Genomic DNA, 144,179 nt, shown 5'->3' with positions numbered 1-144,179 from the left:
AGGTACAGTAGGAGGAAAGTGAGAGCACAGGTGACCATGCTCTGCTGTAAGGGTGGCCTGCAAGCATGTCAGGTCACAAGGGCATTTCCTATCCCTCTCGAAATAAACAGAGCAGGAGACTTTTTCTCTCATTTAATACCTTTTTTAAGAGTGATCAGCTCAAGATTGGGAAGCCTGACAGGTCTACACCCTCCATCCGTCTCTCCCAGGGTGACTCGGAGGAGGCAGACGTACACAGTTTTGTCCACTAGGAGCAGAGCTGGGGGTCTCGTCCTGGTGGGAACATTGGGCTCAATCCTAATCTAACCTCTCTGCTGACTCCCGGCTCATCCTCTTGGTTTCAGATGATGTCTTTTCTCAGGGTGAGGGGCAACAAAGGTTTTCAGCATTTCTGCAGGCTCAGCACTCTGTTCCTCACGTTCAGGCATCACTCTAATTTCTTAATTCTGTATTGGCTCGTTGTTTTTGGGGTCTTTTTTGTAAATTTGACTCTTCCCATGGCATGCTGATCCCGAAGTTATTTTGCATCTTCTGATGCCCCCCTCCCACGTCTCGTCCCCTCCCCTCACTGTCCGGGGAGAAGAGCTATTAACTTAGCCCTAGCCAGGGCCTTTACTGATACAAAAGGAGCCATTAACTACAACGACTTGTGATTATAATAACAAACAGGTAGAACTGTAGCAGCAACAACTGGCTTGACTGGTTTGCAACTCTTTTTTTTCCCCCAAAAAAATTTGGCAGATATTTTATTTATAACGCCTCTCAGAATTTGACTCTGAATCACATCTTGTTCATGATGAAGCAGGGGCCTAAACAATGTAGATGTAGATGCCTAAACTACTCTGTAGTAGTTTGCTTCCTTTTTTTTTTTTAAGCAGAAAATATATGCATATTTTTACTTGTCAGAGACGCGGGTAAAGCTGGAAATTACAACATAAATTCTGCTCTAGATGTAAGAAAAAAAAATAAACAGCAACTAAAAAGACCCCAAGCTTTATTTCAATCTCCTGATAATTTTTCTAGCTAGTTGTATTATTCTTCTCAGTTCTGTAATTTATAAACATCTGTAATCAGCATCGGTCACATCACTACAATACCATTCATCCCCTGTGAGCTCCCATAAAGACGCTCATGTCAGGATGGAAAGTGACACAACCCAGTTCACATGGAGCTTCTCTCTCTCTGCTCATATCTCCTGGGGCAACAGGTGAGGAGAGATGTGTTGAGAAGGATGATGTAGAAGGAATCTTGACTCCCTGGCTTCTTGTCAGATGTAATAAACAGATAAATGAAGGCATAGCTGAGACCATCCGTGATTCATTTGTCCTTTCTCCTGTCTACAGAAAGGAACAGCTGAACAAAGTCAAGAAATAGTTGAAAGCACCCTGAAAATGAGGGAAATCATCTTTAATAGAGGTGAGGCCTCTCACCATATCAGTTAAAAGTGTTCAGGGACACAGAAAGCCACCCTTCAGTGAAATCACTCATCTGGAGACGGGTGCCAGAACAGTCAGTTCTAGAATGAGCTCTTGTTGGCCACATCAGGTTGAACCTGATACTCTTCTCAGAAATGAACAACCTCTTCTCTGCAACACAGTAAACATTAACAGGAATTTCTCAGTCACACCATTCCCTGGCTATTATTGTTTTAAGAGCAGAGCTTACCCAGGAGGAAAATTTGTCCCAGTACAGGCTACAAAGTGCATCTTTACAACAGGTCATTTCTGACTCTTTGATATAGGATTAAGCTAAGCAAATTACATGGGTTAGCTATTAATTTGTTTTGTTTAATTGCACACTTTGGTGTAGCTGTAGGGTGTCAGTGTCCACAGCTGCTGGAGTTGGTTGCTGGCCTGAATACTGACCAAATATGCAAGGTGTGGAGCCCAGATTTGTTCTTTTGCAAGCAAGCTGAACCTATCTCAGATCAGCAAAAAAACAACCAGTTAGACACCTCCCCCTCCCAGAATAGCTGGATTCACTTTGAAGTCCTTAAAAGTGCAAATTTTTGTTCTATCTCCTTTTGAATTTCCACACCTCTGTAGAGCTAAGGTTTTCATCACCATAGGGATATCTAGAAAGTAATTGTTTTAATGTGCAACTAGAGAGTCAGACTGCTAGCTCATCAAAGCTGTGGTTTCTCTGTAAGCCTGCAGCTTTCTTAGGGTCTGCATGTCAGTCAGATGGACTGTGCACTGTTCCAGCACCTTCCTCCCACTGAAACACAGTTAAATTTTTATGCTTGCATAGAGACTTCATTTATATCCAGATGCATTTAGCCTTGTCTTCTTCTCTCTGCTTGAGGAGCATATGCTTATAGGTGCATACACAGGTATGTGTGCACATTTAGACTGGCTGGGACTGTCTAGACCCAGGACTGGACAGCTCTACCATCTGCTTTTTACTTCAGAGGTGATATGACAAAAAGCCATGATGTATTTGGACTCCCAGTAGAGTGTAGTCTCTCTCCTGGATCTGAAAATCCATGGCAAATGTGAAGTCTCCCTCAGGCAGATCATCAAGCTCAGGAGTGTGTGTGTGCTGCGGGGAAACACCAAAGCACAACACTTTAAACCCTCTTTAATACACCTCTCTCTTGCACAGATTATCATGGAGATCTTGCATTTCCTTTGACCCCTAACTCAAAAAATAAGCAAGGAAATTTGCACACAGTATCTGTGCCCCATCTTGGCCCCTTTCCATTATGCCTGAGGATTTCTCCACACCTGGTTATTCATTGAAAGAGCGACTCTGGATAATGACACTGGCTTTATATCTCTGCATCTGTCTAAAAGCAAGCAACAGAACTGAAAAGCATTACATGGCTTTTGCCTGGATACAAAAGCAGATCAAAAGATCAAATCTTGCCTAAAAATTTCTTCTCCTTTTCACTCATATTGTGAGTTCCCTCCTGCAATGGAAAGCTCCAGACAGAACCATTTCTTTCCTAGCACTCCAGCAGTTCTCATTTCCGGGCAGCAGTAGATAACTATAGTGAATATATGAGGGGACATTTTCCTTTTGTGATTTTTTTGAGATTACTGGATAGTGTTTTAGTATTTTTCATCCAGTACATCTCAGTTTCTGCTTAATCACCTCATTACTATATCCTTCTTTTCACAGGCAGGCATAAACTAGCAAACTGTGGGAAAATATGTCCAGTTTCAAGCTGTCTGCAATCAGCATCTCATCTTTAGAAAAGATCCAGGGTTTGGAGACAAATAATTATCTGTGATTCATCTTTGTGATTTTAATAGGCCAAAATTGCACCCAAGGATGAAAACCCTGTTAAGAAGTAGGGTGCTTGAGACTAGGATCTGTATTTTGCAATGCGAGTTCCACTTTAACATTTAAAATATTTTTACATTTGCTTATCTGAGAGAGATAGTAAGTCCCTTGGAGAAGTAAAATGATACAGATAATTTGGTTTAACTTTTCACAAAAGGAGTTGCTCATGTGTTTTCTCTGTTTCCTTGGATACTAGAGATTCCATATCACAATTCAGCCACACATATATTTATATTCCATTACAGCACCTGGAATATGTATGAAAAAACCCCATAAATTGTTAAGACCTCAGGAGTAACCTCAAGCAGGAACATCCTGATCAGGATCAGATAGAAGTGGACAGGGAAAACAGAAAGATCATCATCTGCATAGGCTTCTTAATGATGCTCTTGCTCTTTCTAGGTCAGGACTTACATGGGAATATTCTCTTCCCATTTTGCTTTTGCTTTTGGCATTCATCTGAGTAGGCTCAAGAGATAATGAATTAGACCATGTGCATAGTTTGGACTGAAAACCAGTCCAGTGCATTTTAAAACCAGTTTTCATAAGCATTTGCACAAGTGTATTTGACACTGATCAGAACCTCCACCCTCAAAGCTAAACTTAGTGTGCAGATTGATTTACTAATCTTACTAACCATTTCCCATAGAAATTAAAATTCTTTCAATTTACTTCTGAATATTTGCCTAGCATTTTAAAGTACTTTGCAAGTCATAAATATTTTCACAGAAAAGGACAGATTACTGACTAGCTCCAAGGACACTGGTATTACTAACAGAAAAGCTGGTTTAAATAGCCTTATAAAATATGACCAGAACACTTTCAATGAGAGTTCTTTATTCTGGATAAAAGGGCAGAGAAGAACTAGAAAAACTTGGTAAGTTATTCTAATTTAAGGTGATGTGGAGTTTTTCTATTTGTTTTGTGTTTTTTTGTTTTGGTTGGGGTTTTTTTTGTTTTGTTTTGGGTTTTTGTTTTGTTTTGTTTTGTTTTGTTAGTAAAAGTAGATGGACCTATCAATGTTTTCAGTTATTTTGAAAATCCAAACTTTTATCATTTTCATAAAAAAACCCTTTTTATAATTTACAATGTCTTGGAGCAATAAGTGATTCAGGTTAACTGGTTTTTGTGAAGACCTACCTCTTAGGCTTGTCTGGAACCTCCTATGTTTATTTCAGTCAGTGTTGTTGAGGTAATGTCTTGGAAGAGCCCATGAAAAACAGCCACCTCCTTCAAATCACTCAATATCCTACAGTGAATAAAGTTGGGGTTTTTCTAAGTTTTTTTCTTTTTTTTATAGTGAGTACAGTTGAGTACTGCCCCTTTCCATTCTGAAGTGTGCTAAATTGCTCAATTTTTTATATAGGAAATCTGTTCTCTATCTTCACAAATCTCACTTTTTTTTTTTTTCCTGGAACTTCTCCATTCTTTGTCTTTTTCAGAGCTATTTCAAACAAAATACCGTGTCCAATATGAAGCTGTATACAGTGGCATAGTGGCATTCACTGCTTAGTCATTTACCCTTTTATGAGCAACTTGCCTCTTCCTTCCATTTTGGAATGGTGCTGAGAACCAACATTCCTTGCAGAGCAATCCGGTAGATTTGGAGCCTCTTTGCAATGGCAACATCTGCCTAGTAGAGAAAAAGAATCAGCCTGAACCAAGTCAATGTAGTGGCAGGCACTGGCAAAGCTTCCTACCTGGATTCCCAGGTGTGTCCTTGCCCATTATGAAGGAAGGTGAGCTGGAGGGACCTACGACCCACTAGGGCAGGTCTTTTGTTCACAAAAGGCATCAAGGGATATTAATAAACCAAGGCTTGTGGAGTGGTACTATTCTAGAACTGCATTAGAAATCACTTCTTAACTAGGCTTGTAAAATTTATTTTTACTGAATATACCACAGTAGTACTCTTAAAAGGGATGATGGCCCCTGCTGCAAAACAAGACTGCAAACTTGTGGTTGGAGAGGGTTCCTGCATTATGAAGCCTCTTTAAAGGCAGGATCATTAACTCCAATTCCCTCCCAGGAGGATGGCTTGCTTCATGACTAATACTCAGCACAGTTAAGTGGCACAGCTAGAGTTCTTGGCAAAGCAACACATGGTGGTTTTGAGCATTGTAGATGTTTCGTTGTGTATGTTTTCCACTCTGTTACCTCACAACACTTCAGGGCACTGCTTGTGTCTGTTTATTATTTCTGTGTTAGTCCTTTAGACCTTTGTTTTCAAATGTTAATTATTTAGAGTATTGACAGCAGAAATTTTTAATACAAAGATAGATATACCGCAAATACACCTTTTTGGGTGTTTCTTGTAGTTGAGACTCCAAATTATGCAAATGATGCATATTTTTGATGACAGGCTCTGTCTCTGCTTTCCATCACATTGTGCACTCACAAGCTGGGGACTCTTTGTACAAAGCACCAAGGCCTTGGGTTTTTGCCAACTAGAAACTCAATACACTGTTTGACTGCTTGCCTGTGTTCTTTGGAACAACAGCATTTTCATTTGCACAAGTAGCCTTACATAAATAAGCTTGGTTCAGAGGCAGGCAGAAAGATACATAGGCACACAGAGCAATACAGCCCAGCAACACCGAGCTGGACATTGAGTTAGTACGCTCTGTTTTTTCAGGGAACTCTCTGGAAAAGCCATTGTGATGTTTCCTGCAGAGTCCAAAGAGAAAGTCCCAGAACAATCCTTCTGAGTCACCAGTTTCCATTTGCACAAAGCTGGTCTTAAATGAAATGATAGAGAGGAAAATAATTGTTAATCCAGAGAAGAGACAAAACCTATCCAATTAAATTAAACAGTGGTCAAATTCAGATGGAAAATGCCTCCTCCTAGTCCACTAAAAAGGAGAATGGAAAGTGGATTACTTTCTACTAAAGCTCTTTGTTACAACTTATTTTCTTACAAATACACATTGCAAGAAGTTCAATTAAAAGTATTAGGATAGATATATCAGGTTAGAGGTGAAATTGCCGGCCTTGTTTGATCTGAAAATCTCATCTGAACCATATCTAATTAGCATAATTGTAGCTCTAAGATCTATGAGTTGTACAGGTAAAGAGTGTGGATTTCATGCTGCCTATATGAGCTAGCAGATGCATATTGTAGAGGAGTGAGCCACTGGTCCGGGGTGCCCAGAAAAGCTGTGAGTACCTCATGCCTGGAATTGTTCAAGGACAGGTTGGATGGAACATGGAGCAGCCTGGTCTAGCGGAAAATATCCCTGCTGCCATCATGACTGGGTTGAAGAAAATTATCTTTAAGGTCTCTTCCAACCCAGAGACCTCTACCTACCATTCTAGGCTACTATGATAACTTGTTCACATTCACAGGACTGATGCTAGAGTGAAATTGATTGCTTCAGAGAGGGTTTGTGGGGGGCAAACTGCACTAGCCTGCACTGCTGAGAATGGAGCAGCTTTCTTCACCAAAGAAGGCAGGTGGCTGTAACATTAGTTCTCTTCCCAAAACTGTGTCCCATTATTTCTTGAGTATACACTGAGGAACAAGGAAGGAGGATTTTTTTTTTTGCTAGGAACTTTTTGAATTTCTAAACTTTCTTTCCGCGGTATATTTAAGAGAGCAGCTTGTTGTATAAACCAAACAGGAATCTGCAACAGCAGTACTACTGTTAAAAGGCATCCTGCCCTGGAAAAAATGAGGACCTTTGATTTCTTTCAGTAGGCCAAACAACTGAAAAGTGATTCATGCCCAATAAGAAATCTGGCATGAAAAATGTAAATACATGTCGGGCACCACTCCGCAGGTGGCTGCTCCACGCTGGCTCAGCAGTGTCACCCACAGCAGAAATGTGTGGACCTCCAGGAGAGAGCTCATCGCTGCCTTTGCCTCATCATTCTTGCTCCCTGCAGAGATACTCCTTCCCAGAAGCCTTCAAGCTGCTGAAATAGTCCCCAGGTAGCCCTGCTACCATCCATAATGGACAGAGATTGTCAGTCTGATCTACACTGTGGATGGGGTGAGACCTACCCCAAAATGAGCAGAAAGCAAAATTGTTTCACCATAAGTTTGATCCCTAGGTTTGGCAACATGTATCCTGAATAGGAAACCTTAAGACTTTTTTGGGAGAGCACAGAAAACACAGGAGCCTCATGACCTTTGATGGTGACTGCCTTAAGTCCTAAGGCCAATGTCAGTGGCATGAAAGGAGCTGTGGGTCCTGTCTGAGCTCTGTAAGGGACTGGCTGGACATGACTCCAACCCCACAGAAATCCAGGTGCTTTTCAACCCCTCTTCTGATGACTTTTAAACATCTCAGGATAAAATACGATGAGCAAACACTCACAAGCGAGGTAAACTGAAAAAAAAAAATTTAAAGTTACATTGCATTACACTGGGTCACCCAGCCACATACTGACATCTGTGAATGAGGAAATAGCTGAAGAGTAAATCATAGCCAGTTAAATCAAATGGCACCAAATTCAGCAAAATAGTTCTCTTGAGGGTTCAAAATGAAATTAAACTGTAACTTTTGACTGCTCAAAAAACCCAATGTAGGCCTATTCCATCCACACTGCTGACTTTCTCTCCAACAACTACTTTTTTCTTGAATTTGAAGTATAGAAAACACATAATCTAGAGTGCTTAGTCACTGCAGTATTGTCTCTGCAGTTTATTTTTCTTTATTTATGTCTATGTTTGCAATGATTTGTGAGTTTATAAAACACTATATCTCTTAAATTGAGTTTGATATGGACTCTGTAAGGTCACCATACAAGAAATAAAATGTAGATAATTTATTTTGCTTTAAGCTGATATCTAGTAACTTACATGTGTTCCCTGATAATTGACTGCAGTTCGTTTGACTGCAGTTCATTTTCTGCCCGGGCAACACCTTCTGTCAACCACTTGTTTCATTCACTAAATAAGTTTGGGAAATTATGTGATATGATCAAAGAAAGGTAAATTGAGCAATGTTGCTTGTGGATGAACATTCTGACTGATGTAAAACCTGATGTTTTTGTAGTGATGCAAAGCTCATTTTCTGCAAAGCTGGGCTTTGTAGCCTAATGGTATTTCATTCTCTCACCTGACAAATTACGGGACTTTCTTCTGTCCTGCCTTTATATGCATAAAAAAGGAATGCATATGTGATGTAAACAAAATCAGGAATCAAGTCAAGAGCATTGTCATTTGGAAGATATGTTCCCCCTCCCCCTTTTGGCTTCAGAGGAGGAAGCTTAGAGTAGCAGGTCTGCAGGAAGCATATTGATTAGCTGCATATATTCCTGTCTTGGACTATAAATGCACCTATGGATTAGAAAATATCATGTGTTGGAATATTACTCTGTAATAATAATACCGTAGTCCTAATAATGCTACCATGTAGCATTAACAATAACACCACATATTGATAGTAATGCCACAAAATTAAGAGATCCTGGAAAAAATCAATACAAAACTGGATCCCCATGAAAGGGGGACTGACACTGACTGAATGCTTAACACATATTTGCACACACATATTCACTCCATGTGGGCTTTCCTAACTGTTCTGTTCATTCTGTTAACACCATGACTGACCTTTTCATTAATCATTCAATCCAAACTCCCATCATTCACCCCTAATATTTCCCCCTGTAACAAAGCCCTCTCAACCACAAAAAAACCCCTTGAACCTGACCATGAACTTTGAACAATTCACAAGCCCCTCTTAGGAATCCCTCTAATCCTTCTTTCAGTATTATTTCCCACTCTACCACTATCCACAACACCCATGACCAACACCCTTCCGCTCTCTAACTACAATTCTTCCTCTTAATTACGAAACAGTAATGATCCCACTAAACAAGGGACGACACAAATGATTTTTAATCCTAACATCACCAATAACACTCCTACTGATAATTAACCTTCTAGGCCTACTAGACTACACATTCACGTCAGCAATCAAACATTTCCCCATTGTGTATTTTATTGTCAAATTCTACAGCTCTGTGGTGCCCAAGTTACTGCAAGACCTTTCTGTGAGACTGATACTTTTACCACATGAGAACACCAGCCTTTCAATCTGGCCCAAGGACACTCAGCAATTCCTACATTGTTTTAGTAAAAGTCCTCTTCTGGAGGGAGATGTAAGAAAACACACAAAAACTAAATGCGTGCTTTGGATTTTCTCTTGTCGCAAATGTCCGTGGTTTCCCATTGGCTGAGCAGGTTTCCTTCTTGGAAAATTAGTTTTTAGTTCTTCCCTCTTCATGTGCAAAATAAATATATCTAGCAATCAGTAAATACATAGCCACCCTGGGTAGGCCTACAAAATGTTCTCAGTGGTGCTGAAAGCCTGTTCAGAACAGGTATAGGAAAAATTTCAGGGCGGTACCTGCCAACTTGCTGTCATGGGCATGATCCATGGGCTCTAGGAGGCAAAGTGTGCACTGCCAGCCCTCTGCCATCCATGCAGTCACAACCTCTGGGCACAGCAGAGCCTGTACCTACAGCCTCACTACTGTTTCAGAAACATCAGAAACTGAAGACTCATTAGAAATGGATGACTCAGGAACATTTCAGAACTGATGACTTCTTTCTACCTCTGTGACCTTTTCCGTGGCAGGCAGTAATTTCACAGCACTTACATGGTATTAAAGGTATGGAAATGGTATGGTATTAAATAAATGGAAACACAACATGTATGTATTCTATTTTAAGTAGTAAGACAGTGATCCTTTATCATCAAAGAGATACTCCTGCACAGTCTGGAGCCTCATAGGCAGCTTCAACAGGTGAAGTTGTCTTGCCTGTGTGTCATTTCAAAGCTATGTCATGAAAATGCCCTTCAAAAGAAGTGTCAACATTCAGAAATGTTGCAAGACTAAAGTTCTAATATGGTTATACTCCTAGAAATTGCAGATTTTTTGGCAGGCGTTTTTGTTTCAGGTTCATTTTAAAGTGTCCTCCCAGTAAAACAGGACAGAACTGCATGTGACTTTGCATTTAGGTCCAGGTATCTGAAGGTAAACTTAATTTATATTTATGTTGTCTTCTTCTATTCTAGTAAATGGGAGATGTACACATTTTTTATGAAGAAGTGAAATTTTCTAAGATGAAAGGTATCATGCAAGAGGAGGAAAGAAATTACCATAATAATACTAATACTAATTCATTTCAAGTGGCTTTACAAACCCTAGCTTTTGCTCAAGCTTAGTGTTTGTGTGGGCAGATCTAAAACTCATACACATATTTGCAGTTAGGCCCCATGAATTTATTTGCACAGAATATGCAGAATCACAGGTATATTTGGTGAGCAGTGGAGTCACAATTATATAAAGGGAAGCCTTCTGTGAGAAATAAGGGATTATGTTACTATCGTTGTTTGTCAAAGTAGTGTTTTCAAACATTTCCTAGCTATTACTTGGCCCAAGGCTCTCTTTCAGTAAAGGACCATTCCTGAATCCAGAAGGTGTTGGATCAGGCCTTCCTGTATATCCATCCATGTCACAATATTTGAAGCACCACTTAAAGAGCTTGTTTTGTCTCATTGACGTGGCATCTGCCTTTATAATCACCAATTCTCTTTGTGGCAGCTGTCTATTCATTCCCCAGACCATTAAACTAGCTCTAACTAGCGAGAAAGAAAGTAAAATTAGTGTAACACTTCAGGCTTCAGCAGCTGGGTCTTCAAATAGAATTCCTGGCAGATCTGTGCTTGTCTGTAGCACATTCCGCTGCAGATGTGGTGCTGTAGGTTGAACGGCCCTTTATTGCACAGTTTCTATCTGGATCTACTAGATCAACTGTTTAAAAGCCAACAGGAGAACACCAGCCAAAAAAGGTCCTGATTAAATCAGAGTTAGCCCGCTACATGCAGAAAATAATGGTAGACAAGGGAAGTTGAATATATACCCAAAAATTAAAACCCTGATATTGCTCAGTCAAGCTGGAGGAAGATACTTGGCACATCTGCAGCTTCCTAAACCAGCAGAAAGATTGACCTAAATTAAATTATTTTATGTCTGCTGTGAACTGCACTCAATCAAAAGAAATAAAAATTATCCATGTTAAATAAGCAATCCTTTTTATTTGCTATAAGAAATTTGTATTTTACTTAGGAGCATTAGGTCTTCCCTCTAACATCTAATAGGCTTGGCCTCCACTGGCAAAGCAAAACACAAAAAACCAGGTAAGAGAAAAGCTAAATCTTTTGCTGTTAAAGAAATCAAAAAGCTAAATTTAGAAGATATCATTCATAGCAAGAGCTATATGATGCAGAGAACAAAAATGGAGTCCTTTTCTGCAAATATCTGTCAGATGCCTGACAGGGGACCCCTGGCAAACACGTGCACTTGGGTGGTGTGCAGTCTGTACCCCAGCTTTGGGAGCTATTTTGGGACAGCCATGTGTCTCAGGTGGTCACCATCCCAAGAGCAGATTTCCAACAGAAATGCAACACTCCAGCCCTTCAGCAGCCTCTGGAGGCAGTGTTTGGGTTTGTCCCAGTGTTAGCTTCCAGGTGATGGTGGGCACCCTGCTGCAGGGCGTTACTCCCCTGTGAGCTGTGGCTGTGGTTTGCCAGCAGCATTTGCCTTTCTTGTTTCCCTCCCAGGCTGCCCCTCAGAGGCTCATCCACCACCTCTGAGGGATTTGCCACACACAAGAGCAGAAGGCAGGTCTTGTCTTCTCCTGTGAAGTGCCTCTTGTGACCCTAATGTGCATTGGGACAATAACTTCTGGTGCTGACTTATGCAATAAATCCAACATTTTAGTGTATGTTTAAATTTATGTTAGTGTACCTTCAAACTGCAAGAGTAAAAAACAAGCTAGAAAGCAGAGGTCTAAATATTTATTTGGATCATTTGAGCTCCTGCTCAAGCATTGTGGTGTCTGATGCACTTTAGAGCAGACATTATAGCAATATATTGATTTTATCTAGGTATTGTGAAAGCTTGCTAACATTTTTCTGCAAGATAAATTTCTTGAACACCTTTAATATACTGATGAAATGCCAGAAAAATGAAAATGTCCCTAGGACTAAAGAAACAGACAGCTTGGATAGCAGTTTTAATGTTTCTCTTTCTGATTCACATTGTAATAGTCCAGGTGTTACATTCTTACTTGTCCACAGAATTTTACAACGATTTAGAAATAAAACTTTTACTATTGTCATCAAGAGTCAGAGGCCTGTACATTTCTGGATTGTGCATAAAACTTTCAAAAGGTGAGCATTCATTTTGTAGGACCAATTCAATATATTATCTGATTAATTTCTGTATCCATTATGTATTTTCCAGTATCAACTTATTTTTGTTTTCCAAAAGACAGTCAAGACTTTTTTCCAGTTAAAATTTTTATATTAATCTTTTTTTTTTTTTGTATTGCATTGTATTCAAAATTTAAACACCCCTAACCACTGCTCTGCTAACAATATAGGAAATTATGAAGATAACAGCAGTTCAATGCCTTAATTCAACAAGCACCAAAAGTGTTTACTGCCTGGTTTCTGGCTCTGTCATTAATACTTTCAGAGTACACAGCTTTCTGGAGAAGTTCTGCAAGCAATGCATTAAATTTGTAATACTGACCCATCTCTGGCTTTTAGACAGCTGGCTTTTGCTCAGCAACTTCAAGTGAAAATGATAAGTGCTTTAAACCAGCTTTTTAATTATATCTACTGGGATTACTAATGCAAATGCATGAAATGTATCAATTTACTATTACTAGTTTTTATAATCAGGGGAACATCTGATTTAGTCTATTTGGCTTTGGAACAAAAAAGCCTAAGGTGAGTCTCTCTCCCACGGTACTTGTTTCTGTAGAAAAGACAGCTATGATTTAACCCTAAATTAGCAGAGATTTTGAACAGACTTGTGCATGACCATGTGTCCAAACTGACTTAGAAATGGTATTTCTGCAGGGATAAGGTATTAATTGTTTAACAAAAATAAATTTGATCCTCATACACTGTAAGCATAGTACAGCATGTCTGAGATTCAGTGGTCATTGTTTCTATTCCACAAGGAACTAGTGAACACTTCTATTTCAAGTAAAGTACAAGATTTTACTTCCTAATAGTCCTTAATTACTGTAATGAAAGGTATTTCAATTTAATTATGTCTTACTTGAAGTAGTCGGCCAGTTTTGTAAAATAATGTAACACACTGAAATGTAGTTGAGTATAATGCAGAGAGGGGTTGAGTTGTAGTTGAGTATAATGCAGTTGACTATAATGCAGTTGACTATAATGCAGAGTAAATGTAGTTTAGTATAATGCAGAGTATAATGTAGAGACAGAGGTTACTGCCACCATCTAGGTACATGCACAGATACTGTGGGGAAAGGTGCATTCTGAAACTCCAGATAAATACTCGACAAAAAGGACAGTATAACACTCTGTCTTTGGGGTTTTTTTTGGGTTTTTTGTTTGTTTTGTTTGTTTGTTTGATGGTTTTGTTTTGGGTGGGGCTTTCGTTTATTTGGGGTTTTTGTTTGTTTGTTTGTTGGTGGGGTTTTGTTTGTTTGTTTGTTTGGTTTACAGTCTAGTACAGAAAATATATCTGAACATTCAGGGTGTCCATCTCTGGGCACTCAGCAGTCGTGTCACCACAGCAGCTGTCCGGCTGTGTGCAGGACTGCCCCAAGCCAGGACAGCATGGGGGAGCTGCACAGGCACTTTTCATGCCCCCAGTCAACACCCAGCAGATGGCAAACATGGAATGGAAATGTCCTCAGGACTGGAGAGAAAATGGCATTTACTTGTTTACACTTTTTGGTGAACTCTGACAGCAGCTGCCATTTCAGGTGCTCCCCACAGAAAGCTTTCTACACATCAGAAGAAATGCTTAGACATCTCAGGCACAGGTCTGGGGTTTAGTCACTCTGTACAATTTTGTATTGAATTTTCTTCTAGATACAGTGTTTAATGCTGCATTTTTTGGTCAGATGGGGCCTAACTGAGGAAAAGGGGCCTATGAAGAGACATGGCCTGACTCACTGAAAAGCACACTATGATTGAAATGTTCAAAGCTTTACTATTATAAATGAAAAGCATCTGGAAAAATTTGATTCTTATGTTTGGGTTAATACTAATTCCTGTGCATTAAGTCTCAGGAGTTACAGGTGGTTACACAAGCACCTGTAAATTCCCTTGCCATTGTTTTTTTCCTTTAATTGCTGATTGTGTTCCTAGCAGTGATCTTTCTTTTAATTTCCTTGCTCTTCTGTGACTTTTACAAAGAGCATTTCAACTGTCTGGGAAACCAGACATAGCAAAATAAGAAAACATTTTGAAGACATATTTTTAAGAGAGATAAAATAAAGCTGTTAGACAAGGAATGGTAGTTCAGGTCATTTTTTAAGTGCGTAAAACCAGACCACATATACATATCAGCAGGTTCCCACAAGAATGTGTCCTGAGGCTATCAATTAGTATTGGCATGGCGATCCAGTTACATATTCCTCAGTACCTTGGAATCTGAGACCACAAACATTTGTTTTATGGGAGACCTACTCAACCATGTCAAGTTATCTATGCATGTACCTGGTTACAGGATTTGGCACTTGGGTTAGGATTTGACACCAACAGACACCACAGGTGACAGGACAGAGCTGGCAGGCAAGGGCTCAGTCTGAATGGGTGTCTCCACAGCCAAGCCACTCTTATTTCCTGCAGATGGTCCAGCAGCAGTGCTAGAGAGGGCTCTGTCAGCATCTGCCTCTTCATCCATCCAAGTGTAATCTCATCAGATAAAAGCCAAGCTATGTAAAAGTTGTATGAAATGAAAGGGTTACAATTTTGGTCACTTGTCATTTGCATATTCCTGGGAGTAAGTTGAGATATGACCCATAATAGTCAGATTTGAAAGGCCCAGCATTCCCTTTTGACTTCATGGCTGTGGACTGTGCCTGTCCCTTCGCCCCTACAGGAACCTGTGTAAGTGCAAACACAGTCAGAACAATTGTGAAGTGAAGCATAATCTGGCAGTCAGACACACACACCACACTGATTGCACCCAGAGGGAGACTGAGGGCAGGATGGAAGGCAGAACTACAGATGCTGATCTGCAGGTAAATCATGTTCCCCATGGTAGGAACTCATTGTACCAGATCCCCATCAGAGTCAGACATTTCCAGGTATGTGGCCCATTATTTTAGAACAATCTTCGACCCCTGGCTGTGGGGTTCCCTCAGCTGGGGAATGGAATAGGCATCAGCTCATAGCCACCTGGGACATGGGTGCACAGGGAAATCCTTCTGGGCCATTCATCTGGCTTTGGGAAACAACACAAAGTGGCCTTTAATGCATAGCAGCAAGCAGCATCTAGTGCCATGGGCACAAAAGCTGAGTGTTAGAAGGACTACTTTTTTTTTGAAGAGGTAGTGAAATGCTAGTGTGTATGGGCTGATGTGTTAACAGAGGCCTCTGACACAAAGATCATGCTAAATCCATGTATCTCACTGCAGGACAGTTCTCCAAGTGTGGGAACTCTTCAAATTACATGACATCAGCATTGTGAGTGCAGGAGTGTGCCTTGGCTCATGTCCCTGAGTCCTAGCAAATGGTACTCATTTGAGTGCTCTGTGCATTGCTGTGACAAAACCCCCACCAGTTTGTAAACAAAAACCTGAAAACGTCAATCGAGGTAGGAAAAAAAAAAAAAGACAATTACTCTTAGGCACACTAGGGTCAGATAACTCACAGTATTTTGTCATAAACTTTTATTATCCTCAGCACTGCAGGATACAATTGGGATACTAAAAGTTCTCAGCAGAGTGGCAGGCTCTGATTTTGTAATCTGACTAGCAGGAATGATCAGGATCCAGATTTTCTCTCCCTAAAATAAAGTTTACTGGAAATAGCTCTTGACAGATGTCAGAGGGAGATACAGTGTATCAGTCCTACTGGAGTTCTCCAATAAATAAAATGACACAGGGAAAGAAAGAAAAATGAACTTTGCTTGGAAATGGAGAAAATTGCCTAAGGAGTTCTGTCAGAGCATATAACATTTTGCTTAATGGTGGAATTGCTCAGTGAAATAGTTTCTAAGCAGAATGTTGAACTTGAGGGATGTTTTCCAGCATTATCAAGTACCAATCTAGAATATGCTTCCAGATGGACTATTGTATGCTCAGGAATTTAATACCTCTCACAACACAGCTTCAGCTAAATATCTGTAAAGGGCACACATCTGTATTTTTTTTTTGCCTTGAGTAATAGCTGCTATTTTTTTTATTTATGTGGCACTGACAATGTGTATTTATCGATTTACAGAAGTGTGCCTTCTGACAAGAGAAAAATCCTGGCATCCAGCTGCTCCTTTTTGATTCCCCATCCCATGGGTACTGAAGTGATGACTCAGCCAGAAAGCAAGGAGGGCAGTGGCAGTGGCAACAGCGGCTTAAAACAATCTTTTGTGCTGCTTTAGCTCAGAAGTATCCTATGAAGATTTATGTGGGAAGTAGATTGGGTCTGTGATTACTGCCCATTGAACACAGGAAGAAGTGAAAACCTGTGGATGTAATTTTTAGCAATACTGCAGAACAGCCTACACCAAAAAACACCAGTTTGGCAGCTAGCTTTGTGAGCATACTACTCTTACCAGCATTAAAACCACTTGTAATATCACCCTGATCTTTAGATTTTAGGCCATACGCAGCTAACATCATCTAATTATCCCAGACTATCTGCTGATGAATTATCCTTGCAAATTCTCCTATTAGCAATCTGTTAATAGGAAACATACTGCACTACATATTTTTGTCCCAATCTGCCAGGAAGTTCTATAACATATATTCAAGCCTCTCACCTTTCTCATGCAGGCTATTTTCTCTCAGACATTTAATCATCAGAATTACTCTTTCTTAAAGACTTCATTAAGGGAAAAAAAATCTCATTGCATGACTTACAGCATTTCCTTATCAGTGCCTGAAGTGTGGCTTAGCCTGGTGCAAGAGCTTGTTTGAGGAGAAATCAAGCATGTGTCCCTCACTTTCTCTACTGTGCCCCACAACACTGGTTTTTTTCCAACCAAATATATTTCTGATTTTGACAGGATTATCTAACTAAAGGCCACCATGATGTGCAGGCTCACAATCCATGTTAGCAAGAACAGCATACTATACAAACACTCTACATATGATTGCATGGGTTTTTTCTCCTAAATCATGTATTCCAGACTCACTGCATCACCGTGCCTCTACTGTGAGCTATTGCACTCCAGCCGTCTCCAGTACCTCGTATTTTTGATATCTCATTATGCATGAAAAGGTTTTCTTCACTTAGATGCAAGTGACTGTGTTTTATATATTCTGATAGCCCATTCATTTTCATTGAAAATAGCTTGACAATTTGCAGTTCTGCCAACAGGCAGGAACTAATCAAAAGAGCTCCGCTTTAATTTTCTGCTTTAAAAGAGATAAAATCTGGTATCTCAAGAAAAGCAAAAAACAAAAATAGGAAAGAATAAAAATTGCAAAAACATAAGTTACTGACTTCTGTTTGGCTGTGAGTTTCTTACTAATTAAATCATTTTCAATCCCTGTTACCACAATCCTTACCTGACACTGAAGGTTTCCAACAGATGATTAAAAATAATGTTCCTTTGATCTATTTTCACTTTCTTGATAATTTCAACTATTTTCTAATTTCTGTCTACTGCAGATAGGAATCAATAATGGCTATGCAGATCCTTCTAAGGTAGCTATGCAGGAGTAGCAACACAGAAAAAAAAAGGGTCTATGTCACTTTGTGCTTCTTGTTGGCTAAATATGGAAGGAGAGATCATTGTCTTCAAGCACACCTGCAAATTCATTGACACAGAGTATGTTTCAGGTTCTTATTACAGTGTCAGCTTCCTGGGGCTATGCTGGGAGCCATAGAACTGGCATCATGAGGTGCCAAAGGTATTGCTACAGGCACAGTTTTGTGGGAGTGGCAGCAGACTACCAGATCAGTCCCTGCATTGGTAACTGGTGCTATCTCTTCTTGCCCTGTTGCCTACCTGTTTCCACTTTTAAATTTTCTACTGGATGTTTTCTTGCTTTAAGTACTATTTTAAAATCAAGGAAAATTACAAATTAGGACAAGAGCTTAAATGAAGGCCTTTAAAGGCTCCTGAGCTGTTTCCCATCTCACTGCTTGTCAGTGCTGCTTCTGTAGTATTTGAGGTGGAAAAACCTATCCAAAACCTTATCAAAAGCATCAAGTACCATTTATGTCAATTTTTCCTACAGCAACATTCCTAATGACTTCACTGGGAGGTTATCGGGACAGAAATCAGGAGTACTTACCCCAGAATCACGACTTTGAGAATGTATGCTCCACAAGAGACCATGAAAGATCAATGGGACAGACGATATGTTGAGGGTCTTCACTAAATCCCTTCCTGTAAAATAGTACCAAGATCCTATCTAACACCCACAAAATGTCTTTACCATGTCTTGTGCACAAACACTTACTTGACTTAATATTGGCACAGACTGGTATATTCTTGCACATGTACTGTCACATTTTCCAAATTGTTCTGAGGCAAAAATTAAAGGCAATATTTAATATGGTCTGGAAGGTCACTCTTTGATAAATGGGTGTTGGTCAAAGAAAACTCAGTGAATGTGAATAAAACCTTCTAGCAAACTGCTGGTTTTCATTGCGAGAGTAAATTGGTGAAAGCCACAATGTTTAACTCTGTGCTACTGAAATCTGGAATAACCTGTGAAACTGGAGTAGCCTTATGGTGGCCATGAAAGCAGTAAACGCTATCTCTATTTCAAGCTTATTTTTTAATCTGAATTTGGACAATATTAGGGGGGGTTTTGCTATAAATGGACTTTATGTGTTCCTGTTTTAAACTACAAAGACATGTTAAATAGCAGTGAGTGTGTCTTGCACCTTTCAGCCATATATCCAGAATAATGGAGGTGGAAATTGTGAAAATTGTGACTGTGATGGACATATGTTGACATATATATGGACATGTTGCTGTGCTGGTTGTGCAGATACAGTCCCAAGTCACACACATGCTGCTTCAGCTGCTTAAGCATAAGGACTTAGAGTAACTACAAAGAAAAAAATATAGAAGTACGGCATTCTAAATTGCACCTTCTAATTCTGATCACTAATTTAATCACTTAATTCTCATAGATACTATAGCAAGCTGGTAGGAACCAGAACTGAGAAAAACAAAAGCAACCATAAAACTTAAGGGGTTTAATGTACCCATTAGAAACTCCTTTTCTGCAGCACACACTTCCCTGGAGAACCTTGGTAATGCATTCTCATTTACTTGTCTCTGACATATTTGAGGTCTTCAGAGTGCTGCTCAGTGTGACTTGAGTTAGTCAAATCTTGGCTTTCAGGTGACAGGAGGAATAAAAGCTCCCAACAGCCCAAAGTAGGCAGCCAGCTTTTTGCAGAAGCTTCAGAACAGGGCAACAAAAGGCCATAAGAAAGTCAATCACACTTGATTGCATTAATAACCAGTTACAGAAAAGCAGTATGGGAGCTGATAAATTAAAAACTCATGATGAAAAAGTGGCAGAGACAGCTGCTGAGTAAGGTCTTAAAGCCCCAGCATGACTGATGTAGTGTGTGACCTATACAGTCTGCCAGTTCCCAACACAAGCAGCTGCTAAGGTTGTTGATTGAATGTACAAATGTGTACCAGGGACAGCATCCAACTTTTTGCTGTGTTGAGGTTTGGCCAAGACTAAAATCTTCTGTAATTTTGCCAGAGCACTTTTCTGTCCTCTGCTTGCCAAGATCTAAGAAGAGCAGTATTTTGGAACACAGAAACTTGAACTTAGAACTAACACCTTCATCACATCCAGAATGATTTTCAAGAAAACCTTGGAGACTTAAAACACATTAGGAATTGTTTGTTTACTGGCATGCTTGCTATCTCTTTTTGTTTCTTTCAAGTACAGTTGTGGGAAACATTTTCCTTCTCCTTTTATAACAGAAAAGGGAGATAAACAATGAGATAATTACAAAAGAGGTGAGAGTCAGAAATGATATGAAAATATAGTAAAACTTCTAGAAAACAGAAAAAAAAAGAAGGGAAGAATTGGATGGGGAAAAGGAATGAATAGGATTAATAATTATTCAGTTGTCTTTTATATAGTTATAAATCAGGAGAAAGGGAAGAAAATGAAAATTATGTTCACTTGGGACCCTTGGACTTTTCCAGGGTTTCTTCTTTGCCCGTTTGGTTTCCATTTCAATTTTAATGTGAAATCTAGATTTCAATGAGGTTCAAACAGGGAGGGGAGGGGAGGGGAGGGGAGGGGAGCAGAGCAGAGCAGAGCAGAGCAGAGCAGAGCAGATATTTCAGTGGACACTTAGAATACAGCTTTTTTATTTTATTTTTATTATTCCTACCACCTATATTCTTCTATGTCGAGGTTGTTACTGGGTCTAGGGTCTTCAAAGAGACACGAGCAGTTGTTGGCTGTTATAAGGTTGTTTATTGCATGAATACATCAGTCTCAACGGCAAAGAGTTCAAGGTGTTAGAGTCTGTTTTAAAACCTTCCTAGTACAGAGTCCCAAGCTGGAGCAGCAGCTGCAAGGCTGCTTTCTGGTATACAGTCCCAGGTTCTGTGCAGGAACAGCAGCAGCAGCAACAGTTGTTCTCAGGCACAGAGTCCAATGTCCCGGGCAGCAGCTGCAGTAGTAGAGTCTGATGTTCCAGAGAGCAGCAGCAGCAGGGACCACAACTTTTCTTCTTTCTTCTTCTGCCATCTTCTTCTTCTCATGGCTGCTGATGTGTTGATGCTGTGACGATTGATGATGATGGTGAAGCTGATGCTGAAGATTATGTTGCCCATGATGATGATGATTGTCCCCACTATCAATCTTTTCATTTATAAAACATCCAATCAGCTAAAAACACAATTCTAAAACATTCTTTCTAAACCAATCTGAACTTCATTCTAATGTGTGAAAGTAGTATAAAAGTAGTGTCAGTTCTCACCTGAAAAACGATGTATACAATATTTACCCAAATGTGCTGTCTGTTTTCTTACTTCAAATTTATGTGAATAAGTTTATCTATTTACGTGAATAGTTCTATCTATTTATGCATGAAGTTTTATCTATTTTACGTAAATAAGTCTATCTGTTCTAGTGGCAAGGTTCTGCTATGTTTTTGTTATGCTTAGGACTAAGTTGCTGGACTTTCAACAAGGCCTAAGGGCCTTTGCTAGTTCATACAGTTTCTTAAGGCACTTAAAATGTATTTCTACTTACTTAAAACCTAAAACTTAAATTTACTTAAAACTACAACTCACACTTTTATTTACTTAAAACTTAAACCTACACTTCTACTTTATATCTATGTGGCTTAATATATCTTAGTTTCTCTAAAGGCTTTCATTCAACCCCTGCATTCATCTCCCTCTCTGAGGAACTCAGAGAGGCTTGCATTCCAACACTCCTAGAAACACATACTAAAACTAAGTTACTGACTCCAGGCCTCTTTCCATATCTAGTGCTTTTAGTTTCTTTGGAACATCTACAAGGTACTAAAGATGAAAGCCAAGCTACCTTTCCTTGCCATCATGCCACCAACCAAATCCCCTTCTATCTAAAGCACAGGTTTACGCTAAAATGAGTTGGGGTGAGTGGAATAGGTACTCATTTAGGGAACAGAAAATAATTTCTATAATGCCATTGTTGCAGCTCCTTGACTTCTGGGGCAAGTTAGGCACTAGCAGGAGAAGATACTGGGGGACACAGACACTGGTCTGCAGCTGCAGAGCCACAACCTCGTCTGTGTCCAGGCTGTCAGGTCTGCCAGCACTCCAAGTCAGGACTTAGGAAAAAGTGATTAGCACTCAGTCCTCATCAAATAACAGGAAGCTGATGGAATCTATATGGGGCCATATAATCCCATAAAGAGGGATAGAGACAGCCAAGTGCTGAATACAGGCTCTGCTATCTACAGACACTAAAAGCTTGCTGTTGGTTTCTTAAAAAAAAAAAAAAAAAACCAAAAACAACCAAAAAATAACCCCCAACAAAAACCCAACAACCCAAAAGCTGAGCCTTTAGTAGCTATCATGTGCTTCTCAGATGACACCTGGTGGACAGAAGCTAAAGAGATGAAAGCATTCTGCCTTCATAGTGCAGAACCTTGATCCTTACAACTGCACTACTGCACTTACTGCAGGTGCAGCTGTCCTCCATATTCTGCTAATCCACCCCACGCCCCTAGTCCATTATTAGTTTCCCAGAATTAGCACTTATCACCCATGTATCTTCAACAGCATTTTTTTTCAGCACTCATATCTATTTTCTTTATTCTTTAATTATTATACTGACTCATGTCCTGAGTTTGTTTGGTTCTGACTTGCAAGTCTGAGGCTAGGCTACAGTGGACACACTATTTCCACAAATAAAAATACAAGGAAAGCCCCTGGTAGCAGCAGGTGCTTTTATGGTGTAGGATAACTAGACAATTTTATGAGTGCCTTCATAAGTGGATAGTCACACTCAGAGGGTCAAAGGCTTTAGTGTCTTCTGATTATTAATTTACTGTTTTAAACTAATTCCAGTTTGCTTCTGTTACAGTGTCTGTCTTTTCTGCAATTGCCCTAATGCATCCCAGTTGAGGTCTCAGAAATAAATTAGCAATATAAAGCGGGGGGGGAAGGTATCTGAAGAGAAACATAGAAAAGTGTTTCTTATGGGGATGCTTATACCTTGAGGTGAAACAGGTGGTTTCCTCAAGGATCTCATGGATAGGAATATTAAGTTCTGGTGCAGTCCTGTCTCTCTATTTGGCTCAAAGGATTTCAGAAAATGTCAGATACTGCTGAATCAATGCTGTGACATATGAGGCCTCTGCCATAAATAAGGTGACTGCCATCAATTGTTTGACTGCTGGCATTGCATCTTCTAGGATTTTTTTTTCTGTTATTTGCTTTTTTCCCAGTTCTATGTGTACTCTATTCCTTTAAATGTTAACAACTTTTTTTCCTTGGTGTATTTCCATGCCTTTTTTTCTGCCAAATCTTGGAAGATTTTATGAAGCAAAACACACAGAGAAGTCAGGGACTCATTGACTTCAAACACCTAGCTAAGCTGAAAAATAATGTGGTAGAGGTCAGAAGAAATTATTACATAATTATCTGGATTGCTTCTTCTGGATTTAGATTATCTGTTTACCTGTTTGGCAAACAGGCCATCCAAGAGTTGTGGCATTGTATTTGGTCTGGCTGAGGTGGAGTTAACATCCAAACAGCTGTGCTTTGTGTTCGTAGCCACAATGGCTGAGACTACTCCAATGCTGGGCTCCTAGTGAGCCATGCTCAGGTGACATCAGGGCTGTCTCTCCAACACCTCCCACAAAGGCCTGCAGGCCTAGAGTGTGCAAGAGGCTAGGATGGGAGACACAGCTTGGACAGCTGGCCCAAACTGACCAGAGGGACATTCCATACCATATAATGTGTGAAAACAAAAGCTAAGGGGAGGTGAATTTTTGTTATTAAGGTGTTTGTCTTCTAAAGCAACTGCTACATGTACTGGGGCCATAGTCCAGGAAGTAGCTGGACATCACCTTCTAAGAGCAATTAGAGAATGGATCTCCTTGCTTCCCAATGTGGTCTTTGCCTTGATCTCAACCAATTGAGTTTTTCATCTCATTTTCTTCCCCTGTCCTGCTGAGCAGAGCAAGTGGTGGAGCATCTTTGTGGAGTCCTGGTGCCCAGTCAAGGTGAACCCACTGCAGGCATATCCTGGATGAAATGTTTTCTCCACAGAAAGAATGAAGGAATGTCCTGGCACAGCTGAAAGGCAGGGTTCATCTTTATACCAGCATTGCAACTTGATGTCCGAGTCCCTGCTACCCAAAGCCAGAAGTAACCAAATCTAACTATGTTCCGACACCTGAAATATCCCTTCATATGGTTTCAAGAACAATTCTGTAAAGTCCTCAGGATTCTGAGTAACTCACAAGTAAAGTAAAATAGTCATAATGATTGACTACCCAGAAACTGGTGAACTACTGAGCAGTACCTGAGTTACACCATGAGTGGAAACACCTTATTAAAGCACTTTCTGAAAAAAGGTGCTTTCTGCAGAGCAGTCCCCAACAAGTGACCAATTTGCTGCTCACAGCAATAGGAAACTTGGAAGGGCTGACAATCACCGAAAGAAAGCAAATGCTAACATAACTTACTTTTTTCTCTTACACCCAATAGTGAATGCCAAGGCAAAGAGGACTTTGAAACACTGCTGAGAATACTTTTACAAGCTTTTCAGGTAGCAATCTGTGAGAATGGCACTCTTTATTTTATGCTGAAAAGTACTTCCAGGCTTTGAAATGTTCACCTTTACTTTTTAATTCCTATTCAGCAAATACCAAGAGAAGAAGTCATAAAATACAGAGGAAAATGTATCTGGAAAGTGCTCTTAAGAACATCAATTAGATAATACAATGTCTTCAGCATAATCCTTCGGGCAGCATCTGTGAGGGCGTTTGTGTCCTGCAGCCGGGGAAACACCGGTTCCTAAAGCCTCTGTGGCAGGAAAGCCACTGGATAAATAATTATTTCTGTTCCACAGAAATGCTAAATGACCATTCATTTGAAAGTTTGACTTGCATACATGAGCGAGAAACAAGATCTTCAGAGCCCGCCCCCAAGAATTCATTGAATCATGTGGAACTCTCCACATTCTGACAGGCTAATGAGGGTCCATCCCGGTGTTCCTGAAGGAAGCAATCCATACAAGCCCTGCAACATAAATCAGACCAGGCCCAGCAAGGGCACCCCGGGAAGGGAAGGGAAGAAGGAAGGAAGGAGTTAATGGTGGCAGCGAGAGGCGCGGCCGCCCCTCCGCTGGGCGGGCCGGCAGTAACATGGCCGCGCTGGCCCCGGCGCTGGCGGCGGCGGCCGGGCGGCTGCAGGTAAAGGCCGTCGGCACCCCGGCCTGGCGAGGCCGCGCCTCCGGAGGAGCCCCGGGCTGCGCGGGTGTGTCGGGCTGGCCTGAGACAGCCCTTCGGTGTGGCGGACTCGGCGTTTCTCTGTTGAACAGTGCATTGGTGTGTGCGGGCGTGTCACACCCCTCACTCCACCTGCGTGCCCCTGCCGCTTAAATTTACCTGAATCACGCCAATAGAAATCGAGCTCTGCACTGTGGTGTTGTCTGTTTGAAAGTACCGAGCATTAAAAAAAAAATAAAAACAAAACAACAAACAAAAAAAGGTTGTTAATAACAATTGATTTTGTTATCTACAGAATGAGAGCTGTTCCAGTACTGCAGGTGCTGGCCGACAGGTTCAGAGCTGGAAGATCAAAGCTGAACGAGCTAAGAAAGTTGAATTCATAAGAACTGCAGAAAAGCTAAAAGCTCAGTAAGTTAAACAGTTTATCATAAGTATGTTTTCATTCTGTTCTGGAGGTAACATTATTAACTCGAGGTTCAAACTAAGAATGTATGATAATGAAATCTTTATGCTAAAGGTGTCTTTTCAGGGGCTCAAATTATTGTGGTTATTACAGTAGCTCAGGATAGGCTTATGAGCTCCAAAATGCCCTGTCGTTTGAATTACTGTTTGGACTTACACCAGTGGTGTAGTAAGACTGTAGTTTGAATTGCTGCTCTTAGATGCACCAGAAAAGGAAATGTGTGAGGCACAATTGAGTTCTCAGTCTTCCTACTTAGCTGTGCTTACCCTGTAAGGACCTAAAGCCCTTAAGACATGCCGACAAAAGAGGAACTGCAGAAGATTGAAAGACTTCATCTAGAATATCTAGGCCACTGTTTTGAAAAACAAGGGTTCAAGACAGCCCAGGCACAGAAATGATTTAAACCTGCTTCCCCACATCTTGATCAAGTGCTGATGATAACTGCACTGGCAGCTGAAAAAACAGGGAAGCTCATCTTCTGGAACAGATCAGAACAGGGAAGCTCATCTTCTGGAACAGATGAGCTTTATGGGGAATAGCTAATGTAGCCATCTGACTGAAGGAGAGTTTTGCAGTTGTGAATCCTGATTTAACAGGGCACTTAACTCTCACACCGGTGTTTTACGTTGCGTGTCTGAATCGAGTTCACCTTGATTACCCTGGATCCCGGGTTGTGGTTGAAAATTTGACCGCTGGGTAATGTAGATGTTCCCAAGCCGCTTGAAGCGAGGCATGCCATTTAACTGTGGCTCAGCGTCCCTCTGTAATGTTGTCTGTGCTGGGGCTCCATCTAGGTGTGCCACTGCATTAATACAGCCTGTCTGCCTGCACTTCCCAGGGAGCACTCTGGCAAGGCTCCCAGAGAGAATGCATGCACATAAAATTTCAGTGTGTAAACCGATGCATGCCACTGAGGTGATTTCCTTGTTAATTTCTTGTTAAAGTTCTTGAGTTACTGTGGTGTGTAGTCTTATAGCTGCAGAAATATTTTCCTTGAAAACAGTTGTAGAACAAACCAGGGATTTGTACCAAATCTAAGGCAGTCCTATTAACACAGCCTGCCCACTCACCTTGGAAAATCTTGGAGCTTTGCTGAGAGTTACTGAGAAAGGCACCCTTTCTTCCTAGGCTTGCAAATATAGAAAAAGACAAAACTGGACACCTTTATAACAGGAAGAGTGATTCCAGGGTAGAATACAGATTACTTGAGGAACTGGAACACAGCATGACTGTCAGCAGGAAAATGGAAAGTAAGTGAGGTTTTATTTGGGCTTATTTGCTTTTTTTAAAATATGCTTTTGTTTTTGTAAATGGTTTAAAAATCAGTAGTACAGAGAGATCAGTTTAGATGGAAGATGGATACTGGTAAGTGTGGTATTTCACCATGTGCTTAGAAACAGACAGTTCACTGCAAAATTCAGAAGCATAAACGTTTTGGGCCTCATATGTTACTAACTGTTATCTTTTAATCTTCAGTGTAAAACCACTGTGGTGGAAAGGTACTGTTCAAGAAACTTGGAATCAATTTTGTGTGTATATTGTGTGTATATTTGTGTGTCCAGCTAAGGTACAGTAAAAATATTCTTACTTCAATATTCACACACTGATTGTTGCCTTTAAATACCCCTTTAAACTGTTCTGTGTTTGCATTTTTTGAGTTTTTGGGCAATGAATATTCCTACTTCAGATAGTACTATGAGATGGTAGGCAGTCTGTCCTACAGTATCTGTTCCACTTAGACATTATAGTATAGTTCCAGAAAAAAAAGTTACTCCCTTTACTCACAGTACTTGAATTCTTTCAACAATAATCGCATAAATCATGCTATGCTATCTGATACAGATCAAAATAAGTTGAAGAAAGTAAAGGAATGTAAAAACAATTAAAAGTATACTTTCTTACAAATTTGCATGTGTTCTGATGTGCGCCTTTTATTTAAGGAATCTTAGAATGTCCTTTACATCTTGCGGTCCTTAAGAAATGTACATTTTTCAGGAATGACTAAGCTAATAAGTTCAGAAATTTCTTCCATGAGTAAGAAGGGAGCATGGAATATGGATGGAAATGATGCTATGAGATAATAAAGAGGACAGTGATGAGAGCATGATGAGAGCACTACATGTCAGATGTGAAGGAGTATATCCTGCAAGATAAAAAAGTGTACAACCCCCTCTGCCCACCAAATTCCCATTTTACTATGTTGAGGTCTTTCAGCATGATCTGTATACTGTAAGATTTTCTGTGGTCTCAACAGGAACTTGTACTTCCTTAATGCAAATCTTTTAGGATAGAAGATAAAGGTCCTTAGTATGTAAGATGTAGCCAGAATTTCATCCTCTTCAGCAGTGTATGTATGGCCTCACGAGGAGCCAAGTGGTAACAATACATATAAGTGCACACATGCTTGGAGCACGTGGAAACATTGATTCTTTGCTATTTAACCCAATAAATAAATGAATCTTGTTGAAGCAGTACATTCATATACACTTTCAAAGTTTGTTTTCTCTTCATAAATGGGTGTTTTGAAGCCTAGGTCAAAGTCTGCCTCAGAACTCTAGAAGCTATCACCTGCATAGGCAGTATTCTCCAAGTTCCCCTTTAGAAATGGGAGCTACTAATTTTAAAATCTGCTGATACTGTATAGGAAGCTAACGTGGACCACATGGTCAGCTACACGCAATTACCAGTTAAAATGCTTAGTACTATGGCAGTTTCTTATCATCAAATAGAATTTGTGTCCCTGCTTAGATGAAACCCCTGGTTTATTTTGGACACTTCATTGCTCTTGTTCTTTTACTGAATATAATGCACAAAGAAACTGTCAGAACTATCAGCACCTTATTTTATTTAACAGAAGCTAAAATCCTGCAGCAGCTATCAAAAATACAAAACAATGTGAAGAGACTTCAGCAGCAATTGAAAGATGTGAAGCCTACACCAGAGTGTAAGTCAAGATGACAGGTTTAAAAACATTTTCCTCTACAGACAGGTTTCTTGCATAGTTGTCTTTCTCCTGCAGACTTGGGATACTCCTCCAGTCTTTAAGATGTTGCAGGAATCTGGAAAGGGAAGACTAAACCTAGATATCATAAAAGACTGTGCAGTTCTGTGTGGAAACAGAAACTTACTTGTCTTACAAGTGGTGTGTGTTTGTTCCTTTAGGTTGTTGAAAGCCTGATTTCCTATCTGTAACATTTGCCTTAAGCAAAATAAACCTGGTATTCTACTACCATGTAATTCCCTTTGATCTTGTAAGAGGTCACAGAGTAGGTTCTACAGGGAATTCATTTCTAGCCACCAGTTTGAAATGTAGACTGGAATAGTCCACATAAAATGCTGCAGCAGTTTGTTCAGTTTGGCTGTTTTAAAGCTTTTGGGAAACAGGTTCTGAAAGAACCATCCTCATGTGGTACCTACTACCTTTTGTGGAACTCAGGTTGAGGGCCTCCTACTAGCTGAGGGCTTTCTGATGCTAGATAAAATGCATCCCCTTTCATTTATTCAGTGCTTTATCTATTAAAAAAATCATTATCTATTTAAACTGTCAGTTAAGATACTGAGGTATGAAAGACAAAAAATTAGATTTAGTTTATATAACTTTACCAAAATACAGGTTAGTTGAACTGCATTCAGCGTGTCCATAGAGATGCTGGCTGATTTAAAAGAGATTTTAGTCTAATAATATAATCTAATCTAATGGGTGGATTTTCTTCCACTGCAAAATATATCTTCTCTGGACAGCTGTATTACCATCTTAAGTCAGGACTACAGCATGCTGACAGTACAGGACAAAGTCTTACTCTGATGTTTCTTTATCAGCTTCATAAAAGTAGTTACCTGCAGGTCAAATAGGATTGCTGTAATGTGGTATAAACCAGAGTTGAGTGTGCTTAAGTCATTACTGCATTGCTCTAAGAAACACAAGTGGAAGTCTAGAAGTCTGTCTTAGTTTGGGCATCAGTTGAAGGTTAGTCAAGGTAAGACTTCTTTAAGGGAAATAAACATTTATATTGGCATTTGCATCCAGCAAAGTCCTTTCATAAACACACCTTTTGGATAAATAAGAATTTGTCTTTTAAGGCTGTTTGAGATGGAAATGCTGGTTTTTTGTACAATGAGATACATATCCTGAAAGTCTCCACAAGTCCTGCATTTCTGGATAGTGCTTAAGTTATATGCTTTTTTTCTTCTTTTCCTTTTTTAGTTGTTGACAAGATCAAGGAAATGATGGAAGAAATAGAAAATGCAATCAATGATTTTAAAGAGGAACAGAGGCAAATGTATGTTTATGTACTTCAGTACATATAAACATACATATGTATGTATGTTTATATGTACTTCAGCTACTAGAAAAAGGGCTGTTGTAAGACACAATGAAAACTTTGCATTAATCTAGCAAACTGTTCTTATGATTTACTCTTTTGGTAGTGATTCCTGAGGTATGTAAATCAAAGTACAAGCTGTCAGAGTTAGCATCTTGATAAACTGACTTTCAGAGAGGGTGTTTATACAGCTATTGCAGCATTCCAACCTAACAACGATTTGCCTATGAATAGGCTTTTTAGAAAGGGTGTAGAAGAGATTAGATTGTGGGATTTTTTTGTTGCTGTTCTGTTTTCTAATCGGGTTTTGGGGGTTTCTTTTTCTTTCTACTGGTATCAGGAGGGGATTGAGTTAATTGTATACATGCCATAAATGTGTTCTTTCAGTAAAAGGGTAACTTAATTCTCATTGTGTAGGGCTTTATTACCAGATCATTACAACTGTGCTGTTACCACTTCAGTTCTTAATCTTTGAAGAATAGCTCTTGTGTGGCATTGAACAATTCCAAAATTCATTTTTGGTGAATGGACAATGAATACTGGATTTTTTTTTCTTACATTTCAGTGTTTGTCTCTTTTCAGATATCAACAGCTTTTGAAAGAGGAAAAAGCTGTCATTAATGAGCTCAGTCTCTTTGAGAGAAAAGTGGAACTGTGGGCATTAGGGAGCTCAACAGCAGAAAAAGTTTGGAAATTACCATCAGCCAAGGTCACAGTTGATAAAACACTGGAAAATCATCTACCCGAAGAAGTAATAGAGTTTGAAAAATTTCTTCAGCGAACAGGGGGGCGGCAAGGAGGCTGGGATGATTATGATCATCAAAATTTTCTGAAAATACGGACAAAATACAGAGGAAGGCTGTCTTACATGGATGAAGCCCTTGAGTATCTCAGCGGAAGAACAAAAGAAGATATAGAACAGCATGACAAATGGTATCAAGAATATGTAATTTTACATGAAAGAAAGAAAGAGGTAAAATCATCCCTCTAAGGCTTTTGAAGATTTCAGAAAATGTACTTATTTTTGAAAGGCATAATCTCTTGTTTTTGTATCTGCCTCTCTGGTTGCAGTGCTAGGCAGATTTCTCTTACAGTTGATGGTATATAACTGAGGTCTTTAACATCCCCAACCTGCCAAAGTGTTTGTCTTTAATAAATAATTACAAATAGACAAAGACCTAACAACGCAGAGAAGTGGCCTGTGTATTGCCAAAGGATATTACAAACACTTTTGAAGTCAGTGATCTTGCAAGCTCGGTGCCAAGCCCAGAGCAGTTACTGATCCTGTCTTCCTGTTATATTTGTCTCTAAGAATGTGTGTCCCACTGTATAAGCAATACACCTAAGACAGACTGACATGCAGAATTATGATTCCCTCAAGAACTGTCTAAGTAATAAAAGGCCTACTGACATAAGAACTACTATAAAACAGTGGGTTAATTGGAAAGAAAGCAAGAACTGAGATACATTTGCATTAAAAAAGTATATTGCATCAACATTCATAACTACCCAAAGTTATTACAATTGCTGTAACAGTTTTAGCAGACATATGTTGAACCTGCTTGTGTGATCCACAAAATAGGGGAAAAAAAAGAGAGGAAACACATATAGGTGCTTCTTGGTTTTAGGTTTTGCCTTCAGTAGACTTTTAATTCCTATGTGTATATTTTGTGTTCTTGGAACAACTGTCTTCATCAGATTGAATCCATGTGAATATGTAAAATTTTCATGAAACTTTGGATTTTTTTCTTATGGTCTCTTGCAGTCAATTAAAAAGTGGAAAGAAAAGCAGCAGCAAGAAAAAGAAAGAAACTTGAAGGAGAAAGAGAAATTAGAAAAAATGCTGAAGGAAAGATGGGTGCAACGTGAAGAAGCTCAGAAGCAAAAGGCAGAAGAAGAAAGAAAAAGAAAACATGCTGCAGTTGAAGTCTGGAAGAAACAGAAAGTAGTAGCATTTGCAATAGATCAAGCATCCCAACTAAAACTAGAAGAGAAGGAGAAAAAGCAACAAAAAGAGTGCCGAAGCCACGTGAAGTTACTGTTGGAAAGGAATACCTTGCAAAAAAAAGTAAAGGAGGAACTTGAAAAGCTTGAAAATGAGAAGAAAGAGGAAGCTGAAAAGGAGGGAAGGAAGAAAATTGCTGCAGAAGAAATTTCTAAGTTTCAAGAGCATGTGCGTAATTTCACCTCCATTTTTGCATGTCGTTGTTTTAAATTTGATATGTCCTACTACAATATAATCAGTTAAACAGGTTTTAAAGTCCAAGTACTATTCATCTAAATCCATGATTGATTCATTACAAATAACAGCATCTATTGCAGATAAAGAGTATGAAACTTGATTTTAGACAAAGATGCTCCTTTTCTTCAATAGATATTGAATTCTACAAGATTACTCAAGATCATATTTCTTTATCCATACGGAAGTGCGTTTATTTCTTCACTAAATAATTTTTTTGAGAAAAACTACTTGGGCTATGCTGCCTAAGAAGACTTCAGAGGACCTGAGTGCTGTATTCAGATGGGAGGTAGAAAAAGTTGTTGGAATATCCTGAAGGTTTCAGTATCTGTTAGGCAAAGTCAGATTCCATATCAATGTAAATGCAATTACTGGGAAGTTGGTATTATTGTCAGCATTCATACTGAAGTTTTATAAACACAGTATGAACTACTACTTTTTTATTTGCAAGCCATGAACTATAATTTGTTTGTGCAGGACAAGCTATAGCATGTAGCTACCTAGTGAAACCTTATTCTTTGCTATTACAATAATTTCAAAACAAAACCAAAAAACAACCAACCAAAAATAAAACAAACAAACAAAAAAAGCTGTGAAAAGGCTGCATCTATATTTTTACATCATTTGTCTTACTTAGGAAGAAAAGTTTGCTTTTCCACTCATTATGTTTCAGGATCCACATAAACTGGAGCTAAGGGTTCTACAGAAACACACTAAAGAAATAGAGAAACAGGAAAAAGACAAAAGATTGGCAAAGTTAAGAGAGAAGGTAACTTTTTGTTTGTTTTAACCAGAGATGTGTGCAGCTTGGTGGTTTAAGCAGCTTGGTGGTTTAAGCTTGGTGTTTTCTTTTCATTGATCTTAAAAGGCAGTTGTTTTAAATTATCTAACTAGTTGATAAGGAAAACAAAAAGTCATGCCTTGTTATCAGTAGACAGAATTGCAGCAGGCATAGTTGTTCCTGTTTAAAAAAAATGGGGAAAAATTCCTAGAATTTGTGTCTCTCATAGTAGTATTTCACTGGGTAAGGCCTATAAAAGTGAGCTCCAATGTGGGTGGTGGCTTTCATTTTTCATATAATTTTCTACCATTAGTTAAATAAGTAGGCTGTCTCCCAGAAGCATTTTGCATATACTGGGTTTAAAAAGAGTTTAACCTTTTAAATTATTAAAATTTAATGTGAGCAAGTGGTGTCACTGTCTTCTGCAGTGAAGACCCAATGAGCGTCATGGAACTCCTTTTGTGAAGAACGAAAGAGGCTAATTATTTTTGGTTGTTTGTTTCACTCTGAGGTCGAGGTTCGGGTGACCAGAGACCAATCCAGGTTGAACAGACCTTCCAAGGGCTGGGAGGAACGCAGTCAAGAGATGGCACCAGCAGCTGCAGAACCGCTGTTGCGTGTTTCTCAGAGGTGAGGAGGGGACCGATGGATGTGCAGCATGACACAAGTGCACTTTTATATTTTAAGCCTTTTTGTTTTCTTGTCAGAGCTGTCCCAGCCTGGAGAGGAGGGTCCTAGCTGCGCACCAGCATGTCCCAGCCGCAGTACGGAGCAGCAGCCAGCACTTCCCGGCACAGAGCCGGCCTGACCCATAGCGTGTATTACCTCTGTCTTTTGCGAGTGTCGGGTTTGACACGCCGGCTGCCAGACCGGCCGGCTGTGACGTCCCTTGGCATTAAAAGCGCGTTTTCCCCGCAGCTGGTTGTGGCGGTCCCTTAAGCGTGGGGTGGCCACGCCGGCCCCCGCCGCAGTGCACTGAGGCGCCCTTTCCCCTTCCCGTTCCCCCGTTCCCTTTCCCCCCTATCCTTCCTTTCCCTTCCCTTTCCCTTTCCCGCTGGTTCCCCCTTCCGTTTCCCCGCCCCGGGGCGGGCGCCGCGGGTGACGCGATCCGGGCGCGCCGGGCGCGGGCAGCAGCGGCGAGATGGAGATGGCGGCGGCGGCGGCGGCGGCGCCGTGCCCGGGGGAGCCGGAGCGGCTGGACTTCCTGCGGGAGCGGCACGTGCGCTTCTTCCAGCGGTGCCTGCAGATCCTGCCCGAGCGCTACTCGTCCCTGGAGACCAGCAGGTAGCAGCGGGACGGGCGCCGCCGTGTCCGCCCGGCGCCCCCCGCCCGTCCCGGCCCGGCCGCGCTCCCCTCCCGCCGGGCGGTCGCGGTGCCGGGAAGCCTCTCCCGGAGCGCTGCCGTCTCCCGCGGCCGGGAGCAGCGCCCCGCGGCCTGAAGGAAAAACATCCCTATAAATCTGCCCACCAGCAGACGGCTCCCAAAAAATACGTGTTAGTGTAGGGGTGTAGTCACCGCTCGCGTAAACTGCTTGACATCCACGAGGGAAGACTTGTTGATCTTTCTAATCTGTTTTAAATCCAGTGCTTCACTCTCTTAATCTGCCTTGGAAGCCATTTTAAAATAAATCACCTAAGCTTCGGCACGCAGGAGACTCCTCTTCATGTAACAAATATTTTTAAGTCTTCATTACCTAGTATAAAAGAGAAAATACTAGTGAAATATGTTCCTCACTTTCAATTGGAGCGGCCTTTGTTCCTCTAATGTTTTCAAAATGTCTTTATATTCTTACATCAGAAACATAAAAATACCAGTAATGTGATTAGCAAGCTGCACTTGGTAAAATATTGGAGACAAGTAGATGGTTTGATAATCTTATTCAGCCAATAAAATAGTAAAATTCTTTCCACTTTATAATGTCTGTGCAGCAAGCTCCATGGCTTTGATCAGGTCATCCTGCTTTATTTTGGTTGAGAGCACTAACACCTGGCATAAACATGTAAGGACTAGAACAGGTAGTGCTGAGCTGGGTGTGAAATAACACAACTTTATATTGAAAAGTTAGAAATAGAACTACTGGAGAGGGGCCAGCAGAGGGCTTAGAAGATGGTTAAGGGACTGGAGCATCTCTCCTGTGAGGAAAGGTTGGGTGAGCTGGGCCTGTTCAGCCTCAAAAAGGGATGACTGAGAGAGGGTCTTACCAATGCATTCAAGTATGTTAAAGGGTGGATGCTGAGAGGATGGGGCCAGACTCTTTAAGTGGTCCCTGTGACAGGGCTAAAAGCAGCAGACAGAAACACAGGAAGGTCCATGTCAGTGGAGAAAAACTTCCTCATATTGGGCTGATCACTGAAACAGACTGCCCAGGGAGGTTGTGGAGTTTTCTTCCCTGGAGATAATCAAAACCTGCCTGGACACAATCCTGTAAAAACTGCTCTGGGTAAACCTGCATTAGGAGAAGGGGGTTGTATGAGATGATCTCCAGAGGTCCGTTCCAACCCCAGCTATTCTGTAATTTTGTGACATTTTGGTTGCACAGGTGTAGATCATTTATTCGTTAAAATTAGTTGGTGTTTCAGTCTGCTTTCTCATTTATTTTAGGTGACAGCAAGGGGAAGTCTAGGCATTCTATGCCTGTGTATAGGCCTTAAAATGACCACAGCATGCAGATGTACTAGAGCAATAACACAAATAGCTAACCTTAGCCCCACTGACATTTGAAAAGAGTTAAAGAAATGGGATGTCTTCAGCCTAGAGGAGGGATCTAATCACAGTCTTCCATGGGTGGGAAACTACTTCCAAAGAAAGATGGAGGTGTGCTGTTTGCAAGGGATCATGGTGACGGGGCAGGAGGCTGTGGGAATGAGGTACTTGAGGGAGAATTGTGTGGCTGTAGAAAAAATGTTCTTCACTGATAGAAGAGTTAACCGTAAAAAGCTTGCCCATGGAAGTGATGGAGTCACCTTTGAGGATGTGGCTTCTCAGGATCCTGGGTCATCTCCCCTGAGGCCCTGTGTTCTTGAAAAGGTGGGACCAGTGATCTCCAGAGGCCCTTGACAATGTAGACATGTTCTACAGGGCTGCACACCTGTCTGTTGACAGATTCTGACTGGGAGATTGAGCCATAAATGCATAAATTCCAGCTTGATTTCAAGGGTATTAAGTTTCCCTTCTTGCCAAGTTCAAGGTCACTGAGTTCAGCAAACCTTCAGCTAACCTCTGGAGCTGATTCAGCTGCAGAAAGAAATGCTGTTACCCTTTTATTCATATTTCCCCTGTTCCTGAATTGGAGTGGTTCTATTTTGAGTTAGATGGGAAAACTCAACTAAATTAAAGAGAGATGCGTTAAATAAATAAATAAAGTCATTTGTCAGATCTTTTTTTCACTGCACTGCAGTAGAAAACTGTATTTGTTGTCACCAGAAAAGGATGGTAGAGGAATTTTCCTCACTGTGATGGTGCATTCCAGCTTAAGCTGTCAATTGTCAAACAATAACGGAGAATAAAGAAAATTCATTTCATGTTCTCTGCTCAACTTCTTGCCTCAAAACCCTTTGTAATTATTTTTATCTGTAGCTATTCACATGCAACAGTAGCTGCTGCAAGAGTAGTTTTTTAACATTCTGATTGATGGTGTTTCATACACATTGATTGTCAGCACTGGAGGTTTTGCAGGAAAATGCAACTTTCTGGTCTCTGAAGTCTTTAAGATTCTGGTACTCTTTTTTTAAGATTCCAGTGCTCTTTGTAGCACATTTAATCAGTTTCTCAAATTTGTCACTTCCAGTGCTTTTTGAATTCTTCTGTAAAACTGTAGTCTTTGTCCTCGTTTGAAGACAAAGAGACAAAGGGGTCTGAATCTGCCATCCAAAATGTCCTGGTGGCCATCCTCTGTGGAAATGGTTGTAAATAAAGTTTTACACTTCTTGGCATATGTCTGTCACCTGAGGTGCTGCTAAGAGTTGCTCTTGCTAGGACATATGTCTCTTAATTTTCAGTGAGGGAGGATAGCATATGGAGAAAAGATGCAGTACCTAAACAGCTGTATTGCAACCTGTGTATGACCAGTGCTGCCAGACACTCTTGCCTACCATAAATAAATTCCATCACACTACAGGCTGTTCTTTAATAATGCTGGAGACAGTCAACTCTGAATAAATGAACTGAACCCTAACTATACTGAAAACTACTTTTTAAGTGCATATATCTGACACATGCATTTTCAACTGTAAATGAGATTTGCTGTCTATGTTGTATGTATAGCCTTGTGGTTTTGGACTTTGCAGCAGTTTCTAGTGTGGATGTTGGCATGTTTGTGCCTCATTGGAAGTAACTTAGCTGGGTAAGATGGAGTGAAAATGTCTTTTTAATAGCTCTAGTAAAAGATTGTCAGTGTTCATGAAGATCAGAACATACAGGCAGTGTTTCAAAGAAATAGTTTATTGTAGCTGAACAGTAAATTCCTTGTTTTTTTAAAATAAAATAAGTGATTTTTTTTGTTAGTTATTTATTATCCAGGGTCAAATTCTGGGTTAAACAGAGATCTGATCAAAAAGTTGATATAAGTCTTGAAGTGTTTATTTTACACTTTGAAAAACAATTTCTTAGTCATCAGAAGGGTTAAAATAGACTCTTGTTCTACATAGAATCATTTTGTGTGCAACATACTTTTTCTGGCTTTCTCAATATTTGAAATAATGACAGTAAATATACATATTTTACTAGCTAGCTGGTAGGAATGTCACCTTAGGAGGTTGTGCCACTGTATTGAGATTAACATCTGCTGCGTTGCCATTTGGCTGCTGTGTTTTAATTAGAATAATTCTTTTGGATGTGTGCTTTGGGCTGACTCACATGGTCTTACTGTTTGTGGTTCTGATGCAGAACCTCATGCAGACATTAAGTGGCTGTGATGGCTCCTGTCCACATCTATCTCCTCAGAGGTACCAACCTCTGGCCAGGGTGGCTCACCAGTTTGTGAGGTAAATACGAATTACAACTTAATCTTGTAAGGAAAGTTGGTATTAAGTGTTGGCTTTCCTTTGCGTACTGTATTTTAGTTTCTGCATGTGTAGCAGTTGTTTCACAATCCATCATCTTATCTGGTGTATGGAGAGCAAGAATTTCTAGAAGGGTCAGACAAGTGTGGGTGGCAAAATAAACATCCAGCTAATTTCAGTGAGTCAGAACATCCAAGGTACCATTACAGGAGTGTTTTCTCTCACAGTAAGTGCTCCCAAGTTCCTAACCCAGTGCTGTTGCTTTGGTGCTCTGTCAGAGTGAGTAATGCACTGCTGGAGGGCCATGCCAGGGGTGGCTGCAATGGTTTGAGTTAAAACAAACCCAGTAAAGAAGGTGCTAATTAGCAGGTATGATAGCACACATTCATGGAAGGAAACAAGTTGTAGGAAAGAAGGACATTCAGCATGCTAGCTACTCCACTGCTCTGTGGGATACTTGAATGTGACATGCTTAATTTTGGATGTTTAAGTAAGGTAGTCATCTAGGCTGCTTTGCACCCAGGGACCAGAAATAAATACCTCTAGATGTTAATTCATTCTATATGCCTATTTATGCATTGTTTGCTTACAAAGTAGGTTTTGCTGTTTGACCTTGACATCTGAAATTGGGTTTGAGACATAATAAGAGGCAGCTTACTATAGTTAAGGGTTACCTTGCATATCTGCCTAATGCATGTTTAGGGGATTGTTCATGTAAGAATTCTTCACAGAGAACTAGTTCTCCATATGTTGATATCATAACCTAGTTTACTTCTTAGTGGGTTGTTTTGTTGGGGTTTTCTTTTGGGTAAACAGGCCCTTACATAAATTTTTAATTGACATATCATTATTATATAAAAGGAGGGACAGCTTATATGAAAAATCTTGCTGAGGCAGAGAAATGTTTTCAGTACAAAGAACATTATTTTGTCCGGTAGATGACTTTCATGTATTCTAAGCTAGGCTGTGTGTTGCACCACTGTCAAAGGCTGAGAATTCATAGATGTGTCTGTTGCTGCAACCGTTTGTTAATTTCCCCATGATATTTATGGTGGGAAGTGTAAGTCTTATCTTTTTCTTTTAGGTTGACAATTGCATTTTTCGCACTCTCTGGTCTGGATATGTTGGATTCCTTAGATGTGGTGAACAAAGATGATATAATAGAATGGATTTATTCCCTGCAGGTCCTTCCCACAGAAGACAGTGAGTGAGTTTTTAGTTTTTTTTAATTGATATTAACATTTTTACTTTTGCTTTTTACTTGGGGAATAGTGGATGACTCTTGTTTTTATAAAATACAAGGTTGACCTTCCTGAAGTACAGTCCTGATAATTTCAGGTAGTGATGTTTAGCAGATCTTGGATATAGATCCCTCACAAGTAATAAAGCTAGAAAAAGCCAAAATTAATTGAAGATCAGCCAGTATAAAATAGCATAATAAAGTTATTTATTTATATATATATATATATATATACACATATATATGCACCTTTAGGTATTTCAGAGGAATGTTTCACCTGCTTCTAAAAGAAATGCATTTGTTTTAAAAGTATTACAAGTGTAATAGTGATTATATTGACTTCCACTTCAATGCCAGGATCTGTGATCACAGGTGTGGTTTTTTACAACAGCTTTTGGAGATTTGGAGGTGTAAGAGTAAGAAGCAAAAAGGATAAATGCAGTCCCTGCCTGATGTTCCTTAGATCTGTGACGGTTGAATTTACCCTAGGTTTTGAGAAGGAATAATGCTGCTGCTGAATCCCAGCTGTCCTCAGAATGGAAGGTGCATAGCAGAAAAGCTGGCAAGGGAACTCGCAGGAAATGTCCCTTTCCTGGCTGGTTTGACAGAAGTTAGGGAGGTGCTGTTCCTGTGGGCTAGTTGGTGTTGGCAGTTTTTTGTGTGGCAGCCCAGGGGAATGGCTGCTAGCACTACAAGGAGTGGGAAGGAGGGAGGGAGACGTAGGTGAGGCACTGCTGCTCTATGACAGAAGGTGCTGGCGTGTTAAATGCTGCTGTGGGCATAGCTCCAGGCTGGTGGTCTCTCCAATTGCCTGTCTGTAAAATCATTAATACATCCATCCATGTACTTTGGATGGATATAGGCAGAAAATTCAGTGTTTCCTTCTATTATTTATTCTAATTATATACAACAAATAATATTTGTCTCTAAATACAACAAATTAGGTCTCTAAAATCAGTTTTATGAAATAAGCATATGGAAGTCAGGACTGCTGGTGCTTTATTTTTACAGTAATAAAAAAAATCCTTTTTCTTACTCTGGAGATTTAGAAACCATCAGATCCACCACAGGAACTAGTTTTGATGGATTTGTTTTTTCTCATATTGCCTTCCAGGACTGATTCTTAAAAAATAGGAGTTTGGGTTATATAAATAATCCTACAAAGTTTTTTAATGATTAGAAGGTTCCTGTGCTTCTTACTGTTAAGAAATCTTTCCACAGTGTACGTGCTTTGTTTCTAGAAGTTGCTCACTTTGTGACTTTTATACCAGTCTTTAGGATTTAATTCCAAAAGAAGAGGGAAGTTTGCAAGAAGAGAGATTAGACCAGGCATTTCTGTTTGTTTGTTTGTGTTTGATAGTATGCAGTAATTCTCTGGGGATTCTACCTGGTCAGTGTTTAGAATATTGCCATTGTCTGGAGCCTCCTAGGGAGGGCAGTAAAAATATCAGTGTGCAGATGTACAGGCTGACAGTTTGGCAGAGATGTGCTCCTTCTTTTTCTAGCAATCATCCCCTCAAAACTGAGAGGAGTTTTGGGGAGGGCACTTTTGGCAGTGCACTCTGTGCTTTCCAGGTAATAAATCTGCTTTTCACTAGAAGAACAAGCTGCCCTTCAGTTCTGTGTTTTTGTATCATACTGTAATAACTCTTGTTCTTCCTTGGTAATAGCACTGCTCTTATCTGGTCACTTGACTGCTAAAACTTCAGCGTCATTTGTTTTTCCTTTTTGCTTTTTCTGTTGGACAAAATGTGCAATAGAAAGTGCAAAATGTAAATGATGCTGATAGCAGCAGGCTAGATATTGAATGACTAAATGTGAAGAAGGAAACACCTACACTCTGGTAATGTCTACTTCCAGTAAATTGTATTGGCTCTCTGGTTTATAATCCTGAGTGGGTGCAATGCTTGTTAATTGGCAGCCTCCCAGCAGCAGAGCTCCTACTCCCTCTTTCGGCCTCTTTGGAGAAGTGACTAAACTGTGGTAGGCTACAGCACTGAAGTTTTTGGTTTCAAAGTGCTTGTGCATCTCCAGTTAAAGAGGAGATTCCTAGCTTGATGGATTGGAATCTGTCTGGATTTGAACAAAAAGAAAACCAAAACCAAGAAAGCAAAATGTTTTACTTTTAAAGAAACATGCTATTGCTCAATTTTTTTCATGCATTCTGATAAATGTCTCTTTCCCTGGAATATTGATTTATAAAAATTCAAATTAAAATACTCTTTTATAATGATGAATTCCACCAATCTAAAGTAACTGCATTGTATTTAAGGAAAGTCTTCACAAAGTTTGGCTCTGGGACTGAAAACCAATTTAAAAGCTACATTTTAAATAGTAGTATGTTTTTACAGAATCTTGGGCTTGTTATTGATTGCATCAGTGGTTGAATTTCTAAAATTTGGTATCAGTCAAAAAGAGAATTCCTGTAATTCTTATTGGAAAATAAATTTCTTTGCTTTTCATGTTTGTCCCTCCAAAGGTTCCTTTATGCACAGCACTTAACTTGATTTTTATTTAAAGCATTTTTTAAGAGGGTAAATTCATATTATTTTGAGAACTACTGCTACCTTAGAGTCTTCTTTCCAGTGGATGGGAGACAGAGTAGTTGGTGCTCCACAAACTTAGTATCTGTTTATCAATAACTGTTAAAGTGGGTGCACTGGCTGGGCTAGAATTAATTTTTTTTACAGCCGCTTCTAATCTGCTGTGTTCTGAGCCTGGTATCAAAAGAGTGTTTTAGTCTTTCAGCTGTTGCTGAGCAGTGCTAATCAAGGCTAGCTCTTTTTGCCTCCTCTGCACTCCTTTTCCAATGGCAGGTATCGCAGGGGACACAGCCAGGACAGCTGACCCAGGCTGACCTCTGGACTATCCAGAGGGACACTCCATAGCATCTAGCATCATTTTCAGAAAAAAACCAAAACAAAACAAAACAAAAAAAAAACAAAAAAAAAAAAAAAAAAAAACCCAAAACAAAACAAAAAAAAAACCAAAAAAAAACCAAAAAAAAAACCAAAAAAACCCCAAAAAAACAACAACAACAAAAAACCAACTTGGGAAGAGAAGGAGAAAGGGGGCAATATTCGTGGTTGTGGCATTTATCTTCCTGAGTAACCCATATACTTGCTGAGGCCCTGCTTTCTGGGAAGTGACTATATACCTGCCCAGCTGATGGGAAGTAGTAAATGAATTCCTACTTTGCTTTGCTGTGCACCCACACTATCAAACTGTCTGTCTCACTCTCTGAGTCTTCTCTTCATCTCTCTGTTTTCTTGCCTCAGCTGCTGGTTGGAGTCAACCCACTACAGCAGAGTGTTACAGAACCTGCTAGAAAATTCAGAATTTGGTGATTTAGAGCGCTTCTTGGATAAAGTCTCGCAATACCCTATGATAGTCTTAAGTGACATGTTTGTATTTACTGGTATGTAGTATGTCTAATGGCTAATGACAGCTTCACTTTAGAGGTTTGTAGTTTTAAACCAAAGCACACTAATGTTGAGATCTTGATCTACTGAGTAAGAAGGCAAACATATGCTCTGTCAGCCTAATCAAAATGCACTTGAGGAAGCTGAAGATTAGAATCTGTCAGGATAGACTGTATTCTTCTGTGGGTTTGTTGTAGCTGTGATTCAAACAAAATATGTCTTTTTGGTACCAAAAGTTTAGCTCAAGTCTTCCAGAAGCTGGCTCAATACCACTTCTAATTAGGAAGGAATGGCAACACATCACATGTGCAAACTGAGCCTCACACAGAAACACATTCTTAGCTGAATGCTTCCACTTACTGCTGCCTTCTGCTTGTTTGAAGGATCCCCATCTTCTGTAACTCATGCTAAATAGTTTGGCTTTATCTTTGATTTTGGCCATTGTTACCTTTCCTTCCCTTTTAGTGAATGCTTTACTTAGGTGGATAGCTACTGTGTGGTTTTGTTTTCTTTCTGTGGTCGCTGCAAGAAGACCTAACTATGTTTCCTCTTAGAAAGAAGTTGAAATCTTAAAAAGTGCATTTTTCTTTTTTAATTTTGTGGAGGGTAATGTTCTTTTACAAGCTTCGCAGAAATGATACATTTTTAGATTAAAATGCTACTTTTTGAAGTGTTAGTGAAATTGGGAAAGGGTTGACAAAACACCCTCTTTTAGCTAGTTGCTTGTTCTTAAGATGATGTCAGTGTTTTACTGTTTTTCCTCTCTTAGTGCAGCTCCTTGACAGAGCTATTTCAAGTTTATTTTAACTAACTAAAGTGCAACTCATACAATTTAAGAAAGATGTATCCCAGTTTCTTGCAAGTCACATTCAGGGCCAGTTCAGCACTTTTAAAAGAGAGTGAATCCAGAGCTTTGTACTCAAGTAATCTAATTACACAGTGGAAGCACACTGCTTGGCCATATTCATCTACCATCCTCCCCCATAGGAACAGTGGCATTTGTTTGACCCTGCTTGAGAGCTTGCTGCAGCGGCAGAAAAACACGCATTTATTTATTTAACAGAAGGTTAGCTTTGTGTTGCATTGGTGAACTGTGTTGATTGGGAGCGCCAGTGCCAGCCCACTATGGGAGAAGGAAGAAAATTGTGTTTTTGACAGCTGGATGCTTCACTAGCTTTGCTGTACTAAAAAAATGGAACTAAAAGGAATACCAAAACATATGTTATTTATTGGTCTGAATCCCCAGGACCCATGGATACTAGACTGAAAACCAGTATGATACGTGACAGACCTAAAACTTACTTCTGTCAAAGTCTAAATTCAGATTTTTATTAATGATTCTTTCTTCTTATGTGGCAGTACTGAAAGAAATGTATAAAATGACATTGACTTTTTTGAAATCATTGATACATGTGAGCTTTCTGATCATGAGTTTCTTGAGGGAAAATGCAAATTTTCTTCCAGCCTGACTTTCTTTTATGGCTGCATCTGAGGTGTTTATCTAGATGTATAATGGACATTTTGGAGAATGCAACTTTGCATTTAGTGACATCCTCTAGTGCTTTGATGTACAGGAGCAATCACAAGCTCTAGTTCAGTGAGAAGAGCTTATGCTTACTTTTATCTGGATGTATGGACTGAATCAGCCTATAATTAAAGCTGTGATTTTTTTTATACGTTATAAGATTTTAGTAATGTGTGTAAACTCCTGTAGTTAGCAAAAGGAGACAAGTCTTGCAGCCAGAGGAATGCATAGATAATCTGAATGTGAAAAATTAGTGGTAAAAGTTTATCAATTCTTCCATGCAAGAGAAATCATAAAATATAAATAACAAAAATTCCCTGTCTGTAAAAAAAGAGCTCATAGGATAAGTTGTCTGTGGTCATCACTTGAAACTCTTTTACATATCTTAAGGACTTTCTGGTTTAAGGACGCATAAGTAACATTTTTTTCTTCACAGGGAAATTTCAGCTGCTCTTGATTTAAGCATGAAGTCTCTTGGTTTTGGAAAAGGGTCCGTTTTCTTTAGTTGTCAAATGTGAAACATTTTTCCAGGTGTGTTTTTTCAGCTTTCGAACCACCACAAATAGTTACACAGCAGTTTATGAAGTATTTGTTACTCTTTGCTCTGTCTTAAGCTCCTGTAGAAAGTGGCTAAGTAAGGTTGGTGGTGGAAGTGAACAGCAGGTGGTACCATTTCACAGCTGCAGTTGAGGTGAGGCACAGCAAACTCTGCTACAGCTGAACTGGCCACTCCAGCAGTTTTGCCCCAAGGCACATAGGCTTCGATCACATCCTTTTAATTTGTTTCTGTTTCGTTTTTAACTCTATTTCTGATTCTGACAGCCCATTTTTGGTTCAGGAAAGTGAAGAGTTTGATTAGCAATACTAAGCTATTACATAAAACAAGAAGTACAAGTAAATTGCAATAAAATAGTAAAGCCAACTTTACAGAAGATGAAATTTCACTTTGTAAAGTTTCTTTCATAAACTGAAAGAGAGTAATTTCCGGTAACTTGCCTTTGGTTTTCATTTGATTTTCAACTAATATGGTCACAGGATGCTAAAAAACCATTTTGAGACGCTACATCAGTGTTCCAGAGTCCTGTGGTTAAAAACAAGCTGTGTTCACTTCCTGTTTTAATGCTTCCTTTATCAACTCAAAATTCTATTTTTTACTTCATGTACTGTGACTAGAGATTTAGTAACTCCCTTGTAACAGTCTAGGAAGGTCTAGGAAGCATCTATTGCAAGCACATTAATGCATTTAAGGGGGGAGATGATCAAATTCCCTGCAAAGTTTGCCCTAAGGTTTTCCTAAAAGGGCATGCTGGTCTTCTCTTTTTCCTAGGAGCCAGTGTATGAAGTTTGGAGTGGGAGATGAGAAGTACTGACAAAAAGTGTCAAAATAGATTTTTAAATTCATAGCAATACAGTTAAAAATCCAACTTTAAATCCAATTTTAAAATTGTGAATTCTGTTTTCTAGTTGATAAAAGTTCAGTAGTAGAAGAAAGGTTTTGAAATACTACATGAAAATTGAACATCTAAAGGGAGTAATACATCATGATTTCATTAATGTAGTTTATTTTTAATCTATTTGTACAGCATCTGTGAGCTCAGAAGGGGATCAGACTGACCCACTAACAGCACACAAACTTGTGTTTCATGCTGCCATTTTTACCTTGATAATGAATTATAAGTTACAGTCCAAAAGGCCAGTGATGAGGATTGATATTTCTGGGATGAATCCTTCCATCTAGCAACTATCAGCTGAGTTCTGTTCAGCTGCAGAGCTGTCTTAATTGTAGCACGTGTCCTTTGCAGTAGGCCAGAATAGCTGTGTTAGTAGCACAATATCTCTTTTCTAGGTAAAGGGTTTCCATACCAGTATCATTTCAAAGTGAGGGTTCTAGTTTGCTTAAGCACTTAAGACACAGGTTAATTTTTACTGAAAATGAATGTGAATGTGATTTTTTTTCCCCCCTTCCACGATGTCACCTAGGAAATCTGGGATTTACCAGGCAAGAATTCTAGGTCTTCTCTTACTGATTTGTTCATATTGTGTCATTTTTGAAATTGTGATGCTTTTTTGGGCAGTGTCCTTTGGGACTTTAGATTAGTCTTTAACAATCATTTAATTTTTTATGCTTTCCAGAGGCAGAGGCGACATGAAATGCAAGTTTTTGACTCTGCAAGTGAATAGACAATTGTTCTCTGCTAAGAATGTTTATATTATAATAAAATAAAACAGATATTATTCTTTTTGTTTCCTCTGTGTGGATCAGATTATGGCACACCAGCTTTTAAGCAGGCTGAAGTTGCTTTTGTTACATGTGTAGAATCATTAAGAAGTGCTTTTGACTGAGCTGTGGAGGAAGTGGAGAATTGCAGGTGTTGCACTCTATGTCAGTTAGCTCCAAAGACTTGTCTGGCAGAGAAACTTGCACACTTCAGGCCAAGTTGAAATTCTTAAGCTAATAAAACCTTTCTAGTTTAAATTTTGCATATATACAGAGTATGTTTAGAATTAGAAGGTAATATGCTGCTAAATTATACCAGAGCTTGTAGGCCACATTGCATAGTGATGTGGCTTAGAGCTTTCAGCTTTATAAATATTCATTCTTATTTATTCTGGGGCAATTTTCTTTAATATCCATGAAGATTTTTGGCTTAAAGGCTGAATAACTTAAAAGAGGTCAATAGTATTTAAGAACAACCAGCTGCTGTTTGACTGTGGCATTCATTCATTAGGTTTTTAGTTTCAGACATTGAGCAGTAAACTGAGGTTTTGCCATGCAAAAGCAAGTTTGAGTCCTGCGAAGCTGTACTTAAACCCTTTACAGCATTTGGTTCATGGTTCTTTGTGCCACATGCTCAGGCATTGTGATTCGTTTGAAACAAATTACACTGTATCACTGACAGAAATGTTTGATAGCTACAATGTGCTTAAAACTGCGAATTGTTTATCCTTGAACGTGTTGCGAAGTATCTTGAAACAGTTCTGCTTGGGAACAGATGGTATTACCAGGCAAGAATCCAGAGAGGAATAAAAAAAATATGTTAACTCTGGCCATTTTCCCAGGGGAGCAGTCCTTTTCTCTTTTTTTTCATGTGGGCATGGAAGACAAGTCTGTGGTGACACAAACTGTATTTCCACCAAATTAAAAAAACATTAAAAATCTGATGCTTTGTGTTTTGTCACTACACCAATAAGTAAGTTAAGTTTGCTTGTGGTTTTCTTTATTTTTTTTTGTTAATGAGAGAGATACCGAACTAAGGCTGGGAAACGAGAGACACATGCACATTTTATTATGTCTGTGAATAGTGTTGAGCTAACGGGTCTTGATCTCATTAGATAATTATAGTTTATAATAAATGTTTCAACAAAACAAGTTAGTTGAGTATTGTTTTAATCTTTTACAGGATCAAATATGAATCGCTGTGGATTCAGAGGTTCTTCATATTTAGGGATGCCATTCAATCCCTCCAAGGTGAGTTAAGAATGTGTATGTGAAATGTTTTCAATTAAGCAATAAATGATCTTGTGTCTTTTCTATAATATTAATTGCATAATTACAGAATGTCTGGACAGCAGGGAATTTTGTACTGTTAATAATACTGAAATGTTTGCAGAACTTTTAAGAAATGTGCATAAGAAACATAGTAAAATGATACCTAGAACTTAAATTCTCACAGCAGTGAAGAAACTGACACACAAATTGTGGCTCATCTCAGTGCAGTCTCCTCCTTCTCTGGTCTTCTCCTAACAAAGGAAAACTTCTCTAGCTGAAGAATTGTCATGAGTTAGAGAAGCTGGGCAGAACAGCCCTAATTAAGTGATGCAGAACATGCTGTTCTTTGGTATCATAGAAAGGTTCAGGCTGAAAAGGGCCCTTAAGATCATCTAGCTCCTGACCCCTTGCTGCAGGCAGGGACACCTTCTGCTAGACAGATTGTTCAGCATCTCATTCAGCCTGGCCTTGGATGTTTCCAGGGATGAGCATTCCACAGCTCTGGACAATCTGTTCCAATGCCTCACCACCCTCACAGTTAAGAATTTCTTCCTAATATGTAGTCTAAACCTGTTCTCTTTCAGTTTGAAGCCATTCTCCTTGTCCTGTCACTGCATGCTTGACAGGACAAGGAGTCTCTCTCCATCATTCTTGTAGGTCCTTTTAGGATCTGGAAGGCCACAATTAAGTCACCTCAAAGCCTCCTCTTTTCCAGGCTGACAAATCCCATAGCCTTTTTTTATATAGAGCCCTATCTCTCATAGCCTTTTTTTATAGGAGAGGTGCCCCAACCCTCTAATGAACTTAGTGGCCTCCTCTGAATGTGTTCCAACAGGTTCCTATGCTCCCTGTGCTGAAGACCCCAGGCCTGGACACAGCATTCCACATGGGGTCTCACCAGAGGAGAGCAGAATCCCCTCCCTCCCCTCCCCTGCTGCCCACGCTGCTTTGGATGCATACCAGGACACATTTGGCTTTCTGGACTGTGACTGCCCAGGGCCAGGTCATGTCCAACCTCTCATCCAGCAGAACCCCCAAGCCCTTTGCTCTCCATGACTTCTCTTCCTCTCTGTACCCTCCCAGTCTGGGGTTGTCCTGACCTGGGTGTAGCACCTTGCACTTGGTCTTGTTAAATATCATGAGGTTCTCATGACCCACTTCTGGAGCTTGTCCAGGTCACTTTGAGAAAAGTGAATCCCATCTGATGCTGCCAGTGTGTCTGGTGCCATGTAGGCCATCCCACTGTCAAAAAAACACCTAAAATCTTGGCAGTGACACCAACCAGGGAGGCATGTATTAATAGACTGGGCCTGGCTGTTTCTTCCAAAGTGAGTGTCTGCAAGTGTCAGTGTTTGCAACTGGTATTTCTCTTCCTGTGTTGAATCATTCATATTTGACTGCACCTGATACCCACCCAGACTTAGGCACGTCTGTTCATCTCTGTTTGTCATGACAATGAGAGCAAATGCTTTGAAGCCCAGTTCAAGAGAGTTCTTCCATGTGAAAAGAAAATGCTTTTAATAAAAGACAGAAATGAGATTAGCAGAGGCTAGTTTGGTGCTTTCACGGATTTTTCATCTACTTTTCAGTACAATTTGATTCACTCTCAAACACAGGACAGAACTACTGTACTTCTTTTGCAGTCCTTCCTGCACACTGGCCTCTACTTTCCTTTTCCAGTTGTATCATACCTTTAGCAGCTCTACAGTGTAGTATTTTAAATAGTAGTAGTAGTAGTGCATACTTTTGGAAACCTTTTTTAAATCCTCCCCAGTGTATGAAGCTAGAAGAGTTTATTCTGCATATAGTTCTGAGATCACATAAAGGGCTGTGAAGACAAAAAGTCTGTAAGATTGGCAGAGCATTGTTTTCTCCTCCCAGCACTTTCTGGTGTTTTAATTTAATTCTCGCCTTCGTATAGTAAATGCTTCATACTGAAATATTATCTTTACTGGAAATATGTTGCTGTCCACTGGTGTCTTAGAATGTGTTGGCCACTATACATATGAGATAAAGGGGTGGAATCAAGTTACTTGTAGAAATTAGCTACAAGGTCACTATCTCTAGAAAATTGTTTGCACATGAATGTGGTTTTTATTCAAGCATTGCAGTACTTTCTTCATTGTATCTGCATTTGAAAGATTGCATCTGTTTGATTTATTGGCAAATAAAGGTTTAAAGCATTTCCAGCACTGTTGCCTGAAATGTCCTGAAATAACTCAGAAAAAAGAGTTAGAAATTCACTGCCATGACTCTGGGATGTGTTTACGGTCAAGTAATTTTTCTTTTTTCATTATTTAAAAGTGTTCTATTAAGTCTGCCATAAAAAATACTTTTTGAAAAAGTCTGTAAGCATTTTGGATTTGCATGGACAATTGCTATCTATTGCATGCCACTATAGTGATTTCATTCTTGAGCTCTTAAGAAAGTGATAGCCAAATCTATTCAGTCAGTAGGGGCCCTTCAAACTAATAGAAAAATGTGAAGGTTATGTTAGAATGTCCAGCTTTACTAAATCTCTCAAGAGCAGGTTATTTGGGTTTGATTTGGGAGTTGTGGTGTTTTAGCTGTTGCCTTTGAGGTGTTTGACAGCAGTGTCTTTGCAGCTTTTTGGGACAAAAGCAAAAGTGAAACAAAACCATATCCGCTTCACCAACTCACAACACAGCCCTCATGAGATGTAGCAGTCTTAACTGTGAATGAATGCTAAGAGTGACTCCTCTAGCTTCACATTCAAAACATGATTGCTTTTAGAATTAGAAAATTATTTTATACTGAAATGGCTCCAGATTTTGAAGTGTCTCAGATTTGCTGTTACTGCAGTTTAAACTAGCTTTTTAATTTAGGGCTAAACAGCCTCCTCAAAGTTTCAGGTAGGCCTAGGTCTTTTCAGTATGTTGAAAGTGTTGTGATTAAGTTTTAGTATGTTGAAAGCATTGTGAATCAGAATTTTGTTTTCAATAGCTGCAACTTTTATGTAACATTGTGGTAATTAACATGTCCTTTCACTTGGGGGGAAAAAAGATATCTTTTGTGTTCCTGACACAACATTGTATTTTCTCAAGGCTGCAACACTGATACTGGTGAAAGATGAATAGTTATAAATATTTTGCAGAGTGAATCACAGAAAAGATAACAATAAATAGAATATAAAAGTAAATGTAAGATTAAAAATAAATACTATAAAGACCCAGGAAGCTTGGGCCAAAATATCTCTGTACTAATATTTTTTTATTTTAAGCAGGCATCTCTGTATATTTTAAGGGGTCCTGTGAAACATGGTCTACTGAAAAGTGTCTCTGTCCATGGCAGGGGAGTTGCAGCTAGATGACCTTAAGGTCCCTTCAAGCCCAGGCCATTTTGTCATTCCACAAAGTGAGAAACTTAGCAAAAGGTCTTGCAGAATAGTTTTGAAACTATTAAAGAGATTACAGAAGCGGAGACACCTTGGATTAGTGGCTAGATACTAGCCACTAATTATTTGGCAACAGCTAAAATCTTGTACTTTAAATGAACTTAAGAACATGAAAAAGACGTCTCTAAAGCTGAGGCTACCCATGTCCAAGTAAAGACCCCTACGAATTGAACACCTGCAAAATGTGTTGTGAAATACAAAATCAAAGCATGCAAAAGATAGATTGTCAAATAGCTATTGAGTAGGCATTTATTTAGAAATTAGGTAATTACGTGTGGTATTCACATGCCCTCCGAATGGAGAAAAGCAGAGAAAAGAATTATCAAAACAATTCTTATCTCATTAGCTGCTCCTGTGTTTTTGGACTGGTGAAATGTGTTGGAAGATTATTTACCTAAAGGGATTGCTTGATTGGGTTTTGGTGGACACTGTGTTAATTAGCCTATCAGTCAAGCTGTGTTGACTGTCTGGTCAGCAGACAGGCAGGAGTTTCTTCAGTTTAGTATAGTTCTTGTTAGTGTAATACAGTGTAAAATAGTTATAGTATACTATAGTATAATAAAGTAATTAATTACCCTTCTGATATCGTGGAGTTCTGCGCATCATTCTTCCCTGCATTGGGGGATCTTCATAAATACAAGAACTACATACTTGCGTATTTTGAAAGTATAATTATGCTTCTTGGCTGCAACCAGGTGTGTTGTCTTGATGGACTTAGCACTCAGCACACACCTCTGTGCAAATGTGTCAAAACTGCTTAGCACCGTGTGTGGATTGGCACCTGGGTGAAGGAACCCTGTCTTGAAAGTGGGACTGTGCCAGTGCTAGTGCATGTTTAGTAGCATTCTTTATTAGTGTTTGAAGAGATCTTGCCCATGCTTCTGCAGCAGAGAGAGTTTCTTGGCTCTGCAGTGGTCACTGGGAATTCTTGATGGCCATGAGTTATGTTATAATAGCTGTTTTAATTGATATAGTAGGGAACACTGTCACATCACTGAGCCAAGTTCAAATGTTTGAAAGCTTCCCCCAACTTAAATCTTTTAAGTGTTAAATCTTTTAAAAAAGGCTGAGATTGTGAGGAACATGATGGTAATTCCAACAGAACAGAACTGTTTACTCCATCTCTGACATCCAAGTAAATCAATTTCCTGTGGGACCTACAGACTAATTCTTACAAAAGGTAAAGTGCATGGAGAACAGACCCTGGCCATACCCCCTTTGTTGTCTTCTCGGAGCATACTCTGCACCAATGCATTAGCTCAGGCCAATAGAGACCACTTAACAAAAGCAATTTAATGTGCCCTATATTCTGTTTAATGTGTAGGGTAGGAGACAGTGGTGGGGGCACTGGCAGTACAGGGATGGGAGTGGGAGCTGTTGAAATTTGTGATGCCACCTCAAGAGAGGGTCCAGGACTGGAAGAAAGGGAGAGGAGGTGCAGCTCTCAGCACATACACTCCTGTTCTCCTCTGTTGCATAGCTTTTCCAGTGCTGCTGAACCCATTTCACCCTGTTTTCTGCCTCCCTTTCCCAAGTGTCTGTGGTTCCCTTGTGTGAAAGCAGTCTCTTGCTGGCTAGTGGATGATAACAATTTTTCTCCCAGTTTCTTACTAGAAGAAAAGCCTTTTGGCTTTGGAAATAAGCATGACTTGCCTGAAAAATACTAATTACACATAACATAACATTAGATTTGGTTTTATACTGCTTTTTCCTTGTGTTTTTAGGATTAATTGCAAAATAAGAATTGCAACTGATTAGGCAATAATACTAGTAAAATATCATTTAAAAATCTATCTCTAATACTCAGTATTGAAATAATTTTGTTGTGTTTAAAATAGTTATCTTCCAGTTGCTTCAAACTGAACCATCTCAGGTATCCACAGTCATCTTGTTACATGTGGCTTCTGTTTTCATGAAGTAGTACAGTCCAGGATGGGCCTCTAAAATACCATAAAGAAAAATAGAAGTTTTAGCATAGCTGTATCAATCCCTTTCCCATTTCTATGAGTTGTATTATGGGACTAGTCAGCCTTTAACTATAACTTTTGCTTCTCAGTTGACATTCAGTGATCCTTGTGAGTCCTTTCCAACTCAGAATTCTATGTTTCTGTGATTATTTGGTATTTATATATATATTATATATATATTATATATATATTATTATTTTTATATATATATTTATTTATATATATATTATCTATATATTATTTATATATTTTGTTTGAACTCTAATTATTATTTTAAAATAGAGATCAAAGTAGGTAATTTGGTATTGCTTCAGTTGACAGAGAGATTACTAATAATCTCTCACACTGCTTTCTCCTTGTAGATCATTATGTTATAAAATCTCTGCTGAGGGACCTCCAGAGTTAGGCTGTTTAAGAGTGCTTACCCAGCTGCCAGGAAACTAATGCCCAGTGGTGTGTCAGGACAAACTTAGGTACAGGTGAAGACATCCCCTTTTTTCCTTAATTGTTTCACAAATGGAGTTCTTGGCAAAGCTTTTTTCCAAAGCTTCCTACTGACCAAGTGTTTACCAGACCTGCAGAGTTATGCAGTAACTTAGTTTGATAAGGAAAGCTGAGCAGAGTTTGGTGAGGAAAGCTGAGCAGGATACCTTCAGTTTAACCATAATGAGTAAAGGGTAAAGTAATTTGTTTACCTCTTACCTTAAAAAAAAAAATATTTGCTGTAGTGTAAGCTCTTGCAATGTTTCAAAATTTCTATTTTTTTCTCCTTTTTTAGGGTCCAGGTATATGTCATCCCTATGATAGTGGGCACATAGCAATGACTTACACAGGACTATCATGTCTGGTTATTCTTGGAGATGATTTAAGTCGAGTAAATAAAGATGCCATACTGGCAGGACTGAGAGCTCTCCAGCTGGAGGATGGAAGGTAAAAGATACTTTATATGCTGCAACTCCCACTACCCACATGTGGAATGAAACGTAAGAGACATGTTCTTCATAGAAGTAGCTATAATCTTTTTGTTCTATTAGAAAAATAGTTTGATTGGTAGTCACATAAGTCATAGAGCATGTGCTGGCTTCTTGGAAGTAATTAAGTCATCAGAGGGTACTAACTGGCTCTTCGAACCAAATGGAGGCTTGCCAAGCAGCAAGTCCTAGAAGAAACAATTAAAGGTTTATTTATTATCACAGGTAATTCAACCATTTACCTAGTTTTGTATATCATAGAAGCCTTTAGGTTGTAAAAGACCTTTGAGATCATGAAGTCCAACTCTTAACCCAGCACTGCGAAGTCCAGCACTAAACCATGTCCTTAAGTGCCACATCTACATGTCTTTGTAATACCTTCAGGGATGGTGACTCCACAATTTCCCTGGGCAGCCTGTTCCAGTGTTAGACAACCCTTCTGATGAGGAAATTTTTTCTAATACCTAATCTAAACCTCGCCTGGTACAACTTGAAGCCATTTCCTCTGTCCCACATGGGAGAGGAGACCAATCCCCAGCTTGCCACCTTTCAGGTAGTTGAGTGATAAGTTGTCCTCTCGGTGTTTATTTCTGTATGGCTCCTTCAGCTGCTCCTCATCAGATTTGTGCTCCAAACCCTTCCCAGCTCCACTGCCCTTCCCTGGACACACTCTAGCACCTTAATGGACTTCCTTGTCTTGAGGGGCCAAAACAGAACTCAAATCTTGAGGTGTGGCCTCACCAGTGCCCAGTACAGGGGGATGGTTACTGCCCTGGTTCTGTTGGCAATTTTCTGATACAAACACCCAAATCAGGGCATCCATCATCATCTTAAGAGTCTCTGACGTTGTGCCAAAATAACCCAGATACAAAAATTTTAAAATATTCATAGAGTTTGGTGCAATTGTAACAGTAACTAATTAAAAACTGATTCACCATTTGTATTAGAAATGGTCGTATTAGCAATTGCCTTTATACATTACTGGGAAACTGGTCCTCAAGTTGCAGTAAGGAAAGAAAGCCTTGTGAGCTATTAGGATCCCTAGGAAGTCAAAGAATTCTGCTCAAAAGAGGTAAAACGGTAAGTCATGTATCTGTATATACTGTAATAGGTGAAAGACTGTAAGTATAAACATCTTGGAATAAATAAGCACCAGTATCATTATGTTGCTGGAAATAGTTACTCAGGCTCCTAAATGTTTATTAGAGTTCTGTGCATTTTCCTTGGCTTAGAATCACATCTTCTAAAAAGAAAATCTAGTGTAGCTTTGGGTTATATTTATGAGACTACTGTAAACTAATCTTTAGAGGAAACACTGTGTGATTCTTTGAACCGCATTTCATATTTTCTGGTGTAACAGGCAAAACAGTGTTTAAAGACAGAAATGTTTCTTTCAGTTTCTGTGCAGTGCTGGAAGGAAGTGAAAATGATATGAGGTTTGTGTACTGTGCTTCCTGCATCTGCTACATGCTCGATAACTGGTCAGGCATGGATATGAAGAAAGCAATAGACTACATTAGAAGAAGTATGGTGAGTTTTCACAAAATGTTACTTCTTCCTATGCTTTCAGGCTTTAAGCTTTTTTTCTTAACTGTGGCTTAAAAACATGTCTGTCCAAACTGTATTATGATATTTTCTTTATTTTTTCTTCCTGCTCTAGTGAGTTGAGAATTACAAAGTACATTGGCTTTTTGCATTTGTATTTTCATTAAAATGTGTGTGCTAGCAAGATAATTTTATTTGGTGTGTTTGTTTGCCGCAAATTGTATGAAAAAGCCTCTTTATTTAAAATAATTAAGCAATTGAAAGCAAGTTTTTGAAAACTAAGGTGTGATGTTTGCGTTTAGAAAAAGTGCAGAAAGCACTTTAGAAAAGTGTATCAATAAAATCCTCATATTTCATTGAGCTGTAGTATTGCTTTTTAAAAGATACACAGATTCAAATATACTAATTATTGACATCAGTTCATCCTTAAATGTTTCCAGTCATGCACTTCATAATTTATTTATTAGATATTTGGAATGAAAAAATATATGAGTACGTACACATTTTTTCTGTGTCTGTGCAAATTGTCATCATATTTGAAAGGAGATTGCCATTTTTTTTCATGTTGTTTCACTAGTTTAATTGAGTTACATTTTCAAAGATTGAAACACAATTTTTTAAGGAAGCTGAGCAAGCTTGAAAATTGCAGTTCCCTTAGTGTGAGTAAATACAGGTTAAATTCTTGTGGTCCACAAAGAAGACCCAAATTTATGATGAGTCACAGCTTCTGTTGTAAATTACTATTTTCAATAGTTGCTGTAAGCAACAAGATTGTACAATTTATGTGAGAAACAAGTTTAAAAAAAGACTTCAAAATCTCTTGCTTCAGACTAAGTTGTTTTTTATTTGTTGTTTATTTTTAAAGGAGGTATTTGGATGTCTTAGTATTTCTTACTGTACACCTCAAGAAGCTTTCTGGCACACTGCCATAGTCCTGGACAGACAGAGATAATCAAGGCCAGGGCTCAATCATACAAGGATATGGACCTGCAGCCTGTTCACATCCTAGTAGCACCTTTTATCCCATTTTCCCCTCTGTTTCCCCTTGTTCTTCTCCAGTCTGCTTTGATATTTCTGTTTCTTACCATCGGCCCTTTCCCTAGCCATCCCATAGTAAGTTATGCTTACCCCTGCATTCCCCAGAAAACAGTCCATGATAAGGGGGTTTCTGTACAATCCTAGAATCTTCCTCCCCTGCTTCCCATAAGAGCCCTTCTCCCATAGCTGGTAGCTCCCCTTAGTTAGCATGGGTTCTCAGCATGAGAATATCCCTGCTGAATCCTTTCAGTGGGTTTCACCCAAGGATGATGATTTATCCATTCTCCTTTCAGTCTGAGAGAGGAGCTTAGGCAGAGTGCTTGCTTGCTCTTACTGATTAGGCTGCGAACATTCTCCCTCGTCTGATCATTTCTGGACCTTAATGTTTACTGAGATCAGTCTTTAGTAAAATAGCTTAGCAGAGTTACAATAGGAGAATCAAGTGTTAAAAAGAATAGAAAACAAAACCCAAGAGCAAAATCCTCATTGTAGTTCTGTACATCACATTGTCTGTTAGTTGTGAACATTTGAGTCAGTTTTGATCCCAAAGGAAATGGTGGAACTAGGAAGGGGACAAAGAAAGTTGAGTTGAACTGTGGAAGGTATGAATCAGCTTGTGTAAAAGGAGTATTTCATATACTAGGAGTCTTTATTCTGGAAATTAGATTGTTAACTGGAGTGTGACGGAGATACATAGTGTAACAGGCAGCACTGAAAAAATAAAGAGAGGGAGAAGCAACTGTTTTTTTCTAAGACAAAACAGACAGACAGCATCAGAAGAGGCCATTAATAGAGCAGACAAGTGGAGATTTTTTGAAAGTTTAGAGCTTTGAAGTGGTACTGGAGATTTATTGTGTAGTGTGATCTTGAACCAAATTTAAACTTTGCTTCTAGAGCTTAGCATTAATTGTTGGACCTGCAAATTCCAGTCATTATGTTCCTATTGGAAAAAGAGATACCTTTAATAATTTAAAAAACCTCTAATAATTGAGGCCTTACCATGGCAAGACATCTTGGAAGGCCTCCTACTAATACTTCAGTTCACTAGTAAAGTAGAGAACTAAGTCTTGCCATGGTCAAAGCTCACAAGACACTGTGGCTTATCACAAAGATTGTGTCTTTTCCTGGCTAGCTTAGTCTGTTAAGAGTTTAAAACTAATTGTACAGCCCAACATAGTAGTGTCTGGGATGCACACTTAACAGCTTTTCTCCAGAGCTAATTACTTCGTCATACATAAAGCAAGCCACCTCCTCTTAAAATTGCTGTTTGTAGGGTTAATTAGCTCTGCCAGCATAGCTTTGCTAATCAGCTTGCCTTTTCTTAGCAATTAATGCATCTGTGGAGTGTGTAGCACATTTGTATTGCATTCTCAAAAAGCAGTGGAAAAGGAAGAGTTCACACTGTGTGCTTTAACATTCAAAAGTTCATAGAGATTACTAAAATTTACTGGTTCAAACCTGAGAAATCAAGCTGCAGCTTGAAGTGTATTTATCAGGTATTAGTATTTTTAGTTGCTTCAGCTTTCAGCAACAATTCAAAACTAGAAATACAGTTTTAGTGTAGCTTCTGTATTTTCTTCTGTTTACTTTTTTCTTCTCATTTTCTTCTGTTTACTTTTTTCTTCTCTTTTTCAGCTTTAAAAGCAGATGCACAAAATGATCCTTAGGTAGTTTCTAGAGATACAATAGTCCTGTAACCATTCTTTGGTTAGGACTATGGGAGTCATTATTGATTTGTCAAGGTGTCCTGTATCTACTACCCACTGTTTCTGAGAAAATGTGAGAAATTCACAGTCAGCACCTGGAGGATGTGGGGGAAGGATTTTTAGTGCTTTGTGTCTGATCAGATACTGATCCAGTCATTAATTGAACAGTTGATGTAGAATATGTAGGGCCAATGTAATTTAACTTCAAGAGTTACACCTCATTTTTCCTACTAAGCAATTTGGTATTTGTTCAGAGATATTTCAATAAGTATTCTATGAACTCTTGTAAAATAAATATTTGCTATTTTATGAATAATTTCTTACATGGTCTTTTGTTTCTTTTCAAGTAAAATGATTTAATGGATTTTTAGGGAAGAAAGATTATTATTCTTACATATACATGTGTCCATAGATTGCTCATGACAGACATGAACTGTGATATTCTTAGTGCTTTGTCGGACTTGAGTTTCCCGTTTTGTTGCGCTTAACAGAGTGATTTTTCAGCACTGTAATGGTATTTTTTAACAGTAATATTTTACAGGCCAATTTTAGTTTATTCCAATGCATGTTATAGTTTTCTTCTTGCTTCTGGTTCCCTTCTCATTGTTTTTTAAAGCCTGATGTACTTGATTCTTACTAAAGAATTGCTTGGATTTGAGTATTCTACACACAGGTGTACTTTGCATTTTACCTCTTTTTTAATGTTAAACTGCTCTTGGATTAGAGACAGATTAAGTTATCTATTTAATTCTGTTTTGTTTTGATTACATAGCCATTTTTTTTCTTTTTATACCTGCATTACATGATTTTTTTCTTTGTTGCTTACCCTTTTTCAGGTTTCTAACATGTGTCACAACTAAAATTAATTTCATGAAAGTCATAAAAACATCCTGCATTGAAAAAGAGCTGATTTGTTAACTGTGTTGTGGCAAGAATTTTTGGAGGTTCAGAATTTAATGAGGTTAAATCATGGCAATGATCTGATGATAATTTTGCTGGTAAACTAAGAAATTGCAATGTCTGTCAAAGTGCTATGGTTCTAAATTAACTGCTTTTTGGGATTTTTTTTTTTCTTCAGTCTTATGATAACGGCCTGGCACAGGGAGCTGGACTGGAATCTCATGGTAAGAATGTCCAAGTGCTCTATACCTTTCAGAGTGGTATTGAAAGTGCTGTAGCAGATGCAGGGTATGCCATACCTTTCCTTTTTTTCTAAGGAAGTTGTGTGAGGAGGAGCGAATCCAAAACATGCCTCCAAATGTCACTTCTTCCTTTAGATCTAGCTTAATATCTGAACAGACAGGCTTTTTTAAATCACTCCCATTAATCTTATCTCATGAATGTTTTTGTTGAAATCTTATCTCGTGTTTTGTTGAAAGGTGTTGCGTTTAGTTCTCAGTTGTTGCTGACAGAGCAAACTTTTTCCACATGTGTCATTGTTACTCTGAGGATTTTATGTGCAAGAGATTTTGTGCCCTGTAACTGATCGCTTGCAATTTCAACAGCTTTGGTAAAACATAGAAGCATTTCTTCTGATAGATACAGCATCTGTTGTATGTTCAAGTCTTGAAGCAACAGTTAATTTTTGTAAAGAGTTACTAGATCTGAAGATAGAAATCCCCAAGGGACTGCTAGTTTAAAGCAAAATGTTGCTGTGCCATGAAGTAGCAGTCTGCTTGTGACAGAGGAGTTTTTGGCTTTTAGGTGACTGATACTAGATCTAGTGCTGTAGTCTGTTGGACTGATTGGTCCAAGGTTAGACTTGATGATCTTGGAGGTCTTTTCCAACCTAAATGATTCTATGATCCTATCAGATGTTTACCCTTAGTATTGAGCTTTGATAGGATTTTGTCTGTTTCCTTCTTGCTGGATCAATGAAGCTGAAAAATTTAAATTATACCCCTAAGTATTAAAACAATTGGTTAATTAACTTTCTGTAAACTGTTAGTGATAACAAATAGCAGTACTTCAGCACTGCATTTCAGCATCAGAGTGAAAATAATCTTACATCTCCTGGGGTCTTCCAGCACAAGGATATTGTAAGGAACTTTGGGGCTCAAGTCTCCTGTCAGCAGCTTGCTTATGGTCTTTCCCAGACTCTGATTTTATCATATCAGGTGTTAGACTCAAAATAAACTTGGATGGGCTTTAAAAAGTGGTGGCTGGACTACACAAAGATCATAAGTTTATCTTTTTTACCATACAGTTTCCTTGACAGCAAAAACTTCCTTAGAAGCACAATTTGTATGTATTACAACCACGAGAGTCTGGGAGTATTTTCACCATATTAAGTGCGCATGTTGTTTGGGGTTTTTTTAATAATTTTAGTTTGAATCTTTTTTTCTCCTTCTGCTCTCCAGACACTTCTGTCTGTTTATATCCTCTGGGGGATTGTGTCTGAGGCTGGCTTTGGCATTTCTGCTTCAGTCTGATTGCTGGCATTCCAATAGCTTTCTTTTTTAAGTTACAAGTGAAGAAATATTTCTGTTGCAATTCCTTTTACTTGTTTCTGGACTGCTGTGTAATGTAAATTGCACAGCATTGTGAAAAGAAACAGCTTTAAGAAAATGAGCTGGTTTATTTCTACAAGAGCTGGATTGAGGGAGTTCCTGAGTTCCCCCCACCCCGCCTTTGACATACCCGCTGAACTTGAGTGTTCTTATTTATTTGGATTTTAGACTCAAAATTAACTCTTTCATACTTTTAAAAGTCCATTGATTTCATTGCTAATAGCTTAGTTAAAGTTCTGACTGAGATCATACAGGCTTCAGAAAATCTGTGTATCAAAGCATAGCAAACCCTGCTTTCTCTTCACAGAAGCAAACCCTTCTCTTCTCTTCTCTTCTGTAGGGGGCTCTACATTTTGTGGTATTGCATCACTGTGTTTGATGGGCAAACTGGAGGAAGTTTTTTCAGAAAAAGAACTGAACAGAATAAGAAGATGGTGTATAATGAGGCAACAGAATGGCTACCATGGACGACCCAACAAACCTGTAGACACTTGCTATTCCTTTTGGGTGGGAGCAACATTGAAGGTAGTGTACAGAACAAGTGTAGGGATAGCAATTGACTTGTTTTGATTTCTTTAAGCACTATTTTCTTTGTTTGAAAGCGTTAGATATTTGATACAAGTGAACCAATATGCACCAATGACTATAAATGTCTTTCATCTCGCAAAAAATGCAGGAAATGGAGGTTTACCAGATTAGTGCTATCTGTGCTGTTACTGTTTATCTCAAAAATAGGCACTATATTCTAGTGTTAAAAATTTACTAACTCTTAGTTAAGACTTAGTGTTAAAAGTAAGACTAAGACTTATATTACTGTTACAATCTAATTTTTTTCAGCTTTTGAACATATTCCAATATACAAATTTTGAGAAAAACCGAAATTACATCCTGTCAACTCAAGATCGCCTTGTTGGTGGATTCGCCAAGTGGCCCGACAGCCATCCAGGTAAAATAACTTCTCAAAACTGCAATGAGTGTGTTCTAAGTAAGAAATTAATTCCAGCAGTCAGACATCTGAGAGGTGTAAGGGAAACCGTACCCTTCCAAAAAACCCCCAGAAAAACAAAAAAAGCCAACCAACCAACCAAACCCCAAAAAACCCTCAAAATATAAAGAGGTTTTCATTCTTGAAGTGGAAAGAGGGAGAAATTTGTCCTTGTTCAGCCACAAAGGAAGTGAATCTTGTTGTTTAGATTACTGTTAGAGTATCACTGTCTATTTAGTATATGTTTAACTGTTCTGCTTAAAGGATATACTGTGTTGTAGGAATCTCTGTAAATTGCGCTTAATATATCAAAATACTTGTTTCTTTAGAAAATTAATAATTTAAGCTTATTCAGAAGTCATTAAGTAAAAAGAGTCAAAGTTTACGCAGTTATGTACTATGATTTACAGATTGTGTTTATACAAGTATGTCTGACACTTATGCTTTCAGAAGTGGATCATTTGAAGTAGTGAAAAAAACTCAAAAAGGTGCTAAAATCTTTTAATTTTAAAAGTTGTTAGAATTTAATTAAGGTATTGCAAGTTTCTGAAAACAAAGCTTGTGCCAGTAGGTTTTCAGTGCCCGTCGCATTTTGTACAGGGAAGAATAAACGGTCTTTGTAAATGGACCAAATAAGATAAAAATTTAGTCATAATAAAGGAAGAGTATGTTTAGAATCTGTGCCCCGGTATTAAATCTATTGATAATTTCATTTTGAACAACAGTTCAGAATTTTTCAAGGTGAACCCACACTGAAAATACAGTGCTTGTGATAGATTTGCATTTCCTCCTCATCATATAGATTTAACAGTATCATTTGGAGGGAGTGTTTTGGTTTGTCTTAAGGAAACATTTACCTTGTGAGTCAGAGATTGGAAAGTCTGGTTCAAATCCTCATCATGTGTTAACCTGTCTTAAACTTAATTGCCTTTTATGACAAGATTGTCCCCCCAGCTGACCAAGGGAAGCCATTTGATGTAATATAAGGCTTTCAGTAGTGTCCCTTCCAAGATCCTTCTGGACAAACTGTCCGGTACATGGCACCTTGAGTGCCGGGGACAGTTTTGGGTCCCACAACACAAAAAAGGCATTGAGCTGTTAGAGAGTGTCCAAAGGAGGCCATGAGGATGGTGAAGGTCCTTGAGGGGAAGCTGTATGAGGAGTGGCTGAGGTCATTTGGTCTGTTCAGCCTGGAGGAGACTGAGGGAAGACCTCACTGCAGTTACAGCTTCCTTGTGAGGGGAAGAGGAGGGGCAGGCACTGATCTCTGCTCTTCTGTGACAGTGACAGGACACGAGGGAGTGGCCTGAAGTTGCATTAGGGGAGGTTTAGTTCGGATATTAGGAAAAGGTTCTTCACCCAAAGGGTGGTTGGGCACTGGAACAGGCTTTTCAGGAAAGTGGTCATAGCACCAACCTGAGAGAGTTCAAGAAAGTTTTGGACAATGCTCTCAGGCATGTGGTGTAACTCTTGGGGTGTCCTAAACAGAGCCAGGAGTCAAACTTTGATCGCATTTGTGGAGACCCTCCCCACAAAGTTAGTGCAGTTCTGATACAAAGAAAGACTATAAATGCATCATTGCAAAGATTGCTTCTGTGTTTTCATTGTTATAGATACACAACTGAGCTTCCTGCAAGCTCAGTCTCATATCTGAAGGGCAAGTTGTCTTTCGATCATGTTGACACTATAAAGGTTCCTAAAACTTAATCAGTATTAGATTTTAATTTCTGGGGCTCCTACTTTATAAAAGTTCTGTTTATATTTGGGGACTCAAACTGTATTTGCTGTGCAACAATGTTTTTAAGAAGACTAGAAGAAATTTCAGAAGACAGTCAACTGCTGGTGATAATCTATGTGTTACATGGACTTGCAATGTTAGCAAGTAACTCTTTCCAGCTGATTATTCAGGGAAATAATATTTTGTGGTCTTGTTGTTCCCATGCTAAGAGATGTCAAAATATTGTTGGTTGTAGAGGCCACTAGCATTATTTAACAAAGAACTGATGGGACAAGCAGAAACAGCCTCAGGTTACACTGGAAGAGATGTAGATTGAATAGTAGGAAACATTATTTCACCAGAAGGGTTGTGAAGCATTGGAACAGGCTACCTGAGGTGTTTGAGTCACCATCCCTGGAGATACAATATGACACTTAAGGGCAGGGTTTCATGCTGGTCCTGGCAATGTTAGGTTAAGTATTGGAATCTGATATTAGAGGTCTTTTCCAGCCTAAATGATTCTGTGATCATTTTAGTGAGATACTAAATTATTGACACCTACACAGAGTACTACATGTTGAGCTTTTTCAAGGAGCACGTGAAATTCCCATCGTCTTTCTATCTTTCACCTGTGATTTCATGGGCGGATAATCCAATCTGATAGCTTGCTGCAACCCAGAGGAGGCAGACTCAGCGAGCTGCAGCCCTGGTATAAAGTGGACATCAGGAGCAGCATGGAACAGGAGAGTAAGAGTATCCCATTTTGGTGGCAGCCATCTCTTTATCAAGCTACATGAATTCCTATCCTTAGGATAATCTCTCAGGAAAATAGGAAGCTAGGAAAAGTAATGCCTTCTTAATTTCTCTAAGTCTTGCTATTGGCAGCTATTTGCACTAATTTTGTTGTTTCAATAGTTAGCTGCTCATAAAGTAACCAGCCAAAAACGCTTGCAAGAAAAAAAATTTTCTTTCTGGACTGGTTATTTTTGGATATTTAAATTCTTTTGCTTTTTGGCTGTGGCACTTAGAAAAAAATGTAGTGCACAAGTTGTTATAAAAGAAATGTGGACTTTAGTTCATGCTGGTAACTCTGGGCAGAAATGTTTTCCTTCCATCAAAACTCAAGTTAAAATTACAGCTGTGGTATTCACATGCCCTCTGAACAAGGGGAGACATAATTCTCTCTCTCAGATTTTTTCCTGGAGAAGCACAGAGGGAAAACAATTCTTATCTCATTTGCTGCTTCTGTTGTTTTGCAAACATGTGGAATGTGTTGGGAGATTATTTATCTGCAGGAATTTGATGATTGGATTCTGGTGATGGTGTTTTGATTCATTGGCCAATTGAATCCACGTCTTTGTGTTGGGACTGTCAGCTGAGAGTCACGAGTTTTCAGTTTAGAAATTAGAAATTAGAAGTAAGTATGATGTGGTATAGTGTATATCTCTTTAATATAGTATAGTATAATAAAGTAATCAATTTGGAGTCAGATGCGTCATTCTTCCCTGAGGAGAGGGATTGCCTGCTGATCCAATATATGGCACCTGATTATTTGTTTTCCTTGGTTGTAATTACTCACAATTGTTTGAATATGGGTTGAATATTGGCTGTTACAGCCTGAGATGGTTTTTTTTCCTTTTCTGTCTTTCTTTCAGATGCTTTACATGCCTACTTTGGAATCTGTGGTTTGTCATTAATTGGAGAATCTGGTATTTGCAAAGTTCATCCCGCCCTAAATGTAAGCACAAGAGCATCAGAGCGTCTTCACCACCTTCATCAGATCTGGAAAACACGGACTTTAAACAGCGTTCAGACGACACACACCTCTCTACATGACTGATTTAGACTTGAATTTAGTTCTGGTAGCATAATTGTAGCCCAGGGTTAAAAGCCATGTATAACCAATGTGCTCTTTTAAGTGCTGGAGTCATACAATCAGATCTGTGTTGCTGGCATCACTTTGATAGGGAGTTGCCTTCAGCAGGTTATTCTGCATTGTGAAATGGGGAATATTTTGATTATATAGAAGTTTGTCACCGCAGACTGTAAATGGCTTTTCAGATGGCTTTACTTCTAAGAAATCCCTTGAGGCATTTAAACTTCATTTAATTTTATTTTTTTAAATTTGTGCATACTGTGTCAAAATATATAATGGGGAAGTATTTTCAAAATTGTTTACATATCATACAGTATAGCACAGAATGTTGAAGTTCTTTATAATCTTACTGTTTGACATATTTTTGGGTAGAGAATCTCTCATATTAAGTCTCAGTTAAAAATTACCTATTATCATCAACTTTCAGATTCCATAAACTTTGTTTTTCACAAACAAATTAATTAAATACAAATAAAATTATTTTATTCAATATACTGGACTTTTAAGGTTGTGTGGCCTTACTAAATGGATCTCATAATTCTTCTGAGTAGGTTTTACACAAATGCAGTGGATTGTTAGCCAGACAGAGTTTTCATCTAAAATAGTTTCTTCATGTGAAGTTCACTACGAGTGTGGCATATTGATGTGCATCAATAAGAGATATTCAGCCCAGTCTTTGGAAGCATACCTGTATGCAAGAGTAGCATTAGAACCTGCTTCCAAAGACAAACCTTTGCAATACATTGAAGTTGTTCAAATTAGAGTAATGATGAACATTCTCAGCTTCTTTAGTGCTTTACTAGTGCCTTACTTTGTATGCTTGAAGTGCTGTTCAGAGTTGAAGGAAGTAACTTTGCAGCTGGTGTGTTTGTGGCAGGTCAGTTTGTGCATTCAGTAGACACCACATGTTTCTACTTGCCAGTCATTAACAGCACTTTTTTTTCCTAAAGGTTCCAAAGATAACTGAAGACTTCCTGAGACAGGTTAGGTGCACCATTTGCCACTGCTGAGCCCAAAGAAACAGGATGTAGATCTTTTTGGCTAGCAAAAAGAGCTTTGGGGATAAACATGATTCCTGTTTTGCAATGCAGGGCAAGTGAAAAGGGTAGTGTAGTTGTACCCCTAGCACACATGTCAGAGAGGTCCAGTAGGTATCTTTAGGCTACCAGAACAATCCCATTGTCCAAACCTGTAGCAGCCTTCCTACCTAAATAGATAGGTTTTGTTTCTATAGCAGATTAATTTTCATGGCAGCATTGGGAGCATAACTAGTGATAGTTGTCTGCTTGGAAAAGCAGAGGAGTGGGGTAGGGTGTGTGTGATCCAGACACGTCCCACTAGACACTTTACTTTTGGAGGAGGAGAGACTCAATAGTTGTAAAAACTGGGAAGTCTGGAGGGGTGTGAAACCAAGAGAACTGTGAGGCCAGTACTGGAGAGGGGGAATGAGGTGCTTGAGTAGGACTGTTGCAGAGTGAGAGAAATGAAAACTGGGAGATATTGAGGCTGGAGGCACCAGTGAAGAATGTGGAGTAGTAATGGAACCAAACTGGTGGAAAGGATTTGAACTGTGTAGGGTAAGATTAGGGAGCAAAAGAAAGGTACTGACTCAAGGAACATGAAGGAGTTAAGGAGCAAAGATAGAGCTTGGGAATTGGTTTTATTGACCACATGCTGAGATGACCAAAAATCCAGCCACAAGTAAAAAGAACTAGCAAGATACCTGAAAGAGAGTATCTCCCAGGCAGGGGGCTCACTACTGCAGTTCCTGTGGGAATCCCATTTTCCTGGATAGGCTTAATGGGATGTTGGTCAGCAAAGGCTGTAGCTTCCCTGAGCAGAAGTTTCTAAGATCATAGGGGTCTGCCTAGATAAAAAACCCATTTAAAACCAAACAATTAAAATCTTGAAGTAAAAATTGATCAAAAAAGCATGGTATTTTCTTGTCTTTACATCAGATGGTGATGACAAGTTGACTTCATGGTAGGATAGGATGGGTTTCCGGTGTAGTTACAATGAAGGTGAGATGTAATTGTAGCTGTCCATCCCCACCACTGCTTCTTTGCCTTGCCGGTGAGCTATCTTTGAGGTTTTTAGCTTTTACCACATACCCTGGTAGAGGGAGTAGCTTTGAGTTTCAGAAGAGTTGAATAAGGTATTCTTAGTCTTTGCTGGGAAACAGTCTAAATATTTGTTCTTACTTAGCTTAGTGAAAAATGATGTATTTGATTATTGTGAGGCAAATCCATACTTGCAAAATCCTGAGCTATAGTTCCTGAGTTGTCCTATGTGTGACCACATTCTCATCTGTGAGGGACATCGGGGTCCCTCAGCAGAAAATATGGAGGTAACAGTGAAAAATCATACAATGTGAATAAGAAAAATTCTTACGGAAAGTAATTTAACAGTTTTCTGTCTCAAAAAACAGGTAATGTTTCTTGCTATGTTTTCTGTAAGCTACCCTGGGTTCTTCATATGGATTTTACATTTCTTATCTCCTTGGCCCCCAGTTATTCTACACATCTTTTCAGGCTGCCTGTTGACTGCAGAGCTAGCCTTTCCTAAAGGTTGCATAAGGCGTATTTGTTTCTCATTACCCAAAGTTTGATGAAGGCAGCAAAATACCCATGCTTTCATCTCACACTGAGTATCTAATTACTCTAATTCTTTTGAAATCTTTAATCTTTTTTAAGTTGATAAAAATCAGTACTAATAACCAATTCTACATATATGATTTGCCATTCTGAATGTCCCAATTTATGTCAGGCAAACAAATGATGAACATGAAATGTTCCTGTGTAGCAGACATCTGGATTCTGACTGTATTGAATTGTCTCTCTGATTTTTGTGGTTTATTGTGTCTTTTGACTAGAAAAATGTTAAATGAGAAATCAGTGGACAAGAGTTTCACAGAAGTCCATAACCTAAAATCACTTTTAAAGGGGATACATCAAAATAGAGCTAAAACTTAAATGTGAACTGTGAAGTTTAAATGTAGCTAGAAAAAGCAAACCATGTGATTATTACCTACCTCTAATAATTTTGTGTTAACCACAGCTTTACATTGCTGAGACTGAACCTACATAAGAAATTCATGCATTGAATGGCTTTACCATGTGCTTGAGGATGTAAAACCTCTTGGCTATCAGGCTGACAAATGTGAGTGCCTCTATCCTATCTGAAACACTCCCAAACTCTGTGTGTGGCCCGAGTTTCTCTTCCAGAAAAACAGCTTTAAAATGGTATGTTGAACAAAGGAAGTCAAATGTATCTTTTCCATAGGATGTGAGGACTGGGGATTTAAACATTGTCACTGGGGCTTTCAGGCCCACTTGATTTGTACATAGCTGCTGACAGATGTAGTAACACCATTTTGGAAGGCTGCTTCTAAGCATGTTTGTATTTATAAATTTTCATATTGAGAACTATTTTTTCTAAATGGAACAATCATGATCATTGAAAAAAAAACTAGCAAGTAAATTATTTCAGAAATATCTGACATGCATATGCTGAAGCACATATTAAGAGTACTGTGCTCTCTGCTCTATTGCCCAAGGTAAAAGACAACCTGAGAGGAGCTGAAGAAGCTGCATCAAATTTGCTTTCTCCATGGATGCCAGTATAGAAATTAAATATTCTGTAGAAACTGTTGTGTTCCCTAAAAAATACATTTCAACTTTGTGCCAAGTGAGCCATTCAGTATGGGGTTGCCTAATATAGAAGGGAAGAAACAGTGGTTTCCAAAGTCAAAGCCTTTTATGGACAGCCCATCTCCTGGCATTTTGGAGAAACTTGCTATCAGTGTCCCTGTGGAAGTCAAAGGGATGTCAGGACATGCATAAGAAGCAGAGAGACCCTAAGTAAGAAGATGCTATTGTTGCAACTAAATATGAGACATCTCCAAAATGCATCAGTTGAATGATATTATTGGTCTGTTTACGTTGATGTTAAATACTGTGGTGGTTCTGAAAAGCTCTTTTTTTGCTGTTGCAAGAAAAGACCACTTAACAAGTTTTCCTCACTTCAGATGACACTGGGTGGAAAAGAGGAAAGTCTCAACATCTTTATACTAAATGGTTATTAAATTACTCCACTGAGTGGTTACAATGTGTTGTAGATTTACACTTTCTGTTCACCATTTTAAGCTTTTGTGTTCCTGGTCTCTATTTGCCTGGTTAGTTTCTGAGTTTAATAAAAATCAATGAGCTGTTGAGAAAATGTGGGAAAACTGTAATTTGTTTTTTACTGTAGCTCTTGTCGTGTGTTTTTTCCCAAGTTACATGTTCTGGGTGAGGACCTGTTTTCCCAAGGGCACAGAGCATGACAGCCTCCAAAGGTTTTCAAGCTGAACCCATCAAAGGCAGCAAACCCTGACACTACTGTTTTATTTTTTAGGCACTGGAGAAGTGCCTTGCTTGATAACTACATTGTGAGAACATAGAATCATGGAATGATTTGGGTTGGAAGGGACCTTAAAAATCATCTCATCCAACTCCCCTGCCAAGGGCAGGGAGGCATCCCACCAGATCAGGTTGCTCAAAGCCCAATCCAACCTGGATTTGAACACTTCCAGGGATGGGGCAACCACAGCTTCTCTGGGCAAACCTTTTCCTAATGCCTCACCACCCTCAATAGTGAAGAATTTTTTCCTAATACCTAAAATTTCTCAATTTTAATCCATTCCCCCTTGTCCTGTCACTACCTGCCCTTGTAAAAAGGCCCTCTCCAACTTTTTTGTAGGGTCCCTTCATGTACTGGAAGGTGCTGTAGGTCTCCCCAGAGCCTTCTCTTTCCCAGGTCAAACGGGCCCCTTTCAGCCTGTCTTCACAGGAGGGATGTTCCAGCCCTCTGATCATCTTCATGGCCTCCCCTGGATGCACTCCTGAAGTTCTGTGTCCTTCTTAAGTTGAGGATCCCAGAGATGGATGCAGCAGTCCAAATAAGATCTCACCAGAGCAGAGCAGAGGGGCAGAATCCCCTCCCTCCCCTGCTGCCCACGCTGCTTTGGATGCAGCCCAGGACACGTTTGGCTTTCTGGGCTGTGAGTGCCCAGGGCCAGGTCATGTCCAGCCTCTCACCCAGCAGCACCCCCAAGCCCTTCTCTGAACAGCTGGTCTCAATCCATTTGCTGCCCAGTCTGTACTTCTGTCCGCAGGACCTGGCACTTGGCTGTACCAAACTCCTCCATGAGGTTCACACAAGCCCCCTTCTCAAGCCTGTCCAGGTCCCTCTGGATGCTATTCCTTCCTTCTGGTGTGTGGGTAGAACCAAGCAGCTCAGAGTCGCTGGCACACTTGCTGAGGGTGCACTCAGTCCCCCTGTCCCTGCTGCCTGCAGGGTTGTGGAGCAGTGCCAGTCCCAACACCAGGCCCTCCAAAAGGCCACTCATCACTGGTCTCTGCTTGGACCTTTGGTGTTGACCACAACTCTTTTCAGCAAGACTGTACAGCCCATTCCTTATCCCTTGAGTGGTCCACCCTCTCCAGTTTGGAGCAAGGATATCATGTAGTACAGTGTCAAAGGCTTTACACAGGTCCACATATATCATGTCAGCTGTCCTTTCCATATCCATCAGTGTAAGCCCATCTTAGAAGGCCACCAAAATTGTCAGGCACTATTTGCCCTTAGTGAAGCCATACTGGCTTGTCACAAATCACCTACTTATTTTCCACATGCCTTACCATAATTTCTAGGAGGATTTACTCCATGATCTTGCCTTCCACTAAGGTGAGACTGGCATCCTTTAAAATGTTTTATCTGCAGATACAAACTCGGTACTTGGGAATAGGACTGGACAGGCTGCTATCACTGGAGAACAAGTAGGATTCTGAGGAAGAATATGGTCCTGACTTGCAGTAAAAAGAGAAAATTCATTGAGGAAGAGAAAAGTCTCTGTGAAAACAATCTGCATGCTCTTTCACCTGAGAATTAAAAATGTTCAGGAAAGAGGTTTCAGCTTGCCACACAAGTTGTTTATATTAAATTCATAAATGCAAGGAGGGAGATATGAATGTAACAGCTGAGTTTTGATAATTTTATTCTGTTTGTGAAAGCGACTTCCATGTTAACACCCAACAGTGATGATAACCAAGCCCTAGTACGAGGACCAGGAGCTAATCTGTTGTGTTGAGTCTGGCTGAGTTCATTTTCCCTTAGCAGCCCTCGCAGTCCTGTGCTTTGCACTGGCAGCTGGAAAGGTGCTGATAACACAGTGGTGCTCTGGTTGCAGCTGGGCAGTGCTGGCACAGTGTCAGTACTGTCTCCCCAGCATTCTTGCCTACCCCATCAGTAGGCTGGGGCTGGGCATGGTTCTGGGAGAAGACACAACCAGGCCAGCTGATCCAAACTGACCCAAGGAATATTTCGTTGCAAATGACATTAGCTCAGATATAAAAGCTAAGGAAAGGAGGAGGAAGTGGGACGATTTTATTTACGATTTTATTTACAATGTTTGCTTTCTGGAGCAACCACTCCAGGTGCTGAAGCCTTGTTCCTGGGAAGTGGCTGAACGTTGCTCGCCAACAATGGGAAGTAGAGAATAAACCTATTTTTTTCTCTTTGCTTTTGCACGCGCAAACTTTCACTTTTGCTTTAGTAAACTGCCGTGTCTGAACCTGTGAGTCCTTTTCAATCTTACTTTCTCTCTCCTGTCCAGCTGGGAAAGAGGGTGATAGAGTGGTTTGGAAGGCATCTGGTGCCCAGCCCAGGTCAGCCCACCACACCTGTGCACCACCAAAGCAACCGCTTTGGATGCTCAATCTGGGAGAGCATGGAGGCTTTCATTTTTCTGCAAGATCCAGCCTGGGCTTCCATCCAGAACTCTCCCTGTGTTCCCTTTGCTCCAGACATAAGACAAAGGCTCTGCCTCACCCTGGGAGGGAGAATCCCACCTTATCCTTTTACATGAAATCTGCAGAAGAAAAATTTGAAGTGAAAATGAGTCAAGATTTTCTGTCGTTTATCGCTCTTCGTGAGTGCTTGTGGGACAGGTGCTTATGCTGCCTGGAAAGCTAAATATGCAAGAGTGCTGTTGAAATTGCATGCTGTTTTTGTTTAATTTAAAGGTTTCCCTAAGCACAGAGCTATATTTATTTGCTGTTGTGCTGTCCAGAAATCTTTGTGTAACAACCTTCTTTAAATTACAGCCAAGCCTTACTAAAATAATCTCACTTGACCAAACTGAATTTTCATCTTTGTCTCAACATCCATTCTGCTTATTTTATCATTAAAACCTTCTTTGAATACAATGGGGAAAGGGATCATCTGTGTAAACCTGTTGCCTAGGGAGTATTTATCAGGGGTCCTCTTTCACAGCAGGTTAGACTAAGAACTGTTGGGCATGGTATAGGAACAGTTTATCCTGCCTTGGGGCACTTTGGTGGACTATTTCTTACAGTTATTTAGATTCCACTTTAATTTTTTTTTTACCACCCCTGAACCCCAAACCTGTGGATTCTTAAACCAAAGACAGCTTTGCTCTGGTGGGACAGTTTATTGTGGAGCCAATCTGTGAGGTACATAGATGGGAAGGCGGGACATGGGGAAGGTTTCTACAAAGAGCACAAAAATACTTCAGAAGGAAATCAGAAATCTTAGTTAGATTGGGCATACATGCACTCAGGTCTGTACACTTGTGTTTTACAGATTAGCTGTCCTCAGGAGGTACTTGCTGTCCAGCATCTTTCCAAAATATCCTCTGAAATATGCAGTTCTCTGGTGAGGTCAAGGACAGGAGTCCTGCTCAAGAGAAGTCCTGATGAGGCTTTCCAACACAGGCATGGGGCTCTTCTATATTTTTGTATACAGCTCTATATATAACTCCCTGTATGTGGCCAGAATGAGTCCTGCAGGGCAGTGATAACATGCCCTCTGTGACTTGCCAGTTGCTATAGATAGCTTCCTGTGCACACCATGCAAACTGCTACTACCACCAATTTTTTCTGATGGCTCCATGCCTTGACATCTGTTTTCACTGTAAAGAAACTCCAGCCTCCAACAACTTAATTCTACAGAGTGAGGAGCTGCTGGTACAAGTGAGGACTGCGATGGTGGGCATCTGAAGAAAAGGTGCTAACTGCTCTAACAAGGTGAGCTTCCCTGGCCTTAAGACAAGTCCTGTCCCCTTCTCTTCTGCCAGCCCTTGTTTATCCTAGTTTTTATTAAACACAGGAATGAGGGAACAGCAGAAGCACATGTTTACTCTTCCCAGGATGCACACTTCTCCCTGCTGAGGGGTGTTGCCAGCTCTGAGCACGAGCTGGGAATGGCAGCTATCAGTGGGAAAGCTGTTCCCCAGTCTTGTGACAACTTCAGAGCTCAGTGGCCACCAGCACAGACCTGGCCAGGCATCCCAGCCTGGGCTGTGCCCCATGGGCCCTGTACAGAGCAGCAGGAATGCTCCTGGCATGTTTCTCCTTCTGCCCCTGGATGGTCCTAACACTGCATTTCCCTTGGCCTCTACCTGTAACCTCTCAGGACTGTTGAAGGCTTTCTCAGGTCCTGTGACTCCAAGTCATGGTCCAGAAGCCACAGAGAAGGCAGGCATCACAGGTCCCTGCATAAAGCAAAAAACACAAGCGCGCTGGTTTTGGCTGCAGCAGAAACCTGAGCAAACACACAGGCATCTGAGATGTTACGCAGCGTCTGTTCCCCAGGGAGGGCAGTTTCTTAAACCAAAGGCTCCACTGACTTTGGAGAGCAACAGTTCCCACAGTTTCCCTTCTATAAAAGGAAATTAAATTCTACAGCAGCTGTTGATATGATAGCCAGTCTGGACTGGACCCCCCTCCCATCCCCTTACTAGCTGCCCAGCCTTCTCCAGCTACCCACAGGCTGCTTGTCCTGTCTGAACAAATTGAGCTTTCTGGTGCTTTTTGATGCTAGCTGGATTTGGGGTCAACAGAAACATAAAGAAAGACTTTTTTTTTTTTTTAAACATGTAAATGCCCCGATCTCAGTCACTTCAGTAAAGTTTTGTGCTCTGGAAACACTGGAAAATGAAGATTCAGGCACTTTAGGTGTGCCTTGTCTTGAGACAGCTCTAGCGTAAACACTTCTGTTCATCTACTGCTGTCACTCAGGAACAGATTTTTCTTGTTTGCTTTAAACTAATGGTAAAAAAAATTAAACCAGGCTAAAAGGTTCAATTTTGCCAATATTTTACACACCTATGTGTAACATAAATGCAGTTCAACATAAATGCAGTAAAATTGTAATAAATAATATAATATTCCAAACTAGTATGAGTTTGTCTATCTTTAACGTCTTTGAAATCCTTGCCCGACAAGTTATTTGGGGAGGGGACTGAGAGGGGTCACCCTTGGCACACTAACGTGCATTTGACTTTCCTCTCCACAGCAGGGCAAAGTGAGTGTGCCTCTGTGGATTTAGTGTGCTGTAACTGAACTGGAGGGAAGTCTGTTCTGCCCAGTTAGGCTGCTGCATCAGGGAGGCCTGATGAGGACTGCTGTACTTGTCAAGCAGTCTGTAGAAGTCAAAGGAAGGAAAAGAAATTTTCATGGGAATCCAGGGAGATTTCATTTCCTAGCAACTCCAGAAGAGTGTGTAAGTGCTTGTGGGCCCATGGCAGGGACTCATCATGGGAGTCTGTGCTGCTGCCTGTGACCCATGAGATGAAGGCGACCAAAGCCACACAGCAAGGTTGACAACAGCTCACTTTGCTCAGTGGTATCAGTGGGACAGCACCTGGAGCCATGGCTCTCTGCTTCTGTACCCTCTGCCTGGCTCTGCACCTCAGGATGCTTTGCTTGCCCTGCAGAGCAGCTCACATGGGGAACCCAGCAGAGCCATGATTTGGGGGTTTGGACCCCAAATACTGCTGGCCAGGAACAAAGTTATGCCCTACACTCCACACAACGGGACCAGGGAGTCGGAGTGTCACTGTACTCCACTCTTGGCTTTTTATTAGCACTAAAAGGAGCAATTCTCTTTGCAGTGACTTCAGACAAAGTCCCCCAGGTGACATTTCTGACCTTTTGCTCTGCGATGCACATCCCTTTATATACATAAGCCAACTTTGTCTGAGTCACTTGTTCTTTGACAGGTCACCAGTGCCTTTGTCAGCCTTGGAGGGGGAAGGAGGCTCAGGAGCTCTCAGCAGTGCAGTGCTGCCTGCCCAAAGGCAGCAGAGTCACTGCTCCTGCAGGCAGCTACTCCAGCAGCGCGCCTAAATGCTGATCCCAGCTGGATACTGGTGTTAAATGGAGTCATTGGGGGTGTAGCGGAGTAGTGGGGGTCCTGGAGAGCCTCAGATGCCCAGCGGGCACACAGGTAAAGGGGCAGGCTCGCTCTGGTGCTGTGTGACACAGGAGGGTCAGCCCTCGGGCACAGCAGGGTCTGCACCCGCCTTGCTCTGTGCACAGCCAGTCTGCAGGGAGCTTAAGCCACCTTTAGAGGGGATTAAAGACTTTATTAACCCATGGGTAAATGCAGGCGATGAATTTCACTGTAGGAGCACAGCATGCCACTTTGAAAAAGGAAAGTTAATTCAAACCTAATCCTCGTATAGTTAAGCTGAAAGAAAAGTATAGGAGCCCAGCTGACACACTTAAACCTTGAAGGCATGAATTGGACAGGCCTTGTAGAAGAGTGTAATAGTCTCTGAAGGCCAGCTGAGTCTAAAAAGCTTTCATGTCTATGCTTCATTCTTCCGAGCCTTCACAATTACAGACCTGCCCCTTTTGCAAAACACATAAAATTACTAAAACATACATGACAACATTTGCATGCAGATCTCAGCAGTGATCATCTTTCCCTTATCTTTCTCTGATTTGCATGTCTCTGATTTCTTCATTAGACACATTGTTTTAAGTAACTGAATAGAGTCAGTAAATTAATAGACTCAAGCTTGCTGTGTTTTGCTCAATTAATATTTGTTAAAACTCTAGATAGCCCAAATTCTCTTTGTATTGTCAAATTTGATTAACAGTAGTTGCAACAAAAAATGGCAATTATATGATATATTCATGGTATGCATAATTATGTACTTTATTCCTCATAAATATCTAATAACATACTCAATGCATTAAATATTAATAGTGGTCTACATACTTAACCCATATTTTTTAAATGAGCTTGTTCCCAGGGGCATGTGATACTCTTCTAGTGTCCCATGGGACAGGCTAGGAGGAAATCATACATAAAGATAATTTTTCAAACAGTGCAGATGCAGTTTTCTCTCTGTACTTTATTTTGTGTGCTTGTGTCTCAAAAATACTGAATGAATATATTAATGGAACTTGAACAGAGGTCTTTAAAGGGAGCAAGAAAAAAAGCCTAGGGATAGGTATCTCCAGTGTCAAAAAGGTTTGAGCATAGTAGAACAAATTATTTGGCTCCAATAGATCATAGATTTGGAATTCACTTTTAAATTTTATTACATTTGCCAAGGACTTACAGCCAGAAGTAAGAGAAACGAGAGGTACAGGCAAAGGGTGAGAATCTTTCTTCTGGCCATTGGCAACAAGTATGTTGTGTTAGCCACTGCTTCAGTATCTCATGTTGTTTATTTGCCATATTCAGTCCTATGTGTTTAGTGACCTTCATGTTTTTGCTGTTTTCTATTAAAGTACATGAAAATAAATAAAACCCTGTTTCGGTCTGTGATGATCAGGGATAAAAACAAGATTACTAAGGAAGTTTAGAGACATTGAAAGGGTAAAAATCAAACTCTCCAGCAGAAAGTGAAGATGTGTTTTGGCAGCTGCATCATGCGAGAGATCTGGGGATCCCAGGCTAAATCTGGATCCTGAGTAGAGTTCATTAACATGGTTGTTAGGGTGAAGGTGCAGGAGTTGGCCACCTTGAAAACAACATCAGTTAAAATGTGGAAGAGATGCAGAAACGGACAGTTTTCTGACTGCTTGTCAAGAGACTTTGGAAACTTTGCTTCTCTGTTTACCTGAGAGCAGCACAGGTGGGAAAAAATGGCAGAAAAAAATTCCCCTGTGGTGCCTAGAAACACTAGAGATGGGGTTTATTGCAGGGAGAGGTTTAGGTCTGCATGCAAGTACTCTGCTCTTTGAAATAGTTTGGCCTCATTTGTCCTGCTCGCAACACCTTTCCAGCCATCATAAGGTCTCATCTGTTCATGGCAATTTTCTTCTGTCAGTGACAGTTCACATCTACATCACTCCCCACAGAAGGAAGGAGTTTATATAAAATTCATAAACTATTCACATGGATTCTCTTTCATATTACTCAAGCAGGATGCAGGCCTTGGAGAATAAAAGCAGGTCACAGTCTTTACCAGAGACATGCACACTCTCATTTCAGAGGTGTTTCTTCCATGATTACAAATGTTTGCTCGCATGTACAATTCAACAGTGAAGCATTTCATGCCGGACACTAGCACAGTTTTCCACTCTCTTTAATATCACCTTTCTTGCATCTCCATTGTTCAGTGACATAGGAGTTGTCTGGGATGAAAGTACATCTACACAGATCCCTGCATCCTATAAAATTGAACTGCTCTTTCTCTCCTTAATACTGAATTATTTAGCTAGCCCTTAACCATACCACCTGCAACTAGTTTCAAACACCCTTTAAGCGGATTTCCTCAGGTGATGATGGCCAACAAATTCAAGTGTATTTACAGGAGCACAGTGGGAGAAGACCAACCTCACCATGGTGCTAGACAGCTGCTGAGGGTGTGTGCTTGACTGGATTCCCTGTGCCATGGAAATGGGAAAACACCTCACAGTCCTAGGGGAACAGAAAGACAAAAACATCTGAGTAAGCTTTACCGTTCAGATTTAGTTTAGTAGTCAACTAAGACAGAGAAGGAGATCAAAGAGAAAATCTAGAGCTGTCATCATCGTCCTGGGAGAATCAACATAATTCACAGGTCAGGAAACACAAATTTCCTTTGTGTTTTAATTTGTGTACCAACATGCCACAACAGAACCTTGTGTTGCATGGCATTTCAGGATTAAAATTCAGGACCAGTTTTTCCACTGATATAAAATTATACCAAATAGTTTATATAATTTGGTAATCTGACTGGTATCCTTATTACTTTTTGGAGACCTGCTTCAAGTTTAAGTAACAGAAAACAAATATGATCCTGTATGTTTCACTTTAACATAATATGACATACTCTTAAATAATTTCATGACAACAGAAGGTTTGATTTGATCCTGGTTCCTTAGAAAGGAACTAATGTAGAACACAAAACAAAAGAAGGAAAAGGATGAAAAGCAATTTCATATCTTGTATTTATGTGGAACAGGCGAGGAACTCCCAGCTATTTTCAATATACAGCCCACCTCAGTAAAGGTTGTGTAAAACACAGCCATCAGCTTCCAAGAGGGGTGAAAGCCCCTGGGCCACCAGCTGCAATTTGAAGCTTCCCCATCTGTCTACAGCCTTCCAAGTGTGCATTCCCCTGTCAGCCTTCTGACACTCAAGGCAAAGGCTGGAACAAACTGTCTGCTATCCAAGGAGAAGTAAACAGGAGCCCTCAGAATGGCTACAGGAATCGTTATCTTCTGCAGAAGATAGTCCCAAATTCCTAGCTAGTCTTGATATATGGAGAGAGCTTGTGTAAATGACGCTGAACTGTCCACAGGGCTCTGCTCAGGCTTGCTGGACTTGCAGAAAAAACACTTTTCTGCAGGCCTGATGGCAGAGTGCCCTGTGATGCAGGGGCCAGGATCATCCTGGCCAGAGCTGCTTGGGAGGATGCCATTGCTGAAGCTGTGAAATCAATGCAAAAGTGGTTTGTGGCTTCCTCATGCTTAACTATCACTGGCAGCCATCTGAACCTGGAGTGCTAACAGAGCTAATCCTGAAACAAAACCACTCCAGGAAGAGATCATGAAAGAACCATCAGCTTCTTCCATCTTCTCCTGTATCCTTTTTACCCTGGCTGATTTCATGACTTGAGCTACATTTACATCTCTTTACATTTACATTTACATTTATCAATTTATGGAAGTGGGACATGAGCAGGTGAAGGAAGGGGAACAAGGAATTGTCCTTTTTTTTGTCCTAAGTCCTTGAATTGCAGCCCAGGCTGGCCATAAACTACAAGATTTGGCAAAAATAGAGAAAAAACCACACAACCCAAATCCAACTGTCGAAGAAAAAAAGTCATGAGACAGCAGCCAGAAATTCAGAGCACGTAGTTCACAGTACTGGTGTGGTTGGTGGCTGAAGAACACAAGACAGAGCTCTGATTTGGAGCAGATCCATGGTGCATGCACAGGAGGAGGCTCTTGTCTCACATACTTTGGCTGGTGGCTGTTGGGGGTTGCTTGAGTGAGACATGACAAAGCTGCACTGAGGTTCAGGTGCAGGCACGACTTCCACAGAAAGCATTCCAGGGAGTAAACAGCTTGTGCTGTGGAGCACAAAGGGTTGTAAATTCCCTGGCTTTTCACACAGCCTGTCATTAAGGAGCTGTAGGGTCAAAGGTATGTTTGCTCTTGGTGCTGGTTATGGTTTGGAGATTCACACTGATATTGTGGTACAGCCTTCCTTGAGGCAGGAGTGCTGCTGAGGCTAGCATGGTTTGCTGCAGATGGCTGCTGGACTGGAGCAGCTTGGGAGAAGCAAGGTATTCCTTCAGGCAGTCCCTTGTCCCAGCCTCAGCCAGCCCTGCCCTCTACCAGCAGCCCACACTGAGACAAAGAAATTAGAGTAGTGAAAACTTCCTACATGACTGCCATTCAGTGAGCTGAAATCAAACCAGGAAGCAAAATATCTCACACTGAATTCAATTATATATGGAGGACTGCTCAGCTGTGTAGGCAATGACATCTGACTGTCCCCAGTGCCACTGCCTATTGTTTATTCCTGGGCTGTTTGCACAAAAGCAAGAAGTGCACTGAAAGCCTGTCTATATCATAATAATGAGCTATTTGAATAATGAGTAATTTGATAGACATAATTGTGCAATATCTAGTAACAGAAAAGTCTCGAGCTATTCATGAGTCCCGTTTCCTGAGAAAGGAAGGATATACTATTTCAGTGAGTAACCTGTAGAGAGAATTTGAGATAACATTACTACTATATCAATATCTTAGGAAATGCAGCCTCTGAGGGGATACATTATACTGTTATAAAATACTCTTTGGTGTGTTTTCACCACACAGGGGTGATGTGCTCCATGGGATACCTGATAGCTACAGCGTAAGAAAGGCTTGTCACCTTCCACCTCTCAGCTTGGAAGAGGACTGGTGAGATAGCAGTGGGCTGGCCATTCACCTGTGCTTCTCCCCCAGGTCTTGCAGGCAGCTGGGACCTTTGTGCTTGGGGAAGTTTGACTCCAGAACAGGAGAAATGAGCCACTTCTGGCTGAAGTGAACTGCAGTTCCTCCACCAGAAGGAAGGTGCATATAAGGCATGGAGTGGGGACAGGCACGGAGCAGAAATGTGATGTCTAACACCATTTCCCAGCTGTCCTGTGGAGTCCCCTTGCCCACTGTGTCTGGGGGGTTGTGCAGTGCCTCACCTGATAGCTGATCCTCATGCCTGGTGTGAACATTTCAGTGGGACTGATGGTTGCCTTCATCGAGCAAAGGATGGTACTTGGGTTGCTGGGACCAGTTTTTCTGCCACAGTTGTATACAGGCATGTTGTATCCATCTCATACCTAAAAGCTTCATCAGGCCTGGGATGAAGAAAAGAGCTGACAGGAAGATTTCTTCCTGTTTGAGTTACCCCACAAACACATCACCAGTAGAGTGCAAACACATGAGAGAGACCATGTATGCAATTATCCACATTAGTAGGTAGAGAGACGATTTGTCATTTAAACAAAAGCTTAGAAGTTAAGAAAGCCAGGTGTACCCTGAGTACAAATGCATCATTCTGTTCCTCAGCATACATCCAGTACAAGCCGTGCTTTGAAGGGAGGCATGCCCACCTTGGGTGTTGCCCTGTGGGGCATGCACAGGCACCAGCCCAATGCCACAGGCCCAGTGACTGATGCAGCATCACTCAGTTTGGACGAGACCACCAGTAGGTGCAACTTTGTCGGCTTTGACACAGCTCCCGCGGCCGCGGCACCTGAGCAGAGGCGGTGCTCCTGGGCCCCTCCCGGTGCCTGCCAGCCCTGCCGCCACGCTCCGGGATGAGGCGTTCTCGGGAGCATCCCGAGTCCCGTGAGCGGGTGGGCGGGCAGAGCATCTGCGGCACCAGGGCGGCCCTTCCGCGGAGCGCCCCGGGACCGGGACCGGGACCGGGCAGCGCGGCGGGCACGAAGGGAGCGCAGGGGCGGTCCTGGAGCGATCCCGCCTGGAGCGGGCGCGGGGCCATGGAGGCGGCCGCGGAGAGCACCCGGTTCAGCTACATCCTGGAGCTGCTGCGGCGGGACAAGGTAGGGACGGCGAGCGGGACAGCGCGGGGCGGGCAGGCAGAGCCCGCGGGGAGAGACCGCTGCCTTCGCCAGTGGTTTGTCGGGTTTGTTAGGGGAATGTCGGGGGAAGAATGACCCGTCCTCACAGCTAATGTACTCTGGAGGTTCGACTAATATTTGCCACATACTTCCGAGGCTACGAGGTGAAAACGTTAAAAAATAATTTCCACGCGAAGCGTCGCCCAGCCCAGCACAGCTGGGCGCGCATCTGCCGCGTCTGCAGCGCCGCTCCTGCTCCGTGCGCGGCGGAATGCCCCGCTCCAGCGCGGGGATGGGATGCGCCCTGCCCGGGGGGATGCTGCTGCTGGCCACCGGCTGCGGGCAACGCTGGAGAGAGAGCTGCCTTCCCCAGGCACCGATTCAGAGCTGGCATGTATTTTGAGGAAAACTTGCACGCGCATTTCGTAGGAAAGAAAAAGAAAGAAAAAAAAAAAAAAAAAAAAAAAAAAAAAAAAAAAGAGAGAGAAAAAAAAAGAGCAAATCCAAATTCTTGTACTGCTGAGATGCTGATATGTGTGAAAACCAGGGACCAGCAAAGATTCAGGCACAGTGGGTTTTTTTCAAAAAATGAAGCAGCCACAATTTTAAACTATTGTTTGATTACTGTTTACCACAATTATTTTTAAACATAAAATTTAAAACTTAAAAGTAATTGTGGCAAACAGAAATATTGCTTATTCCAGACTCATCCTGATGGCTTTCCAGCATATCTTCAAAGGCTCCCTTCACAGCCAGGTCTTTGCGCACATCCTTCTCCCCCTCCCTCTCCTCCACTCCCTCTTCTAAAACTTCTGGAACAACCTTGAGAGCAGGTGAATGAGGAGTTTCCTGGGTGATTTTCTGCTTCTCTTTGCCTGAGCATAATCATGTAAAGGAAAATTCATTTTTGTTCTGTCCATTTTACACACCAAAGAAAACCATAAAGTGTTTCAGGCCAGAAACCCCTTGTGTGTGGAATGTCCCTGTAATGGGACAGTGCTACATCTGTCCCTTATTCCACAGTTAAGCAGTTTGGACTTAATTCAGACACCCTCTGCAAGAGCATATGGCTCGATAGACAGCAGAGTTGGCACAGTAGTGTGAAATATGCATGTTTATTACAAACAGTGCTGTTGTTTATACATAGACAATGACATTGCCAAGTCCCATCATCACAGACACTTGATGTACATGAAGAAAAGGGGAGCAAGACCAGTTGTGTGACTGCCACAGACTTCCCATGGTGGCAGTCACTGCTTGAGCTTCTCCAGCTCCCCGCTCTGAGACCTTTTGCTCTCCACATTTTCCTTTTGCATTTTTTGAACCTTCAGACCGGGGTTTTAGATTACAGCCTCTTTGTAATTTATTGATGTTATCCAGCAGCTTGGAGGTATTCTGCTGGGATAATTAAACTGCTTTCTCAGATGACATAAATCATGCCAGCAAAAGGACTCTTCTGCATGCTAAACTGCATTTGCTTGGGATCAGGGTATTGCTGCTTAGAGGTTTCAGCACTCCAGTCTTCCTGTTCCCACTTCCCCCCATCAATAAAGCTTTTTCAATAAAGCCTGGAAGCATTAACATTCTCTGAGTTAACTGCTAAGCATCTGGCTTTCACTGAACAAAGATCTATTAGAAAATCAGGACACAATAAGAATACTTTACACTTGCACACTCACTCTCAATACACAGGGTCCCTGCAGTATGGTGCATCAGCTCTTGAACCCTGGGCACATGACCCCTTTTGGCAAGCATGCTGTTTTTCCACTTAGCTGGCAACCTCCCTCAGACCTCTCAAACAGGGCAAATCATTATATATCACTTTTCCCCGGGGGAATGTCACTTCAAAAACCTGTTATCTCTTTTAAGGATCTGTACTCATTATTCTCCTGTGACCCCCCTCCATATATACAACTTGCACATAGTACCTAGAACAGAAAGATGCATGTAGCACTTTTAGTTCCAACAAGACACTCCTTGTGTAATCCATATATCCACAACATCTGTTTAGGCTCACTACAATACTCTCTGAGATATTCTGGGCCTCCCTGGCACCTGTCACAAATGTCACAGTAGCATCTGAGAACTCCAAAATACCCCTGAGAGACAGATTAACAACTAACTGCATTTTGTATCAGAGGCACTGGTGCAGAAAGAGATTGTATGACCTTCTTTCAGGACTCTGAAATCTCAGTTCAAACCACAGCAAGGACACTCATCTCTCTCAAAACGATACATCATTCCAGAAATGGTCTCGGGCCTCTTCCTCACCCTTGCCCAAATTATTCCCTGTAAGTTTACTTTTGCAGTAGTCAAAATACACTCACTCCTACCCCAGCTATTCACCCAAACTCCAATTCAAATTGGTTTACTTTCATAGGTGTATGTTTTCTTCTTTTGAAATGCATAGGATTCTCTTGTAGTATTAACTCCAGAGAATTTTTAGATGTTGTAAAAAAACAATCATATCTGATGGGTTAAATGATACCAATGCTTGCCATCTGTTCCGTAAAACCATTTGTGAGCATTTTTCTATAAGCAGAATACAATCAATAAGCTGATATAAACCAGTGGGAGTTTCAGATGGAAGCTAACAACATGCTCGATTTTTTAATCAAGGTCCTCACTTGTTTGCTTTGTTTTACCATCTTTTCCTACACTCCACATGGTTTGCAGAAACCAACAGTTTGTTGTTTATAAGAAACAGCTTTAAAAGCTATTCTCCAGAAAAAGCATTTAGAGAAATAGATACTACTGGAAACAAGCTCCAAGCCCCATATCATATGAGCATGAGAAATATATAAAAATAATTTTAAGAGCATTTTAAGTTCTGCATGCTCTCTACCTGCAACCTGCAGGTGACATTGATTTCTGTCCCTGCCTTCTGCCTGGTTCCATGTAATGACTAATGTAAAATTCTCTTGTGGTAGCATTTCACCTTTTGTCCAGGTGACAAAAAGGGATACAGCTATACAGAGGTTCAAACTGAAATCACAGTGAGGAGCCAGAGAGGAGAAATGAAACATTTGCTAGTGGCTGTGGTGGCTGGCAGGTGGCTCTGGGCTGCCTGACTCAGCTGAACTGGAGCTCTGCTCCTCATGTGAAAGAAGATAAGGCTTTGCTTATGTGCAGGAAAGTGCTTCTTTGGGGTTTGGGCCCCTATGAGGAGAATTCTCCTCTAACAGCAATTTTCTTTCTTTTACAGAGTATTCAAAAGCATGCCAGAATATGTGTATATTGTGAGGGGCATTTGCACAAAGAAGTGACTCTGGTTGAGAGAGTATGTAAAGATAACTTGGAGTTCAGTGTCAGGCAGCAGCATTAAGTTAGATACTTCAGAGGGGTCTGAGATGGAAATCTAACAGTCAAGAGCAGTTAAAATCCAATTTGCCTGTCTTCACATCTTTTAACCAGTTACTTGGCTGGGTTAGTCAGCCTGTATGACGAACATGTGTTTCCACATCTTAGACATGTCCTCATCTCTCCAACATTTTTCCTGAAGCACCTAGAAGCACATGGGATGTGACATGGCAGGGGTGAGCTGCCAGCTTTTTCTTCTGTGACAGGGGTATTTGAAGTCTGAAGCAAAGGAGAGAAGCTCCCCATGTGCTCCATGTGTACTGTACTATTTATTGTGTCACATCTTTATGGTGTCAGAAACTGAGCCCGTGACTGATTTGCTTATATTATTTTTTTTCATGAAAATGGTTTATATTCTAAATACTTTTCAAAATAACCTTACATTGTTTTTCTGCTAAACAGTAATAATATCTTTAGAGGTAGGACTGTCTCTAAATTTAGAGCTGGGAGATATTTTGATTTGAATGTATTGTATTTTTGGAAAGCTTTTTCATTAGAATTCTTTCACTACTTGGCAAGTGATTGCAAGATACAGAGGGAAAGAGCAGAGTCCTCTGTGTGGACTGTTGTATGTAGCTGGTCCTTGGATCCTCTGCTGCTTTCCAGGCATCGTGGAACTGAAGCACAGTGCTGTACATTTGGCAGTAAGTTAAAAAGTAAAGACACACTGAACCACTTTAGCACACTTTGAAACATGCTAGCTACAAATCCTACCCAAAGCTAATTGCAGACCAAGTGTACTGGCAGTTCAATGAGTGCGGTCTTTATTGCTCAGTCCTCTCTGCAAAGCAGTGGCACATGGGACCTTCTGAACTTGTCCAGTCCTGCTGATCAGGTTATGGGATCTGTTAGGAAACCTGCCCAGCCTTCAGGATTATGGACCTGTGGCACTTCTGTGCAGAGAAGACAAACAACCCTGAACCAAGGGATTAGGATATTTTTGTTTTATGATGGGATACTCAGGCCATAGTTATGTTCACTTTGAAACACCCAAGGTCTACAGATCCATGCTAGCTCTTCAAGGTCCCACAGTTGAAGGGCAGCCATTGCGAAGACAAAAATGAGCCTCTATTCCTGAGCCAAAACAGGCACATTTATCTTAGGCAGCATAAATTCCTGCCTTACTGCGGCCTTATTTTTTAGCCTGCGTGACTGAAAGAAACCTGTGGGTAAAAGTCATCTTCATTAGGTTCAGCTGTTCAGGAGAAGAGAAGTAAGTAGAGAAGCAAATTGCATCACTGACAATTTACAGAGAGTGGGATGAGGGCTAACACCCCTCTGAATTCCTCCTGGACGAAAACACATTGCACAGGGAGAAAAGTGTTTGTGTGTCAGGACAGTCAGTCATACTAGCTCAGGAAAAATTCTGTTCTCATCCTACATATCTCCACTGTGATGCACTGGCTCTAATAATATTTTCAGTCAGAGGAAGGCAGACCAGCAGGAAACTGCTTCAGTCTCAAGCTGTGGTTGCAAAATCAGCATTAAAATGTCTTGAAAAGCTTTGGTTTGAGGACCTTCTAAAGGCAGGGGAGGTGTTGGCAGAACCTTTCTGGTGCTTTGGGACAGGCTTATGTTTTTTCCTGCAGTAGGACTCCAGCTGCACTGTTTAACAAGTGTAGGATTTTTACAGCTTGTTGGAAAGCAGTGCTGCATCCTTCTTCAAACTATCTTAGTAGTTAATGTAAATGAGCACTTGGGAGATTTCTGCATATCAATTATTTAATTAACAAGCATATTTAACCTGAGGTAGGGTGGAAAAGAGAATGCCAATGCCCACCCATCCTACTTACTGTTTTATTCTGCTGTCTTGGGAGTGCAGGGCATGCTCTAAGTCCTGGTCAGACCCTGTCTGCCAAAGCAACGGGGCTGAATTTTGAACAATGAGTAGAGCTACTTAAACACTACCCAGGCATTACTCCATGCAAAGAGTCCCTTGTGAGCAGAACGGGTGTCCAGTTGATTCACATATTTGGCTGGAAACAAAGCAGAAAGGTAGGTCTGACTTCTGTAGTCATGCTGATCTTATTAACCCCCTTGTCAGAAGCCAAGGACAGGAGTCTTTTCTGACATTGGTTTGTGCTCTTATCTTTTTAATGTATCAGTCACTTCTAGCTGTTGCTTTTCCTCCCAGTACTTGAAGCTAATGAGAATTTTGGCACTGCAAATTTAGTAGTCCCGAGCTGGGGGAGGATCAAAAGGCTAGTAAAAAGGTGTGAGTGCAGAAGAGGGAGTTTTGCCCTTTGCAGACTTTCAAGGACGTTTTCTTCCATGTAATGGAGGTGGTAATCAAAATCTTGCTCTAAACTACCCTGAAGCCAGAGCAAACAAGTACACAAACAAGATAATACCTTAATGACCTGTTAAGAGATTGAACAAGGAATAATTCACAAGTCCTGTCAGTAACAGTAGCTGGCACTGTGGTCCACGTGAAGACTTCAGGAGGCCAGGGGAAAATGTGTGCTCCATGTTTGTCTGCACTAGCAACATCCACCTGCGCTGGCATCTGCACCTTTGGCATGGAGTTCAGAATGGTTTCCCTTGCTGAGGCACCAAAGACAAAAGTTCATCCTACTGTTTCAAAGGCAGCCTTAGAGCCCAGGGGTCTTTGTTCTAGCCTGAGGCTGATTGTTTATTTGGCCCTGCATCAGCCACAATCCAGCGTCAGTGGTGGGTAGCGTGCTAGTGCAGACAAGTGCTTATTAAAAACTGGTAAGCCTGCTGGTAAGGAAAGCTGGAATCAAGGAAGCTGGGGAATGGTAGAGGTAGGTAAGAGATAATATCCTTATTCAGAGGCTTGCAAATCAGTATTCAAAACATAATTGGAAGGCTGACAACATACGACCTTACCAACCTGTTCTCCCCACGCCCAGTTAAGTGACATGTTTCAGTTTGAATACACATACTGTACATTTGCTGGCATTATCAGAATAATTTCAACCAGAGCACTCTGTATTTTTATGAAACTGGTTACTAAAGTAAATGCTAAATAATATTTTTATAAGTCTTCTGTAGAAAGTTCTTCTTTGTTATACTGGACAAGTAAAAAATCACCTCTGTCTCCATGATTTGTGAGTGTAAATTTCCATTCAAGTTTAACATCCAGGCCCCAAAACCCAGGTGTAAATTATGCCCAAGCAAGGCATTTCAACAGTGTTTGTTTTATTGACTCATATGAAAAGTGGTTTTCAGGGGAAAAGGGAACTTCTTATCCTGATGTTTTTCTTCAAATAGGCAAGTAGGTCAAATTTGGTGTTTGTCAAACTGGCAACATTTCATCACTCATAACACAGGCTTCATGTATTTTAATTAACTAAACCTCCTTCCCCTGTGTAATGTGAGGACAGTGCATGCTTTCACTCAAAGCTTTCTAACTGGTTCTTTCTCCCTTAGCTTAAGCTATGTTAACTATTGCCACTGCAATGGTTGTGTGTGCACCCTTGCCAAAACCTGAAGGTGCTGGAAATTTAAAAGTATTTTTAGTTTGTTCTAGTGGATGGTGAAAAGGGTATTTACTACCCCTTTTCCAATGGAAACGTGCAGTAAGGGAAGGGTAGGAGGTGCTGGACATCATAACCACTTCCCCACCTCTTTTTCATCCTAGCTGCCACAAAACCTGCCTGGTGCATGCTCCCTGCATGATATTTGAGAACTCAGGGCAGTCAGGCAAAGCCCCCAGTGACAGGAAAAGGGGAAACACCATACCTATTTTTGATGAGGGGATGAAGGATGGTCTGGGTAATTACAGACTTGTGAACCTTACCTCGGTGCCTGGGAAGATCATGGGACAGGTCCTCATGGAAAAATGTTAACGCACATGAAAAACAAGGAGGTGGTCTGAGACAGTCAGCACAGCTTCAGAAAAGGGAAATTGTGCCTGATCAAACTGGTCACCTTCTGTGATGGGGTGACTGCAAAAGTTGACAAGGCAAGACCAAGAGATGACCTCTGTAATGTCTTTGACACAGTCCCACATGACATTCTTATCTCCAAATTGGAGAGACATGGATTTGATTGATGGGCTATTCAGTGGATGAGGAATTGGCCAGAGAGCTGTGGTCAATGGTTCTGTGTGCAGGTGAAGGCCAGTGATGAGTAGTTTTCCTCAGAGCTCTCTCTTCGGACTGGTGCTCTTCAGTATCTTTATTAATGACATGGGCAGTGACATCCAGGGCACCCTCAGCAAATCTGCAGATGGCACAAAGCTGAGCAGGGCAGCTGACACAAAAGAAGGAAGGGATGCCATCCAGGGGTGTTGGATCGGCGGAAGAAAAGCAGCACTCAATATGAGTGACCAGCACGTCTCGAACTTTATTGATAGTTCACATATATTTAGATTTGTGTTAATGAAGCTCATACATATTGCAAAGCTGAGCTCATTATTGGTTAATTACTTATCAGTCAACTACGCCTACTTCTATACTCTTATGGTTATTTTGTTACTACTTCTACATTCTTGTGGTTATTCTGCTGAAACTATCCTCATATTTTTGGCAAAAGATCCTCTCCTCTATCCTGTTGTTGCACCAAGGGCACAATGTCCTTGTCAGTGGTTGGACACTGACTGCTGAATCCTAGACTTGCCTCCTTCTAACGTAACTAATGGTATTATGTCGACGTGACCTTTCTCAGCTAGCCAACTGTCCACAAAGCTCTCCACACACGGGGACCTGGACAAACCAGAGAAGTGGGGCCATGAGAATCTTATGAAGTTCAGCAAGTGCAAGTGCAAGGAGCTGTGCCTGGATCGAGGCACTTCCAAATGCGAGGACAGACTGGGAGGAGGAGTCATTGAGAGCAGCCCTGAGGAGAAGGACTTGAGGGTTCTCAGGATGCAAAGTTGGATATCAGGCACCAGTGTGCACTTGCAGCCCAGAGAGCCAATTGTATCCTGGTCTGCATCAAAAGAAGTGCGGCCAGCAGCTTGAGGGAGGAGATTATCCCCCTCTCCTCTGCCCTTACTCTATCCCCCCGGAGTACTGCATCCAGGTCTGCGATTCTCAGCACAAGACAGACACAGATCTGTTGGAGTGAGTCCAAAAGAGGGCCATAAAAATGATCAGAGGGCTATAGCACCTCTCCTGTGAAGACAGGCTGACAGCCCTCAGAGACTACCGAGCATGGAGAAGGTTCCAAGGAAACCTTACTGTGGTCTTTCAGTACATAAAGGGGGCTTATGAAAAAGAGGGAGAGGGAGTTATTATGGCCAGGTAGTGTAAAAAGGCATAATGAATTTAAACTTAAAGAGGGCAGGTTTAGATTATATGTTAGGAAGAAATTCTTCACTGAGACAGTGATGAGACACTGGCATAGGTTGCCCAGAGTAGCTGTTGGTGCTCCAACCCTGGAGTAAGGCCAGGTTGAAGAAGGCTTGAGCAATCCATTCTGGAAGGTGTCCTGGGCATTGGAATTATATGTTTGGGTTGAGAGGACACTATCTGAAGCTGCATCAGGAGTAGTTTAGGTTGGACATGAAAGGGAATTATTTCAAAGCCCAGGGAGATGGTGAAGGTATTTCAGGAGAGACTGGATGTAGCTCTTAGCGCCAAGGTCTAGTTGACATGATGGCTCTAGGACAAGAGTGGACTCGATGGTCGCAGAGGTCTTTTCCAACCTGATTGATACTGTGATTCTGTGATCTTCGAGGTCCCTTGCAACCCAAGCCGTTCTACGACTCGGCGATTCAATCACACGGGTACCACGGGAGGTGATCAATGGCTGAGCGGGCGAGCCCTCAACACTGCCGGGACGGGCGGCGTTTCCGGTGCCGCCTGGCGAAAGACAAGGACCAAAACAATAGCAGGGCGAGACAGCCGGTGTCCCGCGGGGAGCTGCGCGGCGGGGGCGGCTGGACAGCTCCGCTCTGCGGCGGCTGCCGCGGCCGTGCCCGCCCCGCCCCGCCCGCGCTGCCCCGCGCCCGCCCGCCCGCCCAGCCCGCTCTGCCTCCCGCCCGCTCTGCCTCCCGCTCGCCATTTTGCGCCGGGCGCCGCCGCGGGCGCTGCTCCGTGCGTGTCCCGGCCGCCCGCCCGGGCTGACGGCGCCCCGGCGCAGGAGAAGGAGGAGGAGGAGGAGGAGGAAGAGGCGCAGGGATGGAGAGCGATCGGCTGGAGAGCCCGGTGAGCGCGGGGGGAACCGGCGGGGCGCGGCCGCCAGGGCGGGGTGCGCCGTTCCTCTTGTGCTGCGGGGGGCTATAGGGTGTGTGCCTGACTGTCAGTCTGTCAGTCCGACAGTCCCCCGCGGTGTGCGCCGACAGGCTCGTCCCTGCGGGGCTGTCGGCGCAGCCGGGACGGCGGGCAGGGCTCGCAGGGAGCTCCGACGGGCGCGGAGCGCGGAAGGGAAGCGCTGCCGGAGGGCGCCGGGCGGACCGGGCGCTGCCGCCGCTGGCGCTGCCCGCCCGACGCCCGCTGCTAGGGGCGGCCGCGGGGGTCGCGGAATTACTGAAGAGCCGCACCTATCTACAGGCGGCTCTTTGTGCGACAGATAAAAGACGTAAATAAACATATAAATAAATAAATAAATGATGTTCCTGACTCGGAATTGTTACCCTAATGAAGTCAAGACAGTTTCAGCCCTTAAACGTGAATTACACGTCAGGAAAGCCTGTTGTTTAACCAGTCTGACACTTAATTTCCCTTTTTTCCCCTTTCTCCCTCTTCGTAAGCCAGCGAGGAAGCTAAACATATGGACTCCTATTGTTAAGAAGTATGGTTGCGTTCGGTTGCATTTCACTAGGTCCTTGAGTGGAATTAAGACTACTCCCCTCCTTTCCTCCCCTGCAATGCAGACATGACCTAAAGATGAACTGAGTTTGCCTAGTGGCAATGTTCACTTCAGTTGAAATGAATGCTGTCAGTGCTTTCATAAATGTTAATTGATATGTGTTTTAGTCAAAGAAGTGCCTCAAACCATATAAAATTGTGTGTATTTGTTCTGCAGAGCTGGGGTTTGGTGACATAGACCAGTGCCATAAGTCTTGGTGATTCATGTTTTCCTGCACTTAGACTTGTTTCTCCCTCTTTCTATCATGAAGATTGCCATTAAGGGTATTGAAAGAGAGCTTATCTGCCCAGCGTGCAAGGAATTGTTTACCCATCCACTGATCCTTCCCTGCCAGCACAACATCTGTCACAAATGTGTGAAAGAAATACTTTTTGCATTTGAAGACTCCTTTGCTGATGGAGGCTCTGAATCCTCTAATCAGAGTAGCCCTCGAATTAGAATCGCTGCTTCTAGCATGGACAGAATTGACAGGATTAATAGATCAGGTATGTATCAGAAATTGTGCATGTTTTCCTGATTTTATTATTAGACTGGCTTGAGCGGAATGGTGTCTGCATTGGTAAAATGTCTTCCTGGTACTCCTGATGCGGTTATAGAGATAACTTGGGGATAGTGCTGCTCTTGTTAATTTTGTGTCCAGAACAATGGGAATATTTTTAAGGACAGTGCATTCTGTTCCATCTTTAATAGATTCGTCTTTGTGGCATTCTGTAAATCTTTATAACCATTGTGTTGTTTATTTCTGTATTTCAGTTACATGGCGATGTAGTAGCATCATGTTCAGTAGCATGGAGATATAGATTTTGGCGATTTAATTGCCTGCCATGGTTTGCTCTGGTTTCTACCAGCCTCAATGCAGTAGTTCTGACTTCCTTCTGAGCCTGTGTAGACTTTGCAAGCTAGTTTTGTCCTGCCCACTTCATTATGCATACAGTAAATAATTTTCCATTGGTTATGATTATTGCAAAGTTGCAGATTTGAAGGGCAGATGACTGGAAGCAGACAGCCCTAACAGCCTCCTTCTTGCTTGAAGATTTAAGGAGTGATTAGCTTTAGGACTCCTCATGCTCTTTGTGGTATCGTGCTAGAAAGATTCTTCCAGTCTTTGTAATCTGTGGATGAGTTGGTCTGCTCTCCTACAGATGCATTGACAGTGCTTTGTGCATGCTTTACTTCTTGAAAGATATCTAATCTTGGCTTTCAGGCTTTTTTCTGACATAATTATCCACTTTAAAACCACACTCCTCTGTGTTCAGGAAGAGTTACCAACAAGAGAAACTCTAAAGCTTTATCTTTAAAAGGCTAATGCTGGTTCATAGCTTCTTAATGATTAGGATGATATTAAAGAGGATCAGCTTTGGCGAGTGGGGTGGATTCTACTACAATTGGTATGAAGCTGTGGTTGGCTCCACAGATTTCTGAGCATTTTCCGTCAAAAACCTGGCTGGGAGGCAAGGAAGGAGGTTTGGTTGAGGTGTCCTGGGATTTTACACCTAGGCTGGAGACAGCTCATGAGTTACCTTATATTTGACATTACTAAAGTTCATCCTTCCCAGTTTTCGCAGATCAAATGTGCAATTTCATCAGCTTATTTTAAACAACTATTTAGTTCTGTTTAGTACTGAATTGTTAATACTGGTACTCTTTCAAATAAATTTGTTAAGCAAAAAGCCACTTGGTACTTCTCCTGCCACCACCACCCTGTCCTGAGATACATGTACACAGATTGTTGCAGGAGTTGTAAATCTTTAAATCCACTGTGGTCTGCCACTGTCTCAGCAAACTGATGGGAATATATCTCCTGATCTGACCTGCTAACAGGGAGGTGATGGCTTTCCTAAAGACCTGTTTGATGAGTAGCAAGAGAGGGTTGAGATTTGGAAATAATGAGCTTGCCCCCTCTTACCTCAAAGAGCTTTGGGCAGATGCACATCACAGGAAAATTACAATCTCAGACAGTTCAAATTTATAGAATGAAAAGCATATGGAAATTGAAGCATTAAAGAATAGATGTTTAAATTCAGATTATACTGTCTTTGCTTCTAATGTTATAGGCATTATAGCTCCATTGCTATATCAAATGTGAGATTTGCTCTCAGACCAGTTTGGTACCAGCAATGGTCGCCAGCTTGCAATTTACATTTACATAGTTGTTTTCTTGCATCTGAAGAACTCATACTGTGCATTGCCTTGCTAAATTTTCTTTGTGATCTGTAGGGGAATTTGCAAGAAAACAGCTCCATAAGAGAGATAATGCAAGGAAAACATTCAAAGTGGGGTCTCACATGCATAACAAAAATCCACTAGAACTTCTGGGAGGCTTGTGCAGGGCATGTCAGTGTCAAGACCTTAGTGTCACATTTCAAAATGCATATGACACCTTATTCCCACTACGGGGTTTCTTTTTTCCTCCCACCTAAAGAATCCCTGATGTCTCTGTAAGGAATATAATCTATTTTAAATGGGTTGGCATTTAAATTCTTGGTATGCCAGAAGGAGCTGGTCTGTATTTGGTCATGTTCTGTATTTGTTGTGCACACACAGCTTGCATTTACAAGTACAATTTATCTTAATGTAAAAGCAACAGAACTCATTGAAATAAAGTGTATGTGCTGCTTAAAAACCAGTGTATGTGCTGGTTAAAAATACTCTCCTGTTTGTATTGTATTTAAAATAATTTTTAATTAGCAAAGTCTTGCTGTATATAACATGAAAATGAAGGCTATTTCTTATTGCTGTTCAATTATCTCTAATGTTACTGTAATTATAGTGTGGGTGCAATTAAAGCGTGTAATGCGATTATGTTGACACTCGTGTGAAAGTTTGAAATATCTTTCCCTATGCCCCTCCCCCTGCCAATGCCTTATTTCTCCCTTTTCCTGTTCTGCTTAAATCTTACCGTTGTTTGATATGCTAGGAAATTAAACATTCTTGCCTTTCAACCCTGCAGGAGTTAAGCAGCCACAGGAGAGAAAAGAGTTGGTGCTTTTCATTTGAACCATTGTAAACCAATGGTATATCTCATTTTTTGATGTCTAAACAGCTCTCTGTTCATTGTTCGCAGCCTCACAGAGGAGGTCTTTTGGGTGCAGAGGTAGAAATGCTTCACTTCTTGTGTTGGCTAGAGATAGTCTAGCATTTAGATCTCAAGTTAAATATTGTCAATTAGCATATAGCTTTTTGTCAGTGGTCAAGTCCACAAAAATTCTTTTGCAGTGACTAAAGGTACAGCAAAGAAGTTCTATAAGGACAGCTTTTCATTCTGTGCAAGAGTGATTTAAAGGTCAACTGGACTGGAATTCAGTTAAGGATTGGATTATATTTTTTTCCTTGTGTGTATATGACTGAATATACATTGGTGGGTACAAAAATGCACACAGAACCCTAGCAATCACCACACCGCCTCCTCCACCCCCTGCTTTTTAATTTTCAGGAGTTTACATGCTCAAGTTTCAATGAAACTGTCTTACTGGTAATGAAGTGTGATTATTGGATTGATCTTCCTTATGTTTACCGGTCGTGTTTGGCCATCACTGCTAAATGGAATGTAATATTGGTTCATTATTGTATTTAAACCTGCTTAATTTGATGAAGAACAGATTGAAATTTACACCATGTTGAAATGAGTAGGTAGTTATGAATCTCACAGTTTATCACAGCACATGAATGTGTGAGGAAAACGAAACATTTTACACTTAGACTTGTAGTATTTGGTGTGTCTAATGACACAATCAGATTGAAGGATAGTCAGGCTTTTAATTATATCTTGTTTCCAAAATTGAGCTTTGTCTGAGCAGCTCAGCCACTGTGTGGACTTTTTAAATTACATTTTTAAAATGTAATTGTTGGCCAAAAATGGGAGAAAAAGTCCCTGAATTCTTTGTTGCCACAGTATTGGCAGACACATCAGTAATCATAGGATATGGTGTCCTTCAAGACAGATGTGAAGTGAGCTAAACACAAATCTGAATTTCACACTCAGTGAAGGACAAAGCAGCTGATGGGAAGAGGAAGTTTAAATTGCCTTAGTTGAAGGCTGAAAGTGTCATTAAACGGAGATACCGTACAGTGCCATCAGACCTCTTGGAAAGCTGTCCATGTCTGCCCTTTTTGCAGAAAGCTCTTTTGATTTGTGAAAGACTAAAGTATCTGAAAATAACATTTTAGCTCTGCTGGCTTCTCTTAGGAGGCCTCTCCACTTTCACCTTTCCCTCTCTCTTTCTCTCCTGCTTCCCTCTTTACCCCTTCCTGTTGCTATCCTTATCCCCTTTTTTCCCTTCCGTTTTTCCTTCTCCCTGAAAACCCCATCCAAAAACATTAAGTGACTTATGGGGTAGCATATGTATTTGTATTTTAAAAAAGAGAATCCAGTTGCAAGAGAATCCAGTTGACTTTTAAATCTTTTTTTATTAGACTTTCACACATTAAATGTCCATGTCTTCCACAACCATAGAATATTATGGTAATACTGTTTACTTGAAAAACACAACTTTAAGATGTCTTATCCCTTTGCAAACCATTCAGTGCAGCTTGGACTTTTCAACATTTTAAGTGTTGGTACTTCTCCTTGCGAAGATGATGTTTAAACATTGTCTTTAAAGGACATACTTAAAATTGCTTTTTGACTTGAATCTTTGCAATGTGTATGGTAATACTTGTGAGTCTATGTTGTGATTTTTTTTTTGTAAACTGATTGAGCAACTTATTGCAAATGGAGCAATCAGTTTACAAATCACCGTGGAAAATTTCGTGTGGTGATTTCTAATATTTCACAAAATACATATTTGCTTGTTGTAAACTGAATTGGCAAGTCTAAAAGAGAGTGTGGGTAGGAGCTAAGTTTCTCTGAGCTGCACCTCTAAATATGTCTACGAAATCCAAGGGTTTTTTTGCTCTTTTTTTTGTGTGCTTTTTTTTGTTTGGATTTTTTAAAATATAACCAGAATTTAGTTTCAGCAAGTTGGACACCATACATATAGGAAAGATAGTGTCCAAAGTAATTCACTACTTCATCAGTGCTTTCTTCTTAAAATAAGAGTATAGAAATCCCTTAAGCAGAAAGCATTTGTTAGTATTAGCAGAGTGTTAGTATTTAACAGTCACTAGGCAAAAAGAGGATGTATCTCCTTATTTTTGAGTATTGAAGTGGCAGAACATGCCAAGCAGCTTAGCAAATAAATTTCTAGGATTTAAAATGGGAAAAAACCTCCAATCTAGATTCTCAGAGTGCTGTCAGTGAAAAGGGATGAGACATCTGAAGGTGTGCAGGACTTCCTTGATACTGGATTGCTTTCTGTAAAGAATGTCACCAGTCTTTGCAGAGCATGGCTCATGATGACAGTCTCATTTTGGTCCACCACTGGCAGAATGAAAGGCCTCCATTGGGATGGATAAGAATTTCAGATTGTATTTTTAAACTTGACCACTGCACCATGTTTTTTTTTCCTTGTTTTCTTGCTTTGTCATTGTTCACTCTCTGCTCTAGCATACTACTTGTAGGCAGTCCTGATATGTGCTGCATTGTATGATTATTTTCTTAGTTTCAGCAAATGTGTGTATTCTAGATCACTTTTTGTAGCTGTTGTCTGCATGGCACTGCATGTGAAGTCATCTTTTTGTCTAGGACATTGTAGAAGTCTGTATAGAAGATTTCTCTGTGTTCCTGTGTGCAGTGCTAGCTTGGAGCGTACACTGAAAATACAATTTGTGTTTCACTGTTGTTGCTGTGCCTTGCATGTGTGTGTTGCTGTGTATGCCAAGTTATAGGTACTGCAGGATGTGCAGTAATTAATTCATTTCAAGTAAATATGAAAAAAAAGTGAAATCAGGCAACAATCTCTGCTCCCTTAGATAGAGAGTTGCATACCTGTGCCTTGTGTCACCCATCTTCTTCTGTAAATGCAGCCTAGTTGTTCTGCTCAGAACTTACAGAAAAGCATGGGACCAAGCTGGGTGGGAGACTGTCAGTGCACACTTATCCATGCTCTGACTCTGACTTCTTAGCTGACAGTCATGCATAACTACCACGGGTTAAATTTCAAAGATATTTAAAGGAACTGATTCCTCATAGGAGGGTCGGTTTGGTGTTTTATTTGAAGAGACTGGAAAGGGCATGATAGGAATGGAGGTTTTGGATTGTTAGGTGAAGGAGCAGGAGAGCAGCTCAAGGCAAGTCTATTTTGGGTAGCAGTACAGGACACTTCAGAAAGAAATAAAGCATTGGCAATTTTGATGGGAAAATAGTGATTAAATACAGAGAAGAACAAATTTCCCTTTCTGAAGAAGAGTCAATTTCAACACTAAGAATTCAGCTTTAAGTCATACCTCCATTTACAAATTTGTTAGTGTCCTGGTTTCAGCTGGAATAGAGTTAATTATGTACTGGAGTATATATTGAAGGGATAACAAAAATTAAAAAAAATAGTAGTACAAAAGAGAGAAAGGAATAAAATCCAAGAAAAACAAGTGATGCACAATACAATTGTTCACCCAGTGCCCACCCTGTCACACCTGACTGCCCCTAGTTTATGTCATGTCCAGGACATGTTATGATTTGGAATATCCCTTTGGCTGTTTGGGTCAGCTGTCCTGGCTGTTCTCCCTCCTGGCTTTTCATGCACCTGCTCTCTGGTGAAACATATAAAACTGGAAAGTCCTGGATTTAGGGTGAGCACTACTTAGCAACAGCCAAAACATCAGTGTGTAATAACCTCATACTGAATCCAAACCACAGCACTGTACCAGCTACTAAGAAAATGATCTCTAACCCAGATGAAATCAGGACAGTTATACCAATACACAGTGCTCTTAAAGAGATCTTAAAGCAATGCACCAGCACTACAGAATTTGGGGTTTTTGGTTCTTTGTAAGGGGAAGCGGAGAGAATACAAGTTAAGCCTAAAGACTGGCTTAGCCTGCTTTTGAAATACATAAAGGATTCTTTCTGGTAGTTGCAGCTTGTGGGTTCATGAGTGAGACAGGATGCCCTCCTGGTTTGATAACCTCAGGAATATTATCTTGAGAATAACCTCTGAGTCTGTGTGAGCCATCTCCTTACAGACTCAAAAGGCTTCCTAAATTAGTGGCTTTGCTTAAGCCTGTGATTTTACTTTGGAGAGAGGGGGAAATTTGTGTGTAGCTGTTTGGTAGGAGCGCAGCTTCTCTGCAGCTCCCCCTTTAGAAATTAATAGAGGTAGATGTATGCTGTTTAACATCCCTATGGAGATCTGTGGTTCCTTAGTTCAGGGTAGAGTAACTTGAAGATATAACTACCTCAGATAACTTGAAGATATAACTACCTTTGGTGTGCAGGGCTGATTTAGCAGCCCTCCTTTACTGAGGCCTTTCAGGAGGGGCCAAGTGAGCCTCAGCATTTTTTGATGAAATTATTTGGCTGAGATGATGTTGCTGTTGAGTAAGAAGTGACACAGACTCACCAGAAGGCTGGTTTGCACAGCATAGCAGCTTTACTTCAGTTCCTCCTTTTTATACATTGTTCCAATCCAGATAGACCTGATTGGTCAATTAATCAATACGTTTCACCTGATTGGCTAATTAACAAAAAGCCTTTCTTATAAACAATCTTTGAGAAAATCAAGAAAACAGAGAGTAGGAAAGCAACACCTGCAGGTTTTTTATATTAATAAGCTATCATTGTTTCTCTTCAACTCCCTAAAGTCTCACAAGCTGAAAAACTTACCTAGTTTTCTGGGAAAACTTATCTAGTTTTCTTGGTCTCCGACCAGACTGTCACATCTACAAGATGTCACACTGTTGCCTCATTTTCTATTCTTTTTGTGATGCCTCTTGGGATGAGTAAAGTAAGTTTGAACTCAGCCAAAGCAAATATCAGGGACCCAAGGTTGGCTATGTGTTTCTGTTGCTCTGGGAGTAAGCATCTTTCACTTCAATATGTTAGGAGGCTGCTGCTCTCCATATGGGTAACCAGTTAGTCTGAAACCACTTGGCTTCCACAAAGTTTTCTGTTTATTGTTTCGAAAGGTTACAGCTTGAGTGCATCCAAAACTAGATAAAGAAAATGGAATTGGAAGAGCTAAATTTATCTTAACATGAAATTAAGTTTTTGAGTAGTAGTTTGTAATGTTCTTTGGAGTCAGACATTACACTGCCTTGTCAGGGCAATTGTATTCTCTTTGGCTTGGCAGACTGCATATGAATTGGTGTTGTTTGGATGATGTGCTACAGTCTGGAATTGGTTCGTAAATTCCTGTGCTTCTTTTAAAATCTAAACCAGTTTGGTTTACACTCATCCTAAATTGGGTTTTGGTGTCTACACAGGCAGAAAACGCAATTCACTGACTCCTAGATCAACTCTGTTTCCTTGTCCGAGCTGCCAGCGGGATATTGATCTTGGGGAGCGTGGCATCAATGGCTTATTTCGCAACTTCACTTTGGAAACCATTGTGGAAAGATACAGACAGGCAGCCAGGGCAGCCATTGCTATTATGTGTGATTTCTGCAAACCTCCACCTCAGGAGTCCACAAAGAGTTGCCTGGACTGCAGTGCAAGCTATTGCAATGAATGTTTCAAGATACACCATCCTTGGGGAACAGTGAAAGCCCAGCATGAATACGTAGGACCAACCACCAACTTCAGACCCAAGGTAAATATAGTGTACCTTACAGAATTCAGGTTGCAGCATTCTCATGTAGCTGCAGACATATCTGTGCAATGGTAGTTACTTTTTAGGACCATGACTGGTTTATTGACGATTGCTGTTGTTTACTGAGTGAACCACAAGCTTTTGCTCCTTGCTGTCATTGAAGGGGACATTGAGAACATACTTGAAGGGTCCCATAAAGATAAGGGTTTTTACTTTGTGGAATAGATTGCGTTACTTGTGATCTGAGTCTTTCCTTTCTTTTTCTTTTCTTTTTTAAGGCTTATTGATCACAAATAACAGAATATTCTGAGTTGGAAAGGACCCACAAGGATCATCAAGTCCAGCTTTTAAGTGAATGATTAATACAGGGATTGAATCCATACCCCCCTTGGTGTTACTGGCACCTTGGTCTTGACCATCTAGAATGGACTGCCTAGGGAGTATGCCTGTGTGTGGTAAACTTAAAAACCCCCACACACCTGGCCTCTTCCATGCCCCCTTTAGGTACATCCCCTTTGGATGCTTTGTGCTTGAATTTGATCCATCACCAAGCATCTTCTTTCTCTCCTTCCTTGCATCTAACAAGAGCAAAAGGTGGAGTTATGTTCTCCATTGTTATTACACCATTTTTTTAAAATCTATAGCAGAAGAGATAAAAATGCTATGGCAAAAATTCTACTTTATAGCCTGGTGCTGCTGTTACTGCATTCAGGCAAAACAGTGATAACAAAATGCCACTACCTTTGTGTCTCATGCTGAGCACAGTGCAGTACGTGGCAGTGCCTTATTGAATTTGTTTGATCACAGATGTTACATGTCATAGATACTATCTTGCTAACCAGGGACCACAATAATGGCCTTAATGTCCTAGCACAGGTCGGGGGACATGAAGGGGCATGTGCCTGTGCCTCCTTGCTGGACGTCCCACAGGTGCCAGAAATGCTGATGGTAAAGGAGTCCTGATTAATTATTATTAAATTTAGTAAATTTGACTAATGTGCAATGTGTAAGAAGCTCTTGACTGCTGGTGTACTTTCCTTCTGAGACTGGAAAAATTTGAGCCTCTAAAGTTAGCAGGCTGGGAGATATTGAACATCCAGAAGTCCACTTGGTGGTGTTTTCCTTGAGTCTAAAACACTAATTCCAGTTAAAAGTGAGCATGTGCTTCATATGCTTTCAAATGTGCTTGCACATTGTGTGAAATGTCCCTCTATTGGATAAATGAGAAAGGTGAAAGTTTGCATTCTATCTTTTAGCTCTTGCTTTAAAATGCTATACAGCTCCTTAAAAACTTTTCTTCTATGGCATCTAAATCCTCACAGCTGCTGTGCTGCTATGGGAAAATACCAAAGGCATCTTGTGATCCCTGTGCACTCCTAAAAGTGCCCTGTGGTGTTACACTACACGCAGACTAAATTCAGGATTAAAAGTCAGTAGGTGAATTCTCTTGAAGCAGAGCAAAATGGGGTGAAGTGGTTTAGATTATTCTGACACTGATGTATTGAGTATGTATGCACATGTGGGATTTAGCATTTCTAATTGTATGTGAAGACAGGAAGAGGGGAAAAAAAGGAGAAAAGCACAGTGTAGTTAACTTTAGATAAATCTACTTGTTTTGAAAAGCTTCCCAACTGTGGCAAGCTGATCTTTACTGTGCTCTTATAGAAACTTTTCTGAGGACTGTTTGAGCTTAATATAAAGTAAGAAAAGTGCATTTTTCATTGCACTGCATTTTTAAGACCTGAGCTGAAAGCATGAAGTATTTGTTGATTCCGTAAACAATGTCCTCAGTCACCACTTTAATTTACAACCAGGCTGGAGAGCACTTGGTAGGGTGTGTGGTGGGGATGGGAGAAGCACATACTGGGCTGATTGTTCTTGAGTTTTGAGAGAAGACAAGGCGGTCTGCTGACCTCTGCTGTCTCTTGCTTGCAGGCTGTATATGAGGAGATGAATAAAAACAAGGATTTTCTGTGAGGTGTGGCTATACACTGCTGTGGAAAAATTACTTCCACGGATTAAGTGAATGACTGTAGCTTTTGGAGATGTTTGCCTGCACATCTGATTTTCTTGGCAGCTTCCTTTTTTCTCTTTTTATATCCTTCCAAATCTAGTAGTCAATCCAAATGGGATCGCTAATTGCATATTTGGTTTAAGGATAGTCTTAAGGTGCTGGTGAGACTGGTGCCTTTCACTATTCCTTAGGATAACATTTGAGACTTGAAAGCTGGTTTCAGGTTTTAGCTTATTGTGTCCATATTTGTGATGCTCACAATTTTCTATTTTTATGCCCTTTTCTGACCTTTCTTGTGTGGGGGCATATTGAAACTAAAAAGCTCCCTCAAAAGTTCCTGTTTGGTAACTTCTATGTAATAGATGACCCAAATGTTGTCTTTCAGTGCTCTAGAATGAGCAAGCATTGTTTCTTTTTTTAAACAAACACACACACGCTTTATATGTTTAATCTGTTACCTGAACTTGGACTTGAGGAGCACTTTTTTAACTCTTTAAGCATTTATTTCAACAAGTTCTGGTTTTGAAAGGTGATTTTTTTAGCAAACACCAGCTTTCTTGCAATGCTGTTTGAGCTAATCCCGGAAGTAACAGCCAGTGTGAACAGCTTGTAACTGGAGTCAGACAGAAAACTTGAAACACAAATTTGAAATTTTGTCTTTAAAATTACTGTAGCTGTAGGTGGTGGCTGCACTTTGTAGCTCCAAAAGCAATGGTTATGTGGTTTATTAAAATCTAGCTTGGACTTAAACTGCTACAATGTTATGTCAGCTCTTGCTTTACGAATCAGTTCATAGCCCTTGCAAGAGATGCTGGCATGAGCATGGTTAAGTTTGACAGTCTGAGTGTGTTAATGTATATATTGTTAATGTATATATTGCATTTACAGCTCTGAGCTGGCGTGTAGGGTGCTGGAGGGATTGCAAACAACATGGGCAGGGTTTAGCAAAAGATTGATTGCTATATGGAGGCTACACAGACACCGCTAGAGGCTTACTTACTGTAAACCTTGTGAAACTGTATGTGTTCATCTGCTGGCTTTCAATGGCATTGACAAATAAATATAAAAGGTAGAGATAAACTGACTATAAAAAAATTCACTGATCAAGTCACATGCTGCTTTAGGTTCATTGAATGTTTTGATTTTTTGTTGAGAAGCTCCATTTTCGGAAGTACACCTGTACTGTCTCTGCTCTTTTTTTTTTTTTTTTCCCCCAGATTTTGATGTGTCCAGAACATGAAATGGAGAGAGTAAACATGTACTGTGAAATCTGCAGAAGGCCTGTTTGTCACCTTTGCAAACTGGGTGGAGGTCATGCAAACCATAGAGTAACAACCATGAGCACTGCCTACAAAACCCTTAAGGTACAAGAAAATATCATTGGACCCGGCCTTAAGAAGGGAGAGAGTACTTCTGATGTGAGGGCAAACTCCCACAGAATGTGTGTGTAGGAGACCCTGGACTAGTTTTGAGGCCTGTCATTGTGCAACATTTGTTAATGTATATATTAATGTGATATAGGGCATATTTTAGAAACCAAACTGTTTGCTATGATGCTTGAAATATAACCCCAGAATAGTACTGTCATCTTATTTTAGCTAATTGTACAGCAGAACAGACAACGCAGAAGGTTTAAGTAGTTAATCAACTTTACAATCAATTTTTTTTAATATAAGTGTTCAGGTAGCTTGTGGTAGAGGATACTTGAGAAGCCGATCTGAGAAATGTGCATCTGAAATATCTGTTGATATCTTTGTTTCTGAAGCTGCATACCTTTAGAATGTTAATTTCCTAAGCAAAGCACAATAGTAAAGACTTGCAAACACAATAATATAAAGATTGTTATTGAAGACAGCACCTACTTCCTCTTCTTCCTTTTCTTCCTCTCTTGCTCTCAGGAGAAAAAAAAAAAGGAAAAAAAAGACCAGATTAGCCTGCCTTGTGCTATTTGGCCTCCTCACCAGTTTGCAAGGCTTTTCCTGTAACTCTTGCAGCTAAGGAAGCACTGGGACAAATCTGTGATTTGAACTACTCATTTTTCTAGCAACTCCTACTACAAATGAGTTAATAACTATCCTTTCTGTAAGTTTAATGTCCTGAAGCCTCTTTTTCCCAATCCAAGAGAAGGTGATTCCTGGGTGATTGTGAGCCAGCTGACACTGTTACCTCTGATCCTTAAGCCTGTGCCAGCAGTCTCTCTCACAGTTGCTTTGCAGTGTCACTGCAGGTCACCAAACAATTCTCCACAGGACTGCTGCTCATAACTGGTGTCATGCTTTTGTCCTTGTGGCTAGATAAACTGAAGACAAAACAGGATGACCTGTTTGTGCTGGTTGTCACTTTGTGTGAGATGTCCTGTTCTTGCTGGTTTACTTCAACAGGAGAAACTTTCAAAAGATATTGAGTACCTCATCAGTAAGGAGAGCCAGGTAAAAGCTCACATCACACAGCTGGATCTGCTGCTGAAAGAAACAGAGGTAAGAGTGGCTTCAAGGTTGTCTGGGGTTGGCCTTTGTACAGTCACAGGAAGGATTCAAAACTGTTTTCAGTGAAATGTTTCAAACTTTTGAGTTTTTCAGTTAAGCAGTAAAACAATTTTTGAACAGTTTGTGGTAGACTGAGTCACACATGCTAAGACCTAGTCCTGCCAGTATGGGAAGCAGACAAAAGGAAGTTTATGTTTGTGTAAATTTAAATAAAATAAAGCTTACTTGATACCTTAATCAAAGTGGGTTACACATAGGGTGTTTGTGTATTTATGATGGTGCACTATTTACACTGCCTGTTTACCTTGAGAAAGGCAGAATTAAGGGCAAAATTTCCCTGCAAAAGAGTCACATACAAGCTGAAAAGCACAAAGGCGGAAATGAAAGAAGCTCCTAGTACTGGTGTGTCTTGATTGCAGACCGCCTCTGAGTTTTGCAGTTCCTTTTATCCAGGGGCAGTATTCAGAGGTTCAGAGGGTGTACACAAGAAGCTGGGCTGGACCCTCAGGTCAGGGTGGTTGGGGAAGGTGGAAGAGCATCTAGCCCTTGGGCATGAAGACTTCTGAGACTGTTTTTACAGTGCTTTTTCATGAGCTATCTAGACAAATATAATGCATAACTCAGGGTGTAATCAGAGGAATACTTTCCTGCTCTTCATTCTCTGTTAAAGACAGCAAATGCTGACTAGCTTGGGTGGTGTGCTGATCTCATTTTCAGTGCTGAATAGCGTAACAAAGCTCATTAGTCTTACCTGTCAAATGGATGACTAGATTACTGTGATATCTTGAACAACCTTAAGTATGTTTCTGTACAGTCACAGTGATGTAGAATCTGTCTGAAATGTCTTTTGTTTGCTCCTAGTGCAACAGTGAAAGAGCTAAACAAGAAGCATCTCAGAGTTTTGAGAAATTATATTGTGTCCTGGAAGAGAAGAAATCTGCAGCTCTTAGGGCAATTGAAACTTCTAAGAATATAAGGTTGGAAAAATTGCAAACACAAGTGGAAGAATACCAAGGGCTCCTGGAAAATAATGGCCTTGTAGGATATGCTCAAGAAGTGCTTAAAGAAACAGATCCCTCTTGTTTTGTTCAAACAGCAAAACAACTTCATGTCAGGTATCTTAAATATCTTCTGTTTGAGGTGCAAGTACTGTTCCAGGATGTCTGTGCAGTTGTATTCTTGGGAGATTATCCTGGTCATGTTTAGCTGGAATTGCTGCATTAGAGTGTGCCTTAGGAAACAACACTCAGGAGAGGAGTGCTCTTGTCCTAACACAATGCCTAGCCTTGTTCAGTGGGACTGAAGTGGGAGGGTAGTCTGTTTAGCTCCCTGACAAATTCCTTGTCTCAGAGATTTTATCAGGTATTTGCAAGTTAATCTACCAGGTCTCTTCTGGCTTTAGGCTCTTTGATCTTTGTGTTCTCTAGTAGCACCCTACATCAGTTTTGTTCTTTAAACATAATGCTCCAGATTATTTAAATGCTTTGCCAACTGAATGACTACCTGTTCATTATCTTTACACTGATGTATAAAAGGCCTTTAAATTTGGCATTTGAGAGTCTTTCTAGAGATTCTAGAGAAAATTTCTGGGAGACATCAGTAAGTACATGAAAGCAAAACTTTTTTAAAAGCAAAACCTGGCATTTTTACTTTAGGAATGTCCAACTTGAATTGCCTTTGTTTTTTCTTGTGCTATCCCACTTTTGTGTTTTCAGAATCCAAAAAGCTACTGAGTCTCTGAAGAGCTTTAGGCCAGCAGCTGAAACTACTTTTGAAGACTTTGTGGTGGACACTGCCAAGCAAGAAGACATCCTTGGTGACTTGTCCTTCCATTCCAATGGTAAATTCTGAGAGCATTAGGTCTTTCTCAAGTTTTAGCTTTAAGGGCTTATCTGGAGAAAGGCAGAACTTGCACAGGGCAGCAGTTGCAGAGCTCAGTGTGGCTTGCATTGTTCCTTCTGTCTCCATGATTCAGAAGGCATTACCTGGCAGCAGTGTTAGTTTCAGCTTTCATAAAGAAATTAAAATTACATTTCCTTTCCTACAGTACCAGTTTGCATTGGCTTCCAAAATATTGTATTTACATCACACTCAGTCTTTCTAAAAGCTTTTTATTGTGTGACAGAAAGAAATAGTTTTTAAAGCTGCCAGAAAAAAAAAGGCTCAAGCCTTTCAAAGTAAAAACAGAAAATAGGGGATTTATTTAAGTGTATGAACAGAGAACCATCCTCATCTACTCCTTTTAACTGAGAGAGTCACATTCCCCCTTTTAACAGTGCTATAGCTCAACAAAAGGCGTTATCTCTTGGTTTAAGAAGGTTTTAATAGGTGGATGCTTTAAAATGAGTTTCCTTCCAATATAGTTTTAACCAATCCCTTTCCACCAATAAGGAAAAACAAATATGAGTAGATAGAAGTGAAGAAAATAACAGTTTACTAAAAAAACAAAATAGCAATGGGCCAAAAATAACTGTAATAGTCCCCAGGTACAAAGTGGCTGAAATCTCACAGGGGCACAGCTAGATTTTGAATACAGTAACAGTTTGGGTTACCCAGGACTGGTTGTATGATTAACTCCAAAACAACATGTATCTAAATTTCAGAGCCTTTTTTCTCATGTTTCAGGTCTAGAAATACCAGAAATCAATGAAGAGCAGAGCAGAATGTACAACAAAGCTCTGATCAGCTGGGAATGCTCTGGGAAGACAGATTCAGCTGATATCTATGTCCTTGAATATCATAAACTTAATAAAGAAGAGGAGAGTGTGACATGGCAGAAGACTGAAGTGTGTGGCAAGAGCAAAGTATTATCTGATCTCGATGATGACAGCAGCTACGCCTTTAGAGTTCGAGGTTACAAAGGGTCCATCTGCAGCCCTTGGAGCCGAGAAGTTATCATGCGTACTCCTCCAGCTCCAGGTATGGGGTTTGCTTATGTCCATCAGGGTTAAGAGCTGAAAGTCGTTTCCAGTAGCTCCCGGATGCCTCCTACACTGTTACCAGTTTCATAAATGTTTAGAAGCACTGTTACAGATTAAGTCAGTAACATACAGAGACTGTTAGCTTGCATGACATTCCTGGTAGCCTTTAAAAGTGGCAAATTCTAATGCCTGCATGACTTAAAATGTAGTTTATAAGCACAGAAGGCCAAATACATAACTAAGCAGAATTTTTTTTTGGGGATACTATTTTTCAGTTTTCAGTTTTCTTTTTGATGACAAATGTGGGTACAACAATGAACATCTCCAGCTGAACCCAAGAAGAACATCTGTGGAAAGTAGGGCTGGATTTCCTCTGCTTCTGGGATCTGAGCGCTTGCAGGTTGGATGCTTCACAACCCTGGACTACATCATTGGTGACACTGGGATTGCCAAAGGGAAGCACTTCTGGGCTTTTAATGTTGAAGCCTACTCATACCTGGTGAAAGTGGGAGTTGTTCCTAGCAGCAAGATACAGAAATTGTTCCACAATACTCCTGATGTTAGCAGTCCAAGGTAAATTGCATACTCTTGCTTTTAATGCATGTTTTACATAAGAGGATATTTTTTAAAAAAAGTAAATGAAGAGCAAGTCTGTTTTCAGTTAGTACACAAGGTGAACCTAACCAGTGAAAAGTTTGAAGGATGTTGTGTAAGCAGTTTCTCCTGTTATTAGCAGAAAGATGTCCTGATTATCCAGAGTCCTATTTTCTTTCTTTTTGGGAAAGAAGTTAGGTTCCTGTAGATGCCAAGGAATGTAAGTTAAACCAAGAAGGTTAAAAATAAGTGTAAGTTTTAAGATTGAAGCAGTACTTGATTATCAGTAGTAAGGCTCTTCCTTAATTCCCTTGGCATATAAGGTTTGGCAGCCTTTCAGAGGAACAGTATTCACTGTGCATATTTGTGTTTTTTAGCACTAGCTGTGTCACAGTAGATTCCAAGTCACACTGGCTTACCCCAGGCTTGCATACTGTATTGGAGTGCTACTGAGCACAAGCCAAAGTACAGTGGACAAACCAATAAAAAGATTTCCATCTCACAATTATAGTTATAGCAAGCCTGGACATATGTGGGAACTGCAGGCAGGGAGGCTATCTCCTGGGGACTCTTATTTAGAAATTTAACAAATGTTTGGCTTCTTCTAGTATAACACACGGAAAATGTGTCAGCACAATCTTGAGCTGCTTAAAGCCAGATGGAGCTATTTGCAAAGTGAGAAATTAGATCTAATTTTCCTGATTTCTTTTTCCTTCTCTGCATAGATAGCTGTAAAATTTTAGCTGACACAGAAAGAACTGCCCCCACAAGCACCCTAAAACTGAAATCCTAAGTAGGGAATGTTTCTACTGAAGAATGTGTGCTTCTCCATGTGTCTTTATCTGAGGACAGAGGTGGAGAGAAAAGCATCTAGACTGACCAAACATGTCTGCAGACTCTCCAGTAACTATCTGGGAAACTTTCAGGGAAGTCTTCAGACAAAGCACTTTAAAAAAAGCCACCAAACTTAAACCACTAAAACACTACCTTTTGTTTTGTGAATTTTATAGATACTGTAACATAGCAGCATCATGGAAAACTCACAGGACATGTTCTTGTCTGTAAGGATTGGTCATATTTGCTAATTTACTTCTCAAGTTAACTAATTTACTGTACCTGTAGATTCATTAATGATTGCCTAGCCTAAGTACATTTAGATACATCCACTCCTTAGTAAAGCCTTCTGTGGTTTTGTCCTTATTGGAGTTCAGTTGTTATTAATTGTTTGAAGTAACCCAAGTGAAATCTCACCTACTAAATGCCTCCTCTTTCCTGGCTAAGCTATGTGTCACTGGTGTAAGCCAAGCCTGGTGGGATGAGTGCTGTGACTGGAGTGCCCTGTTGGTTACAGGCTCTTCAGAGGGACAGGGGGCAGATGAGGTGAGGGTGGCACTGTCTCTAACATAGTGTCTGGAATGTATGGAGCCTGCAGCTGGCAATGCTGCAGTTGAGAACCTCTGGGTAAGGATTACGGCACAAGCAAAGTGGATGTCATTGTGGGAATCTACTACAGGCTACGCAGCCAAGATGAAGACACTGATGAATTATTCCTTAAGGAACTAAGGAATATCTCTACATCAACCACCCTTGTCTTTTAGGGCACTTCAGCTTGGCAGATGTTAACTGGGAGCCCCACATAGATGATACAAACAGGTCCAGAGGAGTCCTAAAAGACCTGGATGATAACTTCTTGGTATGGGTTTTAAGGGAGCCAGCTGAGAAAGGTGCAGAAAGGTGCTCTCCTTGATTTTTTCCATGTCAGCAGAGAGGATCTTGTGAGCAAAGTGGCCCAGAAACCATGAAGCAATTGAGTTTAAAATCTCTGTTGTCAGGAGGAGAAGTGCCAGCAAAACTTCAGCTCTGGACATGAGGAGAACAAACTTCAGGCTGGTGAGGATACTAGTCAGGAAAGACTGGGAGACCACTATTGAAGGTGCTAAGATCCATCAGTGCTGATCACTTTTTAAGCACCACCTCCTAAGGGCACAAGAGCAGGCAATTTCAAAATATTGTAGGTCAAGCAGGTGAGACAGAAGGCTGCCTTGGGTGGGCAGAGAACTTCTAGAGCTAAGGCAAAAAAAAAAAACGGTATGGCAAATAGCAGCAAGGTTGGGCAATGTGGGAGAAATAAAGAGATGCTGCTTGACATTCGAGGGAAAAAGTTCATGTGGTCAAAGCCCAACTGGAGTTGAAGCTGGCCAGAACTGTGGGGAACAATAAAAAGAGTTTTTTAAAAATACGTTAATAGCAAAAGGGAGTCAGAAATACCATTGGCCTGTTACAGGAGGAGGATGGTCACCTCACTAAAAGAGACAAAGACAGGAATTGACAGTTTCAACACCAGTAGTGGTTTTAGGGGGTCCCAGAACTCAAGGACCATAGCTGTGAGAATGATAAACTCCCACCCAATCCCAAATTTGTGCAGGATTTGCTGTTCCATCCAAATTCCCATAAGTCTATGGAGCTTAATGGGATTCTTCCTAGGGTGCTGAGCTGACTGATGTAATTGTGAGACCTCTCTGATGTTTCAATGGTCTTTGGAGGTGCCAGTCAACTGGAAACTGTCAAATGTTGTCCTAGTTTTCAAGACTGGCAGGAAAGATGACCCTGGTAACTGCAGGGCTGTGAGTCTCCCTTCAGTGACTGGTAAATTTATGGAGAAGATTATTCTAGGAATTACTGAACAATATCTGAAGGACAGTGCAGTCATCAGGGGAAAGTCCTGCTTTAAAAACTTACTTTCCTTTCATGACCCATGTAACCCACTGAGCTGACCAAGGGAAGTTGATGTAATCTTTTTTGATTTCAGTAAAGCTTTTGACGCTGCGTCTCCCAGGATCCTTCTGCACAAACTGTCCAGCACACAGCTGTATAAATACATCATGTGATGGGTGAGCAACTGGCTCATGGGTGAGGCAGAAAGGGTTACAGTGAATGGGGTGACACCAGACTGGTGACCTGTCACTGGGGGGTTCCAGAGGGCTTCATGCTCAGCTCTGTGCTCTTTGTCTTCATGAATGGCTTGGACACAGGACTGGAAAGGTTACTAAGTAAGGTCACAGATGATACAAAACTGGGAGGAGCAGTTGACTCCCTCAAAGGCTGGAAGGCCCTGCAGAGACACCTTGACAAATGAGAGGATTGGACAGGCACCAACTGTATGAAATTCAGCAAGGACAAGTGCTGGGTTCTGCACCTGGGATGGGGCAACCCTGGATGTACAGACAGACTGGGAAAGGAGAGGCTGGAGAGCAATGTTTTAGAAGGGCCCTGGGGGTCCTGGTTAATGGGAAATTGAATATGAGCCAGCAGTGCCCTGGCAGCCAGGAGGGCCCCCATGTCCTGGGGGGCATCAGGCACAGCATCACAGCCAGGCAAGGGAGGGGATTGTCCTGCTCTGCTCTGCTCTGGGACAGCCTCACCTCCAGTGATGGGGACAGTTCTGGGTGCCACAACACAAAAAAGACATTGAGCTGTTAGAGAGTGTCCAGAGGAGGGCCATGAAGATTTTGAAGGGTCTGGAGTGAAAGCCTTATAAGGAGTGACTGAAGTCACTTGGCTTGCACAGCCTGGGGAAGAGGAGATGGAGGGGAGCACAGAGGAGACACTGATCTTATCTTTCAGGTGACCATTGACAGGACCCAAGGGAATGACATAAAACTTTGTCATGAGTGGCTTAAGCTGCATATTAGAGAAAGGTTTTTCACCCAGAGGGTGGTTGGATGCTAGAGCAGGCTCCCCAGGGAAGTGGTCCCAGCATCAAACCTGCCAGAGCTTAAGAGGCATTTGGACAATGCTCTCAGGCACATTGTGTAACACTTGGGGTTGTCCTGTGCTGGGCCAGGACTTGTAATATGATGGTTTTAGTGTTTTCCTTCTAATTCAGGATATTCTATGATTCTATGATTTTTTTTTACCACCCAAGGTTTTTGGGTGATCATGTGGTGTTGTCTGTCTGACAGAAATGTTCTTCTCCTGTTCACGTCACTGATCCCACTTCAGCATTTATCAAAAGCACATGGGGTTTTTTTGTGTTCCAGATACGAGCAAGACAGTGGTCATGACAGTGGGAGTGAAGATACCTTCTTTGACTCATCGCAGCCTTGCACACTGGTCACTTTAGGCATGAAGAAGTTCTTTATCCCCGCCACACCTGCTGCTCCCAAGGATCCAACCAGCAGAATCCTTCCCCTGCCATCGTGCTTGGGCGTCTGCCTTGACTGTGACAGAGGCAGGGTGGGGTTTTACGATGCAGGCCGTATGAAGTGCCTGTACGAGTGTGAGGTGGATTGCTCTGGCCTGATGTACCCAGCGTTTGCTCTGATGGGCGGTGCAGCAGTGCACCTTGAGGAGGCTGTCACAGCCAAGGACAGGGAGTACCACGACGACATCTAGTGCAGTAATCTCTTCCCATTGCTGTTCTGAGACAGAAAATGAAAGCAGAAGAATTCTACCTTAGCTTTTAGTCCTGATCAATTATATTCTACCTACAAGTTGCTCACAAGCCTCTGGCCTGTGATTTTTTTAAAGTAAATGGTCCAGGCACTTCTGCACCAGAGCAATTCTCCTGCCTTTCTTGTGATCTGTGCAATGCTGTTCTCCACAGACTTCTTTTCCTGAGGGAAGCAGGGAAGAAGAAGTCTGACTAGCAACCAAAATTTACTTTTCAGGACTAGCAACCAAAACTTACTCTTCGGGGTAGAAATCTGCCTTTTATTTAACTTAAATCCTTACATAGTCAGTTTTGTATTTAATGAAGTCAAAGCTGACAGTGTGTGATTGCCATTCTCCTTTTAAGAAATATGCCTGAATGCCTCTGCAGGGTTAAATGCTTTCCAGTTTACCCCTGAGCACCAGTTGGGCCTTTCAGCACAGAATAGAATATAAAAAATGTAACATGAAAGAAGAAGAAATTAGAAATGGTGTTGAATGTTTAACTTATACTTGGAATGATGAAGGTAAACTTGAATCTCATTGCATGTTGTAGACCCTTAATGTGATTGTAAGTTAAAACTCAAGTTCTGACACTCAGTGTCATATAGTTGGTGGCATAATGGTAAGTTTCTTTATTCTTCTAGGCTTTACTATAAGCTATCTAAAATAAAGTGCAATTGTACCTTAAATGTCAGAATTTGGAATAAAAAATCAGAAATGTTTGCATGTATGAGTAACGGTACCTGGTATTTAGGCAAAAGGAAGTGAGTTGCTGACATGAGTAATTATATGTGAATTTAAAAAATTAACCTATAAAAGCAAGTATTAAAGAAATACCTAATTTTTTTTAAATCTAGTAGCAGATTGGATTTTTCTTAGTAAGAATGTTAAAAATGCACTGGTTAAGTTTTGAGACCTAATTTCTGCCTTAAAGAATGTCTCCCTTCAAATTTGAGTTCCTCTAATGTTAAAAACTGCATCACATTTGCAGAATCATAGAACCATGGGAACAGCTTGAGTTGGAAGGGATCTTTAAAGACCATCTAGCTCCAACCGCCCTTGCCATGGGCAGGGACATCTTCCACTAACCAGGTTGCTCAAAGCTGCATCCAACATGACATTGAACACTTCCAGGGATGGGGCATCCACCACTTCTCTGGGAAACCTTCTCCAATGTCTTACCACCCCTATTGTTAGAAATTTCTTCCTAAAAAAAAAAAAATCTCCAACCTAAATCAATCATCTTTTAGTTTAAAACCATTGCCCTTTGTCCTGTCTCTCGAGGCCTTGGTAAAAGACTTCCTCCATCTTTTTTTAAAATCCTTTTTATATATTAAAAGGCCAAAATAAGGTCTTTCTAGAGCCTTCTCCATGCTGAATAACTCCATCTCTTACAGTGTCTTCACAGGAGAGGTATTACAGCCCTCTGACAATTTTTCCTCTGGAACCACTCTGTACTGGGAGCCCCAGAGCTGAATGCACTCAGTGTGTGCAAGTACACATTGCTGGTTCATGGCCAAGTTTTCATCCATCAGGATGCCCAAGTTCTTCTCTGCAGAGCTGCTCTCTATCCCCCAGTCTGTGTTGATAATGGAGGTTTCCTGGATCCAGGTGCAGTACCCTGGTTGGTGAACCTCATGAGATCCACATCAACACTGGTGCCAGGACAGACCCTTGAGGGATACTGCTCATTACTGGTTTCTGCTTGGACATTGAGCTGTTGACTGTGATTCTTTGGGTATAGCTATCCAGCCAATTCTTTATTCACTGAACAGTCCATCCATTTAAACCCTTCTCTTTCAAGTTTAGAGATAAGACTGTTGTGGGAGATCTTATCAAAGGCCTTACAGAAGTCCAGGTACATGGTATCTCTTAGCTCTTCCCTTATCCACTGTTGCAGTCACTGGGTCACCGAAGACTGTAGTCAAGCAATTCTTGCCCTTGGTGAACTCATGTGGCTGTCCCTGATCACTTTCTTGTCTTCCGTAAGTTTTGACCTATCTTCCAGGAGGATCTGTTTCATGATCTTACTGAGAATGGAGGTGGACTGCCTGTCTTTATAGAAACCCATGTATAAAAAAAAGTAGGGTGTGTGAACTGTTGACTTGTGGAAAAATAAGGATCTAAAGTGAAGGATGTTTCTAGTAAGTACTTGGTGCTTTCTAATTTGGGGATATGCTTTCTAATTTGGGGATATGCTTTGTAATTTGGGGATAGTGTTGCATCTTGATGAATGTGTGTAAAGTATGCTTACTAAGTACATGTATACAGCTGCAGAGCACTGAAATGGGACCTGAAAATCACAATACAGTTAAGTGAATGTAGGTCATAATGCAAATCTTTTGCAGGCTTTGCTGTCTGAACTTATCTGACCTTGAGTCCACCTCTCTCAGTGTCTTCTCTCTTACGCCTCAAACTGTGGCCACTGTTGGAAAAAACTGTCAGAAGCAGTTGTCTGTACCAGCATGAGCATGACAGCCAGAAAGGCCGAGCAACTGCAACTTCTTTTCTGCATCTCACCTGCAAATGTTCTGTCTTGATGAGACTGTGTGAAAGTGCACTCCATAGATTCACTGTGAGTTGTGTGAGAAACACTTTGATGTCCCAGCAGCAGGTGTGAAGTATGGGGTACCTTTTGGAATTTTCTCCCTCAAGAGAAAAGACAAACTGTCTCTCACTAGTTAGCCTTTTTAGTAATTTCTTCTGGTTTAGATAGTTATCATTATAGCCTTTAATTTCTGTCATTCCATCCCTTTCATCTTCCCTCTTACTGGATTGAAGCCATTGCTCTCTTCTTGCCTGCTGAGGCTGACTGAACAGTCCATCCATAAGACACTCTGTTGCTGTGAAGGATGACAAAGTTTTGTGTTTTCCTTCTTCTTGTAGTCCTAAAACCTTAATTGCCTTTTATTTGATTGATACCCGATACCATACTCATGATGAAGCTTCTTCTGCAGTGTTTTTCATGCAGTCCTGATCGTTGTGCAGGGTGTGTGCAGGGTTTTCCCCACCTGGTGGGCTGTTTATGTTGATAATGCTTGTTTACCTAGTCACTAAGTTCTGAGGGTCTTCAGCAGCTCTTCAGTCACTTCTAGACTTGGATGTTCCTGAGTAGCTTAATTGGAAACACAAACATGCCCATGTTTTTGTTTGTTTGCTTTTCCAGGTCTTGGAGCAAACTGGTTGTAGTGAGACTCACATGATCTCTCTGCTGTTAAGATTTTTTGTTCCACTTCTTTTCCCGCTCCAATATTTATTAAACCCCAAGTCAAGCACTGAAAACTCTTACATTAGTTTACTCTGCTGAGTATTATGTGTGAGTGCAGCAGTCAGAGAGAGCCAGGAGAAAGGATTCTCACTTCAGTAGCTGTGACTTCTCCCCTTGTATAACTGGCAATGGTCAGTTCATCTACCACACCAAGAATCGGCTTAGAGCTGTAGGTTGTAGGGCTGAACTTTCTTTTCCAGACCAAATCTCCTTCTGTAGACAAATGTTTCATTTCTGATTCCTCTGTTTCAGAAACTGGTCTAAATTAGACGCTTTATGTCATGGTTAGCACTCCACATTTCCACATTTAGATTTTTTATAAGCATCTGGATTTGTATCCCCGGACCTTTTTTTACTTTATGGAAATATTTGTAAATGGAACAGTCTATTGCAGATATGAAGACAGTGTCTCAGACTCAATGATCTAAAAAAAGATTATTGGTTTGAGACTGTAGAAGTAAGAAATTCAAAATTTAGGGGCTTTTTCTACTAGAGTTTCAAATTCGTTTAACATGTGTTCTGCTATGCAATTACTCTACTGGACAGAAACTGATGCTACTTTAAACATTTATCTACCTTTTGATATATCTGTATTTATCTCATCCTGAGTTTAAAAATTAATTTGGCTTTTGGTGTTACTTGACTACTTAGTATGCATTCCAGACAGTACTTTTGGTGCTTACTCCAGCTTATTAAATAAAAAACACACTGTCAAGAGGCACTGACAACACGCTGTGATATTTTTTCAACTACTATGGAAGTGTCAACTTTCAGAAGTACAGTTCAGCAGTACTTGCCTATCCAGATAATTATTTTTTCAAGTTTCTCCCTATGAAACAGCACTTTACAATGTAGACTAAGCTAAAACTGGTGTGGTATTGTGTGGATCTTTGTGCAATATAGCTGTTTGGTGATTATGGTGTGGCTTGCAAAGCTTCATACAGGTGTGAATCATGTAGACACTTTTTAGATACCTAAAGCTTTAACAAAAAAAGCCTTGTTTGAAAATATTCTGAAATGTAAAAGTGATGTCCTGGGTTTTTTTTAATAAAAGCTGAAATAAAATATCTTATTCACATTATTGCATCCCAGCTCTTGAGTATCCTGGTTGAAATAAGTTTTCCTACAAAACATGGCAATAGGTGAATTGTGGGGAGAAAGCACTGCTTTGGTTCTCAAGTGTGCTCATATACCAGTATCTCTGATTTTAGGAGGACTAAAGAGTAGTTTGGACTGACTGCCAAGCTTTTACTTAAGATGCTGATGTTAGGAACTTGACTGCCTGAGCCTCGCTCCCTAATCAGGGAAGGAAAATGTGCATCTAGAAGGAACTTGGTTTGAGCATTTTCAAGGGAACCTACCCCTTCCCTAGTAGAGGAAGCAGATGCTTTAGCTCTTCAACCTGTACAGCTCAGCCAAAAGACCTCAGGTTGGGTAGACCTGCCACTGCTTAAATCTTCAGTCCATGTTTAATTCAGTGTTTACATTAGTTGATGTTGTTGTTTGCAGGGTGTTTTAAAAGTTCCAGCTTCCAGTGGTTGCTGCTTTCAGGCCAGCTGTGTGTGCATATGGAGAGAGGCTGTATCCACAGGGAATCTCCCGTGAGCTGTGCCAGTGCAGTTAAAGCAGCCAATATGTAGATGTGTATGCTCTAAGAGAGGCAGACTGATACTCCTGTGAAAGCAGGAGTATTGAAACCAAGAGCAGTATTCTGCTGAATTTTCACAGAATCACAGAACAGTTAGGGTGCGAAAGGGCCTCTGGAGATCATCTAGTCCAACACCTCTGCCAAGGCAGGGTCACTGTCATGGTTTAGGATTGGTGTTCTTCAGTTAAGTGTTCCCATGGAAACAGCCCACATACATGTGCTGCTTTGTCCCTTCCCCACTGTGGCAGGAGGAGCACTGGAGGCATAAAGAGGTAAAGATCATGGGTTGAGATATGGAGAATTTACTAGAAAAAAACAATGAAATAAAATTACCAGCAACAACAGTAATACTAATAACAGAGTATACAAGGCAGGTGAATAATTGACATGGGATTGCTCAGCACATGGAACCCAGTGCCACCTGAGGGCACACCCAGCACACCTCGGTGAAAAACCCCACACCCCTCTGTCCCCACTGCACAGAGCCTGAGCTGCTATAGAATAACCTGGCTGTGCCATTCATGGCTGCTGCAAAAGTTAAGACACTCTGTTGTCTTAACTTGCCTGGTGGAACCAGGACATTCACCCAGAGCCAGGGAGAACAGGAGCACTTCCAGGTGGGTTTTGAATGTCTCCAGTGATGGAGACTCCACAACCTCCCTGGGCATCTTGTCCCAGTTCTTTCCCAGTCTCAGGTGAAATTCTTCCTCATGTTAACATGGAACTTCTTGTGTTTGATTTTATGGCCATTATTCTTTGTCCTCTCACTGGGCACCACTGGAAAGAGTCTGGCACCATTATTTTGGCTCCCACATCTGAGATGTTTGTATTTATGAGGTCCCCTCTCAGTCTTCTCTGCTCTGGACTAAACAGGCCCAGCTCCTGCAGTCTCTCCTTGTGAGAGAGATGCTCCAGACCCTTAATCATCTTTGTGGCCCCTGCTGAACACTCTCCACTACCTCCTTGTTGTTCTTGTACGGAGAAACTGGACACAACAATGCAGATGCGGCCTCACTAGGGCTGAGAAGAGGGGCAGGATCACCTCCCTATTGACCTGCACTGCTGGCAGTGCTTCCTGATGCAGGATCCCATTAGCCCTCCAAGGGCATTGCTGGCTCACAGTCAGCTTGTTATTCATGAAGACTCCCAGGTGCTTCTCAAAAGAGCTGCTCTCCAGGTCAGGCCTCGACCTGCGCTGGTACTTAGGGTTATTCCTCCCCTGTTTTAGTACACTTGCCCTTGCTGAACCTCACTACGTTTCTATCTACCCAACTCTCCAGCCTACCAAGGCTCACGCACAGCCTTCCAATACATCAGCCCCAGTTTCATATCATCAGCAAACTTGTTGAGGGTGCATTATACACCTGTGTCCGGATCATTGATAAACAAGTTGAACAACACTGGATCCAGTACTGATCCCTGGGGAATGCTACAGACCACAGGCCTCCAACTGGATTCTACTCCACTGACCCTCTGAGCTCTGACATTCAGCCAGTTCTTGATCTGCTTCACTGTCCACTCCCCTCGTGCACATTTCCTGAGCTTACCTACAAGGATGTTATAGCAGACAGTGTTAAAAGCCCTGAAGCCAAGGTAGACAACCACCATAGCTCCCCTCACCAACTCATCCTGCCATGCCATCACAGAGGGCCATCAGACTAGTCAAGCATGATTTCCCCTTGGTATATCCAAACTGACTACTCTTGATCACCTTTTCTTTTACATGGTTGGTGATGACTTCTAGAGAAAAGGCTCCATCACCTTTTCAGGGAGGGAGGTGAAGCTGACTGGCAGGTAGCTTCCTGTGTTCTCCCTTTTTGAAGATGGGTTAACATTGGTCTTTCTCCACTTATGGGGAACCATTCTTGTTCTCCATCATTTTGCAAAGATGATGGAGAGTATCTAAACAGTGGGACCTGCCAGCTCCCTCAGCTCCCAACCCTTTTTGACCATAGCGAAATCTTCCTTTTTCCTGCATTCCTCTCTTAACTCTGAGGTCTGGGACCCCAGAGAGCCGGCCTCAGCAGTAAAGGCGGAGACAAAGAAGGCATGCAGTAATCCTTCCTGACCTGTGTCTTCTGTCACTAGGACACCCATCTGGTTCAGCAGCAGCCCCACATTTTCCATAATGTTCTTTTTGCTGCTGATGTACTTGCAGAAGCTCTTCTTATTGTCCTTGATATCTTTTGCCAGATTCAGTTTCAAGTGGACCTTTTCTTATTGCATCCCTGCATACTCTAATGGTGCTCTTACCATTCTCCCATGTGGCCTGTCCCTTTTTCTACATCCCATTAATGTTGTAGTGTGTTTTTGTTACGTTATTGTTTTCAATAGTTGGTTTTGTACCCACCTCCTCCCCTGAGGCATTGGTTTAGTCCCAGCTGTCAGTCCTCCCTCATACCTACCCCTTTTTCCAGAGATTTCCCTGTCAGTTTTGTATCCTTCGATGCCTCATTGGTTTAGTTAAACCATTCCCTGCCCCTGTAACTCCCATTGGTTTTAACATTGTAATCTCCACTTTATGTTCCACCCAAGTCCCTTTGTTATTGGTTTCCTACCCTAAATTCCACCCCTGTACTGTCCCTTAAAACCCACTACCCCTCTTCGAGGTCCTTGCCTCTCTTCTACATTTGAGTTATGGATTGTTTTGTATTGACCCTTTTGCTTTAATAAACAATCCTCAGATAAACAAGCAAGGCGCCCATCTTGCTTTTCCACATTGATCCTTTGGCAAGTGCTTAGGAGGTTCAGGGTCCTGGGGAGGTGTCACACCCCCATCAAATGCATAACATGGAGCACACTACATCATATACATTGCTTTCTTCTGTTTGAGATCGACTAGAAGCCTTTTGCTCATCCATTCAGGTCTCTTGCCCACTTTTCTTGAATGTTTCATCATGGGGACACATGGGGTCTTGAGCTTGGAGGAAGTGATGCTTGAATATTGGACCCCTTTAGCTTGTAGAGCCCTAACCCACAGAGCCCTTAGAAGAGGCTGAAGTTAGCTCTCTAGAAGTTCAGGGTTCTTGTTCTTAGTGCTTTGCTTCCTCCACGAAGAATGCTGAGTTCCACCATCTCATAGTCACTATAGCCAAGACTGTTCCCAGCCTTTTTATCTGTGACCAGTCCCTCCTGGTTTGTTAGTACAAGGTCCAGCAACATACTTTTCCTTCTTGGGTTCTCTTTCACTTCTGTCAGAAAGTTACTGTCAATGGTCAACTTCCTGGACTGGGTGTGCTGAGCCATGCTGTCCCTCCAACAGTATCAAGGTGTTTGAAGCCCCCCAGTCTGTGACTGTGAGGCTGCTTCCAGCTGCTCACAGAAAGCCTCACCTTCCTTCTCCTGATCAGGTGGCCTGCAGCAACTACCCACAACAGTGTCACCCTTGTCAGCCTGCCCCTTAATTCTTACTCCTAAATTCTCAACTCTTTCATCTGCCCCTGGAAAGTGCTCAATACATTCCCTGTGCTCCCTCACTTAAGGACAATGCTCTCCTTTCTATAAAGTACACAGGCATCCATGACAACATTCCAGTAATGTCAGCAGTGACATCAAGGCCCTGTTTAGGTTTCTAGTTCTTTTTTGTTCCCCATGCTGTAAGCATTTGAGTACAGGCATTTCAGAGAAGTGATGCAGCATCCAGTTTCCCTAGAAGGGATTTACCAAAGCCATACACACCTTGATGTAGTTATCCCTGTGGTTCTCATATTGAGAGGCAGCCAAGGGAGATTTGTCACTGCACTGGCTCCCCAGGAGGAAGCAGTGGCAGGAGCATTGCCACTTCAGACACAACACATCCCCTGCCCTCAATCCTTCCATTTAAAGCCTGTTTCACCAAACTGGCCAGCCTGCTGCCAAAGATTCTCTTGCCCCTTTTAGACAGGTGGTTCCTGTTTCTCCCTGATAGGTTATCATCATTAAAGTACAGCCCATTGTCATGAAAGTCAAAAACCTCTTGATGGCACCAGTCATGAGGGGATTCAAATTCCTACTAACTTCTCTTGCCCCCTCAATTTTCTCCTTGTCCTTTTCCTTTTTCTTCAATTTACAAATTTTTATACTTTTGTCACCTGTGGCCTTTTTCTGCCAACAGGCAGCATAGGCTAGTTGTTCCTCATTTGGACTTCCTTGGGCTCTTAAATGCTGACTCAATTGGGAGCACATCCATTGATCATGTGTTTCATACCAAGGCCACTCTCCCTGTAACTTTTAACTTTGGCTGGACTTCTGTACAATAATGAACCATCTTGATTTGGTCTAGGTTTTTTGTGGCCTCCTGAGAATCCCACTTGTCTAACAGCTGTTGAAGTGGGCTCTCAAGGGGGATACTTCTCACTTTCTCGTTTCTTCTTACGCAGCCTCCCTCTTTGCTAACACATTTACCCATCTTTTAAACCAATAAACTAAAACTTCAAAGGTGCCCCTACCCAAACAAAAATATACTGATGGGCAACAAGTTCGTAAGCAATTAAAAATTTCTTGACTTCCCTTATTTAACTTATTTTACCTCAAATTCTTAACGCGTAACACTTAAACACAAATCCTTTTACTGGTCTGAACTTAATGCTTTTTCCACTACTCCTACACCTTTCAACCATTCACTCTCACACAGGGAATAGGGTATTGGAATAAAGGATAGGGCTAACACACTCTTCTTTCACTCACTTTCTCTCTCCTTATCCCAGGCAGCCTCTGCTCACACTTGGTTGGCCCCTACGGCAGTCCCCTGCCTCTGCTTCGGCCAAGAGCTTGGACTTCGTGCTGATCCCTAGTGACCCAACCCCCTATGTACCCCCATGCCTCACCTCACCTCTGAGACTCTGAGCACACTTTGTGGTGCAAGATGGGGTCCCTAGCACTGGGGTCCTCTCCTTAGGCCCCAGGACCTTCCGTGCCTAGCCACCCTCCAAGCCAGACCTATAGTCCAATCTCCGGGCTAGAACCATCCTGTCCCTAGTGCTGTCTCTCTCCTAACTTTTTTATGCAGAGGTAGGAGGGCACAGGAGATTCCGTGGGGTTACCCAGATCAACCCAAGCGGGGCCCAACCCCTTTGCCTTCCACCATGTCTAGCTTGGCTATCCCTCCTCTGGCAGAGTAGCCTCAGTGAAAGGGATGATTGTGTGTATGTATGGTGCCCGCCTTGCTCCCAGGGCTGACTCCCCACCCCTGTGCTCTCAGACCATGGGTTTGCAGCCCCCCTCCCTGGGACAACGGCAGTGCACCACTTACAATATGTCTGGCCCAGTCCTGGGAAGCAGGTACCTTCTTGGGCTCTTGGTATCGGCAGTGTCTAGGGGACACCCTGTAAACCCTGGTATGGTCTGCCTGCCCCTCCAGGGATGCATGTGACTCACACCACACCAAAGGTTCTCCATGCGCCCAGAGCTGCCTAGGCCACTACAGCCTTACCAGGGGAGGCCTAGCCCTAATGTGTGCGGCTCACACCCAGTTATCCCCTGCCCGCCTGGGGAGCCCTCTTTGTCCCCAGGAGGTGCCTCACTCACCAGTTTCTTTCACTTCCCCCTGTTCCCAGCTGTGCTCCTCACGGGAGTCTGGAACCGTGGTACAAGGCATCCACACTCGCTTTGAGTGTCCGAGCTGCCGGCCCGCATCTCACTCACGCACCACCCGCACACCTCCTACACCCACAACTGGAATTTCTTACCCTTCCGGTGCTCCTCGACATCACTGGTCCCAGGCTGATTTCTCTGGTCCAGATAGCCAGCTGTCCTGAACACCCAAGAGGGCAGGTGGCTGTTCCATCTCTGGTCCTCTTCAGGCGAGGCTATCCCAGATGAGTCCCCAGCTGAAATAAATGGGCCAGGAGACCTGCTCCTCTTTGATGCCTTTATTGTGAGATCAGCTCTGGGTGGGGGCCCGAGGGGTCACACACACCACTGCTGCTCCCTTTGGCGATGTGGAGGAGGAGGTAGGCAGCTTTGCTGTATAGCAGGGCTTCCGTCCTCATGAGCGTGCCTAGGAAGATGCCTTCGGGTTCATTGTCTAAGGTCCTCACCCTGGTCCAGTTCTTGTTGGGTTATGGTGACAACCTGGAATTACGCCAATGGAATAGAAGGATAGGTCTCAAGCATGACAGGTCACTTAGTCTCTTGAACTTCAGGTTGGCTCATCTTTTCTAGGGTGTTATTCTTCTGAATGGTACCGGGTGTCTCTCAATTTACATATACGCCTGTGATGTTACCTTCCTCTTTGTAACTAGGACCATTTTGAGAAGCAGCAGGGGTAATACTTGATGGATAATGAAAAAGGATACAGGTAAGGGACTGTTGGGTAGGGTGATTACCAATATAGGTAATTAACAGAATCAACACATTCAACCTGGTGATTAATATTTAACAACCAACAAACATCATAACTATTGAGTAACTGAGTTAACCTATAAACTTGTTCATAACAAAGCCAGATCTTTATCTGCATAATGTCTGCTTCTCTGTCTCTATTTCTTTCTCTCTGTCTATTTATTTCTCTTCTGTCTCTATTTCTCAACTGGTAGCATAGACAAGAAGAGGACTTGGGCTCTGATATTTTCCACCTGCCTCACCAGGACTTTACAGTCTTCCTTGATGCTGCCTATTTTTTGGCTTGTGGCATGATTTGCACTCACATGAAATAGTAGTAGCGACATCTTGGCAAGTTGGGCTACTCTCTAGGCAACATCACGGATCTTAGCCCCTAGCAGGCAGCACAGATCTTCTGCCTCTTCATCAGGCTGGCAGATGGGGCATGCAGTGCCCCTTAATAGGGAGCTGCCCACTATGAGTAAGCTTTTGATATGGCTGCCATTCTTCAGTATGTTGTTCAAAGGTATGAATGATAGGTTTGTTTTTTGACTGAAATGTAGTAAAACAGACAGAAGGGTGTCTGAGGAAGCACTTGAAAAGGACTGTGAAGAATATTTTGAGTACCCCACCCACACATGAATGCAGAGCTGTCTGGTGCTTTCCAGAGTGTTTGCCACCAGGGGAAACCTGAGATGGTTTGTGGTCTTTGGCTCAGTTCCTGCTCAGAACCAAGGTCTGAAAGCCTATTTTGAGGTTCAGAAAAACAAACGGTTCATCTGTGTGAGAGACAATTTCAGTTTGCGCTGAGTCTCAAATTAGAAAGAAGTAGCTTTGATTCAGCTTGAAGGATATTTCTAGCTCCTTGGCAAAATAGTAAGACTTTTTGTGTATTTATTGCCTAACTATAAACATTGCACTGAGAAAATCCAAGTTAACCTGAAAGGATCCATTTGTTTTAGGAAGCCTGCCTGGTTTGACAGGCTTTGTCCTTGTTCCTAACCCTTTTATTCCTCCTGTATCCCATAAGACATTTGCATGGGAGAAGTGGGGGGCTTAAAAACTATAAAAAATACTTTTCTCAAAAATTAATTTTTTTCCTGTCTGTTTGTTAAATTCTTCCTCTCTTTTGCTCTATCATAGCTGCTTTCCTGCTCTTTTCTCAGACCTGAAAACAACTAAAGCAGTAATATTCTGCTCCTCTGTTCACTCTGACTGGTGAAGAAAAGAAAGAAATAAAGTACAGAGCTATATTTAAGCTAGAAGGAGAGAAAGTGCCCTAGGTAGAACAGAAAACTTTCAACTTGGTAGGAAAAAAAAGGAAAGAAAGGGCAAGTATTTTCAGAAGACAGGAAAAATAATTATTTTCTTCCTTGGACTCTATGAGTGACCATTCTGCACAGACGGATGAGCACGGAAGAGGAGGCTCCCACCAGTGCTGCTAAACATGGGCAGCCCACGGAACAGCTTGACATATTGTCCAGAACTGCTTCTGGGGTTGGTAAGCCACTGCAACCTGGTGGGCTAAAACAGGGGAACATTCAGTTTCTCCTTATATGGTATAATGTGCATGTAGCTTTCTGTCTGTCTGAACTTGAATAAAAAGAATATATTTAGACTGTCTGTTAGTTGATTTAAAAGATGTCCATCTCCAACAAAAACATTATTTCCATATGGATACATATGTATCCATCCATTCTTAAAAAGAGAACTGTGGTATAACTTTTAAGAGTAGTATTTATAGCAATCTAATTTAAGTGAGTCATCATGCTTTGCTACATAGCACGCCACAAAAATACCATAACTAAATTGGTGGAAGAAAAGAGCTTGAGAAATAATCTCATAAATACTCCTTTCAAACCAAGGTAAGCAATAAATGAAGGTTGAAAAATGAGAATTCATTTGAGAAGTCATTTCATAACAGAATTGCAGGGATTTGAACTAAGTACTTGGCTAGGAAAAGTTAATTCCATTTCTCATAGAACCTACCTCTGTATATATCTTGGGTAAATGTGATTATATTTGTGCTTAAGTGTGTGTATCTTTTTTTCTGGAAAGTTACTTGACTACTCACGACATTTTTAGGAAAATCAGAAGACAGCGGGACTTATAATAATCCTGATAATTGTTCTTAGGCCCATCTTACTCAGAACTGTGCATATTGTTGGGCTACGTGTGCTCACTGCAGCCAGGTATTTACATCATGAAGATGGCAGAGGATGGCCCTTTCCTTTCCTCACCTGGGAGTGAACAGGGTGAAGGGACAGTTTACTTGAGGCAGAAGGAGCTGGGTCTGTGCATCCATCCCCTCCACCTGTGAACATTACGCCAAAAGAAGGTGTGAAGATGTGGCATTGTACCCCAGTGGAGCTGACAGGATTACTTTTTCTCACTTTTTTCCTCACCAAACCTGTAGACAATACAGACACTTAGAGGTCCCTTCTTGCTGCTTCTTGGGAGTAATAAGACTCTGGAAATGATGTTAGGGAGCACCTTTCAAGCCTAATTCTTGTGTATCTCTAACCTGGCAGAAATTGTCTGTGGCTATGTCCACATGATTCCCCTTCAGGGTCTGGAAGTAACTTTCTTTGTAGACTGCCTGGAAGCTAACTAGCAAAGGAAACAGGTTTCCCACAGGCATTCCAGACTTGAGCTGAATTTGTCACTTCTTTCCCTATTTAGAAGATGCTATAAATCAGGTGCCTCCTGATTCTCTGGGTATTTATGCAGGTGTGAATTTATTCATGTCTGTTTTATAGTGAATTTTTCCTGCTTCCACAGGGAAAGAGGAAACAAACCCTTACACAAAGTAAATGTAACCCAAAATGCCAATTTATCTTTTTTTAAAATTAAAATAGAGATCATTTTAGAGACTCATTGAGACAGAAAAATAAGGATGAAAAAGGATAAGACTGGGACTTACTATGAGAAAAATAAAATCACATATAGTACCGGGTTTGTACTATTTTAATTTTATTTCAGAGCCCTTCATTTTTTTCCAGACATAAAAAGGGATGAGAAATGTATTTCCTAGACACTAGAGAGAAAAGTAAGATTTTTCTATGTAAATCCTATTCGTTGTCCAAATATCGCAAATCCCTTGCAAACTCAGATTTTTCTTGGTTTTTTTTTTTTTTTACTTTATGCAGTTTGTATTTGGTGAGGCTGCACGGAGGCAAGCTGGCCAGCTCTAAGTCCCATCCATTTCCCTGTGCACTAGCCAGGCACGTGTGTACCTGGCAGGCACAGCGCCCACAATGGTGCCTTACTGCTCTGAATCAAGGAGCAATAACACCCAGCATACAGATTCATGGTGTAAATGCATTCAAGAGTAACTGAGTATGAGTTTCTCTTCCAGCACCCCTTTTGTGACTTGCTGTGAGAGCAGTGAGTACACATTGTCTTGTTGAGCCTTTCCACGGGGCTCTGCCATGATTTTTTGTTGGGTCTCAGATGCTAATTTTGGAGCAGAGCAGATACCCTGGCCTCTTATCCTGGTTGCTTGTGCTCTGCTGTTGTCCATGTTGGGGGATGGCCACTGTCCCTCAGAGTTTCAGCTCTCAGGGGTTTAGGATCCCTCTGTTGGTACTAACACTGAGGTTTTGACAGTTTATGAAAATTCCCCAATGTGCCCTGGTGTGATCCTCTACTCCAGGACATGCCTGCCTGGGCTAGCTCCAAGTTCACCCTAAAAAAGCCAGTTGTGTGTACTGGTGAGCCTGGAACACATAATAGGGCAGCAAGGAAGAAATATTGAAATATTTTTAAGAATGCATAGTCAAAACATATTGATGGATAAGCAGAAACAAAAATAGTTAGGAAAGATGGGCTCTCTGTTTTCACAGCAGCCATCAGCAGTTTTTCCTGGGAGACAGGCTGACCCTTCTTTGTTCTGCTTCATGTACAGTCAGTGTATACTTTGCCTTCTACAATCTGCAATCTCACAAGTACCCATTTACTTCTCAAAGGAGACGAGAAGATTTAAAGCTGTGTGAAGTGCACTTTGACTTGGGAGCAAACGAGGCTTTCGTGTAATTTTCCAGTGCTGCTGGTAGCACTGGGTTGTCCTCAACAGACCACACAAGAAAGGCAAAGGCACAAGGGCTAGCTGCTTTGAAGTAAATCTGGGAAATTGTTCTTCTCCTTTGAAATGTAAACCCAATGGCAAAGCCATTGCTCCAGTGACTGCCTCTCTGCTCCCTTTGATATGGCACAATACAATGCAAATGTATTCTAGAGAATGACTATCAAAAGGTTTTGAGAAGCAAAGGAAGAGAGAAATCACATTCTTATTTTCCACAGCTATTATGCTAAACAATATTCAGCCTGTTGAAATAGAGTTGAACAAATAGGTTTGCAGAGACCAACTTGTTGAAAATCAAGTTAAAATCTTGCCCTTCCCCAGAGTGACTCAATGGATTATTGTACTGTTTTTCTCTGTTCACATCAATATTGTTCCCATTTGCAATGTTTTTGCCAGAAGAAATTTAAGTTTGGCTTCTACACTGAGAAATCTGCTCGAAGTCCTTATGCCATCACTAGGGAATTTGAGAATAATATTCTTCCTGAATACAAGAAAGTCACCTTAGTCACTAAGTTGATTTCTTAGTTGCATTTGTTCCTGCTGTGGAATTAGCAAAAAGTGAATTTTTTACACTTGATTATTTCTTTTTAAAATGATACAGTACTTTTTTCTCCCCGTGATTCCCTCATTTGTTGAGAATAAGAAAAAGAAAAGTAGGTTCTATTGAGAAAAAAGCAAATGGACAAACCTACAATTTTTCTAATTTCAAAACACAATTATATTTTACTTTAAAAAGGACAAAACTCTAAACAATCTATTAATTACATCTTCCTGAATTGAGACTAAGGAAGCAGATATCTGATGCAGACCTAATTATTTCTCCTTTTCAGTCCAGACAGGATTTTAACCATGTTCTTCAATCCAGCATATCTGTCTTTCTGGCCTGAATTTTCCCAGTTTCCAAAGCAAGTTTAGATTTCATTCACACATTTACTTTGTGTGTGACTAATGTTCAGTCCAAAACTGGTTGAAGCTCTAAAATGGGCTTTGTTCCATAGCTTGCTGAAGCAAGTAATAGATCAGAATAAAACAGCTTTAAGGTAAGATACTGAAAAATGAATAAAGGAAATGATTATTAATATTGCAGAAAGATTAGGTGATGTTATAACTTTGTAATACAAGAACCTGCCAATTCTACTTCTCTTTTCTGTAATTAAGTTACCAGAACATTTTTATCTCTCTGCCCTTCCCCTTCTTCTAAAAGATTTAGTCTAAATGCCTTCAAAATATTGTATATGTTGACATAAATAGCAGTAGAAATACTTAACAGATAATGAATGTTAGTTTGTTTTGTTTTACAGCTAGGGCCCTCTATCTTAACAAAGTGCTAAGACTACAATATTCCAAGTTACCAAACTGTTGAAGAAAAATCCTGTTTTACATCTTCATTAACAAGCTCTGATCTGATCCTTGGGTAGTTCATTCAACACATTTAACATCAACAAGCTTCCAATTACTTAAGTTTTGTGTTAAATTTTTTTCATATTTAATTATTAAAACACATTGCTGGATTCAATAGAAGAAAGAAAAAAAGCCCATGTGTTGAGCCTTGACAGCAAAATACCAATTAATCTTTCTCATTTTGAAACACAGCTGTGTTTCAAAAGTAAAGTCTTTACTTTAGAAAGTACAATATTAACAAAATACTGATTGATCATTTCCTTTTGTAAAAACTGCTCCCCACAGCAAGGCTGTCAAAAACAAAGCCAAGCAAATGGAACAAAAACAACTTTGAGAAAGTAATTTAAACCTATCTTGTCTGTATTAGTTTCAAGACCTTACCACTGAGCTTTCATAGCTTCATAAATTCCTGAACAGACCCCAAAAGAGGACAAGAACAACACATTTCATTAAACTCCAAACTAGTTTTCTGCTGGAGAGATGCAAGTATGCCCGCATGGATGTCACAGAATGGTGAAGATCTTAACAGAAGACATGAAAGCATATCATATTAAAAAGAAAACCTAGGTTCTTGCAAATAAGTAAATAGTCATGGGTTTCTTTGTGTTTCAAAAAAAACCTCTGCTGTTTGCCTTCTCCCTCACCTGCATATTTTACTTTCCATAGCATGACTATTTTTACACACAGTTATGAGAGGTGGCTGGAGTTTTAACCTCTGAAATCCCAGCAGTTGTTAGCATGATCATCTCTGCTTCTACTGAAACACTCAGGTTCAGTTTTAAATAGGTGTTTCTTCAGCCCAAAAGCCTGGCACTGTGCTCTATGCAGTCTTCCAGATCTGACAATTAATATAATTTAGTAGTGAGCTTAGTTCCATTAAATTGTTGTCATTAAACCATCTGCATGGTGATCACAGCAACTCTTGTGAACTATTGTGGGTACAGCCCAGAGAGAACCCTTTCAAACAGTGTTTTTAGTGAAGTATTTAGTCCTTACTCTTCAAAATGGTTATATTTTCATTAAGTAGTATAAAGAAATAGGTAGAAGCTGTAAGTTAGTGCCTTCCCCTGTTTTTGTAAGGTAGTGCCCTGGACTTTTCCTGAGGGAAGCAAGCAGTGAAGTCTGCTACAGGAGGACCAGAGTCCATTTTCTGGGCTACTGGCAGGATTGTTGCCCACTGCATGTTGCATACAGAAGTCGCAGACCTTTGCCTGGTTGGTTTGTCACTACCATTTTCACTACCAGGCTGAAGTTAGTAGGGGGCAGAGCGGTCCGTGGTGGGCAAGACGGATTATAGTGGGTGCCCTCCCAGAGTGTCTATGGAGCAAATGCCTGGAATGAATTATGAGAGAAGGATTAGCTAGAGTCATGGGAAACTCTTCTGCAACCGTACCAGCAGGGCCCTGCCTGTGTCCTGGCCATGGCATGGCTGGCCAGCAGCTAAGGGGCACTGCTGGACCAGGGCCAGTGACCCCTTCTCAAGGGTCACCTGGAGATCCAGAGAAAGGTTGTGGATTTGTGCAGACAAGCAGCTGAGGTTTAGATGTGTCTTCTTTCTGCTTGACCTTATCACAGACCTTAATGCCATAAGGAGAAATCTGTAAATGCCAAGGAACATGTATTTCTACTTGGAGTGCCATGAAAGGCAAGGAAAATGGGATAAAAAAGGGGAAATTTGAAATAGGATACCTGCTTAAACGTAAAGCCTACAGCTCAAATTAATATACTGCTAAAAGTAAGTTATGGGATTGCTGCAGGTGGTAGAGATATAGATGTATTAATTTGTGCTGTAGGAATAGAGGAAGCTCTCTTTTAGGGTGTATTTCAATGCAGACAAATATAATTTGCTGCTATAAAGGCAAAACATTTCTAAATGTCAGTGAGGAAAAAAGGAAAAAAGTACTTAGAAGGTCAAAACTGTCTATCTGAATAGTCTGTGCCAAAGAATGTCTGGTCTCAAGCATCCACGGTACCAATCAGTTAAAAACTCTGTTGCTTTACAGCAGAATATATTTCCTTCAGCTTCCATGTGTTTGGCCATCCATTGGGATGAGATATGGGGTTTTAGGGATGTGGCCCTTCCAGTGACCTTGGAAGGAGTCATGTGAACAAAGCTTGTGGCCCCAAACACCTCTTGCTGAGGAGCACCCGAAATGAAATCCTGCCATAGCCAGAGCCAGCTGTTCCAAAGTGAGATTCAAAGGACCCAGCCATAGACCAGGAACACCCAGTAGCAGGTCTGTAAGCGTAGCAGGAACTCCTGTCTAGCAGCAAGGGGTGGCAGCCGTGCCTACTGACTCAAACCCCCGTGCCCAAAAAACTCCCACCACCCAAACCACAACACGAAACAAACCAAACCAAACGAAAACAAAATAAACCAACTAACGGAACCCCCAAGCAACAAATACCGTCCAAAACATAAACCAGCAAACCAAACACCATAAATGAAGGGAGCCCAGGCAGCCGGGCCCGGCGCGCTGTGGCGCGGCGCTGCCGGCAGAGGGCAGCCCTGCCCCGGGAGCCGGGAGCAGCTCCCGGGCTGGGAACGCGCAGCGCTCCCGGGCTGCTCTGTCACCGCCAAGCAGGCGCCCCCACTTCCCGGGATACGGCCGGGGCAGCTGCAGGGTGCTAGCGAGCGGCAGCAGAGGCGCTGGCTTGCCAAGTTTCACCTGTGTGCTCACTGGTTGCCTTGGCCCGGGGAGATCCCCAGCCCTGTAAGAAGCACCTGGGAGTCCTGCAGCCCCTCCAAGAGCTGAGAAATAGAGGAGGAATGCTTTGACAGCAGCTTCCCAGAGCGGAAGACAGCAAAGGCCAAGTCGATTGCCAAAGACCTGCCGAGTCTTTGCTTACCCACCTCCCCATGCAGAAGTGGGACAGGCGAGTCTGTGATCTGTGTCTCTGGCAGAACTGGGCACTGTCGTGGTCTGGCCATCTCTGGGCCATCTAGGTGAGACAGAAGATGCAGTATTACCACCTGTGCACCATGTCTGCTTTTGTTGCACTGGTGCTAAGAGAACTGCTTCAAAGTGCAAGAACAAACTGTAGGATGCATGCACTAGGTATGCACTAGGTACTAGGCAGGATATATACATTAGGTATTACAGTGGTAAAAATCTGCTGTGCCCTACAACTTCATAAAAATAAGAGATTTCAAAGGCTAGCCAACAAGCAAAAACCCAAAACTGATGTAGTGAAATAAAATTGAGGAAAAAGCGTATGTGTTCACTTGACAGTGCTGAGGATCAGGCCTCTATACACGAAAAGACGTTTCTATCTGCACTCGGTTAATGCATCTACCAAACATGCTTCAGATGTACAGTTCTGATCTCTTTAGAAATGCCAGAAGCACTCAGCTTTGTGCCACCATCGCAGGAAAAACTAAAATGGAGTTCTGCACTGGGCACTAGGTCTATTTTCTTGACTGCTGTATCAGCAGGTGGTCGGGGGTTGCTTGTGTGAGTACATGTGCCAACCAAAAAGATTACACACCTTTTCACTTCCTGAAAGAATGCTGAGTTCCAGGCATGCTTTTGAAACACCATTTTTTTTCCCACTCAGGATTAAATTTGAATAGATGCCAACTACCTTCCCTTCTACATCCTTCCCACACATGCAGCTGAGTGGCTGTGTCCTGTTCACGGTGCCTAGGCAACGCCTGCACACTGCTTTTGCTCCCCCAGCCCTGTGCAGGGGAACAATATGGTCTGTGGGCAGCAAGTCACCCCAGGTGAGGTGAAGCAGAGCCTCCTCTGGCTGAGCTCGGGTTGTCTCAGCTGGAGGCTGTTCTTGGCATATGTTCACTACATTCCCAGAAGGACATACAGCTTGTTCTAATACTGAACACTCAATTTGCAGGCACTCTGTGCCTGAGACTATAAATAATTTTAAAACCAAAGGACTTGGAGAAGATCACACTACCATTTCTTAATCTGGTGATGAATCCATAGGTGGAAAGAGGACACAATGCCCATTTACACAACAGGCTTCTCAGTCTAGAGGACATTTTTGAAAATTTGTTGCTGTTGGGGACTAGGTTTCTTTCCTTTCGTCCTTTTTACATGTAGACATTTTCCCCATAAACTGCTAGGAAACTCTTAACAACCGAGTACTTAAGGAAAACAAAAGAAGTGGCCAAGCTTAGGGGAGGACGGTATCTGGTTTCACTTTTCTTATCTGGGAGTTTCTCTCCGGAGGGCAGAGATACAGCAGGAATTGGGCAGGTAAAGGACGGGCTAGGGCAGCTGCTGACTCTCTGTCTCTGTTTCTCTCTCAGCTTGACAGGAGGACGGTCGGAGCTGCTGCTTGGGGAAGGGAATTCGCTGCTGCCGCCAGACCCCAGCCCAGAGCTGCTTCTCCTGCCATGGGGTGAGCCTCTGATGGTGAGAGCAGCCACTGGACTGGGAGCTCATTAACACCGACCCTCACTAAAAGAGGGACCTGTCCCCGTCTGCTCCGTGCCGGGGAGCCTGAGCTCGGCTCTCCGTGCCCTGCTGCAAGCCGGGCTGACGCTGCCCCACCCCGCAGCTTCTTCGGCACTGCTCCGAGCTTTCACTGCACTGTAGCCCCCCACCCCTGCCTGCCGAGACGTCCTGCCGCCCCAGCTTGGTTCTCCCGAGAGTCCCGCTGGGCCCCGGGATCGGTGCCATGGGGTTTGTGGAGCAAGGTCTGTCCCCCATCCCTGCCCGTCAGGCCCGAGCCGCCATCGCCACAGCGCCCCCTGCAGGCGCGGGGAAGCACCGCCCCCGCCCCGCCCCCGGGAGCAGCGGCGCCCCTGCCGGCCGAGCCCGGAACTGCCGCAGAGGGAAAGCGCCGCGGCCGAGCGGGCCGGGCCCGAGTTCGGGCTCTGTGTGGGGTCAGTGCCGGGGCTGGTGATGTTTGTGTGCTTTATTACACACACTGGTCATGAACTGCTGTTCCTATTGTCCTGTCTTTGCCTGTGAGCCCCTCAGGTTCAAAATTATAATAATTCACAGGGAAGAGGGTTACATTCTCCGCTCCAAGGGAAGCTCCTGCCTTTCTTAGCAGTCCCCTGTCTTTCAAACCAAGACAGCTATCTAGATGGGGCTGTAGCCATCTAAAGCAGTTTTTTGGGTATCTGAATATCTGGATCTCCTACTAAGCAATGCAGCTATTCAGCTTTGGAAAGGCTCTCTACTGACAAGTGTGTCAGAAAAAGTATCTTCGACTATTTTTGCTTTATTTTATGCAACACATAGGAGATAATTTTTTGCCATGATCAGCTCAGTAAATAATTCCTTTATAATGAAAAGCCACATACCAGAATAATTGATGCAGAAGGGTCACAGCCATGGTGTGAGTAGATCACTGATAACTATGTCCTGACACAGAGTTAACATGACATGTCCTTAACCATTCCCAACATCAGGGAGTTTCCACAGATTCTCAAGATGGTACTGGTAGTGTCCCCCTCCCCTGCAGCAGCATAGCTTGCCTGGTTGAATTTTTTGCATGATGGAGTTCAACAAATCACCCTCTTTCCTAGGCATAAGTTTCTTGAAGTTTTAAAGATCATTATTACACCACTTCCTTTTTTGTCCTTTCTTTTTAAGTACAAGCTCTTTGCCAAATTCTTTAATCTGGCTCTAAAAGTCATGCTTTCTAGCTTGCTGATTGCTTCCTCCACCCTCATCATGCTTCTAGTTCCTCTCAAGTGGCTCCTATTTTTATGGAAAGACACGTCTGAAACTGAACACAGAGCCAGGGAGAGCAGGCAAGTGCCTCACATCTCGTATTTGCAAGCATGCCATGTAAAGTCTGAATTACATATATCTGTTTTCTCACACTCTTAACAGCTTCTTGCCTGTAAGTTTCAGCAGATATATTTTTTTTCTCAAAGAGGAAAAAAAAAATTCAAGAAGGACGCTGCTTCTCTAGGGCAGTCCAGAAACCTGCTAACTAATTAAACATATGAAAGTTATAAAACTATGGTTTTGAAGGTGTCAACCAGAAGACTGTTCACCTGGCGTTACTAAGCTAGGTTCAAAACATCTAGGGGCTGATATCTGCTGGTTTTATTAACTGTGTGCTTGAAGATGGCCCTGGGAGAGGAATGGATTGTTTTGGCACGTTCAGCTACTGCAGTGTCCCCTGAGTATTTCCTGGCTCATATTTCCAAGGGATCCAGCATCCTGATCCTCTATTTCTCATGTATTTTATCTGCTGTTTGCGTCTTTGTGCTTTTTTCCCCATGGCTTATTACCTCAGCCTCATTTAGTAGCATCAGGGGTTTATCCTATAATTAGCCGAAAAATTGTACTAATTTTCTCCTCTCTGACACACGGACACAGATTTCTCTGAATCATCTGTGCCCTGCTTAAGGGCACAGTGCCATGCTTATGCCATCAGTGCTGTGTCATGATTAAGTGAAAAAGGGATGTTTCAGGCCAAGGCTTCTAAGTCACATTTTCTGTTAAGAGCAGTGATGTAATTCTGTATTACAGTTTTAAGCAGCAAAGCTGATTTAAGATGCTTCTGACTGCACTGCCACCAGCTGCCTGACTGCTTTTTTCACACCCCCAGGAGATATTTTGTAAAGGGCAGTGACTGATACTGCATGGGTGAGAATGAGCAACATGCCATGGGAAAGGGTGAACATCTTTGGCAATTAAACCACATTATGAACATTTAACATGCAATAATGAGCTAGATACTCTGTAACCAAGTACCAGAAGAGGCATACGGTGATTTCTTCTTTTTAATTTTTTTTTCCTTGTACAATTTATTTTTATTTAGGTATCTTCTTGTTTTCTTTGATGATAAACAATGCTTTCAGGTTTGTGGAATTCTCTCCATTATTATGCTGTAATTTAACTAGACATGCAGTTTTCTGATAGTCACACTAGGAAGCCTCCTGGGAGCCTGAACACTAGTCATCAGCACTGACTTCCAGAGTGGAGTCCCCTCTAAAGTCTGGAAGCCTTATTTTATTAAAAATAGGTATTTCTATATTGCTCAATTTGTATATTGACTGGGAATAATTTTATTAGCGAAATTGATTTGATAGGTGCTTTGAAAGATTCGTCTGGCAGTGATTTTTAGCAATGTGTTGCTTACTCTTTTGATCTGCTGATGCCAGCCCATCAAAGAGTGGAGGGCTTGGTTACAGTTTTGTGCCTGCGTCTGAATCAGGGTGCAGCAGAGGATTGCCTCCACAGATGGCTGAGTAGTTATTTTGTGTTGGGAGGTACAACTAAAATAATCCTGATAGAGTGGCAAGAGAGCAAACAAGCCTCTGCAGGCTTCTCCATAAGGAATCCTGCCTATCCATGGAAATACTGGTAAACTGAGGCAGTTGGTTCCTGGGAGCAGCTGTAGTGGAGTGGCTGCATGAGTCCTGGCTGGTCAAGTGTGGCTGCAGGAGCCCACCCTATCAGGAAGCACAAGGCATTGACAGTCATGTAGAAGGGCTCTGTGGAACCTGGCAGTGACAGTCAATGTTGTACAGCAGATATTTTTCACTTTCCAGAGAGGCGAAGGTTCATTTAGTGTATGTATATGTGACAGAGGGGTAAACAACAGAAAAATCCAGTCAGCTTGACCTCTAACATCCCAGTCTGTGACTTTGCATAGAAATGTGGAGTTTGTTTTTCAGGTCAGTTCTGAGATCCACATATTTTCACATTTTTCACATGAATCACACAAATGGGACCTTGCAATCGGAAAACAGCAGGAAACAAAAAGCAAGGTTTCAAATTTGCTTGCACATTACAGAGGTTGTACATAAATGCAAATGTTCAATATACACTTTTCTGTGAGGGCAACATATCACTTAATACATCTCATTGGGGCGACCTTGGAGCAAAACAAAACCTCCAAAAATTAGACCATACCTCTAGACTGAGAGCAACCCCTCAACGTGCTAATAGCATCCAGACCCAGTACAGTTGATCAATGGACCAAGCTACCCCAGGGATAACAGTGCAATCTCCCCCGAGAGTCTGTATCAACAGGGAGGTTTATGACCTCGATGTTGGATCAGGACATCCTAGTGGTGCAGCCGCTACTAAGGGTTCATTTAACAGCCCTACGTGATCTGAGTTCAGACCGGAGCAATCCAGGTTGGTTTCTGTCTATGATGAAGATAGAGATGTGTTTTTTCTTGGATGTTTATAGAGATGCCTTCATAATGGTCCCTTTAAAATAAATCCCTCCTTTAGCAATTAGGGCTGTTTGCTATCATTCACTTACGTTTGGAAAATTCTAATTCCGGACTGACAGGGAAAGGAAACTTTAAAAAAATTACATTATTTCCCTGCTTTGGGAGTTGATATTATCATATTTACTGCTCTGTGAAGGTAGCTGGTAAGAGGAATAAAAATGGATATCTTTTAAAAAGTTCTTGGATTGTGGAAATTTGGTCTTTGCTTGAATTGCAATTAAGTGTTTTAATAGCAGTCAGTGTTGTTTCCACAAAAAAAGATTGCATGAAACTGTTGCTTTTTTTGAAGGACTAGCACACAACTGATTCCAATCAGTTTCTTAATGGGTATATTCATAGTCCAAATACAAGATGTGGTATTTCAGGTCACACAAATACTAATTTGTTAACCCATGATCACATACCTGTGTGCCAGGCAGCTGCCTAATTGTGCCCAGAAATAAATTGCTTCAGTGCTTTTCAATCACTGTATCTTGGCCACCTAGTGTTTTGCTGATGAATTTAACAAGGTTGGTACCTTTTTAGTAAGGCCTTTTTAATAAATGTATGGATAAAGCAAGATGCATGGGATGGGCACGCTTGCTTTGCTAAGCTGTCTTTTAAGTATTTAGTGTCCTGGGATGATTTTTCTTAGTAAAAAATTGTTCTAGAGGCTGAAGTGCTTCTTCATCTTGCTATACGTCTAGTTTGGATAATAACTATATAAGGTTTTCTGTCTGTCATGGCCCTCACAACTGCCTTCTTCATGAGGAGCGGTGGAAAAATTTGTACTTTCATGATCAGGCTTGTTCCTTAATTTCCCCACCTTGGAGGGTCCTGTGATATCATTCCACAGTAAGGTTCCCCTGGCAGTGGAAGTGATATTAACCGTTTCTTCCTTGTTACTAGTAGCTGTCAATGCAGTGCTTACTCAGGTCATTGGGCAGCTCCACTAAGGATGTCCTTCCTTAAGACTGATCTACAAAGATTTCTGCAATGTTCAGAATATGCCTAAAATTCAGTACTTGCAGTCATAATGGCCAAATTAATCTGATGATGACGTTTCCAACTCACCTGAGTTTTTACTACTAACTGTGAGGGAAATTCTCCCGTAGAAGTAGAGAGTACTGTAGTGAGGAAGGGAAGTGCTCCCTATTGCTCTTGATGTAGTCCAGGAGTTCCAGGGAGCTCAGGGCTCAGGTCCAGCAGCAGGCCTGTCAACCAGAAGGGGTTAGTCAAGGGGTGAGACCAAAGAATTTGGCTTGACTCTCCCATTAGAAGAGGCAGAGTCCACCAGTGCACTCAGATGAGTCACCCTCTCCATTTGAGTGAAGACCCCCTGATTTGTTTACATTGATTACTGTCTGAAAAATAATTTCAATACATAAAGGGTCCTCAGGGCAATGGCAATTTTGTAAGCTGGGTTTTGTGCTGTGACACTGAGAAGTAATGTTTACTTTGATGGTTAAAAGAAAAGTAATTCCATGAGATATAAAGGGCTGTGTCCACTTACAACAACAGTGAACTTGTCCCTGTTTTGCTGATGACTGTGCACCTCTGTATGGCAGATCTTCACCTTGGGTGCTGGTGTTCTTTTTAGATTTGTTACTACTCCAGGGGCTCTTTTCTAAGTGCAGAAAAGAATGAGGTTCTTCTCTTACTCCCCATTCTGCCTAATGTGAAATTCCATGCTCATGTCTCCTATTTCCAAATTTAGGGACTAGGTCAACCCATTATCAGCAAATGTCATTTCCCTCAAACAATCTTGTCAAAATTCAACTGGCCAAGACAAGCATGTCTGTCTGAACAGCCAACCTGACCAAATTCAATACTTTTGCTCCTTAGCTTGCTTCCTGGCACAGTCTGAGTATGGGAAATTCATTATCCTGGCAATCCATACACTCCCTTGATGTTTGAGAACACAGGAATGATTATTAAGTAGGGAAGGAGAAGGCCTCCTGCAGCTACGATGACAGCAATTAAGTTAGCAGACTTAATTGTCACTAGTGTTTTGCCTTTTAGGTCTCCCTGTATTGTTAGGATTATGTATAAAGACTGATGGAAAGTGGAAAATAGATATTTTTCAAGGACCAGTCCTACTGTACGCTTGTCCACTGTCCTACAAACTAGATGAACAACATAGTGGCCTATTAGATAAACTAAAAAGAAGTTCAAAAGCAATGTTTAGCCGTTCAGATCACTTGAAGAGAGAACCTCCACAGTCTGAAAGTCTGCCTGTACCATGATGTTTAAATAGATCTTTAGTGCATTGTAGTCAATACTGTCCATGTCTTTAAATAGAGATGGAAAACTAAATAAAAATAAAACCATTGAACCAGCTGCTGTCTGCAAAGGGTGCTGTTGCTGAGCAGGTAGCAAGCAATGATTTACCATGAAAAATACATTTATTTGCAGTTACCAGAAAGTGACAAAATAAACCTGAAGTTTGGGTCTTAAAGGCCTCAGAAGAGAGTTTCAGCTTTGACTTTACTGTGACTGAGATATTCCTTACTGTTCTCCCTCTGGCCTTACTGGGGGAAATGAGGCATATCACACCATGGCCTTGGGACCTAATTCATATCTTAGCATGTCTTTGCTGGAAATGCTGCATGACTGTTTTCATGTTATGTAACAAAGTGAGTTTGACTTGTGAAATGCCCTCTGAACGTGTCAGTAACATGCTCAGTTTTCTGGACTGTCTTGAAAGTTAGAGATAAGTCTAACATGAGGAATCGCTGCACAGGGAAATATAGCAGCTAGGCATACCTAAGTATACCTGTGTCTCTTACTTTCAGGCACTTTCATTTAATGGTTGAAATTTTGAAGCCTTCTGACATGCATTTTATCATAAGTGCTAATTATTTTAAAGGGACTAGTTGCTCCCAGTTTGTTTTTCCTTTCCCAATACTCTTTCTGACACACTGATTTTTTTTTTGCTATTAATGCTGTCATCACTGTTAAATCTGGAGAAAGAATAGGTTTGATGGCAGTGGTTGTTGAGGCATTCATTATAAGAAGGGCTCTTTTGAAAGAAATGAGATGGTGTTCAAAAATCAAGCAAAGACAAAGCCCTATCTTAGAAGAAGTCAGAAATTTAGTACTACTTCAGCCAGAAGGAAGACATGTGGAGAGGACTGAATTTAGAACAAACAGCCTGATAATGCTATAAGATGTTAAGATTCAAGTGTTGGTTCAGAAGAGTAATATGATGTAAGCAGTATATAATCCAGAGTCATGGCCAATTATGTTTGAGAGAGACTTGCTTATTTTACTCAGTGGTATTACATTTTCCCTAACCCACAGCACATCCTAAGGGACAAATCCTCTTCCCCCAGCAGGGTATATTGATTCACACTGCTTTCCTGATGTTCGCACTCTTCTTCACAGGGACAAGTGACAAGCCTGAGGAATTTTGCAGAAGTGCAGGTTGCAAATTCCTTAGCACAGGACTGACTGTGCCCATTAAGATTTTGGGGAGAGAATGGCCAAGTGGGATGTATGGGAATAGTAGGGATAAATGATATACCACCTCCATCTGCATCAGACAACACAGGTTAGAGGCCCGAGTTCCACCAGTCTCTTCTATCCAACAAAGGTACCAAGATGACAAGAAAATGCTTGTATTTGTAGTAGACATATCTGAGCTGTGTCTGCAATTTCTTGTAAAGTTATAATTGCATGTGTTCCAGGAGACAAGGGAGAATATGAAAGCCATGATAATATTTTTAGAAAGGTAAGTGAAATGACCTGTGTAGTTTTAGGTCAATCTTGCATTGATTTGTGGCCAGAAGATGGAATGTTTAAAAGATTGAAGCAGAATTAATGACAGTCAATAGGGCTTTAAATAAAATAGGGTTTGTGAAATGTACTTCATTTAATTGCTTTAGATCATGGATTCAATTGATTAGAAGTATACTGGTTTTCTTGGACTTCACTTTTTTGGACACATGACAGTCTGCTATGTTGCTTCCACAGTCTTGACCATTGTCTGCTTTAGGATTTTGTGGAGATTTCAGGTATTGTCTGTAGTTTGGTAGCCTTTATTTGCAGCTGCCTGAGCCTTGGCATGCAGCTGAGAGGGCAGCCTTGCCTGTAAGTCACAGATGCCTTACCTGAGACCCCCAGCTAGCTGGGCAGCCTTTTGCAATACAGCAAATCACAGCAAATTTTTCTTTTGCAGCTATTATTCATGAAATTGCGGTATATTCTTCTGTCATCTAGTGTGGATGCAGTTACTCACATTGGTTGTTCTGGTGATTCAGGTTGCACTATACTTAGGTGCTATCACAATGAAATGGATGATGACAATATGTGAGGTTAGGAAAGCACCATGAGAACATTTTGGAGTCTGGACAATGGCCCTGCCAAGGGAGATTTATCAGCTTGGTATCTAGATTACTTTCATGATATAAAAGTCCTTTCTGGGGTATCGTATCTTGTCACTATTGAGTAAGAAATGACACAGACTCACCAGAAGGCTGGTTTGCATAGAGCATGCTTCTTTACTTCGGATCCTCTTTTTATACATTGCTCCAATACAGATAGACCTGGTTGGTCAATAAATCAATACATTTCACCTGATTGGCTAATTAACAAGACATCTTTCTTACAAACAATCTTTGAGAAAAACAAGAATACAGAGAGTAGGCAAATAGCACCTGCAGGTTGTTTATAATAAGCTATCATTGTTTATCTTAAACTCCCTAAAGTCTCTCAGGCCTATTCTGTGAAAACTTATCTAGTTTTCTTGCTCTCTGACCAGGCTGTCACATCTACAGCATCTAACCTTTTATTTTCTTATAATCTATTCATGAAAATCATGAGAGAGCAAAAAATTGAGAAAATGTATGCTTTGAATAATCCTGCCAAGGGTTAGGGTAAATAAAAGGTCAGTATTTTATGAAAAGTAGGTCTGTTGTATTGCACTAAAAAGTTTTATTTAGTGGCTGTCTTTGTATTGGGTGATGGGAAAAAATGTTACTGGTCACGTGGATGGTGTATTCCCCTCCCTTTCACATGGTTGCTCCCTCACACTTTCCCCCCTTTCTGTATTCTCAGGTGGTACGTCCATGGGTGGCCCCTCCCCTCGCCCCTCCCCAATGGCATCCCATTGGCCATGGTCCTCTTTCCCCGCCCCCTTTTCCTGGGGCATAAATTTCCGCTGCACGGGGCCACACCCCAGTTTCTGCCTGGGTGGTCGCTCTTTCCGGAGGTGTCCTGGCAAGCCAATAAACAGGATTCTCTCTCCCACGTGGGAAGAGCACTTCTCGTCTTCTGTCTTTCGTCTATGCAGTCCGTGTGGGCTTGGGTTCCAGCTGGCCGGATTGGACCCGTACAAAACCCGGAGAGCCACGGATTACTGCATATGCCATTTGGCTGGTGTCTTTCTCCAGGATGTATGTAGATTGGCCTCAATTTTTAGGTTTCTGGCAGAAGATACTTGGTGTCCTTTCATAGCTTCTGCTGTTTTTGACTTGAATTGACTTATGAGTTGATCAAACCTACAGCAGTAAGCACCCACCAATAATTACAGAAGAACTCATCTTCTCAGGTGTGATTCTTGGCTGAAATGCTTAAGCTCACACTAAGATATGCATTATGTTAGATCCTCAGCTGTTAAGGTTTTATTTAGCACCATTAGCTTATCTGGGGCTAAGTCATTAACACCAGTTTGATTTTGCTTATGAGATGCCAATTCATGTCATTTCAAGAATTCACTTATCTCTGGTATCTATATTGAGCATCAACTGGAACATTTTTTAAAAGCAGACATGTCATCTCTGGGGAACAAAAAGCATCCTTGACTTCCCTCTAACTTCAGCAAACAATTCTTGTTTTATAACATGGCTCACTTAGATTTGTTTATCATGTGTCCTGATAATTAAATACACATCCAAACATGACAAAAGGGAAATAAATAACCTTTGTTATGCCCTAATCCTCCAAAGTGTTTTTCAAAACTGATACTTTGACTATAACTAATGCTTTAGTATAGAATAGAAACAAAGACCTGCGAGGACAGTCAGCTGTTCTGTCAGTTCCACATATTGACACAGACAGAGGAATACAAACACACAGAAAATACAACTATTTGAAAGAATAATGCTTTTGGAGGTGTAACTTGCAACATCTATCTAGAGCATGAGAAGTGCAATATTCCAGTGAGTTTCCTATAGACACTGATAGAGCTGATATATTGACTACAGTTTTTAAGTAAGAAATAAGCACATGCCTAGAAGTTTTGCTGACTACAAATTTATTTGAAGACATATCTGAATAGAAATAGCCAAACAAATCAAGGGCCTATAAGATTTTTGCTGGTATTGCATCCATAGC

At 41.2% G+C, this 144,179-nt stretch overlaps 3 protein-coding genes across 5 annotated transcripts; all 3 read left to right on the top strand.

The window, feature by feature from the left end:
* Nucleotides 1-24,943: 24,943 nt before the first annotated feature.
* Nucleotides 24,944-33,921, top strand: CCDC112 (coiled-coil domain containing 112). Of its 2 annotated transcripts, XM_054652368.2 has the most exons (10): nt 24,944-25,160; nt 25,492-25,607; nt 26,791-26,912; nt 28,517-28,606; nt 29,867-29,942; nt 30,567-30,957; nt 31,750-32,157; nt 32,897-32,992; nt 33,516-33,634; nt 33,712-33,921. In XM_054652368.2, exons 1-10 carry the CDS (start codon nt 25,113-25,115, stop codon nt 33,740-33,742), a joined length of 1,497 nt encoding a protein of 498 aa, XP_054508343.1. In that variant the 5' UTR covers nt 24,944-25,112; the 3' UTR covers nt 33,743-33,921. The 2 variants fall into 2 exon arrangements, with proteins under 2 accessions (XP_054508343.1, XP_077027226.1); XM_077171111.1 differs by lacking the exon at nt 28,517-28,606 and having other exon boundaries at nt 24,946-25,160.
* Nucleotides 33,922-34,057: 136 nt separating this feature from the next.
* PGGT1B (protein geranylgeranyltransferase type I subunit beta) lies at nt 34,058-69,629 on the top strand. Its single transcript, XM_054652109.2, is given in 10 exon segments — nt 34,058-34,288; nt 39,089-39,207; nt 47,593-47,660; nt 53,842-53,993; nt 55,432-55,564; nt 59,402-59,447; nt 61,174-61,358; nt 61,671-61,779; nt 65,191-65,325; nt 65,328-69,629. Coding segments are annotated over 10 exon segments (1,134 nt in total). The 5' UTR covers nt 34,058-34,145; the 3' UTR covers nt 65,372-69,629.
* Nucleotides 69,630-91,099: 21,470 nt separating this feature from the next.
* On the top strand, nt 91,100-117,343 carry TRIM36 (tripartite motif containing 36). Of its 2 annotated transcripts, XM_077171585.1 has the most exons (11): nt 91,100-91,247; nt 92,162-92,396; nt 94,976-95,005; nt 100,210-100,535; nt 103,767-103,913; nt 104,931-105,026; nt 105,897-106,150; nt 106,751-106,875; nt 107,661-107,954; nt 108,232-108,529; nt 112,591-117,343. In XM_077171585.1, exons 1-11 carry the CDS (start codon nt 91,221-91,223, stop codon nt 112,943-112,945), a joined length of 2,187 nt encoding a protein of 728 aa, XP_077027700.1. In that variant the 5' UTR covers nt 91,100-91,220; the 3' UTR covers nt 112,946-117,343. The 2 variants fall into 2 exon arrangements, with proteins under 2 accessions (XP_077027700.1, XP_054508570.2); XM_054652595.2 differs by lacking the exon at nt 94,976-95,005.
* Nucleotides 117,344-144,179: the final 26,836 nt, after the last annotated feature.

This window comes from Agelaius phoeniceus, chromosome Z (genome assembly GCF_051311805.1).
Source record: "Agelaius phoeniceus isolate bAgePho1 chromosome Z, bAgePho1.hap1, whole genome shotgun sequence".
In the NCBI taxonomy this organism is placed as follows: Eukaryota; Metazoa; Chordata; class Aves; order Passeriformes; family Icteridae; genus Agelaius; species Agelaius phoeniceus.
The sequence above is the reverse complement of the archived record's forward strand: the minus strand, read 5'-3'. Positions and strand labels throughout refer to the sequence as shown.

Bases quoted from the DNA above. Each gene is read 5' to 3' on its own strand.
- CCDC112 (XM_054652368.2), top strand. From the start codon at position 25,113: ATGGCCGCGCTGGCCCCGGCGCTGGCGGCGGCGGCCGGGCGGCTGCAG. The intron at 30,958-31,749 runs GTAAAATCATCC...GGTCTCTTGCAG, and splicing joins TACATGAAAGAAAGAAAGAG to TCAATTAAAAAGTGGAAAGA. The intron at 33,635-33,711 runs GTGAGGAGGGGA...TTTTCTTGTCAG, and splicing joins CTGTTGCGTGTTTCTCAGAG to AGCTGTCCCAGCCTGGAGAG.
- TRIM36 (XM_077171585.1), top strand. From the start codon at position 91,221: ATGGAGAGCGATCGGCTGGAGAGCCCG. The intron at 103,914-104,930 runs GTACAAGAAAAT...TTACTTCAACAG, and splicing joins CTGCCTACAAAACCCTTAAG to GAGAAACTTTCAAAAGATAT. The intron at 106,151-106,750 runs GTATCTTAAATA...TTGTGTTTTCAG, and splicing joins GCAAAACAACTTCATGTCAG to AATCCAAAAAGCTACTGAGT.